Raw genomic sequence first — 121,896 nt, 5'->3', positions numbered from 1 at the left:
ATATATCACACAGAACAGATCTATGCGTATTTCTCTCCTAATTCAGACAAGATGACTTTTCACTGGAGAAATCAATATTATGCATTCGCAAGATGTTAATTGCTGGACTGGAGTCTTGTGGATTACTTATGGATTATTGTGATGTTTTTATCAGCTGTTTGGACTCTCATTCTGATGGCACCCATTAACTTTCAAAGGATCCCCTGGTGAGAAAGGGATGTAATGCTAAATTAACACTTGCAATTAACATGCGATAAAAAGCCTGAAAACATGTTCAGTTCACACTAAAGTATTTTCTTTTAAAGTACCTAATTACTCTTTTTAAAATTATGCTAAATTGTAGTTCTTTTTCACAATAGTATCTACTGTTTTACCTTTTAAAACCTAACAAACGTATTTATGTGAAATGTTATCGCTGGCTTTAAAATAAGTGCCACTTGTTTTGATATTGAATTATGCAATGAAAAGACATTCATGCATTTTTAACTATAGTTATGTGTCCAAACACTTTTAGGTGCCACTGCATGTCTTTTCAACTGCTGCTGAATTCCAGCGGTGGTTACGGTGGTGGGCTACGATCAGGGTCTAGAGGAAGAGAGAACACGAGCAATACAGAATGCAGTGGTGCATGCTGGAACACATGCATGCTCCTGAACTTCCAGCATTAATTGGGCTAATTTGATGCGGCCGAATGCATTTTTAGCAAGTCTTCTCATGACTTTTTAATGCGAGTACCATAAAACTTGGGAAAAGAGGGGGGCAGGAATTATTTTTGTGGGTCAGAGGCAGCCTTCCTAGAGACTTCTAGAATCTACTGCGATTAATCAAGTAGGCTCGTTAAAAATAAACTGCCTGTGATGTGATGGTTCTCAACATCCACGTGATTGCTTTACATTTAATTGCAAAGCAATAATCCTAGACTCGGATGCTATTTATGCTTACATTGTGCTGTGGTTGTATATGCTTGTGATAAAAATTTGATGTGTCATTTACACTGGATGCATTTTTTTGTGTTCAAATTGAACAAAGCGCAGGAATCTTGAAGTGCTTTTTTAAAAGTTTAATTACTTTTAATACCTGTTTTACTCTGTATTCTTTAGAAATGCATAAACTGCACATTTTAACATGGCCATATTAGCAAATTAGCAGGCAATGTGGGCAGCATTGTGCACTGAATGATCAATAATCCAATAATTTGCTTTAACATTAAACAACAGTTAACAAATATCTTTATACTTACAGTAACTATACTGTATGTTGTCAAATGCACAACCAGTCAGTATGAGTACAGTAATTCATCTCATTTGTGAAACGGACTACGTTGGTTGCGCTACTTGCGTTTGATTCACTAAAAACATTCATTACATTATTTTTTTGCTTGCCTGGTTGTGCTGTATATTTTTGATTCACTAAAAAGAACCAGCTCATTAGAGTCATTTGTTCGGCAAACAGACTTCATTTGCGCTGTATGTGTTTGATTCACTAAAAGAACTGATTCAATAGAGTAATTTGTTTGGGCAATTGACTGTGGTTGTGCTACATGTCAACCAAATTGGTTGTGCTACATGTGTTTGATTCACTAAAACCCGTTCATTAGATTATTTCTTCGTGAGACCAACAGCACTAGCTGTGCTGTAAGTTTTTGATTCACTTAAAGTGCATATTGCAGGTTACATTTTTTTTTCAAATTAATATATAACCTTGTATGAAAATACCACATGAACCGTTAATGCAGGATTTGAAAATGTTTTACAAGACGCGAGGGCACAAATTTAGATAAAAAAGTGAGGCATTCCTGGACGGTTCTCAAAAAACACTTTTTTTCAACATCGCGTCATATTACGTCACATAAGGGAGTCGTGTGCCGCACTCTGCTTTGAGCGCGCGCGAGTCAGTGTGTTTTCGGTAGTTATTTTTATTTCAATTTATCATTGTCATGGTAAACTATTGTGTTTGTGGAGGTTGCACAAACTCCAGCCTGTCAGGACATCGAGTCCACAGGTTTCCTAACAAGAAATAGCACGGTATCTTCCGGGCCTCGGTGCGTTAGTGCAGCTGAAGAGATTAGACTTCACTAATGCATCTGCTTCAAACACCGCGGTGGTGTGTAACTTAACAGATGTGATGGAGGCCAAGTGGAAAAGCATGGTCAGCAGTGAATGTGATCTAAACTTGTGTTTGCTTCTCCCAGCATGCATCAGTCTGAGAGAGGAATACTGCAAGTCACCACAGGCTCCAGGAGAACACATCACTGTCATGTCCACTACACCTGCTCCTCTTTCCAGATCCCTCCAGTCAGAGGATGAACATGATGAGGCTGTTGGTGTATATCTAGCACAGCCTTCACCATTTAACACACTTTAACAACACATTAGTGTGATACCCAGATTGAAAGATTGTTAAATATCAGTAACGTTAGTGTCGGATATTAACGAGTGTGACACGCCTGATCAACGCTTATTAGTTTCTAGTACTGGTAGTATCAATACTAGCATTGCTATTAGCTAACGTGTGTATATCTGTTAGCTAACACTGATCTCTCACCAAACACCTGCCCTGTTCTCCTCACATCAACTCAATTTGTCTTCTCTGACCGTTGTTCTGTCTAATCCTGGCCTGGACTGCTCTCTTGGCTGCATAGCAGGGTCATCATTTAATCTGTGGTTTTATCTATTTAAAATTTCCTCTGCGTCCGAACTATCATTGCGATCCATTGTTTTCCTGTGGTTTAAATGGACCACTCTCCCTTTTGATGCGCCACTTCCGGTTTTGGCGCGTTTCAGATACGGAAGTAAAATTCTCTCACAAAAACGACTCCAGAAGCCATAATAGCATATTTTAAAGTATATTTTAAAGAAAATCTAGTTCCTACAGTATTTTTCTATACATCGACTCACTGGAGTCTCTAACCTGCAATATGCCCTTTAAAAGAACCAGCTCATTAGAGTCATTTGTTCGTGAGTCAGACTGGTTGGGCTGCATGTCTTTGAATCACAAATAACAAGTCATTAGATTAATTTGTTCGTGAGTTGGACTATGCTGGTTGCACTACAGCCTATGTTTATGAGTCACTAAAAGGAATCGATTCATTTTTCATCGTGAGTCATGTTTTTGACAGGATTCGTACCCATGAATTCCGCATTCTAAGTCCAATTCCATGCCAGCTGAGCTGCAAGCAAGCTACTACAATCAGAAAGCGAAAACGTATGGAGCTGTAATCATAATCGTGTTTGAATACGATTACAAGTGCTCCCTGTTTTACCACCTCTAGTGTTCATTTCTGTTGATATGTAGGCAGCCTACTTATTGTGTTTTGTGAAAAAGTTCCCACAGGGAGTCCTTTGCTTTCGTCATGAGATCAGGTTGGAACAAATGGTTAATTTGTGGTTACCATTTTTTTTTGGTTTTATTTGTAGTAAAACCTTGATTAAATTTCGTAAGGGGTGGTGCATATCTGTTTTTTTCTACGCTAACATACTCAACTGTCATTAGTTTCCTTTTTTAACTAGGTCTATTCAATTCCTTGAATCCCATTTATAGCTACGCTTTGGGATTTGGCTTCTGTTCTGTGTAGATTATTTACGAATGTAAACATGACTTGAATGCTTGATGTGATGTTTTAAAAATGCTGCAATAGTGAAATTATTCATATGGGGGAAAAAGTAAGTCGTGGAAAATATGCCCAAAGATGTATGCACATAGATTAACAGTAAAAAAATAAATAATCAGATATTCCGACATTCTTTTTGATGCTCATCAGCAAATGGACCTATTCATGTATGGACCTACAATGTCTCCATAAACATGCTGGGAATTTATGAGATGAACCAATATGCTATCTTGCAGTAGCTAGCCATAAATCCAACAGAATGTGTTGACGAGTTATTATTGGAGAGAGAGGTACTGTACAGTAAGCTGCCACTGTGGCTGAACCATTTGAAATGAAAGTCGATTTGCCTGAGGGCGACATAGTCTGCAATCTCCGTCTACAGTTACCCAGGCAAAAACTAGAGACCTCGAACTCCCACTCAGCTCACACAAACATACACACCACATACACACAATAAAGTTACGTTAAATAATGCAGAAATGTGTTCATAAAGGGTTATGATACTCCATCGCACGTGTACATAATGTATTTTCCCTAACTTGTGTAAGTATCTGTCTTTTGCACTTTAACTTTCTTATTGGTACTCTGTTCGGTGTCTGATTAGAAATGACAGAAAAATCGCTAATTCATGTCTTTTAAACATATCACATATTACTAAAGCTAGTTTTCAGTTAGCCTTCAGTACACATTGTAAAAAAAAGATTTTTCAAAGTTGTAAATAAAACAGAATATCTCTAATATCGGAATAACAGAGTATTTTTACAAGAAAATACTATTTCAGTCTTTCTATTCTGTTACATGCCATTTCTTTGTAATTATTTGAAATATTTATATTCGCAATTTTGAGTGAAAATTGTTCCAAAGTAAATCATATCCTAATTGAATACTGTGTAGTAATACTCTATTTTGTTTGAAACTTCACGACTGTTAAAAAAAAGTTCTATATAGTATTATATAGTTTTTCCTCAGTCGCTTTGTGCATTTCTCAGAATTATCCAGTAAATTATCCATCAAATGTGCACTTCAGAATCCCAGCAGAAGTAGTCGGTTTTCCGGGTACTTTCTGGCTTCTGTTTTTGGAATATTATGAGTTTGGACATATTGCTCTTTTGACATGTTTTTCGCCTAAATAGGCATACTTGGACAAAGTGTTCAAATATTGTGCACAAGTCTGACATATTTTATGATATTTTGTTGCATTTCTGGACAACTGTCATGTCAACAAAAGTTTTAATGTATCAGTTCTTTAAAAATACCTTTGCTCTGCAGAAAAATATCAACATACAGGTCTAGAGGGTGAGTAAATAATGACAGACTCCTGATTTCTGGATGAGCTATTCCGTTAACAAGCCTCTACTGAATAGCTCTGTGGATTTGGGTGAAAACTTGAAGGAAGAAAAAGGGTAGCGGGAGAGAGAGAGGGGGGAAGACGGAAGGAGAGAGGTACGAGGAACAGGTCTTATGCCCGGGGACAATTCTTCATGGTGACAGAGAAGTAGGCCACTGCTAAAAATGAACACTTGGAGCCCGATCTCTCTTACTCGCAGATAGAGGAAAACACATTCAAGAAAATAAGTGCTTCCTCTGTGCACACAAAGGGTGGGGGGGGATCATTTTCTGCAGACCCAATCATTCCTTTCATCAATAGACGGATCATTTCTGTACTTTTTGAAGAGAAAATCACTAAGAAATGTTTTTTTGTTGTTTTTGTTTTTTGCACATGCTCTCTGCATTGTATTTGTGGTTGGTTCACCTAAAGAATTTGGGGGGGGGGGGGGGGGGGGGGGGGTGTAATACCTGCCAAAACCCTCAGGAAGTGACATCATTTTGGAGGGAAAACAACTATACCAATGCATTTGATAAATTGTGTCATGTATGAAAATCAATTCAAATTCTAATTGTTGACACTTTTATGTAAGATCAATAATAATAAAAAAAAACTAATTTTAGATCTCTATTTCCATCCTGATTTTTTAAATGTAATTATTATTGAACTTTGGCTTACATAAAGGTGTCAACAATCTGAATAATTGTATTATTTTTTATTTCATATATTATATTTCATTTTCTTCAAATGAAACCAACAACTACAAAAATGACACAATTTATCAAATAATTTTGTGTAGTTGTTTTCTCTCCTAAATTATGCCAGTTCCTGAAGGGTTTGTCACATATTCTACAAAAGACTAACATTGGATAGGAACCTGAAGGAAACTGTAAACTGCCATTTTTCATGTTAGAAGTTCCAACGAAACTACTTAAGATATTTAAAATTCATTCCATGTTCACTTAATCAACATGGTTTCAGTATTTAAAATTTGTGCGTTTAATATTTCATCCATTATAGAAACATGAAAATGCACTACACAGCAGGAATGATCCAGGTATTGTATGTGTGTGCTACTGCAGTACCAAATCTTATTCCGAGTTTAAAGACTTCAAGTGCAAGATTTATTTAATAGCGGCTCGCTGTAAGCAAACTCCTTGAAAGATTTACACGGCTTACATTAACACATCAGCAGAAGGCAGAAAACTTCTGTATTTCATCTTAGAGCATCCCGGTCCCATGTATAATGCATGTTGCTTAGGTCCGAGGTCTTGTTATATTGCTTTCACAGTTTATTGCTTCTCTGATCGAATACAATTACAGATGCTCCCAGTTTGCATCTGCATCTCCCGGTATGGTGCAGTAATGGAATTATGCCCCCCTCTACACTACATAGAACATGCTCAGTGCCACTTACAGTTACAGCTAGCAGATTTAATTAAGAGACATAAAGGGTATGTTTAGTTTCGTTACGCTGAGGATATGGGGTGCAGTATATTCTGTGGCAGGTTTGGGACTTGTAATTGCTCAGGTTAAGCAGAGGGTAATTTTGCACTTCTTGCCAAGTTTGTGTTAAAGTGGCTCATTAAACGAGACAAATGTGCTTTCGGAATGAAAAGTTTGGACGCAGCCCATTTGATTCCCTAGTTGGTGCATTTGATATGTTCGGAATGGCATACCGCTTTTTGAACTATATATATATTTTTTTTTTTATGATTATTATTATTATTTTTTTAAGTATGGAGTGTGTGCATTATGCAAATTTTAGCATAGAATACCAGGAAGACTTACTAGATTTTCAAAAGTGTGCAGTACACTTTTTAGACAGCCAAAAGTTAAGCATACTATAATTGAATACTACTTTTGGTAGGCATTAAATTACCAAATAATATACTATATAAACCATTACACAATGCCCACTGCACTGGGTACTGTATCCCACAATGCAATGCACACACTCTCACAAATGACCCATACATAACAGCAACCACATTTTAAATGTTTCTTTAATTTTAAAAATACCAAAATTAAAGCATTACCAAAATTGCTTTATAAACTACCAAAATTAAAACTCTGCCAAAATTGCTTTAACAAACTACTAAAATTAAAAGTTTAAAACACAACCCCAACATATACACAAAATTAGATTAAAAATACAAAATAACTATTTTCAAAATTATAACTGCATGCCACATGCTCAATTTTGCATGCATTGGTACATACAGATGTTTAAAATTCCTATCAGTGCATTAGTATGCCACTCTGAACATATTCTTCTTAAGTTCGTCTCACTCTGTTGAATCATTTATTAATGGTCATTTAAGGCCATGCACTCATCTGAGTCTCTGTCTCATGATGCTTGTGGATGGATGCACATTTTGACACATCGATGGTAGAAACTCCCATCTATCAGACGATTCAGCCTACTGTAATAGCTCTCAGTGGCACATTTAGATTGATGTCTGGTGCTTTTCAGAAGGGGGCAGGGAAAGTGATCAAACACATCCAATTAACAAAGGCGAGAGATTTGCCTCTCATTGTTGGAACTAATGGTCTGGACTCTTGTCAAATATTCATGACTGTCTAACGCTCTGGTAATCTAAGTTGGGAGGACATTTATAAGTAATACGCTTTATAATTAACAATAAAGGCTCTGTGCATTTTTAATTCATTGTCGATCATTGTGGTGATTTGATTTGAAGGTTTATGACTAATCGCTGATATAATCAGTCAAACCCAGCATGTGGTTTGAGTAAGAATGTTAATTTTAAATGCATATAGTTGATTTTGTCAACATATAGGACTGCATTAGCATATAGATGGGCTCAAAGCTACCAGACATGGAGTAATAGCCATAAAAAGCTTAGTTTGGTTCCACATTTGCTCTAAAACACCTGTAATTTAGCAGTTCAGGTTTGCGTCGTTGAAGTTAAATGTGCAGGTAGATCTTTTGCTATAGCCTAAGGAAATCTTGTTATACTTTCATTTTTTTCTCATTGCATGCTTATATCTCTATCAGAAATCTTTGTTCTTCCTTTTCAGTCCATAAATGAAAGCTTCACCCAGCCCTGGAATAAAACAATCATTTTTACCTATTTTTCCATTTCCATAATAGCATGCATACGGTTTCCTCTTCACTTTGGAGAACCTCTAGAGTAAGCACACAAAAATCATATAATGAGAGTTGAATAATGGCATAATCCGAAAAGCTAGCATTATATCTTTGTCTGACACATTTTTGGCTACATTTTGTTAGTTTAAATACACATTACAGAGGATTCATGTTGACTTTTAAAGAACCAATACTGTATATAATTCCACATTTATTTATAAACTACATTGTATAATCCATTTCACTGGGAGACAGACAATTATTTAGTTGAACTTTAGCATTGGCTGAAGTTAACATTGTATTAATAATATTTTAATATTAATATTTTAATTAATTTAAATTCATATTTTACAACTAATTTTAATTCAGTACTTTAAACAATACTTCATACTGTATTTCCGACAAAAGGACGCATTTAATTGATCAAATGTGACAGTAAAGACATTTGTAATGCTACAAAACAAATTGGAATTAATGTTTAATGCTGTTCTTTTGAAAAAACAAACAAAAAAAAACTAAACAATAAAAAAAAAAAATAATTAGCACATCTGTTTTCAACATTGAGAAAAATAAAATGTTTCTTGAGCAGCAAATCAGCATATTAGAATGATTTCTGAAGGCTCATGCAGTACTGAAGACTGGAGTAATGATGCTGAAAATGTAGCTTTCCCATCACAGGAATAAAATTACACTTCACAATCTTTTTTTTTTAACTGTTTTAACCTTTTTTTTTAATTAAAAATAAATTCTTGAATCTTGCAAGACTTTCCACAAATGAGGGCTACCATCTAGACCAACCATCTTTGTTCTGATGCTCTCAGTGGATGCTTCTGCATTGTGAAAACCTTTACCCACTCTCTTTATTGTTTCAGTCACAGTTTCTCTGAGATTTCCTATGTCAGATCAAAGACCCCTGGACCACTGCACAGCTCACCATTCGAAGTAGAACTTCTGAAGGTCTGATAAAGGGAATCCCTAAGAGAGGTATTGTATGTAGACCCTTGGTCTAGTTGTGACAGTGCAGCTCTGATCAAATGAAAGCTTCATGCGGTCTTTATCTGTAGCTGTTCCTGAGCGTCCCTCTTTGACACCCAATGCCTGACTGCGCATAAGTGAAGGGGAGCAGAGAGAGGGAGGAGAGAAGAGAAAAACAGCAGGAGGAGGGTGAAATCTAACCAGACTATGTTGAGGAGCCACAGGCTGCACACAACACGTTGCTCTGGAGTTTGAAAGGATGAAAGGGGAAAGATTGAGATTATTGCTGCAGAGATTTCGGAGGTGAGGGCAAGTGGAAACTTATTGACTTCATTGGCATCAATACTGGGGAGGAGATGAGAATAAACTGATTTTAATCCACAGGAGGCGCAGGACTGTTACTGTGGAGGAGTGCCGTGCTTTTAATCCCTCAGAAAAGAGGTCATTTTCTTATAGATAAACTTACTTTGAAATACTTTACTTTTCAAAACCCACATCGATTTTTGTGGGAGGGAGAGATCTGAGGATCGGATCGGATCGGATTTGAGACCTCGGGGCTTCAAAGACATCTTCTGCTGCAATTTTTCTGAGAAAAACATGCATACGTAAACCACATGCAGACTTAGTATTCAGCACAATCTGGAATCACGAACCTCATAGGAGAAGCATGTAAGCTGTAGCCTCGTGTGTGGCGCTCCGAGGAATAGTGCTGGGAACGAATTCACTTCTGGCATAAAATGAGAAATTTATCACAGCCGATCATTCCTGACCCACTCTTTCAGAGAGCATGTGGCTTATTTCGCCTTCTCCTCTCGCTTTTGAAGCCGTGAGACTCTTCTTTGGAAAATAAGAGCCCGTGGTTGTGCTTACAGACCGGGAGAACTGAAATATTTAAGGCTCTGGCTGTGAACGATGCAATTAACGATTGATGAAAACCGAAGCGGCTGTTATCAGTATGCATGGGTTGCCTACGTTCACTTGGAGAACTGTGGGAGTGAGTTCAGGCGAGAGGACTAATGACTGACAGTGGAAACAGGTTTGCTGTGAGGTACTACTGAATACATCCTGTGCATTAGCTTGTTTGCTTCTGGCTGAATTTAGAAACTGCAAGTGTGGCTCATTCTTGATCTTTTTCTCTTGCTTCCTCATTATTTCTTCCTCCCATCACGCCTCAGTTTGAGGAACAGGTTGCTGTGTTATTAAGCAGATTTAGATTAACTACTGTTTCCAGGACTGCTGTGCCTTTGGGATGAACAGTTAAGGCAACTCATATAGGTCTACAAAACTCTTTTTGATTGAACATTCAGCCACCCATCATTTTTATCTTGTTTCTCATAATCAACATGGTCCCACCGCCCCCTTCCAACAAGCCACACGTTTGCCTTTTGTGTGTGCTTATCATGACTAGCATGGCGCTGCTGGACGCCTACCTTGTGGAGCAGAATCAAGGTCCACGGAAGGTGGGCGTCTGCATCATGGTGATGGTAGGGGACGTGTGCTTCCTCATCGTGCTGCGGTACATTGCGGTCTGGGTCGGCGCCGAAGTACGAACTGCTAAACGTGGCTATGCCATGATCCTCTGGTTCTTCTACGTCTTTGTTCTGGAGATCAAAGTATACTTTGTATACCAGAACTACAAGGCAGAAGGCGAGAGAGTGGACGCTCTTACCTGCAAGGCTTTGACGGTGCTGCTTTCCGTGTTTGTGCCGGGACTTTACGTTACGTTGGCAGCAATCGACCACATGGACTACGTTCGTCCGCTCAAGAAGAGGGAGGAGTTGAGGAGTCGGCTGTTCTGGGTTGTGGTGGATCTTCTCGACATCTTGGACATTCAGGCCAGCCTATGGGAGCCTCAGAGAAAAGGGCTCCCCCTATGGGTGGAGGGCCTTACATTTTTCTACTGCTACATACTACTTCTGATACTGCCGTGTGTGTCGCTAAGTGAAATTAGCATGCAAGGTGTGAACATTGTGCCGCACAAGATGTTGTTGTATCCCATTCTCAGTTTGGTCGCCATCAACTTTATTACGATTTTTATACGGGGAGGAAATATGGTGTTTTATAGGGACATCCGAGTGTCTGGAATACTCATGGGTAAGAACGTCCTTGCCATTGTCCTGAAAACCTGCAGCTTCGTGCAGTACCGGAGACACCTGCAGGAGGCACCAACACCTGCTCTCGCTCCGGAGTTACAGAGGGACACAGTGCCACAAAGTTCTCGAGGGGCAGTGCCAGTCGTAATGCCCATGACCATCACCATGCCAACTCCGCAGGTAGTCATACAAGATCTCACCACACTTCCAGAAGAGCCCGAACTTGAGGAAACGTGACAAAAGGGGGAGTGAGAAGAGTTTTGCACTGAGGATTCTAAGACGCACAACATGAACTGCTTATCAGATTGTATGATTGGATACATGCCATTATGTTCTTCACAGACCAGGCCAGACATTTTGACTGCACAGACCCCCCCCCCCCCCCCCCCCCCCCCCGCCCCGTAGAAATATCCAAACATCCTTAAAACAAGACAAAATTGACTTTTTAAAGGAATTGTTATATTTAGAATATTAATCTTTCCACACTGGTAAATTGTCTTTTCTTGTTTGAAATGTAAACCTAACTACATTTTGTAAGATTTATGCTTTAAAATAGACAATATTTGTAGATGGGTTAATGTCAAATGTAATTAATAAGACAAAATACTGATTAAAATATTTTTTGCAGTGCAATCCACATACCATTCTCACTTTCAGCGCTAATCACAAATTTTGCCTTGAAGATGAAAAAAGACTATATGAGTTTCTGACAACAAAAAAGTGGCAAAATTCATAGTGTGCACCCAGTTTAAGTGAAAAGCGTGATTAAAATCGTTGATGAGATGAATTGTTTGTGAAATGAAGAAACAAGGCAGCTGTGGATCTGGGGTCCATTCATTTCCAGAAAAAGTCTTTAATTCTGGAATGTAGTAGTTTATGAAAATAATTCATTAACAAGAGGAATGCCAAGCAAATCACACTTGAAAGAACTCTCAGTGACCCGATGATTGTACAATCACAGACAGCTGCGAATATATCATCTATTTTTGTTTTTCCTGGTGGGTGTTATAAATGTGGTGCATCATGTTTTTTGAGGTAAAATCATCTTATTTTTGCAGTTCTTTAATAACTATGGTGAAAAGTTGTGTTTTGGAACATCTCATACTATAATTCATTTCTGTTATCTCATTACAAAGTGAATTATTTATATTTGATGGAATTATGCTTCATATATTCTTTGTTTTGATGTTTTATGAGAACCAAATGAATGATATTTTGTTATTAAAACAATGTTTTTGTTGATATTTGACATTGTTTTTTCTCTTTTTTTACTGATGCTATGCAACCTAGCAATGCACCCAGCGACCTGTTTAGAACTCCATCATTCTTTGTTCTTTTATGCTAAAAGCATAAACATTCCTAAAGTGGAGCGCAAATCCCAGTCATGTTATTCAGTAAGATTATTCTGTTCATAAGGCTCTGAACTCTTATCTTGTCAGTTCAACATGATGATAAAAGGCAGCCTGTCTTTTTCTTCTACAAATCTAGAATTGGAGGCGCCTCATTTGAAAAAAAAGTTGTCATATTTAGCAAAGTTTCATCTTCTATTCTTAAATTATTAGCTGTAGTAAACCCACTCCAAATCTCTGAGGGCTTAATATTTAAATCCCAAAATTTTAACTCAGCCATACGCAGTATTTCAATAACAATTATTAAAACATTGTGTGCCTTGGGTGAGTTAAAAGAAACGTTTCATGACAACGTATACCCAGAGCTACAATTTTAGCATGTTGCTATAGCTACTGTTAGATTAGCACAGTCGACAAATATAGCACAAAGACATGTCTTAGAAAAAATAAATAAATCTCAGTAAATACACCTGACAGCTTCTTATTGCTTCAGTGACACCATAACTGCTTCTGTGCCAGATAGAAACACAAACATAATCGCGGTCTCTTTCAGTCAGTAATTTATGAGTGTTTATTTAATTTGCCATTTAATTTGTAAGGTACTCTGTATCTAAATACAAAAATCCTCACTCTTGATGAATACACATTTGATGTAGCTGCTTTCTTTCACTTCCCCTTGTTCACTTGAGTGAATGGGACTAGGTCTTTCAAGCTGCAAAAATCACAAAAAGGCACCATAAAAGTAGGTCAAATTGTGCGTTATATTTCAAGTCTTCTGAAGCCATATGATAGCTTTGTGTCATGAAATCTGTTTTGAACGTCACACAACACATTCTGTTTTTATTTTCGGCATACTGCACATTGCCAACTTAAATTACTTGTTTATTGTATGCCAGAGTAAAATAAACTATAATAATAGAATTAGATTTTTAAATTGCATTTTTTATTAAAACGCAGTGATTGAAATCGAAAAAGTACCACAGTAGTTTTCTATGTTTTTTATGATGCCTTTATTTTGAAAGAAGAAGTACTTTCACCTTTTGGTTCTTATGTGTATCATCAGTAAATTTTCGAGATCTGACAACTAGGTACACTTTGAGAACCACCGGGTCAGGAAAGTTTCTTTGACATGAATATTTGTTAAAAAAAGTCAAATCTTTAACTACACTTAAAAGTTGAAGCTTATTATTTATATCCATATTATTTAACTCCAAGGGCCCAAATGTGTACTACAACAGTGGTTCCCAACCACGTTCCTGGAGGTCCCCCAACAACGCACATTTTGCATCTCTCCTTTTTCTGACACACCCATTTCAGGTCTTGGAGTCTCTACTAATGAGCTGATGATTTGAATCAGGTGTGTTTGATTAGGGAGACATGGAAAACATGCAGTGTTGGGGGGCCTCCAGGATCGTGGTTTGGAACCACTGCTCTACAATATATGAAGGCTGCATGACTTTTCAAGCTGATCATGAGTCACTGGATAAAATATTTTTTCATTTTTAGATATTCTGTTGATTTAGCTTATGAGAACCACTAAGCTAAAGCAGTGACAACAAAAACACTTCACCAGTTAGGTCTAAATCTAAATGTTAAAAATAGCAGACTTTTATAACCAATTGATAGCTGACCACTGAAAAACCTTTTAAGTAATGACTTGGTGGGGCTGCTTGAGAATACAGCCCTCACGCCACGACGATAATAGCCCATTTACTGAAGCAAAATTGTGTGAGTTGTTATTTTGGACAGAGGGTGGTATTAAACTCGCTTCTATTTGCCAAGAAAATGGAGGCCATTGCTGCACCAAGGGATTATGTGTCAGTCAGTCTTAATGTGGGTAAAAATGAAAAAATGGACTGTAAAGACATGGGGCAGCTGCCGGCAGTGCTCTTGCTCAGCTAACTACTAACCCGCAGCTGATAAATGCATCCGGAGGGAGCCATGAAAGTCAAATCAGAAATAGAGGACAGCATAAAAAAAGAAAAGAAATATTCTCTTTGGGTATTCTGGATATGCACATATTAGTGTGATTCTGTGTGGATATAAGAAGTCTCAAGACAGTGGACTTCAGGATGAGAAAAGTTATCGGAATGTTGATAGATAGCTTGTAGGAGTGTGTGATATTGACAAATCTCAATATTTTTGTGGATTTTTTCCAACAACAATAATTAAAAGATATGTTGATTAGTGTGTTTTTATGCTGGTAGCTTGGATGGTTTAGGCCTGTCATGGATAAATAAATATACCACTAAAACAGCCAGCAGGAGGTGGCAAGTCCCTTAATGAGTGATTAATTGAATCCCTCATTCAAATCAGTACAGCCGATTTATTTAGAAACAAAGCAAATGGCTGTCTTTATGAATGGATTATTAAACAACTGACTCATTAAAAAACAGATTCATTCAGGAATTAAACAATGCTGTGTGTTGCTCTGAGACGTGCAAATGTTCTGCTCTGCTTTTGTATGGAACTATTTTCGTTAGCAAAACAGAAAAAAACAGACATTATTTAAAAAATGTAACTCACTCAATATTAACTTCTTGTTTTTTTAACTGTTATAAAATGTATATCACATTCACTCTCTCACACACACATGTTGGTTTTTGTGGTTTATGGGGACTCTCCATAGGCGTAATGGTTTTTATACTGAACAAACTGTGTGTGCTATTGCCCTACACCAACCCTACACCTAAACTTAGCTCTCACAGGAGACTTTGTGCATTTTAGATTTTCAAAAAAACACCATTTAGTATGTTTTTTAAGCCTTTTGAATTACGGGGACATAGGCAGTGTCCTCATAAACCACCTTCATATTGTAATACCTCTGTCATACCCATGTCATTATACAAATGTGTGTCCTCATAAACCACATAAACATACACACACACACACACACACACACACACACAAATATTCAGAAAAACGCCACTCTTGTGTGATATTACTTAACTATATCATATCCTACAAATATAAAAACAAAAGCCCATAAAGGGATATTTTTGCTTTCGTAACTTGAGGTACATTTTAACGGCATTCTAATAAGATTTATCACGTAGTGAATGCTTTTGGACTCTCAAGACATGTTTGTTTTTATACTCATACACACTCGATCATGTCAGCTCGTATATCGTTAAAACAAAAATTACAATATTTTTGTTGATGATAAATATTGCATACTAGCCAACTAGGTAGATATAAAAAAGCAAAATTAAAATGCTTTAATTTTCAAGGACATCACCAAGCCCTCATATTTTAGCCCCTCCCCTTATACCACTTGTCATACAGAAACACGTTTAATAATTTGATTAATTCCCGATTGATAGCATTTGTTTGAATCTTGTCTGTGTGCACGGCTGATGAGAATTCACTTAATAATCCACGATGGGAAACAGAAAATCTTTAACACACTTCCCCCACTATGATTCAGAGCCGTTGGCACCTGTTGACAGAACCAGTGGGTGGCAATTAAGCTGCATTTGGAAGAACATGGCATTTCAACACATTGCGGCTGCAGTCATATACTGGAACAGCTTCAGTGGCATTTAATTGGACACATCATTATCTGTCAACACCGCATTTGGATTCTTGAATTATACAATTGTGTAGTTTTGTTCCTGCCACTGAACCTACAGGGGGTCTCAGTCCTCTTGTTTCTACTTCAATTAGTCTAACAATGCATTCAGCTGGCCACTGTGCCACCCCAGTACCCAGACCGCCCCACAAAACCAAAACAAAATGCATCATCCAGACACTCTGCTTGTTTACTCAAGGATGCCACCAATCTGTTACTCTGCTTAATTTACCATGACAATCTGGTAAATCAATAACTAACAATTTTCCTCTATTAAAGTTTCTTATTAGCTTTTCTTAGCTGAGATTGTTTACTTCCTCAGGAATACTGTGGTTAGATAAATGCACTCAAGTGGGTGAATAATACATAACTGAAATAAACATTTTCAATATTTCAAAGTAAATTCGCATCGCTCAGAACCCAAAGGAACGATTAATTAATGAAGCCGACAAAGTTATCGTATAGTATATTAACCAGACACAAAAGGTTAAAGCACTTCATCAAACTAACATATTTCATTTTAATTAAAGTCCTTGTTTTAACCTTGTTTAATCGCTTGCGGCGTCACGACAGCTGCTCCGCCCTGCCATAACACTAATCATCATATTTGGATAAGGAGTTTGTGAAAGTATCAAATATTATATCCTTCAATCCTCCCAGTTACATAATGAAAATTATACAAAGCTTACCGTCTGGAGAACCATGACGGAAATCGTGAAAATACAAGGGATGTGTTTTTGTTTACGCTCTTCAGCTTTACATTACCAGTGCCAGAGCGCGGGCAGAGAAAAGTGTCCTGATTGGCTGAGAAGTTTCTGAGGTGTTCTGTGATTGGTTGGCGCCGCATCACGTCCCATTTTTCGTTTTCAGTGTGGTATGACAAATTGCTTGCCACTGCAATCTTGCATCGCCGCTTTGTTATGAAACGATTTACGTTATTTGAATAAAACTCAAGATCTTATTTTCTTTTATTTACAATTATACAAAGCGCAATATACAATAAAAAAAATATATATATATTTGAATCCAATTTGAACACGTTACACAGGCAACCTGCAGGGCCGTCACTAATGGGGTGAAAGCTTATAATTTGCACGTGTTTTTAAGCCTTGCCAATTTAATCATTCAAAAGGGTTTAAAGCATTCAAACACAAGACGCAGAAAAGCTGAACTGAGTACTGACATACGCAGAGAGCCGCGTCTCATGGACAACAACACTGACACAAGCTCTCCTTCGCCTCCTCCTGCACCTAAACGAACAAATTACAAATCGCAGTTTATGCAAAGAGAAAAAGATGCGAAAGAGCCCAATTCAGCACCCGCGCGTGGTGTTCTGATGCGTCTCAAAGCGCTTAAACGCCGAATTTGCCTCTTCTACAAAATTATGTCAAAATACCAGTCTTGGAGAGTATCCACGAAAAAACTTATGTGAAAGTAAACAGTGGAGAAAGAAATCGCATGTGTATCATTATAATGGATGCATTGTTTCTTAAAGTGACTGAACCTAATTTACAAGCTGCTGTCAGTGTCCTTTCTATCAAAGTTATCTGACATTATCAAGATGTATTTGTGCTGACACAGTTTAATATTTTATTACCATTTTCTAAACTGTAGCAAATAAACTGATAATGTGAGAAATGTTGAAGGTGTCTGAAATTTTGGTTTGACTGTATATTTAATTTTTACAGTAAAGACTATGCAGTACTATTTTACATTTGATTATTCGGTTTCTGTACCTGGACACCTACAAACTTGAAAAAAAATAAATAAAACATTGTGTAAACAGCACAAATAAATCATTAGAACGAACATACAAATTAATCAATTTCGAACAGGGCCCACTGGTACAACCCGCAAACCCCAGCTACGGCCCTGGCAACCAGGTTGAATTTAATTTCTATCCCCACATCTATCTCTGAAATAACATATAGCTAGTAAAAACATCTCTTACATATAGGCCTACACATCAGGAAAGTGATCAAACCATCAGATAATTTATAACAAATTACATAAAATAGTTGGTATCTTAAACTGTGAGCTGATTATCCAGTGATACTTCTCGTAGAGAAACATCACCATCGCAACGCTCAGATGCAGCTGTCATTGCTGCCTCACACCTGAGGGAGTTCCTATGGCAACATGAGCCTAAGGTGATACCGTTGCTGTTCTGATGCTCAAAAAAGAAATGCAAGAAGACTTTAAGAAGAGTCAACAATGAATCGTGCTCTATGAGTACATTGTCATATTTAAGGCTGCTTCTGTACCTCTATGAACATGGCAGATGTTGTGATGAACCAGTTTTTGTCTGGTATACTGCCACCATGCAGGTTGTAAAAGCAACGTCTGTTTAAAATCAACATTAAGCCACATTTGTAACCTCTTTTACTTCTATAAAGTGATGTTTTTCTGGGTGGCACATATGGCTGACTTCAATTAAGATGGATTGCAGGTTAATTGAAGGATGTCATAATACCATTCGCCTTTGTTTTTTCCATCATTTTTTGCTATATTATCACTGTTGTCAGTGATTGCATTGTTTCATAGGTTGAAAGGCAATTTATTGCACCATTATCAGCTATTATTTGATTCAAGTGTAACGAAGACACTTGAAGGCATATGTTCAGTTACATATCAGTCTTTGGCTTTGTTCGTTCATTTTTAAAATTCATTTTGAATATAACTAAGCATCTTAATATTCCACACACATTCATCCTATTGTTAACAACTCCATACGGGGCATGTTTTATGCGGGGTATGAAATGAATATCAGTGTCAAGACACAAATCGGTCTGCCTTTGAATATTAAACACTAAAAAAAATTATAATTTCACACTTTTGATAGTGTATATTCAAAAGCCAAAGAAATAATTACTTTCCACTAGGTATAAAAGTCTAGATAAAAATTAAATAAGAGTGATAGTTAAAACTGATTTGTTCAGTCCAGTGAGTGAAAGATGAATCAGTCACTCCGTTTGTGCTTAAGAAGATGTGAGAAAGCCACAGCGGTGTGGGAAAAAAAAAAAAAGTCACAGACCTGTTTACATTGTCAGAAGTACCTCTCCTGAGGAGTCTTTCAAACTACTTTGTCTTTCTGCATAAGATGTTTTGTACAAATATCTGTCGTATTAAACCCTGACAAGTTGCTGCCTGATATGAAAAAAGAAAAAAGACTGAGGCAAAAAAAACAAGGCTGAGGCATTGTGGGATAGCTTAATTTGTTTTATGTAACCAAGCACCATTATATGTAGCTCATGAGTTTACATGCTCCACACAGAATCTGTAAGATGTTTAGTTAAAAGATAGATAGATAGATAGATAGATAGATAGATAGATAGATAGACAGACAGACAGACAGACAGACAGACAGACAGACAGGCAGGCAGGCAGACAGACAGACAGACAGATAGTGACATGAATTTTGTGCTTCTAATTTTATAGCAACAGTTTGGACAGGACCCTTTTTTTAACATGACAATACCTCTAGTGTATAAGGCAAGGTTTAAAAAGAAATGACTGATTCAGACAATGTGGAAGAACTTGACTGGTCTGCATAAAGCCAAGTCCTAATCTCAGCTGAACACCTCTGGTGTGACTTTAAATGCAGACCTTGAGCCAAAAACTCATCACCAAACACCAATGACTTGTACATATGGGTACAGTCATTTTAGACACTTCCAAAACGGTTGCAACACAGACGGAAATAGAATTATGATTCCATTTTTGTAGCCACAGTTTTGGAAGTGCTTTTTTCTGTTCTAAAGAAGAGGATGTCCCTATACTTTTGTCCATATAGTGTATGTACAAGTCATTGGTGTTTTAGGTTTTTGCTCAAGGTCTGCATTTAAAGTCACAAATAGATAGATAGGTAGATAGAGATTGATTGATTGATTGATTGATGGCCAAGGACTGTTGAGGTGACTGAATCAGCTTTGCAGAACACAAATAGGTGTGTTCGACTTGAAGCGGCACTGCGCAGAATGATCAGTGTATGACATCAAAGTATCTCCGAGAGCGATTCGAAAGCATAAGGATCCGTCTGCTCTCTTATCGCTCTCGCGGTACTTTGATGTCATTCTGCGCAGTGCCGCTTCAAGTCGAACACATCTAAGATCTAGGGGAGAGGTTGGATCCAGAGCCAACTCCTCCCACCTTACATATCCCTAAACCTACCCGTCTCAACCCCTGATCCCCAAACCCACCCATCTCCACTCCTAAACCTACCAATCTCCACCCCCTAGATGTTGATCCGCCCCCGCCCCCTGGATCTTGTGTTCTGCAGTGAGGGGTTACTGTGATTTTCCGCCATTGTATTTTGGAGAGCTTGGTGCTAGTTGCCAAAGTCAAAGCCTGCAGATTAGAGATGACAGATTCCAAAATCACAGTGTATGATAGTCACAGAATTAGATTTTTTAGCTTCAGATGATTCCATCCAGTATGAGGATATCAAACATGTTTGACATTTTCTGCCGATTTCAGAACACACGTTGTCATTTGTCACGCCTCTTCTACATTTCTGCTTGAGTTTGTTGTGATCGGAATGACTTGAAAGTCTGGTAGTACATAATCCTCAGTCGTGTATTGTATGCTGTAAGCAGCCACTCATAACAAACTCAAAACATAGCAACGTCCTAGAAACTACCCAAAATACATCAGCTATCACCTAGAAACCACCCAGAACATGCTAAAAACCACCCTAAGTACTAGAAAACCCCCAGAACATTCGCGAAGCTGTACAAAATACTTCAGCAGCCACTCAGCAACAACCCAGAACTATCTACAAACCACATAGAAACAACCCAAAGTACCATAGCAACCACCTAAAAACACACAAAGTACCCAAGCAACCCTGAAGATCCATAAGAACCCATAAAAAATACTCTTGCAACCACATTGCAACCATGCACTACGTTCTAAGATTTGGTGAGGTTTTCATGGGCAAGCACAAGCTACATTTTCTCCAAATCTAGTTTTAGCAAGTCTGTTTTATGCCGCTTGTGATGCAGAAATTACACAGACCTTCACCTTTAAATAAATTAGTTTGTTGAGTTGTTCTTTGGCCTTTTTGGATATCTAAACTCAAAGGAAATGTCAGGAAAGTCTGTTTCATGAACCTACAAGAGGTCTGTCTGAATAAGGAAATATCTGATGTATTTATATTTATGTCCTTTCTATGCCCATATTGAATGCAAAGTCTAAATATTTAATTTCTTTTGTCTTGTGTTTCACACTCTAAGCTTAGTTGCTATGCAAATACAGACCTTTGTAAGTCCGCTGCCAATGGCATTGGGCTGATTAAACCAAATGCGATTTAACCTTCAAGTGTTTCAGCCTGAAATAACCATTTTATATTCAAGCAATATGGCTTTGCTTGGAACAATGTTAAAAGTTTGCCTGCTTTTGCGATGTCCTTTTGTCACACATCCAAGCTCAAATCCTCGATTACTGATGCAGTTAACGCTAACCTGACACAACATCAATCGCATCCGCACCATATTGCATCCCTAAACGTGTCCTTGATTCCCCTCCACCACCTCATTTGTAAAATCCAAATATTCATGGTCATAAACAAATCTTTAGCCTTGGAAAGCAGACATGTGAGACTTGGGCAGCATCTCGAAAATCCACTTTCCCTCCGATGGTCATCAGATGGATAATCTGACGGGCGAGAGAAACTGCGGGGTGCAGTAATTCAATCCAGACGGCAGTTTGCTTCTCAGCACTCAGTCGGCTAATGTCATTACGGACAGTACTGTCGTAATGTGTCAGGGGACGAGGCGGAGGTGTCGCGGAGTCAGCGTCTGTAAGGCACACATCTCCCTCCTCATTTAGCAGGAGATTTCCCAGCAGGCCGCCCCTGAAATGGATTGTTGGCTCCTGGTAAGGCAAACCACTCTATCTTAGAAATGTTTCAGGGGAGAACTAAGAAAATAAGAAGACGCTCTCTTTTGATTGTTAAGGTGTTAAAATGATCGTCTACTTGATGAAGTTTGAAGTCAGAGTAATTCTATTTGTGAGTTGAGTGTGCAAAAATGCCACTTTAAAGTCGTAATTACCAGTGGGAAACTTTGGCCTTTATGCGTTTAAATCATTAATTAAACACTTGTGGTGGAAAGAAATTGGTATTGATCATTAATAGTTGTAATGCAAATTTAGGCCCAATCCCATTTCTACCCCTTAGCCCTTGCCCTTAGGCGTAGGGGTAGGGGAAGGGCCAGATAGCCCTTCAAACGAAGATTATCCGGGACCACACTTCAAACGAAGGGGTATGAATCATCTCAGCGTAAACCGGCTACAGCAGCAACATGGCTGCACGAGCAAACAAAAAGACACATAAATGTAAGCTTTATTGTCATTAATAAGGAATTTAATTTAACGATTTGTTTTGTTACATTCACTTGTCTGTTCATATTTACGGTCATGTTATTCAAAGAAATGTTTGCAAACAATTGCTGAAGTTCACTAACGTCATATCATTACAGACTGAACGATAGTGCCAAAACATATTTTCATGTCTGATCAGGGTGATAACTACCATAGAGGGGGGCTAGTGCCCCCAATAATTAGAATTTGCTTAACTTTTTTCTCAAATATTGCCAATTCGAGAAAGAGAGCTTCTTTGCATTTCTTTTATAACCGGCCTGCAGTCCCCATGAGGGAAACATATGATAAAAAATAGTAAATGATGTTTATCTGAAAGTGTAAGAATGCAAACAGGTTTTCTGTAAGGGGATAGAAAATATCATTTGGTCAGTATAAAAGTAATAGCAGTCTATGGAAAGTCCCCACAATTCACAGAAACAAACGTGTGTGTGTAAGCAGCGGATTACTTTAGAATGGTAAGGCTCTAATGCACACCAGCACAGATGTGTTTATTGTAGGAGCTAGACGACGTATGATCACGTCACGTGTAACGGTATGGTAGTGTCCCAATTCTTAGGGCAATATTTTCACCCCTACCCCTTGACACTCTGTTTCAAGGGACAAGGGGTAGGTGAAGGGGTATAAAGTATAATTGGGATTGGGCCTTAGACTGGACAACTTAATTTGTAGGCCTAAATGTGTTATGAACCAAGCAAAGCTTGTCTGAAAATGCTTATGACCAAACATTTCCCATGATCCAACATTTTCCAATGTTTTATTGTGAATTAAAACAAAAATTATTAATTTAAACAATTTTACTGTTATTACATGCGTTGCATCCATAGAATCTGTCCAGTTTTGTCACTGAAGCCCCAACTCTTAAAACTGGTAAATTCGAGTTCGTAATTATGACTTTGTGGCGATGTTCATGTGCGTTTAACTGAGTTTAACAGAAATACTTAAATGCACTAATCAACACACAGACAAAACATAATTTTAAACACCTTTAGGGTGACCAGAACATGTTCTGGCAAAGATTTGTAAATTGCCAAAATTGTCCGGGTTTTGGCTTTGTTTTCCTAATGACATACTCTCTGTAGTCCTTGTACATTATATTTACACACATTTCTTTTTCTTTGACTGTTCTCTATAGATCCCTCCTTCCCTCACACCACGATTGGTCAATTGTGTACAATGCCTGCACGCTAATGGTCAAACTACTTTTCAGTCATTTTTTATGCATTTAGCAGACACTTTTATCCAAAGCGACTTACACTGCATTTTAGTTACAGTTTTACATTTTATCAGCTCTTGCTTTCCCTGGGAACCGAACCCATGATCTTGGCGTTGCTAGCGCCATGCTCTACCATTTGAGCTATAGGAAAGCCTCAGTCTTCAAGGGAAAGTCTATAGGAAAAGCCTCAGCCAATAGGAAGTCTATAGGAAAGCCTCAGCCCAAAGCTTCAGTCATTTCCTTCAGCAAATATGAAAACAATAGGAAATTAAAGCCAAAACCCAGAGATTTTAGGCAATTTAGAAATCCAGGCCAGGACATTTCTGGGAAAAAGATGACATATGGTCACCCTGCACACCTTGACTGCATCTTTTGCACTTCATTACATTATACTGGCATTAAAAAAAGCTTCCTGTCTTTGGCAGAAAATGACAACAAAAAAAGGAAAGACTTTTAATTGTTCAGCAAGTTTTTTTTTTTTTCAACCGAAATCCCTCTTAAGTCATAAGTAGAAACTTCCAAAGAATGATTTGAACACTGACCTTTGACCATGGTTTTGCAAAGTAGGATACATTTACATGTTGGTCCTGGGACAATATTACTATCACAGTATTAGTGATAGGGAAAAAAGACTAGGTTTAGGTGCATGTACGCCATTCTTATCAATCCATATTTCAAGGATGAGGACTGAGATAGGTTTAGGACTGTTTCTTTGATAGGAAAGTTAATCCTGGAATAACAAAAGTTGATTAAAAGTTGAAAGGAGCATGTCCTAAAATTCACGTATCAACACGTTCTTTGTTTTGATGCCCTTTGGTGAGGATTGAGTCTGGTCTGTTTCATTTCCCAATCCCACTCCACTGTTGTATCCATAAATATGAAGACATCAACGAAGTGACAAGTTGGTAATAAAATGCAAATCTGTCCTCTGTGCCTATTGCAAAAGAGTCTCAGGTTGCCTTGGGTTACTTTCCTGTGCACGAAGGAGTAGCAATATCCTAAATCATGGATTAAGAATGATGGATCTCAGTTTAGCATTCTCTGATCCCCGCTTGTGTTCCAGCAATCACTCCTTTGGGTGGCCCAATGGCCATAGAGCGTATGACAAATGCTACAATCTTCTGTTTAGCCGAAGTGTCAGATTCTTTCTCATTAATACCAGAAATACGACTGCATCTTTAACAAGACAGATTTAGGATGAAAAGGAAGGGATTGTGTTCTTAAGATTCCGGACACAAGATTTCTAAAAGCCCCTGGTGACCCAAAGAAAGGAATTAAGTGCACAGGAATGACTCCGACATAAAACCAAAGGTTAAGGTAGGCCACTAATCCACCGTTCTGTATTCAAGCCAGGATGGTTTCAAACACGAAAGTCTTAGATGTCCTGCTTTAAAATCGAACCCTTCTTTAAATCTGCAGACTGCATTAAATCCACCCCCTTAAGGGACGTGATGGACTCTAGTTGCACATGGTCCAGCAGGTTAGGAAGATATATAGCCATGAAAGTCCCATCCATTACTCAAGGATGCAAATTAAATGATTAAGTGAGGTGCGGCTTGAACCAAGGGGTATTTGCTCCAGGATTGGAAGGCTTGCTACAAAGTGGGTTAATCCAGAAGCTGCTGAAAACCAAAGGTTTAAATTATGACACTGTTGAAAATTTGTGATTTCTTGAACAGTGTACTTGCTGCTCGTGTCTTAATCTAAGCAATTTCAAGATATGCGCATCTTCGAAACCCTATGGATTCACCACAAACAGCCTCGGTCTAAACAGGCTGTGTTTAAATGGGTCATGGGATCTAGACAGAAGTGAAATATTTTTGGATTTTGAGAGGGCAGATACGAATGCGAGCTGACTCATCCTGTTGACGGATGTCTGTATAAAGGGTTTATGTCTAGTGCCCTTGAGGTCAAAAAATTGGATTAACATCATATGGTGGCACTTCAGATAGTTGATTTTTCTGCATATTAACTTCTGCTCGTTTGGAACTGAAGTTTGCGGAGGCAAAAAATTAGGTTTATGCAGATTCTTTAAAGAATCAGTAGCTCCATCTAGTGGTAAAATAAGAATTTTATTTCAAGAAAATGTTCAAAACAATTCAACAACAAAAGATAATGGATATTTAAGATAAACATCTTAAATGTCAAACCTGTAAGCAAAACACATCTTAATCCATATCTGTGCAACTGTATCTGTCAAATAATATATACTGTATATCTGTCAAATCATACCGAGTTTGCTTTTAACATCAGAGTCCAGCAGGATTTACTTTTTAACAGATATCCTTCTGCATTATGACACACTCAGACAAATAACCAACTCAAGGTGCCACAGATGAGCCATGATTGGTCCACATTTGACGATTCTTGTGCTGATTGGGCAACTTTTTGCGATCTTTGGTGGCGTTACGCTTCCTCTTCTTACTCAAGAAGTTCTCCAGTTTCCCGCTCTTTTTCAGCTCGCTGTACTTCTCAGCCAATTCCAGCTTCTTCTTGTCGGCTGTAGAAGGGTTTTAAAGATGTTATAAACTAAAAATTAGCATAATACCGTATTTTATTTGATGTTTCTTTTCTAAATAACACACAGTTATGAACACTGGTGCTCAAAAAGCTGACTAGTATGACATTCACCAACAAATGTTCTTCAAAATAACTTCTAAATGTAGTTCAAATATATGTGAAAAGGGTAAAAACAGGATAAGAACAAAGACAGATTTACATTTCTTTAGGTAGAAAGGTTTGTGTCCCTGGCCAGCCAGCTCTCTCTGTTTCCGCTTGAACTGAAGTTCCTTTTCTCTTTCCTGCTCTTGCCGCTGTCGGGCCCTCTGCTGGTTTTCCTGTTGTACACACATCCACAGATTAGACATAAAGCACCTCATAATCAGCAATATTAAGGTTATCACAACTGTAATGATGTTTTATATAGCTTTCTTTGAGTTAATTAAGTTTAAAGTGCAAGTATATTTTAAACGCACCATTCTCTTAAGCAAGGCTTTCAGTTCTTCCTTTTTAGAGTCTGATTTTACTTTCTTGAGTTTCTTCCTCACTACCTGAAACAAACAACAGTGGGCATAAAAATAATGCATATAATGAAAACAAACAGGAATCAGTAAGGCATTTTAGAATTTCACAGACCTTTGTTTCCTTTTCTCGGATGTCACTGATGAATTTGTACGTTTGACCAAAAATTTCCGGCTTGTATTCCCCTGAGAGGTCATCAAAGCGAGGGTCCCTTGAAAACTGAAAAGTAATGTTTAAAAAGTGAAAAATCAGGACCTCACAGTTTGTTCAAATACCTATGCCTTTGTATGAGCAGCCATTAATTAAATAAACTACTGAAACGCACCCTTTTCTTGACGGGAACCACTTTTCGGAGGAAAGGCACATGTTTCTTTGCAGAAATCTCTTGAGGTCTAAGAAACATAGTTTTTAGACAAAACATACACATAAGCCAAAAACATCTAGACAAAATAACTTTAACTCACATAAATGATTCATTTTAGTTCAATGCACTACTAAAAACAGTGATCAAAAGTGGTTAAAAATGTAAAAAGCCTAGCTGAGCAGGGCAGTGTTGTTATTGGTAACTAAAATTATTAAAAATAATTTTCATTAACTGAAATAAAACAAATATAATATTAATATTACGAATGTGAAAACTAAAAAAAATTGGAAATGCAGCCTTGACAACTAACTGAAATCATTTGAAGTAAAATTACAAAAACTGAAATAAAGCTAAATAGACAAAATAACAAAAATGAAAAAAAGGACATAAAAATGACAAACTTTAAAATGGAAATAAAATCTAAAATAAAAACTTTATAAAATAAAAATAATTTTCATTAATTGAAGTGGAGCTGAAATTAAATAAAATATAAATATTAGATTAAAAAAGCCTTACAAAAATAAAATTACAATAAATAAAAATATGAATAATAAAGACAAAGGCACATGACAAAATTACTAAAACTGCTTAATTATATTGACTTATTTAACAGTAATTTAGTCATTTTAATTCAACTACACTTAAAATAGAAAATAAGTATATAAAAGCAAAATCAAAATGAATGAATAAATCCTATAATAATTAATCTATAGAAATAATACTAAACACTGCAGGTACCTGTGTTTATTTAATCGTTTCATGGGCTCATTTTTCTTCTGAGGCTTTGTGGCACCATAAGCGATTTTATTGTACGCTTTTGTTCCAACTTTATTCTGTAGCTTCATGATTTCTCCAAAGGACATGGTTGACAATTCTAAACAAAACAAAGACATTAAAGTAAATGTAAAATTGCTCTTTTAAACAGCCTCAGCAATTACACATTCCTAAATAATAACTTGAATGATTGCCAGGGTTACATATCTGATCTTACCTTTTTTAAGGTTTCCCTCCATGTGTGATGGGTCATTGCTGACTCCATCTTCAGGGTCACTATCTGCTTCATCTTCATCATCATCATCATCATCATCATCAGATTCAGCTTCGTCTTCCACTGCAGATGCATCTTCATCTCTCATTTCCTCTTCATCCTCTGCTGAAGTTTGCACTATGCTCCTTTTACTAAGTAAAGCAAAGTTTCTCTCCATCTCTAAAACGTCCTCTTCATCATCTGAACTCTGATGTTCCATTTTAGTCAGACTCTTTGCTGATTTAGGCATTATGTTTTGGTTTTTGTCCTTTTCAAACTTACTTTTATTTAGCTTGTCTATGAGCTGTAGAAATTAGGCATCATTACGTTATTAAAAAGACGAAATTTGAGAACATATAAAATTAAATATGCAAGTAAACCGATTTAACGTTTCTTGTTAATAATTACTTAAGTTCAATTAAATGAATTCTGAATAACTTGCACAAATGCATTAAAATTGGTCTGAATAAGGTTGTGTCAAGTACACAATTATAATATTAAATTACAACGTTACATTTGTTTATTAGTATTTTGCTCGTAACGTACTTACCGTGGTGTTGTTTTTATCCAGACATCTGTGCTTAGGTAACACAGAAAAACATGCCGATAGAATGAGTCAAATCTTAAAAACACATGCTTATTAAAGATGTAACGTTGTGCCACTTGACGGAAAGAACAAAACTGTCAACAATTATTCGATCATAGAATTAACGAAGAAGAATATTTGCGAGAAATGTGCTTCCCATTCACACGTGGAAGTGGGAGAACAGCGCATGCGCGGCACAACACGCCTATCAAAATAAAAGTCTCAGTATATTTATAATTTTAAAATAATTAGTCTGAGACACTTTGATATTAGTGTTTATTGCATTTAATACGATAGCATAAGGTAATAATAATATTAATAGTATCTTGAAATTAAATGTAATATTAAGATATATTTCATTCTAATTTTAGTTTCCTAGTCTAAAAAAATATATATTCAAAACATAGAGACAATTCATTTTGAGATTTAAATTGACCAACATTTAATGCAACTACCAGGATTTCATTTATTTATTGTTTGTTTATTTAACATTTACAACTTAAATATAAAAAAGATTATACTGATCAAATACAAAACTGGTAGAAAAATACAGTCTGTAAATTCATATTGTTTCTACATTTTACATAATGTTCACAATAACCCTTTAACCTCCATCAAGACTAGCTATCTGATATCTTTTTTGATATAGTTGTGTAGCCAACATATCCAATTACATAGTATGCCTTCATTTTATGATCATGATAGTGTTTAATCTTTATTAGTTTGTTAAATTTATTTTACATCTTGAGTTTTCAGTCATGCAATTCTGAGATGTCCCAGACCATGTTAAGAGGTACATCCTTCCTTCTTTCTTGGTAGATGTCTTTAGGGTTTCTCATGACATAGATGACCTGACAGCAAAGATAGATGTTAGAAAAACTTTTTTTTTTTTTTTTTTTGCAGCATTTTGGGTATCAGCGGCTGGAGTAAATGAAAACAGAAGATGGATGTGTGTTGTAATCTTTCTCCATTGTTCAATACTCTAGGCAGGGCATCTACTCGGGGTGTGATTTGGTTTGCTTTGTCTGGGAAATCTCCCACGTAATATTAAGGTCATGATCCGCTGGGCCCACACTGTACCTGAGAGAGTGATCTAGAGTCGAGCATAAAAGTCTAGGGGCTCGATTGGTATAACTTTAAACATTTACAGTCATGGCCAAAAATATCGGCGCCCTTGGCAAATATGATCAAAGAAGGCTGTGAAAATGAATCTGCATTGCTAATCCTTTTGATCTTTTATTTTAAAAATTCACAAAAATCTAACCTTTCATTGGATAATAAGAATTTAAAATGGGGGGAAATATCAATATGAAATAAATGTTTTTCTGAAATACACGTTGGACACCCCAAGAAATTAATAGAGTATAATATCTCTGAAGTATATTCCCATTATTCACAACTTTGAGCACTCCAGGGTGATTATGAACATGAAATTATCCAGCCATGGCTTCCTGTTTCACAGAAATATAAATAGGAGAGAAAACAAAGCCCAAATTCCCTCAATCATCCATCACAATGAGAAAAACCAAAGATTATATTTCTGATGTGCAGCAAAAGGTAATTGAGCTTCACAAATTAGTGAAGTGGCTTTAAGAAAAGAGCTAGAGCAGTGAAAATTCCCATTTCCACCATCAGAAGAATTAAATGTTAAGAATTAAACATAAAATGTTACGAAACTGCCTGGAAGAGGATGTGTGTCTATATCGTCCTAATGCACTGTGAGAAGGAGAGTTTGAGTGGCCAAACACTCTCCAAGGACAACAGCTGGAGAATTGCAGAAAATAGTTGAGTCTTGGGGTCAGAAAACCTTAAAAAGAAATAGTCAAACAGCACCTACATCACCACATGTTGTTTGGGAGGGTTTCAAGAAAAATTATCCTAGCTCATCCAAAAACAAACTCCAGCATATTCAGTTATCAGACACGACTGGGACTTCAAATGGGACTGGCTTCTATGGTCAGAAACGAAAAAAATAGCTTTTTAGCAACAAACACTTAAGATGGGTTTGTTGAACACAGGGATAAAAAGTACCCCATGTGTACATTTAAATATGCTGCTGTATTTTTGATGTTGTGGGCCTATATTTCTGCTGGAGGTCATGGACATCTTGTTTAGACACATGGCATCATGGATTCTATCAAATACCAACAGATAAAAAATCAACAAATGACTGACTCTGTTAGAAATCTTATAATGGGCCATGTTTGGATCTTCCAACCGGACAATAATCTAAACACAAACCTCAAAAACAACACAAAAATGGGTCACTGAGCACAAAACCAAGCTTCTGTTATGGCCATTCCAGTCCTCTGACCTGAACCCTGTAGAAAATGAGTGAGGTGAACTGAAGAGAAGCAGCACTGTCATGGAGCTGGGAATCTAAAGGGTCTGGAGTGATTCTGGATGAAGGAATGGTCTCTGATCTCTTGTCAGGTGTTCGCTAACCTCATCAGGCATTATAGGAGAACATTTAGAGCTGTTGAACTGACAAATGGAGGTTTCAAAAAGTATTGAATAAAAGGGTGCCATTAATTGTGGCCAATGTGTATTAGAGAAAAACATTTATTTCATAATGATATTTCCCCCCATTTAAAATTCTTATTATCCAATGAAAGGTTAGATTTTTTAAATAAAAGATCAAAAGTGATTAACAATGCAGAATAATTTTCACATCCTTCTTTGATCATATTTACAGAGGGTGCCGATATTTTTAGCCATGACTGTACATGGTATTGCAAAGTTCACTGTTCCACTACTCTGGCAAAATCAAAGTATGTTAAAGAGGTAATTTTAAATAGACAACTCATTAACATAGCCTAACATCTCACTTACCAGATTTGGGGAACACTTAAAAATAAAGGTGCTTAAAATGTTCTTCATAGCGATGCCATAGAGGAAACATTTTTAGTTCCACAAAGAACCATTCAGTTAAAGGTTCTTTAAAGAACCATCTCTTTTTTTACCTTTTTATAATCTGAAAAACCTTCTTTCGCCAAAAAGAACCTTTTGGGAAACAGAAAGTTTCTTCAGGTGTTAAAGGTTCTTTATGGAACCTTTTAGATAAAAAGCTTCTTCTATGGCATCGTAAAGCACCTTTATTTTTAAGAGTGCTTTAACAACAAAAACATCATAATCCTTTGTTTCAAAACCCTCTAAACTGTCAATATATTCTGGAGTAAGAACATGATTGTTCCCTAAAGTTAAGACAGTTCCTTTGTAGGTGAACATTTTGTCACTAAGCATTTTGTATTCCTGCTGAGCTATGTTTGAGATCTTACTGAACCAAACAAACAACACTAATGACTGTAAATAGTGGAGAAGACATTGATATATCCAGAGGCAGATTTAATCGAGAAAAGAGCCGTTACAGTTAAAGTAGTTAAATGGCCAACCTTTGGACTCATTTCTTTAACCTCAATTTTTATTATCAGCCTTTGTACATACACTGAACAAAATTATAAACGAAACACTTTTGTTTTTGCCCCCATTTTTAATGAGCTGAACTCAAAGATTCTATGTACACAAAAGGCCTATTTCTCTCAAATATTGTTCACAAATCTGTCTAAATCTGTGTTAGTGAGCACTTCTCCTTTGCCGAGATAATCCATCCACCTCACAGGTGTGGCATATCAAGATGCTGATTAGACAGCATGATTATTGCACAGGTGTACCTTAGGCTGGCCACAATAAAAGGCCACTCTAAAATGTGCAGTTTTATCACACAGCACAATGCCACAGATGTCGCAAGTTTTAAGGGAGCGTGCAGTTAGCATGCTGACCGCAGGGATGTCCACCTGAGCAGTTGCCCGTGAATTGAATGTTAATTTCTCTACCATAAGCCATCTCCAAAGGCAGAATTTGGCAGTACATCCAACCGGCCTCACAACTGCAGACCACGTGTAACCACACCAGCCCAGATTTCAATATTCACAAGGATTAATTTTTAGATGTCGTCAATACGTCAGTTTTGTATGTTTAAATGCTGAAAATACGTCAGTATTGTACATTTTAGTGCCTGTAAAAAACGTAAGTAAATGTACGTCTTTATAGAACATTTTACGTAAAATACATACACATCCATTCACCTATGAACGGTTTATTAGTTCATAAAATTAATGCCACAGCTTGAGTTTTCATCCCTGCAATTCTGAGATGTCCCAGACCATGTTAAGAGGTACGTCCTTCATTCTTTCTTGGTAGACACGGTCAAAACATTCACTCTGAGCCACAGTTAAAGAGCTCTTCCAGTCCCCAACTGTTCCTGTAACACAGCATGTTGAAAACATTTATATAACATTGTCCCACTGCCGCTGATGTGTCACACTTATCACATTTAATAATGCAATTTTACATAATGAACCATTTGAAAAAATTATATTCTCATGAAGGTGATACATTTATATATTTAAATCTTTATTTGAGGCTGCATAAATGTCCAACTCTTAATTTTTCACTTTTGTCTTACCTTTGCGCAAAAAGAGTCCTTTTGGACGCTCTGTGACATTCTGAGGAAGGGATTCATAGTTGGCCAAGGGGTCTCTCTTCATGTGCTTGAATGTGGCTGTTTCCACCACTTTATCAATCACTGCATCTGACAGATTCTTTCCCACAAACTCACAGATTTTTACAATGACGGATCTGAGATCCTAATGAAAGATTTATTTTTGTTCACTGGTGAGTATACAGAGATGCATATGCTGTATATCCAAAGAAGTACAATAACGCAAAATAAGTTTGATGGAAAGGTCAAAGAGTCATAAGCCAAACCAGTCTCACCTTGATCATTTCTTCATAAGTAAGGATCAGGATGTTGTATTTGTCTTTATTTGTGATCCATCCTTTAACATGGTCAAACCAACAGCCACCAATCACTACAAAACAGAAACAGGCAGCAGGGCCACAAAAACAGGTCGAGAAGAAAAGGTCATTAGCTACAAAAGATTCAAGATTCAAGGTAAGGAATTAGGTGTTAAACTAAAAATGAAACCATCAGGAACACTTTAGTTCTGTGCCACTATTTTTTAGAGCTGCAAACTACTTGGGGTCTTCAGAAGGTTCTCAGAGACTTTGCTAAGGTAAAGAATCCTGAAACATGACCTGATCTAAGAACCACAAGCTGAAGTGTTGTGAAATACATTTACAATTTTTAAAAAAAGATTAATAGACAGTTTGAGGTTGAGAGTGACTGTTGAGGGACCAGGACCACTTCCTCTTGCACCACAGAAATTATTTTCCAAAATCTGGCAGTAAGTTTTGAGAGTTTATTTTAAGTCCATCTCCTACTTGCTTATTGTTAGCAGCTCACACCACAACTCCCTTACGCCACGGTGTTGTCTGACTTAAACTTTAAACTTTCAATCATACTGTCCACACTGTCAACCATCTGTCCTTAAAACCTTTAAAAAATTGTCTTCATGTATTTCATCTGTTATGCAAAAAATTATATATAGGGCTATAATGTTTTGGCTCTTACTCCATCCGGTGAAGAATTTTTCCAGCATCTCATCGAAGTTCTCAGAAGAATCCAGGTTTTTCATGTTGTTGGAAAAATGGAAATATGACACCATGATGTCTTTAGGGTTTCTCATGATATAGATGACCTGACAGAGAAGACAGATGAATAAACACCTGTTCATGACATCAAGCCATCATCTGATGAACGCATACACACTTTTCCTTTTCTTTGCAGCATTTTGGGCATCAGCGGCTGGAGTAAATGGGAGCAGAAGAGTCTCGGAGATGGACGTGTGTTGTAATCTCTCCCTGTTATCCGATACTCCAGCCAGGGCATCTGCTCGGATGTGAGTTGGCTGGCTTTGTCTGGGAAATCTTCAGCGTATATTAACGTCATGATCCGTTGGGTCCACACTGTACCTGAGAAACAGGTGTAGAGTTAAAATACAATGGGCATGATTCAATTTTTTGAATTCAAAATTTACATCGTAATTCATCGTTCACATTGTTAAGCTATTTTAAACAGTGGCAAAGTCAAAGTGTGCTGAAAGTTTGACTACAGAGGTACTTTGAAATAGACATCGGAAATATAGCTTAACATCTTACTTACCAGATTTGGGGAAGGTAACAACAAAAACATCATCATCCTTTGTTTCAAAATCCGCTAAACTGTCAATATATTCTGGAGTAAGATCATGATTTTCTGTCAAAGTTATGACAGTTCCTTTGTAGCTGAACATTTTGTCACTAAGCATTTTGTATTCCTGCTGAGCCATGTTTGAGATCTTACTGAACCAAACCAACAACAATACTAAAGAGCATAAATAGCAGAGAAGACCTTGATTTATCCAGGGATAGATTTCACTTAGAAAAAACTGTTACACAATAGCAAGTTAAAGTCTTATTTGTTTTTACGTAGTTCATGGCCAACCTTTGGACTCCTTGGTAACCTATATTATCATTTCAAATGGGAAACGCAGCAGTAAAGTTCAGAAGGCCACAAATATGAATGCAAAGATATGGTGTAATGCACAAATTGTGGTTGCATTTGGTCTATCTTTATTGTTTCAATAGTATTCTAGATCAGTGATTCTCAACCTTGAAATGAATGGCTCCTGTTGTGCAACACAAAGGCCCACGATATACTGTACGCTAAAATTATGCCTATTTTCTGAATTTCTGCTGTAAGAATGCTATATTTCTGTTTTGTGATTTAGCATTTTAATTCAGATTAGTTAAATTATTTTAATATATTATTAACAATAACTTAATTATTTACTAATTTAAATATTTTAAAGTCTTTCTGTGGCCCCTCTTGGAGGTTTGCTATGGGGCCCGGGCCTCTGGTTGAAAACCGCTGATCTCGATATATTGAGAGAATAAAACATCAATAAAATGGTAATAAACAGGCTCAGAAGGAAATGTTTCATGTGATTTATCTTTTTATATGGGATCATTTAAGCCCATTCTAAATCTAACATTGAAAACAACACTGTTAAAAGTTATGCAATATTTAAATAAGCAATGAGAGCGGTTTAAAAACGTTTTAAATGTATAAATGTATTTATTTCTATTTTATATTGTTGCAATTTCTAACAATAATAGTATTATGTAGTTAGGTATTTTATTATATCTTTAGTTATTTTCTTTTATTTTAGTTTTAGTATAACACTTTCTTTTATAACACTTGTTTGTAGTTTTGAATGTAGGCCTAGATAAAGACTACGAAAGTTTGAAGTAAAGAGATTGAGGCACAAACTACACTAACTTCATTAAAACACACACACAGAGAGAGAAATTATTATTATTTACAATTTAATTATTTAATAATCTAATTTTTAAATGTAAAATTAATGGCCCTTTACAGAGTGGTTATTTACACTTGTTGGTGGAAGCTATTTACACTAACTCCGCCCACCAACATGTGATTGGGATAGTCAACATTAAAAAAGAGATTATCAAAGAACAACTCCAGTGACATAGATGACAAAGCATGTACTGTAGTCTTTTTGATGCAATCGACCTGAGTTCGAATCCGCTTTTTGCCGAACTTTGTACTTATGTTATGGACTTGATAGTGTTTGCTGACATCTACCGGTCATTTTGGGGAACTGAAGCATATCAGAAATATCAGAAGTGTCGAAAATAGTTATAGCTAACTATTACAAAATACATGAAATACCACGTTTTAGATCAGATCATGCAAAAGGACCATTAGCAAATTTCTCTAAGACTATCTAAAAATACGAGATTAGATTGATCGATTAACTAACATAACAAATCCTACACCTCTGAGAACCCAATTTGTAGAGTAATTGGTTGAGACTTTCAAGATAAGAAATGACTTCAAACCTAATTTTTGGGTGAACTATTCCTTTAACTTAAAACTATTTCTTGCATGCTCATGAACATTGAAATAGTGACCTTTTTTTTCAGTGAAAAGAGACGGACCCTGCATAAAAAGTTTTCATTTTTGAAAAAAATAAAATAAAATAATAAAGCATTTTGTACAATTCCCCCCCCCCCACACACACAATATTATGCCTTCCCTTTATTATTGTAATAGTGTTTTATCTTCATTAGTTTGTATAATGGATGGGATATCACTTCTTGAGTTTTCAGCCATGCAATTCAGAGATGTCCCATACAAAGTTAAGAGGTACGTCCTTCATTCTTTCTTGGTAGATGCGGTCAAAACATTCACTCTGAGCCACAGTTAAAGAGTTCTTCCATTCACCAACTTTTCCTGTAACACAGCAGGTTGAAAACATTAACATAACAGCTATATATATATATATATATATATATATATATATATATATGCAGCTGATATGTCACACTTATCACATTTAAAGGGATAGTTCACCCATACATGAAAATTGTGTCGTTATTTACTCACCCTCACATTGTTCCAAACCCGTAAGACCTCATTCATCTACTCAACACAAATAAAAAATTTATTTTTTATGAAATCCGAGAGCTTTCTGGCCCTCTATAGACATATTATATATATATATTAGGGCTGTCAACATTAACGCGTTAATATTTTTTTTGTGCAAATTAATCGTTTGATAAGGTTTGACCCCAACTTCTTAAAGTTAGAGTTGAGAGTTAGAGCTGTGGGTTGCGTTTTTTTTGGGCTACTTTTATAATGTAAAGCAGCCACCCAAAGTGTATATATACACATGTGATCGCAGAAGGAAGTTATTACAAACACTCGATGGTGGTTTAAAGTGAGTTCTGAGTAAAAGTGTACTATTAATCTCATAAATTGTCTTATGTAGCATGATGCTAATCTTAGCTCTAATGCACCTGCAGAACAGGTCCAATTCTTCTTCATAATGCGTTTTGTCATAATACTTCATGTAAGGTCGCAAGAAAATGTTTTGTTGTATTTAATTAGAAATACTTTTGATAATAGTTGGGTAAATGTATACCGGAGTTGAAGCAATGTGGCTTGGTAAATGTTTAATTGCCAGCATATGATAATGGCTGGACAAAAAAAAATGCTAAGGATTATGTCACATATTTGCGGAGGTGTGAAAGGTTCTGATTCCTTAAACTAGTTTGTCATGATTTTCTTTATTTCATCACATTTACAGGTAAATCCTAGTATTTTAAATTTGCGATTAATCGTGATTAATCACAATCCATGACTGTGATTAACGCAATTAATTTTTTTAATCGATTGACAGCACTAATATATATATATATATATATATATATATATATATATATATATATATATATATATATATATATATATTCATATATAATTTATTCAACAATTCTTCTCCCAGAGTTACCGTCTTCCGCCATTTTTGTATCCCAGAATGTAATCAACGTAATCAGCGTTTACATTCAGCATGCGTGCACTGTCTACTGAACACAAAGAATGCTGATTACGTTGATTACGTTCTGGGATACTCTCCAAAATGGCTGAAGACGGTAACTCTGGGAGAAGAATTGTTGAATGAATTATGTTATCATTGTTTTCTTTGTGCACAATTTTTACTGATGTCCTTACTACGTTTCTGGACCTAGGAATATTGCAGCTGCATTGCTGTCTATGGAGGGTCAGAGAGCTATCAGATTTGATAAAAAAATATCGTAATTTGTGTTCCGAAAATAAACGAAGGTCTTATGGGTTTGGAACGACATGAGGGTGAGTAATTAATGACAGAATTTTTATTTTTGGGTGAACTAACCCTTTAATTTTTCAATTTGGTCTGACCTTTGCGCAAAAAAAGTCCTTTTGGATGCTCTGTGATAATCTGAGGAAGGAATTCATAGTTGGCCAAGGGGTCATTCTTCATGTGCTCGAATGTGGCTGTTTCCACCACTTTATCAATCGCTGCATCTGACAGATTCTTTCCCACAAACTCACAGAGTTTCACAACAACGGATCTGAGGTCCTGATAAAAGATTTGTACATTTCATATAGATATTCATATACATTATATCCAAAGAGAAATACAATATCTCCAAAGAAATTTTGACGGAAAGGTCAAAGGGTCATAAACCAAACCAGTCTCACCTTGATCATTTCTTCATAAGTAAGGATCAGGATGTTGTATTTGTCTTTATTTGTGATCCATCCTTTAACATGGTCAAACCAACAGCCACCAATCACTACAAACCAGACACAACATTAGTGTTTTTTTCATACTTTGTAGCAGGTTCAAGACCTTCTTTTTCTTTTTACCATTTTACCATAACCTACACAGATTGATATAGCAGAGTGTCTATTTACACTAAGTGTAAATAGCCCACCTTGTTGGCAGAGGCAATTTACACTAACTCCACCCACCAACACTATAATGATGACTGTCAAACATTAGCTCCAACTGTATTAAAATCATAGCCATAGGTAACTGTCTAGAGCTACAATTGTAATTTGTATATATTACAATGTAATTACAATTAATTTATTTACTTTTATATTTTATTAAAGTTCTATTTCTATAGTTCTGTAGTTGTTTTTTTTTTTTTTACTTCCATAGTATTTGGGGAGTGGCACAACAATACAATTCTGCTTTGGGGACCCATTTGGCCAGCAGCAGCCCTGTTTGAAACAGGCTTCTAGGGGCAGAGCTGAAGTTTTGTAAATCTAGAAAAAAGCCCTTCATCAATGAGAAGCAAAGAAAAGCCAGGCTGAGGTTTGCAAAAGGCCATACGTATTGGACTGTAGAGGACTGGAGTAAGGCCATCTTCACTGATGAGACTAATTTTAAGCTTTGCACAACACCTGGCCATCTAATAGTTAGACGGAATCCTGGAGGTGCCTACAAGCACTATGAAATTTGGTGGAGGATTGGTGATGATCTGGGGGTGCTTCAACAAGGCGCATTCATCTTTGTAAAGGGCGCATGAATCAAAACACGTACAAAGTTGTTCTTGAAGAAAACAATGCTCCAATACACAAAGCCAACTCATTCAAGACCCTGCCATGGTCAGCCTAATCTCCAGACCTAAACCCCATTAAAACCTCTGGAATGTGATCAAGAGGAAGCTGGAGGGTGGAGAAGAAGCTGGAGATGCCATGCAGAACGTTATGGAAATAATGTTGATGAATATTCTTGGAGGGTCGCGCAGACCTCCAAGTGCTAGCTACCTGGATGAAATCCTCAGAGCCACTGTTAGACCTTACACTGGTGCAGTGGCTCTAGGTTCCTCTTGACCGGCCTCATGTGGCACAAGTTTGTAGGCAGTTTCTGGTGATGAAGGCATTGATGCTATTGACTTGCCCTCCTGTTCCCTAGACCTGAATCCAAATTAAAACTGGAACATTATGTCTCAAATTGTCCAAAGCCGCCAAGTAGCACCACAGACTCACTGATGCCCTGGTCCAGGTCTGGCAGGAGATCCCCCAGAACACCTTCCACCATCTCATCAGGATCATACCTAGATGTTGCCAGGAGTGCCATACACACTACTGGCTTACAATATGAGTTGCTTTGATGAAATCTATGCAAGTTTGACCAGCCTGAATTTCAGATTTTACTTTGATTTTCAGTCCTCAGTAGGTTGTTGATTTTGGTTTCAATTGGACATTGTCACACCATTTTGTTCTTAATTAATTACTCAATAGCTATGTTTCCATCCAAAGATTCAAATTAAACTTGTGCGCAAAACTGGAATATGGCATAACACATTTGTTTATAAAGCACCGTTTCCATCCAATGAGTCAAAGAAAACAAAAACGTCACTTCCTGGTAAACTGGCACTGAATATCACTAAGAAAACTAGGAGAAGTTATTATATCCACTGGATATAATAATTTTCACACATAAATTACTTGCGCCTGTTGTGAAACGTCAGAGAGGTTTGGATCCATTTGCAGCTTTATTAAGAATAGTCAGGCAGTACAGGGTCAAACACCAGCAGGCCGAACAGCAGAGGCAAAACAGAGACAGAGCCGAATAACAGGCGTGGGATCAGGGCAGGCGGAGCAAGTAATCATGGTCTGAGGGGTTCAGGGACATATGTGAGATTAGCTGGACATTCTGGTGGTGGTGGATCCTGGAGGTTGAGATGTTCTATTTTGGTCATGATGTCCCATTGTACTGGGGCCACACAAATCTTTTCGGAGATTATGTTGTCATTGCTGATGGTTTAGAATACCTTCTCAGTTTGACGCGTTAGGGCGTCGGCTGTGGTATTTTTTGTGCCTGGCTGATATGTGACCGTGAATCGAAATCTTGTGAAGAACAGTGCCCACCTGGCTTGACGAGGGTTCAGACGTTTAGCTGACTGCAGATATTCCAGATTTTTGTGATCCATGAGAACGACGAAGGGGTGAGCAGCTCCCTCCAGCCAATGTCGCCACTCCTCAAGCGCCAATTTCATTGCTAGTAATTTGCGATTGCCTACGCCGTAGTTCTGTTCTGTGGCCGTGAGTTTGCGGGAGAAAAAGGCACACGGGAACATCTTAGCTGAGGAGCCGTGACGTTGGGACAGTATAGCGCCTACCCCCGTGTTCGAGGCGTCGACTTCGACAATGAACTCTCGTTCTGGATCAGGATGTCGGAGGATGGGTGCAGAAGTGAAGCGAGTCTTAAGTTCGTGGTATGCCTGGCATGACTCTGGAGACCACATTAATCGAGTGGAGTGGCGTTTAGTCATGGCTGTTAAGGGTGCGGCGATCTTTCTGAAATCTCGGATGAAACTCCTGTAGAAGTTTGCGAAACCTAGGAAACGTTGCAGTTCCTTGACTGTCTGGGGCTGTGGCCATTCGAGAACTGCCTTGACCTTCTTCTCGTCCATTGCTACCTGGCTGATAATGTACCCGAGGAATGAGATGCTGGTCTGATGGAATTTGCACTTCTCTGCTTTAGCGTAAAGTTGGTATTGTATAAGACATTCCAAGACGGACCTGACGTGGCGAATGTGTTCCTCCCAGGTGTTGGAATATATCAGGATGTCGTCGATATAGACAATTACCCATCTGTCGAGCATGTCACGGAAGATGTCATTCATGAAAGACTGAAAGATTGATGGACTGTTGGCAAGGCCGAAGGGCATAACCCGGTATTCATAGTGCCCACTAGTAGTGGAGAATGCAGTCTTCCATTCGTCACCCTCTCGGATGCGAATCAGATTGTATGCGTTACGTAGATCGAGTTTGGTGTAATACTTGGCCTGACGGAGCTGTTCTAGTGCGGCTGGGACTAGTGGTAATGGATAGCGGAATTTGATAGTGATTTCGTTGAGGCCTCGGTAGTCGATGCATGGTCGAAGTCCTCCGTCCTTTTTTTTCACAAAGAAGAACCCCGCTAAGGCCGGAGAAGTTGATGGCCTGATGAAACATTAAACTGAGACAAAGACAAGGGGAGAACTGAGGACTTATAAAGAGACAAGAACAAAAGAGCAAACAAGATGATTAATACAAAACAGGTGAATGGAATAAACGCTGATTAACTAAACTAGAACAGGAAAAACCAAATAAGAGCAAACAGGAACTAAGCGGAAACTGACACGTGACAGATGGGGCAGGCGCCCTGGAGGCTGGAGCAGAGCCAGGACAGGGATGAGACAAGGGAAGCCTCCAGGGCGGGTCAGGGGACTCCGGAAGCCATGGCGGATCCGGGGACCTGGCAGGCTGTGGCGGATCAGGGGACTCTGTGACCTTGGCCCTTGGCCCAGCCACACATATATGGCCTATATTACTATTAAAAATTTCTTGGGGAGGTTCCCCTCTGGGAATAATTTAGGAGGCGCGGAGTCTTGGGGGCGCTCTGGAAGCACGAAGCTGGACGGGACCAGCGAAGATGCAGGAGATGAAGGAGAGCGGAGGCAAAGGAGACGGAGAAAGACTGGACAGCACCAGTGGAGACTAGGGAGACTCTGGGATGAGGATTGGCACAGAGAACCCCAGGGGTAACGCCAAATCCAGAATCGCTGGACCAAGTGCCGGTGAGCTTGCCATATTCTCTGACGGCGGGCTTGTATGTGCCACGAATGGCGGCCTTGATTTACCCGCAAACTCTCTTCGCCGCGAATTAATTGAATGAATGAATGCATGACTCAATGTCTTATTCATTAAGATATTTACTGCCAACTACTGGCAGTTTTAGTTTCTTATTTAGCGTATTATATATTCAAAAAACTATTTTATTTGTATATATTAATAACAAATCTAAAAACAAAACAAAAAAATCCATATTAATAAAAAAGCTAATTAAAGAGACAAAACACAAAACAGTTCACAAAAATGAACAATTTTCAAATAAATCAATAGCTAATTTTTGGAATATTGCTTTAATGTAATAATCGCTTTAAATTATATTGGGTGGGTCATTTGTCAATTGTGTGTAATTAATATGTGATTAAGTAGATTAATTAATCACCACATTGTGTAATATATACTATATTATATTATATACATACACTGTTTTAACCTTTGTATTTATATTAAGTATCTAATTTCCACCAAAAAAAAAAAAAAGAAAGATATATTTGGTCTATTGATTTTGGCTCTTACTCCATCCTGTGAAGAATTTTACCAGCATCTCATCGAAGTTCTTGGAAGAATCCAGGTTTTTCATGTTGTTGGAAAAATGGAAATATGACACCATGATGTCTTTTGGGTTTCTCATGATATAGATGACCTGACAGCAAAGATAGACTTAGTAAAAACTTGCATGACATCATGAGAGTTCATTAATCGATTGATGAACGCATACACACTTTTCCTTTTCTTTGCAGCATTTTGGGCATCAGAGGCTGGAGTAAATGGGAGCAGAAGAGTCTTGGAGATGGACGTGTGTTGTAATTTTTCTCCATTGCTCGATACTCTAGCCATGGCATCTGGTCATGGGTGATTTGGTTGGCTTTGTCCGGGAAATCTTCAGCATATATTAAGGTCATGATCCGTTGGGTCCATATCGTACCTGAGAAAGTGATGAAGTTGAGTCAAAAATAAAATACTAGGGGCTAGATTGAATAATGTTAAACATTTTGTCATTACCTTAAACATTTACATGCTAATGCATAGTTCACACTTTTCCGCTAGTTCAAACAGTGGTAAAGTCAGAGTACACCAAAAATTTGAGTACAGAGGTAATTTTAAATAGACATTTAATAAATATAACCTAACATCTCACTTACCAGATTTGGGGAAGGTAACAACAAAGACATCATCATCCTTTGTTTCAAAGTCCTCTAAACTGTCAATATATTCTGGAGTAAAATCATGATTTTTTGTCATAGTTATGACAGTTCCTTTGTATGTGAACATTTTGTCACTAAGCATTTTGTATTCCTGCTGAGCCATGTTTGAGATCTTACCGAACCTAATGAAGTCAACACTAGTAAAGAGTGTAAATAGCTGAGAAAACCTTTATTTATCCAGGACCTGATTTCACTGAGAAAAGAATTGCTACACAACAGTCTGATAATATGTTATTTACTTTTGCATAGTTAAGTGCCAACCTTTGGACTTTTATCTAAAAAGGCAGATAATGAAGAATTAGGGACTGCTAGCATATTTAATTAACTGTAATCCATTTTTGTGATTCCAGAAGTTTCAAGAACCACTGTTCTAGACATACTAAGAGAATAAGCTAAAAGTTACTCAATAGTTAAATAAGAGATGAAGGCAGTTTACGAAAGTTTGCCTCTTGGGCTTTGTCCCAGGGTAACTCCATCATAAGAACACTGTAGTGTTGAACTTAAGACTGTGAAGCAATATCAGAACAGTTCTATAGTGTGGGAGAAAAAAATCCTATGAAAGTCAATGGCTACCAGCAACTGTCTGGTTAATAAAATTCTCCAAAATACATTCTTTTGTGTTCAACAGAAGAAAGAAACTCATACAGGTTTGGAACAACTTGAGAGATGAGTAAGATGGTAGTAAATGATGACAGGATTTTCTTCAAAACATATTTCACACTACTTATATCACACACAGGCATGGGCGTAGATTATGCGGGGGACGTGTTCCCCCCACTTTTAATATCACATAAATTTGCCCCCCGCACTTTTTCGGGCAAGTGTGTTGGCATAAAGGTTTTCAAGAGCCGGTGTGAATAAAAATAGATTTAAATTCAAAGAGACAGGATAGTCTGTTGCATGACCTGATGTTTTATTCGGACCTAGAATAAGGCGAGATGAACTTCACGGAGCGCTATACGCTGTTTTGATGAAGAAACAAAATCATATTCTTCTTGGATGGAAACTATTCCTTTAATTTATTACTTGCATGCTAGTATTGAAATACCAATTGGAATATTTGTGCTTTAAAAAAATAAATAAAATGTTTTTAAATGATTTAAATTTACAACACATGACCATTAAGTGAAAAAATCCAAACGTAAGAGAATGTAAAGACTTTCCCTTATAGATGTCCCTCATTAAAAAAAGTTTAAATTATTAGTATATAAAGTTTCAGTCTTTTTGACTGTTGATGTGTCTCATAAACAACCAGATTATAAAAGAGGCCTCACATAAACAGAATAGTTAACTCTGTTCTACAATCAGAAACTTGATAGGTTTCTTCAGATTTTTGATGGTCCCCCACACACCTGTGTCTGCAGTCACTGGTATTTGTTTGTAAACTTGAGTTTGAAGGATCCAAGGCTTTTGTGCTGTTTTTGAAGAATCTGAGGCATTTATTCAGCCTGTTTTGCCTGCTCTGTCTAACACACTGTTGTCTACACAAAATACTGTAAATCTACAATGAATCTCGCATTCAGAACAGCAAGTGAAGAGGCACGTAAAGGGCTTTTCAATGCATAAAGAGACTGAAAAGGTCTGCCATTGTTCAAAGTAGGGAGCAATGTACTTGCCGTTTTAAAAGGATCTTTTCAGGTAGGCCGTAAACCGATCCTGGGCCTTTCCTGGCCAGGGTGTGCCTGGGCATCTCTGATTTACCTAAGGGACCAGATGCCCGTCCATGGGGCCGCCGAGGGAGGGGGGATGGAGAAAAGGAGGCAGCTGGTTACTGGTTGCAATGGATGAATGGATGAAAGAGGAGAAGGCTGAGAAATTACAAACAAAGGTGCTGATGAAGGTTACTGCGAGGTTTGTGTTGATCATGTCATCCTAAATCCTCTTGACCTGAGGAAGTTTAAGCCACAATATAACAAATAAGTGTTTAAACACAATAAATATTTAAACTACATGTACACTTGACTACTTGACAATAGGTGCTTGGGATAACAGTAAGGATAACGCAGTTCTCTGGCACAAGTTAAAAGTGAGACGATAAAGTAGTTCAGGACAGATGCCAGAACGCCTGCAGTGTCATACAGAGAACCATCAGAAATAAAACAGGACATAAAGAGCTGGGAACCTCCCTCAGAGTGAGTCCTCTGAAAACATTGCCTAAACAAATATATATTCTCATATGTTGTCATCATTCATTGACTATAAATGACATTCTGAGTACCCAGAAAAGCGCTATATAAATGTAACAAATTATTATTATTATTATTATTATACTAGGTTTTTACTATGACATACTATTTTACATGAGCAACTTGTCTTGCAAATGCTAATTTCATAGCTAGCATATATATATATATATATATATATATATATATATATATATATATAATATGAGAGAGAGAGAGAGAGATAGAGACAATAATATTATTTTATTTTCTAATCAGTATTTTTCCTTTGGAACATTGTTGGTTGCGATGGTAATTACGTGACAACTGACACCACAAATATGTGATAAATATTGCAGTAGTTTGTTTATTCACTCTTTGTTTAGATTATCACAGGGGCAATTTTATATTTTTATTTAAGATTTTTTAAAGGATACTTAATTAAAGCTGCAGTCCGTAAATTGTGCCTCTTTGTCGCCATCTCTGTTGATAACCTGGCATTGCAACCAGGTGCAGATTTATCTTTATTACATGGGCTGTACTCTGGCACGGCTTCAGCGCGGATTAATCTAATGTTTTGAGGTGAATGTGTAGCTGTCGGTCCCTGCACCAGTGTGAATCAATCACTTAGTAATCACAGATTCTATCCTACGTCTTGGAATATATGACCCAAATCAGAATTTTCACGGTATATTGCCATCTGAACAAGTTAGTAACAAGTCTGCCACGTTTGTTCTGACCAACTGAAGAAAAAAGCTTTACAATAAATCGCCCTACCAACGGTGATTAAATCTAACAATCGGTTAGCTCATATCACATCAAACCGTGCAAATTATTATTAGTTATATTTTATTCTCAAATTATTAATGTTAACAACGTCAGCATTGCGTGACTATGGTACATGTATTAGCGTGTATATTTCAATTTATGTACAGTCTAATCTAATTTGAATTTCATATTAAGAAATTCTCTTGCATGTCGGATAGGGTCAACTACAAGTGTCTCTCCACAGCCACCAGTGCATTGCGGGCGGTCTCTTTGGTGGCGCGGAGAGACAACGCACCGTGGGGAACGCTGGCAAAGGCTTCCTCGTGAAAGAAAGCCTTCCAGGAGCGAAGTGCACCTGGAAGTGCAGTGAGAGGCTCCCTCGAGAGCCGACTCTGCATGACTCGCTCCCAAGCAGACCACACACAGACTGTGCGTATCCCCCGCAGTGATGTAGCGTCTGCAAGGGGGAACACACTGTCTGAAATGAGATCTGCTGTCCCCCAAATGCTTCTGAGCTCTCTTTGACATTTTTACTGGAGTTTATAGTGTGCTTATAGAGCCAAACAACACTAAATAAGACTCACAACATGAATGACAGACACACAGACAGAGTGGCTGTTGCTAAATGACAAAAAGCAAATGCCGGGTCCACCGCACGTGCTTTTATGCTTCCCGGTCGGTGACGTCACCCGCCTATGACGACTCGCCCATCCATTGGACAGATTACACACGTGATTTAGAGCGCGGTCACGCTGAAGGCGTTCCGACACAGCTCGAGTTCCTGGAAGGGAACTTCTTTATGGCCGTTTCTCAATACCAAGTTCGCAGAGTCTGGACTTCCGTCCTTTCGAGTTTGGACTTGCCAAGTTCGACTCAGAAGAACGAACTCTCGAGGACGAACTGAATTCTGGGTTATGGCCCGTATCAAGTCCGCACAAGTCACCTCTCGATGCATCCTCGGTAAAAGGGGCGGATCAAGAACACATCCGGGGATTTGAACTGGACTTGGCTAGATGTGAACTTTGAATTGGAACAGTACTTGGGCAGCGACTGATGACGTTTCACAAGTCCACAAGAACACAAGTACAGACAAGTACGCATATTGAGAAACGGCCTATGTTTACAGACGTGACGTATTGACGCAGTGCCATGCTCGAATTTTCCACGAAAACCTACCTGTATGACTCAAATTAGAAAACATTATTATAAGCAACCGTTGTGAATCGGGCTAAAGTAAGACGATAGTTTTGAACACTGGCTGGATATGTACTTGCTCAAATACTGATTTCGGATCATTTTTAACCAAAAAAGTTACGGACTGCAGCTTTAAGTTATATATTTATATACATTATGTATATCATGCAATTATTATTTTATTATTAATAATATAATTTTATTTTGTATTATAATATTTTAATTTGATCAAATTAGAACTTGATTGAAATTTTGAAAAATTACAATCTGTTCATCTTATATTTATCTTGATTATTTGGAAAAATATTGGCTGTGATAGAAATTATGTGACAACTGATATCACAAATGTATCACAATAAACAGTGAAATAGGCTAGTTTATTCGCTCTCACTTATCATAGGTGCAATTTTATATTTTTATGTAGGCAAACACATTTTATTTTTAAGGTATATTAAGGGTATAATATAAAAGGATATTTATGTACATTATTTGTTTATATACAATTTATTTACTCTTTGATTATAGTTTAAAACAGAATAATTGCCTAAATACAGTATCTATATTTAATAAAAACCATGATGAAAATCAAACAATTTTGGTTAGATTTTTCCAAATCAGTTTTAATGCCAGTCGGAAAAAAAACAAAAACTTTACTTTCTTGGTACTTTTCTGCTATTTGTAATTTAAAGTCAAGTCAAATTAATTTTATGTAACGTTTTTTACAGGTTGTTTTTTGTCTTTTTACAAAGAAGCTTTACAGAAAATCATGATATTAATGGTTATAATATTTTAGTACCTTCACACTTATAATCGCATTTAGCAGATTAGATTTGTCTCATACACTCATACGTGAAAGAACGAGTTTGCCTTCAAAAAGAAGTTTTCAACAGGAAATTTGGTTTATTTGCACATTTGCAGCCATACACTTTATCTTATCATTCAAAATCGGAGCCTCACTGCGGAAAGTGGGCGGGGCGTAAAAAGTTTGCGAAGCCTGAAAGTGAATGACAGTTCATCCATCCTCCGCTTTAACAGAACACATGAGGGGCATCAGGCAGGATCCGAGCGCAATTATCAGGTGAAAACTTTTACGGAATCACAATGAATTTGAACTACATATTCCAACCCACCCAGGGACTTACTGGTTGTTGTATTTCATTATTATTTTTTAAACAATCACGCCTTTTTGCGCGCGAGTATGCGCCCAGATGTCGCCGGCTATACTTGAACTAGTTTAAAATGCGGTCAAAAGTGAATTAAGGAATTTAGAAGATGATCGTAAGGAGGCTGTTTCATGTACTGCCTGTCTTCGCTCTGACACTTTTCATCCTGATTTTGCTGGATTTGCAACTGCGCACCCGGAGTGACCAAAAACCCACCGCGCCTTTTGCGCACGAAAAGACTCCATCTATATCAAGAACTACGGCTGCGAACCACAACAGAGATGTTGTCAATGACAAACAAAGGCCAAAACGTCAGAAATGGAGGGAGATGAAGCCACAACCACCTTTAGGACTCAATGACATCTTCATTGCAGTGAAAACCACTGGCCGGTTCCACAAGACCCGCCTTGCTCTTCTTCTGGAGACCTGGATCTCCACGACTAAACACCACGTGAGTGTTCCTTGACTTTTAAATACTCAAACCTAAGAGTATTTAATGTTAAAATGTAAGAAAACCCTTACTGATCAACCACCAGGCAATGTTTATGATGGTTCCTTGATCATTTTATGTGTCATAATCTTGATTTGCGATGCAGTCTCACCCAGCAACCGCTGCTGATGTCACGGGACATCTGGCAGACGTGTGCACATCCTGTGGCATCAGCTAGAAGTTGTGCGCAAACGTATTTTTGTGAAAGCACAGGTGCAAAACCTCAGACTTGTGTGATGCCAAAACCAAGCAGGTTTGTTATGACTGTCTCACAAGTGGCACCTATGAAATTCTGCAACCCTCATGGAGTTATTGTTTGTATTTCATTTCATTCAACACTGCAAATAAAATAATTTTTCACAAGTACGGAAGAGCCAGTTTTATTAACGTTGGAACCATGCCACAAAGATTGGCCGATGAATGGGTGCATCTATATTAAAACGCAGCAATCTGCCCCATTTCCTGTTTCGTCCGCACTGTGCTCGTTTATAGACTGAACACTTCCTGTCTGTGTTCTCTAATTCAGCAGTAGCCTTGTCACGAAGGCTTGAGATGGACTTTTAGATCCTCTTTTTGTCACAAGAAGCAGAACTCACCGCTGTGACCTCTGAATGATAAACTAATGAAGATGACTGACTGAAATGCCATTTAAATGAAGCCAAGTTTGGTTCCTTCCACTGTTTTTCTTATAATACAAAGGATTTGGTGTGGCAGTGAATTAAACACATTTTTTAACTCAAATAAACTCAGGGGTTTTACCAAAGGATTCTGGATTAAGGCTTGCGGATGCTGAAACCATGTCTGACTTGACAGATCTAAAAGACCAGACCAAGTGTGTGGTTACAACATAGCAGCTCAGTGAATCTCATGCAAAAGACCTGTGACATGTCATGGTCACATTTCACCACAATATCCCCCTAAAAATAAAGAGAGCGAAAAGAAAGTTTTATTTTGCACTTTGACATTATGACATAATTTTTTTTAAACAATTAAGCACTTAAGTGTTTCCAGGTAACAAAACTTATATTAATATGAATAAATATGGTATTTACTTATTTTTTAGTTATTAGTATATGTAAATACTATATTTTTATTATAAACATTATTTTAATATTTTGTTATTATGTGAATTAATTAAAATATTAATCAGATATTTGTAAACAATAACAAAGGTTGAATTAAAATAAATATTATTATTTACTTAAAAACAATAATAACATTTATAATAAAAATAATAATTATTAATATAAATAATACAGCTTTTATGTTAAATTAAATATCAATTACGTTTTTTTTAAGATTATTATTATTATGTGATTATTAACCAACAACAAAAACTCTATTTTCTGAAATATGGCTCAAATAATCTCATTATATTTTTTTACTTATTCCATTAAATTCATGCTCATATTTATTTATGCCTTGGGATTTAGTGGTTTGTCAGCTGGTATCTAATATGATTGCCCACCAACTTCTGGTGTTACTTGGACCTGGTTGTTGCTTAAATCCGTGTTGCATGAGACAAAATGTTTATGAGTGAAGCCCTGGCCCCTGGCATTAATTCAGAGAAAGTAAGACATAATTAGTGGCTATGATTGATACTTGACAAAAAGCAAAAGTTGAAAGAGATTGATAAAAAAAAAATCTTGAACGTCCCCCTTAATGGACTTCCATTTAAACTGTAAATTATTAGATTTGACTGTGGCCTGCTGTAACATGACATTAAGCAGCAGAACAAAGCCGGACTGACGTACTAACACATGCTTACACAAATACACACTCGCGGTTTGGCAGGTGCTAACAACACAAGGAGGACTTTGGGAAGATGTTAGTGATTGGACTTGCTGAGTGTTATCTCTGAGTGGCTTGTCAAAACGAATTCCCAATATGCAACTCAGGATGTAACACTTTCAAAGCAGCAGCCGTCTCTCTAAATATAAGACGACAAGTGCAAAATAGTGGCGCTGCTGATCCAAATACTTGTACGATCAAAGAGAACGTATGTGAAACGCTTGGGGCTAAAATGACTCTCGTATGGCATACTAATATGTTTGTTTTATTTTCTCCCTGTGTGTGTGCGTGGAAAAAATTACTCTTAAACATTCAGCAAAGTTTGAAACTGGAAGGGTTTGATGTTGAGGTTTTGCATCAAATTTCGGCTCTCAAACATAAGAATTTTTTTTTCTGCTTCTGCTTTATTGCTCCTGTTTTGAATATGAGCAAATGGTGAGTGTGAGGAGGAAGTGTGTTCATTTGAAGTTTGAAGATTCAGCTTTTCCTTTTCCTCTATGTAGAGAAAATGACTAATTTAAAATATGATTACTCAAAATTAAAATTTAAAAAAAGAGTTGTGCTTGAAAACATCCCTGCCATGCAATTGCTAGGCTATTGCCATATGATTGCTAGGGTCTTTTAGGGTATGCTTACACAACAATGATTGTACTAAAAACATATTTGACAAGTTTTGCGATACCCGTTCAAAATGATATATGTTCACGTGAATCTGCAAAAATGACTAAAAACGCTGTATTATGCATGCCAGGCCAGTAGCTGGCGATGTCATTTCTATAGACTGAACATGTAATACACTCCTGAACAAAATCTTAAGACCGGGGGAAACATTACAAGTATCTGCATTTCGCGCTGGTGGATCGTAACCACTGCTTCAAAATGCCAAAAGAAGAAACAGGAGCAAGAGACAAAAAATAGAGAATAGGTAATTGATTGAAAACTGCATTTAAACTCCAACAGGCTGTTCATCAGCTGATCAAAAGTTTAAGACCATAGCCTTAAAAAGTTAAAATCTGCACAAAAATATGGCGGCTCAACAATCCTGCCATATTCAAAAACCTTTTTGCCTCTGCTATCATGACAGTGTGACTGCCTGAAGGACAATGACATCAAAGCCATATTTTTGCACAGATTTTAAACTTTTGATCAGCTGATGGACAGCCTGTTTGAGTTTAAATACTGTTTTCAATAAATTGCATATTCTCTATTTTTTGTCGCTTGCTCCTGTTTCTTCTTTTGGCATTTTGAAGCAGTACTTACAACCTGGTTATGAATCATCAGTGTAAAACACGAATACTTGTAATGTTTCCCCCAGTCTTAAGATTTTGTTCAGGAGTGTATGTGTGCGTGTGCCATCACCATTTACGCAAATTCACATTTTTGTAGTTTACATGAAGGTGATATCAGTATTGCTTTCAAAAACGGACATTTTGAAACTCATTTTAAAATCTTTGCATTTTCAGGCCCCTAAAACACTGTTGTCGTATAAATGAACGGCCGAAACACATAAAAAGCTTTCCGATTTTTTTTTTTTTTACCGTGTAGTGTAAACACCCCCTTAGATTGTTTCTAGGCTATTTAGTTCTGTTTTTTTCTTTCCTCCACCACGGAATAAAAAGTCTGACATTTTTCTCACAATTTAACCTTCGCAAAAACCCACCCTCCTTTGTTACTGTTGCTATGTCTGACAAGCCATGCCACTCTCATGCCACACATCATGTTCTTAAGCAGTAAAAAAATGCATTGCAGAGCAAAGAGGAAACTGACAAAACGCCGTCAGACAAGACGGAGCGGGTTACTTCTGGTATGAAACAAAGTCTTAGCTTTAAAATTTGGTCATTTTTAAGAAATTCAAACAATAATACCGTTTTGAGGCTCTTTAATGTGTTGTGACAGATCACTGTAGCGCCTCAGTTCAAGCACCACATGAACCAATCATCTTTTCATATTTACTTAAAGCACAAAATTAACATGAATGAACATCAGAAGGTATCTTGTTTCAAACATGGAAAGACGCCAATACACACCCTTTCTCAAATTTAAGTCCACCAACGTTAATCTACTCGCCTGATTGATTTGTTTGTCGGACAAAATGACAGATTCGTTGTTGTGATTGGTCAGATCGCCTGTCAATCAAGCTCCCTGCGAAGGGTTAATTGACAGCAAATTATCGCAAAAGCGTGTGTTCAGAATTGCAAGATACTGCATAAACTCGCAATTCTAAGAAAAAAGTCAGAATTGTGAAATATAAACCCCAAAGTTTACATTTTTTTTTTTAAAATTCTGACTTTTCAATTCTTTTCAAAATTTGCGAGATATAAACTCAGAATGTCAGAGTTTCTAAACACATATAAACTCAAAATTCTGAGGAAAAAAAGTCATATTCAAGCTTTAGGGAATTCTTAACGTAGGTGGTTGCTAGGACTTAATTTAGTGGTTGCTAGGGGGTGTCTCTATGATATTCTAGTATGTTGATATGGCTTCAGTCTCTCCTTCCCCATTTTATTTAGTCTGCCAGGCAGAAGTCATACATTTGATTTCTTTGGAAAGAAGGACAAACCATGAGAGTTATTTCCCAGTGTTTAATGCTTACGATTAGGGGTTTGTTCAAATTACATTTCAAGCTCCAACAGCGGGTTTTTAAGCACAGGATGTTGTTTGTGCTTGTCAGTTTTGGTGCTTCTGTTTGTGTGCCCTTTGCCTCCATGCCAATAAGAGGAAGTGACAGCCGCAGACTGCGTTTTGCAACAATGACAAAACAGAAGTCTATCTTAACAGAGGAAGTCTTAAGCTGGGGAAACAAGAACAAAGTGTGAAACAACAAGTCCGGCGCTTTTAACAAATGTCAGAAAAAAAACAAAAAATCATACCAGACATCCGAGCAAAAACGTTTTTTAATTATTAGATTTTGTTATTTATCACTGTTACAGACTAATATTGTTTTATCTTTGTTTTCTTGATGTATGTCTATATGAGGCTCTGATAGCATATTATAATCAGAATATGTTTTGGATGCATCTGCACATTATTAGCCTTTTCCCGAGATGTGTGCCTTTTTCCTATCCCATTCATCCCATTTGTGCTTATTTTAATTCCCTCTCAAGTTGAGAATACAAAAAAAGTTTCACTTCATTATGCCGCTAATGAGCGGTTGTGCTGCCGGTTCACTCTTTGTGTAGCTCATCTCCAGACGATGTTTTATAAGCCGCTGTCATCAGCCGCTTCACTTTATCCGAAATGAGTGCTAAAGATCCACCCTTATGATTTATGAAGGAGCTCGGGGTTTGAGTGGGCTGTTTCCGCTCGCTCTGGCCCATTGGCTTTGATGGCCGCACCATTGATCTGCAATTTCGATTATTCCGCTTGTACTCAAGGGCCGCTGCGGGAGCGGTACATACACTTACAATATGAACCGTCTGGAGCACCTAGGCATTGTAATGAAGCTAAACTTTCAGAGTGACATCTCCACTGCATCATGGGGAACATTAAAGGCTCTAGCAGGGGTGAGGTGTGTGTGTGTGTGTGTCTGAGAGAAAACGGATGAGTAGAGGAATATGGTCGCGGCTGACCACAGATAGGATGTGTCGCTGTCTAGCAGGAAATGGCTCCTAAATCTGCTCCTCTCAGTTGGTTGAGGGACCATTTTTTATATAGGCTTAATTCGGATTTGTGGTTACAAACGACACTGAAAACCATCATTAATTATATTATATTACGAATATTATTGGCTCATGTCTCTGCTAAATGCGTGGATGTAAATATCTACTTATTAAAAGTCATGTTATAAATAGCCTATGTTTAATAATACTAATTTTAATAAATATAAGCCTAAGATTTTAAATAATAGGGCCTATAATCATTTTGTAAGCCTATTCATTGTTGTGTAACAAAATCTAGACAATACCTGCAATATGTCATATTTAACATAATTAATATTTAATTTAAAATAGTATTTAGTTGTAATATTCTTTAACAATGTTTTCAACAATGTCATAATTTTGATATAAAGTAGTAAAAAACTGTGATATATATATATACCAGTATATATATATATATATATATATACGTATATAAAACGTTGACATAATCTGTTGAACGCATACTCAAAAAAGCCATTGTAGGAAATCAATATTATAAAAAAAAAATAAAAATATATATAATTAATAATGAAATAAATACAATTACTTACTTGCACACAAACACAATTGTCATTGTTTACTTTTACTTTTCATTTTAATTTAATGTTCATCTGGCTGTTTTAAGTGGCTTCAAACATACCTCATACATTCATTTACATAATTAATTTAGAATATTTCAATGTTTCAACATATTTTGCCAACCCATCTCAGCGGTAGTTTTTTAGACACTTTCACACAAACAGCAGTTCTGTCATCCCACTTTGAGACAACATTGGTAATTACAAACCAGGGTTCTAATGGCAAAACCAGGATAACAGATTCTCTGAGGCCTCCTGGTGCACCAGCTGTTGTCTCACAGTGGTGCATGATGGGAATTTGGATGTTACTTGTCCTCATAAGACCACAAGGCTCTCATTGCACCATTTCAGAATTAATATGCAGGTTTTGCCTCATGAATTTGTGTTTATGTTTCACTTCTACAGACGTACATCTTCACAGACAGTCCAGATGAAGACATCTCCTCTGAAGGTAGATCATCTTTCTTCTGCAGGACTGATCTGAGCTTATGAATTTTGCTCTAAGCTCACTGCATGTGTCTTTGCTCATAGGATTTAACATCATCGTCACCGACTGCCCGCCGGAGCACAGTCATCAAGCTTTATCCTGCAAGATGGCTGCTGAGTACGACCACTACATGGCTTCTGAAAAAAAGTGAGTCGGCCACTAACGTAATGTGACCTTACGGTGCGATTTATTTTCATATGCAGGTACAGATTTTCTAATAGTATCTATTGTGTATGTTGATCCATCCATCCATCCATCCATCCATCCATCCATCCATCCAATACATTTTAAAATCGCAATAATGTATATATAAAAAAAAAATTGTAATTTAGAAAAAATTTGTCATTCTGTCTATAATGTAATATATATATATTAGTGCTGTCAAAATTAGTGCGTTAACGCAGGTGATCATTTTTTTCAGTTTAATGCGTTAAAATTATGTAACGCTGTTAACACAGGGGCGGAGCATAGGGTTGGCCACCCCACTCATAACTGCTGTTTCTGCCTGTTTTTTCTTGACAAGAAGTGTATTTATTCAGTTGCAGAAAATCCTTACGATCACATCAATCCAGAGACGTTTCAGACGTGCGCTCCAGCTTCACTTCAGCGGCAGGCACGAGTCAAACAAGCGTGGAAACCGACTCACGCTATAGCTTTTATCAATTCTTATCAAAGCGCGAATTAAACTACTTGCATGCAGTGTCATGGTCAGTTAAGGCATGAAGTTACCAAAAAGGCGATTAAAGCTGACTTAAAACTGTGCGTGCATGTAATATGTTATATCTGAGTTACATTAAGAACATGTCTCTGAAATGGTTTTCCAAACTGTCCTGGAGCAGCCCAGCACGGTCTCCCTCATCTAACACACCCGATTCAACTCGTCAGCTCATTAGTAGAGACTGAAATGGGTCAGAAAATGTGATGAGAGTTGAGAGAAAATAAGATGCGTGTCAGATCCGCGTCACGTTCAGCAGCCAAAAACAACCTAATAACCAGCTGCTGTGATGTCTGTTCATCAAGAACAAAAGAAAAAAAAGAGGAAATCAGTAACTTTTATATAGTTGTAAGTATTTATCTATATTTAGTTAAGAATTTAGTGTTTGATAACTTTATTCAATTTCTGTATATTTTTGCTGAGGGCCACAAGTAGCCTAGCTAAATATAACATTTATTATAATGGGTTTGTGTGAAGATTGTTCTGATTTCACTTAAATTAGAAGTTATTTTTAAAGTCTAATAAATGTTAAAATTGATAGCGCTTAATTATAATGTAATGTTTAATGGCTATAGTCAATGGTTAAATATTAGGGGAAATTTTTTATAGGGAATCAGTTTTACTTGGTATCAGTGATACTGGCCTTCAGTCAAAAAAGATGCCATTAAACAAATATTAAAAATATGTTGTTTGTACATAAATTTGAAGAATGAATGTGAAATGATTGCAATATAAAAGTATATTTAAAAACATTTTTTTTAAATCAATTGACAGCACGAATATATATATATATATATATATATATATATATATATATATATTACAAAACATTAAATACAATATAGTAATTTTTATGATATGTATATGTATATAAGTATGTATATAAAGAGAGAAAGACAGAGAAAATATTTATTTATTTATTAATATACATTAATTCTTTATTCATATATATAAACTTTTAAATCATCTTGTGATTTTATTATTTATTTATTTATTTTCACAGGTGGTTGTGTCATGTTGATGATGATAACTACCTGAACCCTGGACCCCTTCTGTCTCTCCTGACGGCCTTCCCAGAGGACAGCGATATCTATGTGGGAAAACCAAGCCTGGATCACCCAATGAGAGCCCAGGAGCTGCTGGAAGGAAATAAGACGGTCAGTTGTTGTATTGATTTTCTCACCAACATTTTTCTGCAATGAACTTGTAGCAAAAGAGCCTTTTCCTTCAGGGATCAATCAGTGATTAGAGCTTTATTGCTTATTGTTCTGGACAATTCTGTCTGGTCTTTTAACGTATAGCCGGAGAGGAAAAACTGTCAATACTGTCAGGGGAATTAATCCAATGATGTACAATGTGTGATGGCAGTCATTTGAGTGTGTGTGTTTGTAGTCATGCTGTCTATAGAGCTGCTCCCTCGGTAGTGTGTGTTTGTGTGAGGTCTGCAAGAACAGACAAGCCATTCAGTTCAGCTTTCCTCATCCCTTCTTTCCCTCTGTTTCTCTGCTCTACTGATCTCTTGGGTCACAGAGGTAATACAAAATGAAACCTGTCTTTTCATTTTTGCCGCCCTGCATGACTCTACCTCTGTTCGTTGGAAAGAAATACAAAAAAAAAAAAGTTTAGTTTTACCTGCCATACCCATTTCTGTAGTCCTTCAGTTCCTTTCTGTTTCTGTCTTTGCATGGGATTTTGTATATTTATTTGTTCTTTGTCTGATGATTAGGACACAAAACCTGCCAAAAACAATATGTCTGCTTCATATTTACAGTTGAGGTCAAAAGTTTACATCCCCCTTTCAGAATCTGCAAAATGTTAACTATTTTACCAAAATAAGAGGAATTATACATGTTATTGCTTATTTAGTACTGACCTGAATTAGCGTAGCTGCTGTTCCATCCAAGCAAAAATGATTTGTTCAAGCTTGTTTATTGAAGATGCAGGACAACCAGCTAGCAGTGAATTACAATAGTCCAGTCTAGAGGTTATGAATGCATGAATTAGCTTTTCTACATCGGAAACAGGTAACATAGTTGTTCATGTTTGTCCAGAACAGTTAAACTGCCTGCTGTTCTTCAGAAAAATCCTTCAGGTCCCACAAATTCTTTAGTTTTCCAGCATTTTGGTGAATTTGAACCCTTTCCAACAATAACTGTATGTTTTTGAGATCCACATTTTCACACTGTGGACAACTGAGGGACTCATATGCAACTATTACAGAATGTTCAAATGCTCACTGATGCTCCAGAAGGAAAAACAAAATGTGCATTAAGAGCCGGGGGGTGAAAACTTTTTGAATTTGAAGATCAGGGTAAATTTAACTTATTTTGTCTTCTGGGAAACATGTAACTATCTTCTGTAGCCTCTGAAGGGCAGTACTAAATGAAAAAATATGATATTTAGGCAAAATAAGCAAAAATGTACATATCTCCATTCTGTTCAAAAGTATTCACGCCCGGCTCTCTCTCTCTCTCTCTCTATATATTCAGGGTGCAATTTGTAGGGGGGGATGGGGGGATTTTATAAAAATATCCTGCCCACCTGCTCCGATGTCCCGATCTAAATCAAATGATTTGCGATACGTGCTTTGAAGTCCCGTTCTGAATCAAATGTATCACGCTTTGCAGTCCCGATCTGAATCAAATGATTTGCGATACGTGATCCGATTGGAGCGTATAAAACTCTAGACGGAGGTTGACCCATCTACACTGTTTTTAATACGACAAAAACTGTTTTAAAGTGTAAATTAGGCCTATTAAAAGTTGAAAACATTAGAAATTTAGAAAAGTAATCAAAAAGTAGGGTAACTTGTAATCTGTAACCTATTACACTTCCCAACACTGTATGCATATACATAAACCCATTTAGGAAATATAAGAGTTATCGGATAAGTATGTTATAAACTTCTGAAAGATTGGTGTTTCATATTTTAGAGCAGCCACTCTAATTTATGAAATATATCAATTAAGTCTGTATGTGGCAGTGTGTGTGAAAAAATCAGATGCAACCCCCTTTGTAATCCTTAACTTTAAGTAACTGTAACTAATTACAATTACTTTTATTTTGTAATTAAATTACATAATTCATGTAACTAGTTACTCCCCAACACTGTATATATATATTATTTGAAATCATTTTAAGGTAAAGAAAAATACTTTAGTTCTGGTGTTAGTCTCTACAAATTTATCTTGTCTGCTTCATTTTTCTCAGTTGGACACTCAAAGCCCTGCTGAATCTAAACTGCTGTTTCGTTCTGGTGAACACATCCTGATCCATCCTGTCTGCCTCTCTGTGTGCTCTGTGTTGTTTATATCCACATTTATATGTCTGGCTGGACAGGCCACAGCTCCCTACTGGGGAGGAATACGATCGAAAGGATGAGAGGACAGAAAAGGGCTGCGTGTTACCTTGAGGGTAACGGCCACATGGAGGAATGAAGGGAGGGATAAACGGATGGGGGGACGAGTAGATGGGCATGGTCAGATATATGCCCTGTCGCTTATGATGCTCCACAGAATCCCACGGGAAAACAAACCTGCTCAGAATTTCAGGAGAGCCAAGAAATGAAGATCAGTGAAAACAGAGGGAGAGAAATTCATGGTTGAAAGTGATTTAAATTTGAATTTAAGGAAATAAAACATTAAAATTGAATGAAATTTAAATTAATTTTATACAACAGTTTTGGCATTAGTAGTGCTATTTAGACTCTTTTTATATGTTACATTACACAAGTGGGTGGCGACAAATGTCAATGAATCAATCAATTCATTCAAAAGCATAGATTCATTCAGGAATGAAGACAAGTGTCTTTATAATCATTCACGCAATACATTCATTTAAAACGCTGAATAATTAAGAAACAAAACAGTGACCGTCTATATGAATGAGCCGATGAAACATTCATTCAACAACTTTGTTCAAAAACGCTGAATCATGCTGAAACAAAAGAGGTGTCCCTTTTTTATGATTGAGCCTATGAATCATTAATTAAACCGATTCATTCATGAACACTAAATCATTCAGGAACAAAATAAGTGACATATATATTAATATTATAAATGAATATTTTAGTTCAAATATATGAAATTACATAATTAATGTACATAATATAATTTTCCCATAAATATTTTTTGTTTCAAATGTATGAAATGTTAGAATTGCTGTATATATATTTAGCCATTGTTCAAAGTTTTCTGAGAAACCTACTTTGAGGTTCATCTGCAAGTCTTTTTGCTTAAATACCTTCTTTAGGTGAGGCTTTTTACTCAAAACCTCAGCGAGTCTCCACATGTTTTACTGTACAACTATCACACACTGACCGATTGCACCACTAAAACTTCAGATTGTTTTAGAGGCTTGATTCTTTAATCACAAGGAACTGTAGTGATAAGACATGAAAATGCAAGATATTTTCTTCAAATTTGCATGTATGTGCAGAATTTATAGAGCTGACTGGTTGGCTTTTTCCTCTGTTTTGTTTCAGAGGGACGTCCATTTCTGGTTCGCTACAGGAGGGGCTGGTTTCTGTCTGAGCAGGAAGCTGGCAGAGAAGATGGCACCCTGGGCAAGGTGAGGCCTGATTCAGTGTGTGTGTTTGACTTTGATTCTGAGGCCATTTCATGCATATGTTGGTACTTGTGCCTTGATCACAAAATATACCTGAATTGTTTCTCCTAGACAGCAATGAGTCTAAATTGAGAGTATAGGCCTATGTGTTAGTCACATGTCTTTATTTGCAGTGGTCCCAGGTTCGAGAAGACCTCTGCTGTGATCATGTTACCTGATGACTGTACGGTGGGCTTTATAGTTGAGAGGCGTCTGGGAATCTCAATGGTCCACAGCAACATGTTCCACTCTCATTTGGAAAACCTACTTCTTCTAGCCCCTAGCGATATCCCAAAACAAGTGAGATTTTTAAGTGGTGGCTGTTATTATTTCTTATTTAAGTTTTAAAGTGTTGGTATGGAAATTAATGATAGCATCTTTTGACTTTTGACAAAAGTATCTTTTGACTTAGGCTAGTAAGCAACCTCCTAGCAATACTTTAGCAACTTAGCATATAGCAACTTTACCACAGCTCGAATCATGCTAAAAAGAAATGATCAGAATCACTTTCTAAGTATGTTTTGAACCACCTAGAGCACCCTAGCAATCACTTAGACTACCCTAGCAACCACCTAGCAATGCCCTAGAAACATCTACTGTAGAATACCTTAGCATCCACCTAGCAAAGTGCTAACAATCACTCAGGCAAGCATTCACTACAACTTAGCATATTTTGCAATTTTAGCACAGACTATTACAATTTTCTTCAGAGAATGTTTTTCCTTTTCTTTCCACAGTGTGCTAAAGATTACTCAAAAAAACGATATTAATATTTTAGCTAAAAAAACTGGACAGTAAAATTGTATCTTAAAGAACTGCAGGCTATTTTACATCAAAGAATAGAAGGCTAATTTTCACTTCCAAATCTGGATGCTAATATTTTACCACAAAAAAAATAGATGCTAATATTACCACCAAAAAACTGGATACTAATATTTTACTACAACGAACTGAGCATTTATATTTTACCACAAGGAACAGGATGTTAATATATTACCACAAAAAAACAATTTTACAACAGAGACCTGGATGCTATAACTTACCACTGAGGGCAAATATTTTACCTAAATGAATTGGAAGCTAATATATTACCTTAAAGATCTAGATGCTAATATATTACCTTAAAAATCTAGATGCTAATATTTTACCACAAAGGACTGAGCGTTAATATTTTACCACAAAAAAAACTGGATGCTAAATATTTTACAGAGAACTGAAGGCTAATATTTCACCTCAAAGAACTGTGTGCTGCTATTTTAACAAAAACAACTAGATGCTAATAATTTACCTAAAGAACTGAAGGCTCTTTTTTTTTTTTACCACAAAGAACTGGATGCTAATATTTTACTTCATAGAACTGAATGATAATATTTTAGCTGTCCAAACACATTTTGGGCCAAAATGAGATGGTTATTTAAATTCAGATTACTTTTCAATTCTAACAGCATGTTATCTATACTTCCTGTTTGTTTCTCGACCTCTAACACTGAAGGTGACTCTCAGCTATGGATGGTTGGAGAATAAAATGAACAGTGTTGAGCTAAAAGGAGTTTTTACCAAAAATGAAGATCCGTCCAGGTTAGTCATACACACACCTTCACACACCCACAGGCCCTGTGGATACAGATTTTATATTTATGACTAAAAGATGACGCATACTGCCTCTAACTCCACTTTCCTTTGTTCATTCAAGACAAATGATCAGACAAATTGAAGTTAAAGTAAGATAAAGCTGCTTTAACTGATGTAAAAGCATGTTATCCTTCTACTAAAGTTCCTGAAACGTAATTTCATGCTAATATTTGTATGTTTATCTGTAAAATATGCTTACCACAGTGAATTCAGTATCTTCTCTCACATCTTTCTGCCTGGGCTAGCATTAAACATCCAAGCCTTTTCTGTTATCACCACAAATCCATGCTTACCCATTTCGTGAGTAGACATCTCTTACGGGCAGTTTAAAATCAGTTCCTCATCTTAATCTGCTTAATCTGAATACATTTGTCTGTATGTATTGCCAAACTTGTCACAGACTAAAAGGTTTTGTGTTTTCCTCAAGAGATAATGCATACTTTTTTTGAGACCCAGTAAAGTTCGGTTCCTGCTTCAGATTTCTCAAACTTCAACCATGGCTTGAAGCCAAACCCATAAGACAAACTAATCCTTTTCTTTTTAAATTTTTTTTTTTAATGTAGGACTTTTAAAAACTCACCATAGAGTGTGAATATTATGCATTTAAAGGGTTAGTTCACCCAAAAATGAAAATTCTGTCATTAATAACTAAACACAAAATTAAAACACAAACACAAATTAAAACATTTTTGATGAAATCTGAGAGCTTTCTGACCCTCCATAGACAGCAAGGGTCCTACCATGACCAAGGCACAGAAACGTAGTAAGGATGTCGTTTAAAATGGCCCATGTGACATCAGTGGTTCAACCGTAATTTTACAAATTTTACTAATTTGTCCTTACTACGTTTCTGTGCCTTGATTGTGGTAGGACCCTTGCTGTTTATGGAGGGGCAGAGAGCTCTCGGATTTCATCAAAAATATCTTAAATTTAGTTCTGAAGATGGACGAAAAGTCTTACGGGTTTGTATCGACATAAGAGTGAGCAATTAATTAAAAAACTATCCCTTTAAGATGTTTTTAGCTAATGTTGTTCTGTTTTTTTTTTCAGGTTCAGGACAGTCCATTGTCTTCTGTACCCTACAACAAGTTGGTGCCCTGTAGCCCTCAAAAGCGCCTTGTCATGGAATCAACATGTTCTTCCATGATGCAATAGGCTAAATGGACAATAATCATGTATAATGTGAGAATTTCAATGCATAGTGTCCTTACAAAACATTTGTGTTTTGTAAAGTTCAAGGAGCCAACAAAAGCCGAAAGCACTGCATTTTGGTCAAACAAGGAAACTGAAAAACCTCAGCCTTTAACTGGGCCATCATTGTTATTGAAATTTGAAGTGTAACTTCTGTCTACACGCTGCACATTTTAGTTATTATATGATCATCTGATTCCTTGAATACTTAATATATTTGTGATTATTAATAACACATCTCTGTCAATGCACTGTATATTTGTTTGTAAGTGTAAAATGCTTTAAAATTAGTTAACTTGATGAATTTGTTATGAAAAATTTCAAATCAAAAGATTTCAAAACAGGGTAATCAAATTTGTTTCTTTCGGTTATCACTCGTATTCTTGTATTTGCACTGTGCTCATTTTGATTACTATAATATTTTTGTACTCTATGATTTATATGAAGCTCTTAAGTGGATATCCACTAAAATATGTTTCAAAATAAATTTTAATTCAGTTTTAGATAAATAAAGATTATTTTCCTGTATAAACAATCTGTATTATTTCTTAACTCAAATATATGTATTGTGATGTATTTTTGTGTGTGTTTCTACATTAGACAAATAGATTTATGGGCATGCACTGCCCCTTTAAGACAGGTTCTTGACAGATTGTGGGTACTGGCCCTTTAAGACCACCTGCCAATCAAATCAATCAAGCAATCAAGTGGGAGGTGGTCATTGTAAACAAACTGAGAGTTTGGTACACCAAACAAACTAGCATAATTCCAGTGTGTATTATACAATGTTAGGCCTAACCCATCACAACATCTCCCCCTGAGTGAGTCTGATTCTTTGTTATGTCTGCTGGTGGCTGATTACCCTTTGAAGTGCTTATGTTTGGGCTGGAGAAGCTGAAACCTTTGAAATATTGGCCTGCATTTGTTGATATGTTGGATTAGTTGAGTATTTACTTGGCTTCACTTGATTAGTGTTGAAAAGCCTTTGATGAACTTTTGAGTGCACTTTTATCATGTGGATGGACCTTTGGAAAACTGATTTAATGTTATTTATTTAGCATTTTAATACATTTAATATTTGATGATTGATTGGGTGCTTGACTGGTGACTTTCTTTCTTTCTTTCTTTCTTTCTTTCTTTCTTTCTTTCTTTCTGTTTTCTTTAGCAGGTGGATTTCTGTTTAGTTTAGCAGGTGGATAGTCTGAATCTACTAGTGCAATTACTTTTTAGGTATTTATTTATTTTTCATTACATGTGATGTGATGTTATCAGCTGCCTAATCTGAGTAAAGATTACATAACATTGCTTCAATGACCGAAGCACTGACATGAACCCCACAAGTTTTTTCTTATCTAATCATGCTTAATATGTTTTTATTTGAATATAAAACAAATTAGAATGATACTACAAATTTATTGCTACCAATTTGCCTTATATTTTATGTAAATATATTTTGTATTTTTTAATTTTATATCTGCTATTGTATTGGCAACATTATGCTCAAACCTGTGACCTTTATTGTGACCCTTACAGGTGATTGGCATCCTGTGCTTACTGTGTACTATGTAAAACTATAACTAGTACTACCTCTTTGACTGCATACTACATTTACATTTATTTATTTAGCTGACGCTTTTATCCAAAGCGACTTACAATTGCTATATATGTCAGAGGTCGCACGCCTCTGGAGCAACTAGGGGTTAAGTGTCTTGCTCAGGGACACATTGGTGTCTCACAGTGGATTCGAACCCGGGTCTCTCACACCAAAGGCATGTGTCTTATCCACTGCGCCATCACCACATCATACTAATGATCTGTTAAGAATATGTGTACATATAAATGAGAAATGCCATATTTGTTTTTTTTTCCCAAGTTATTTGTTTTTTTCCCCCCCAAGTGAATGGCCCTTGATTTGTTTTACAACACAAATTTGGGAAGTTTTCTTTCAGCCCCATAAGTCTTTATGTCCACCTGTGACATTCAGTAGACCAAATCAAACCAACCAGAGAAGAAGATTCACAATCTCATTTTCTGCTGTCTGCTCACCGCCTGATCTGTGTGGCTATAAAAGCAGCTGGAGATAATAAAAGCCCTCAGATGCTCGTATTCATCTTGTAGTCAGACACAGGGAGGTTTATAATGCCACCACAGTACCACAAGAATGTCACACTTTTAAATGCCCTTTTAAATTGTTTATTGTAACTATTATATTACATTATGTATTGCAGAATATATTTGTCAATTTTTTTTCCAAAATGAAATTTTATATTTAATACACAATTATAAAAAAATATAATGTTATTTACTTTAGACAAGACAATCAAATATATTTATATATATTTATGTGTGCTGCTTTGGGATCAATAAAAAAAAAAATAATAATAATTAAGAAGTCTGCAAATAAGGGGCCCAGTGTGAGTTAGGGAGCGGGGCCCCCTTCGTTCCGTTCACGATCGTGTTCCGGGTAGCCAATCTGTGCGCAATTGCGTTCCATTTCTCCCCCTTGGCATGTTTGCCATGGGGGCCCCCCTCAAGCTCGGGGCCCGGTGTGACCAACCACACCAGTTGCACTACCCTAAGGACGGTCCTGTGCGCATATATATATATATATATATATATATATATATATATATATATATATATATATATATATATATATATATATATATATATATATATTAGAGCTATCAAACGATTAATCGCGATTAATCAAATCCTAAATAAAAGTTTTTGTTTACGTAATATGTGTGTGTACATGCATGTATATATTTAAGAAAAATGTTTATATATTAAATGTATTTCTATATAATATAAATTATATGAATATAAATATATGTACATGTAAACACATGTAAATATTTTCAGAATATATACTGTATGTGTTTCTTTATATATTCACAAATATACACAGTACACTTTTTTACAGGCAGATTGTTATTATATTATATGAAATATATTTAAATGTCACTAAATTATCTTTTAACTAAACATTTAAATACATGTATAATATTTATTTGTAATGTGTAATAATATATTAATTTATTAAATTAAATATTGTGTATATATATTCAAATTAATTCTATGGTGTAGTTACGACTTTTACCAGCAGGGGCAAACGTGACTATGCTAACCAGGTTAACCTTAACCCAACTCCCAGAAGTCTCTGAGTAAGGAAAATAGAGCTGTCAAAATAATCAAGGACTCTAATCACCCTGGTAACCGTCTATTCACTTTGCTTCTATCTGGTAAGCGCTTCCGTAGCCTGATGGCAAAAACTGAGAGACTTAGGAGGAGCTTCTTCCCCCAGGCCATCAGGCTCCTAAACTCTAACTCTGTGTCATAACATCACTTGACTCCATGTTACATCACCATATCAATAAGCTATTCATAATTTTTCATAACCTCATATTGCTGCTATTTAAATACCCTGTACAACTTTTTTGCACATTATTTTGCTATTGCTATTACTATTTAAGTCAACAACATACTGACCTGCACATTTATATTTATATTTTTGATCTTTTTATTTTATTCTTTTATTTTTTCTACTTTTCTTTTTCTTAATATTTGTCTATACAATTGCACTGTCCTTGGAGCGGATCTGACTTACATTTCACTGCTGGTTATATTCTGTATAATTGTGTATGTGACGAAATAAAAAATCTTGAATCTTCAATCATAATAATTTTAGGAAATGTCATAATTTCACACGATTATTATTATTATTATTATTATTATTATTGAAATTGTAAAACACATTGACAGTGTTCATGAAAACCTAAATTAATTCATTTTTATTTTAAATATACATTTAGCATTTTCATTATTATTATTATTATTATTATTATTATTATTATATTTTTAATAATTATAATTATAATACATATTCATGAAAATGTACAATCAAAATAATTTAATGGTTTTAAAAATTAACTGAAATTATTCAAAATTTACAATATTCCAATTTTCACATTGTCATTATTATTATTATTATTAAAATTGTAAAATGCATTGTCAGTATTAATTAAAATATTAATTCAGATAATTCATTTTTCTTTTTAAATACATACTTTGTATTTTCATAATTTATTATTATTATTATTATTATTATTATTTAGGTTGTATTTTTCCCCCCAGATTTTCAATATTCATGAAAAACTTACTGTCCATATAATTGAATGGTCCTAAAAATAGACTATAGAATAATAATTTTATAAAAAATATATATATTTTTGATGTTTTTAGCATTCATAAAATTTTATAATCCAAATAATTCATTTCCATTTTTTTCTACTGGTGCTTATGGAACATGACTAGACTGCTGTTGCCATGACAACTGACATTTGATGAACATGTTGACATACCAGTATCTTGATGATATCTGAGTTTTATTGGTCTTCTGCTCATGAGATTTCAATAATGTTTCATTGAAGTATCAAGTTTATTTAAATGTGAAAGTCCTTAGGAGAAATCTAATTACGTTTATAACAAAGTCTCTGATTTTTGCAGACTTCTGTGTTTTGAGAGATTTTCGAGATTCTTCCGAAATTTTAGAAGAGGTGCATTAGATTTTTAAGTTCTGTTTCTCAAGAGAAAGATCGGCTATATCTGCTTTGTCTCTGTCTTGGAGAAACAGTTGAGATATTAAAGCGATCACATTGGTCATTTGCTGTTTAAACTTGCTTTAATACGCTTGGTATCTCTTTCTGAGGCTGGACGTATTGAAAGCACCTTAGCAATGCCACTGTTGACACGGACAAGCTGTGTGGTGCTGCAGTTTTTGGGAATCAATAGCCATTGTGCCTTGAACCCATATGAACCCCAGCCCCCTACAAAACAATCAATAGGTAAATCAATACGATCTCAATGAATACACAAGCTCTCGCAGCAGGTGTCTCACTGAAAGTATTTTCTCCTTTTTCCGAGGGGCTGTTTGTGGTGGAGCGGGCATCAATTGATGTTTGATAATGAAGGGGGCAGTGAGAGGCAGAGTATAGAGCGGTGGAGTGGCCCTCACTCTGAGAGCCCGCTGAGGGTTCATCTCGATGGAACCACCCTCCTCTCAACGGCACTCACAGACCCAGAGACACACACTGACTTCTAACCAGACCTTTCTATGAGAGTGCAAGAAAACCCTCGGCTCACTGTGTTTCTGTTTACAACCAGCTAATGTTGAACTTTTTTGCAATGTGAGAGCATATCTTAAAAGTCTACACATCCACAGGACCTTTTTTTTGGGGTTTAGTTGAGTCTTCTATCTATCTATCTATCTATCTATCTGTCTGTCTGTCTGTGCATGTATGTGTGTGTGTATATATATATATATAGGTCCTTTTCAAAAAATTAGCATATTGTGATAAAGTTCATTATTTTCTGTAATGTACTGATAAACATTAGACTTTCATATATTTTAGATTCATTACAACACAACTGAAGTAGTTCAAGCCTTTTATTGTTTTAATATTGATGATTTTGGCATACAGCTCATGAAAACCCAAAATTCCTATCTCAAAAAATTAGCATATTTCATCCGACCAATAAAAGAAAAGTGTTTTTAATACAAAAAAAGTCAACCTTCAAATAATTATGTTCAGTTATGCATTCAATACTTGGTCGGGAATCCTTTTGCAGAAATGACTGCTTCAATGCGGCGTGGCATGGAGGCAATCAGCCTGTGGCACTGCTGAGGTGTTATGGAGGCCCAGGATGCTTCGATAGCGGCCTTAAGCTCATCCAGAGTGTTGGGTCTTGCGTCTCTCAACTTTCTCTTCACAATATCCCACAGATTCTCTATGGGGTTCAGGTCAGGAGAGTTGGCAGGCCAATTGAGCACAGTAATACCATGGTCAGTAAACCATTTACCAGTGGTTTTGGCACTGTGAGCAGGTGCCAGGTCGTGCTGAAAAATGAAATATTCATCTCCATAAAGCTTTTCAGCAGATGGAAGCATGAAGTGCTCCAAAATCTCCTGATAGCTAGCTGCATTGACCCTGCCCTTGATAAAACACAGTGGACCAACACCAGCATCACTGACTGTGGGTACTTGACACTGGACTTCAGGCATTTTGGCATTTCCCTCTCCCCAGTCTTCCTCCAGACTCTGGCACCTTGATTTCCGAATGACATGCAAAATTTGCTTTCATCCGAAAAAAGTACTTTGGACCACTGAACAACAGTCCAGTGCTGCTTCTCTGTAGCCCAGGTCAGGCGCTTCTGCCGCTGTTTCTGGTTCAAAAGTGGCTTGACCTGGGGAATGCGGCACCTGTAGCCCATTTCCTGCACACGCCTGTACACGGTGGCTCTGGATGTTTCTACTCCAGACTCAGTCCACTGCTTCTGCAGGTCCCCCAAGGTCTGGAATCGGTCCTTCTCCACAATCTTCCTCAGGGTCCGGTCACCTCTTCTCGTTGTGCTGCGTTTTCTGCCACACTTTTTCCTTCCCACAGACTTCCCACTGAGGTGCCTTGATACAGCACTCTGGGAACAGCCTATTCGTTCAGAAATTTCTTTCTGTGTCTTACCCTCTTGCTTGAGGGTGTCAATGATGGCCTTCTGGACAGCAGTCAGGTCGGCAGTCTTACCCATGATTGCGGTTTTGAGTAATGAACCAGGCTGGGAGTTTTTAAAAGCCTCAGGAATCTTTTGCAGGTGTTTAGAGTTAATTAGTTGATTCAGATGATTAGGTTAATAGCTCGTTTAGAGAACCTTTTCATGATATGCTAATTTTTTGAGATAGGAATTTTGGGTTTTCATGAGCTGTATGCCAAAATCATTAATATTAAAACAATAAAAGGCTTGAACTACTTCAGTTGTGTTGTAATGAATCTAAAATATATGAAAGTCTAATGTTTATCAGTACATTACAGAAAATAATGAACTTTATCACAATATGCTAATTTTTTGAAAAGGACCTGTATATGCATGTGTGGGTAGATGTATATAATATGTACGTGTAAATATAAATTTATACATTTTATATTTAATTTATAAATACTATTTACCAATTTATAAAACACAAGGGTTTATAACCAAATGAAGCAACAACACAAAATTGTTAACATGAAGTTGTGAAATTATCGTTTGTATTGATGTCAAAACCATTAGATATGTACTCATTGCACCTCATTCGTGAAACATGCTAAACTGATTTCTGTGTAATTCATAAAGCTAATTTTGCGTAAATTGTCATTAAATTTAATTGCGTCAATTTACAACCGATTTACGCAAATTTGTTCTGCTCGTCAACAGATGAGGCCCAATAAATAAAATGACAAACTGCGGATCGATTTAAAACCAAGTTTTTCTTTAACCTGTTAATGACCTTTTCTTGATTAAAGAACACTGTTTAAGGTGATCACATGACTTATTGGTTTATTAAGCCGAATCAGTGGGAGATTGTGTAATGGCTCTTGACTGGTTACTTAATGAATACATGTTCAGTTAAAAGCAACATGACCCAAAAACCCGATCTATGAAAAAGTGCAGCTGTATAACCCTCCACTGAGACTTTGTAGAGCTTTTCTCAAAGGAAAGCTCACATGGGGACCTTGTGCAACAAAAAAAGGCTGACCGTATTGCCTCTATAAACCCATCCAGAGGCTTTTTGTGCTCCTCTAGAGAACAGAATAGCTCCTGTTCCATCTGATAGCCCTCCACAGAGAGATAGCAAATGCAGGACTGCCAATCACCTTCACTCTGAAACTCTTTGTTGCCTGAAATGGGACTTTTCCTGTTTTTCTCCAGCCAGACAGAAGAAGCAGAGGTCATTTCTTCAGCACTGACCCTCTAACCCTTGTTCCAATTAATTCTGGACCAACCGTGATGTAGAAGTTTTCCTTCAAACAGGAAATCTTAGGCCTCAGAAACAACAAAACAAATACAGCTCAGTTAGACCAGAAGGACTGATTGTTTTTTTGGGGGGCATGGACGTCACACAAACACGTGGCTGTCAGAGTACATTTTCTTCTGTCTTTTCAAGGGGTCTCGCAGTGACTCAGTTCATGTCATGCTGTCTTTGTCACTGTCCCTGTAGGATCGATGCTGTGTATTTAACCCTGAAGCTCAGGATTTGACAATCACACCTTGCATGTTAAGGGCAAAGAGCTCGGGTCAGGTCGAAATGACCTTGTGAGGAGAGAGGGAACAAAATAATCAAACATTGCTGTTTTAGGACCATGAAAAAGATGCAATATTTTGTAATAACCCTCATTTTTTGTTCCAGTCATTTTGACCCAGAAAGGATGTTCTTTTCCCTAAATATTCTAGTTATTATTGCATTGGACTAAAACATAAAAAAAAAAAATACACACACACACTCACTGCCATTTAAAAGTTTGGCATCAGTAAGATTTTTAATATTTCTTTTTTTTTTTATGGAGTCTCATCGAGGATGAATTTATTTGATCAAAAATAAAGATAAAATGTAACTGCGAAATTATTGCAATTTCCAATAATGTTTTCCTATTTGAATATACTTTAAATAATTGATTTCTTATTGCGCTGAATTTTCATTACTACAGTCTTCTTTTCTAATATGCTGATTCATTAGCAGTGTATGTGTAATTTTATGCACAAAATGAGCTAATTTCAAATTTGATGCCTGCTACAGGTCTCAAAATAGTTGTGTGTGTATATATATATATATATATATATATATATATATATATATATATATATATATATATATATATATATACACACACACACACAACTATTTTTCAACTATATGTATGTATATATGTGTGTGTGTGCATAAAATTACACATACATGCATACACTGCTAATGTATATATATATATATATATATATATATATATACGTACACACACATCTATTTTGAGACCTGTAGCAGGCATCAAATTTGAAATTGGCTCATTTTGTGCGTAAAACTTCTCAGTTTAAACATTTATGTTCTCTGTGTTCTATTGTGAATAAAATACGAGTTCATGTGATTTGAAATCCTTTTAGTTTTCATTTTGTTCAAATTCGGGTTGTATATCATTTTTTCAGTTTAGTTTTTGGTCATTTTAGCACTTCAACATATTTCCATTAGCATTTCTAACCTGCTGTTTCCATTTTTAATGCAATATTTATATTTTATTTTATTTAATTTCAGCTTCATTTCAATTACCAAAAATGATTTGTAATACTTTTAGGTTTAGTTGTCAGTAACAACACTACTGTGAGGTAAATTGTGTTAGTCGTTGACAGTCGTATTGATGGGCGACTTTTTTTACTTATTTTTTCCCAAGTATATGAATATAGTAGGATGCAATTTCCATGAGCGCCCAGAATCGGAAACACAAATAGTGAGCCTTTAACACTATCAGGAATAAAGCAGTGTTGCACAGCTACACGATTTTTATCTGTTTGGTAGCCATTCATTTTTGTTACTGTAGACTAATAGTGAATGTTACCAACAATTGCAGCTAATGGAGAAGATGAGGCTGTGGGGGAAAGGAGCGAGGGAAGCAGTTTAGGTGAATTTCAGAAAGGGAGAATTCCCAGACACAGGGACGTAGCCATCATTTCAGAAGTGAGGGGGGCAGAAATGTTTTGACTGGTAGGTATATATATATATATATATATATATATATATATATATAACCTACCAGTCAAAAGGTTTTGAACAGTAAGATTATTAATGTTTTTTTTTTTAATAAGTCTCTTCTGCTCACCAAGTCTGCATTTATTTAATCCAAAATACAGTTTTACTATGTACAACCGCTTTCTATTTGAATATATTGGAAAATGTAATTGATTTCTGTGATCAAAGCTGAATTTTCAGCATCATTACTCCAGGCTTCAGAGTCACATGATCCTTCAGAAATCATTCTAATATGCTGATGTGCTGCTCAAGAAACCTTTTTTAATTATTATTATTATTATGTAAAACAGTTGAGTAATTTTTTTCAGGATTCTTTGATGAATAGAAGAATCCAAAGATCAGTATTTATCTGAAATAAAAAGCTTTTGTAACATTTATATACTATACCATTCAAAAGTGTGGAGTCAGTATTATTATTATTTTATTTTGACATTTTCTTTTCCAAAATAAATAATTAATAGCTTTATTTAGCAAGGATGGTTTAAATTGATCAAAAGTGATGATAAATACATTTATAATGTTACAAAAGATTTCTATTTCAGATAAATACTGTTCTTCTGAACTTTCTATTCATCAAAGAAACCTGGAAAAAAATTCAACTCTGCTGTCTTCAACATCATCATAATAATAAATTGTTTTTTTTGCAGCAAATGAGAATATTAGAATGATTTCTGAAGGATCGTGTGACTGGAGTAATGATGCTAAAATTCAGCTTTGAAATCACAATAAATTACTTTTTAAAATATATTCAAATAGAAAACAGTTGTTTTAAATAGTGAAAATACTTCAAAATTGTACTGTTTTGCACACGTCACAGGCACACGTCCCCCGCATAATCTAGGCCCCTGCCCAGACAGATGGTGAGAGGGGAGGAAGGGGAGATCCCATCGTTATAAAACAAAACAGCGAGTCACCGACACAGTGCACCTGCAGTACCTCTCCTAACCGCCAGGGTGCAGCACATCATCATTGAAAATCTAATGATTATCTTACAATCCATGTATTTTTTAAAAATGAAACGATATGTAGATGGATTTCAATTGCTGGAGAAACCAAACTAGACCACTTGGAATGTTCAATCAGCAAGAGGATTCACATTTCAAGTCATTGCTTCCTGCTAATGGACATGACACTAAAAGTAATGTGTGTACAGACCTGTCATTAACATTTTGTCTTAGTGTCAAGAATCTGCTCTTTGCTTTTGGCCTTCTCCTGGAAAATGTGACGGCTTGATTCAAAGGTACATTTGGGATGGCCGGTTAGCACGCTGTAATTCCTTTAGTTGACAAAGCTTTTAACCTCGATGACCGGCTGACATAAAACATCAGTAAGAAATCTGACCTCCAACACATTGAATCACCATCAGCTCCTCATTCCCCAGGTGTGACCTCACCATATCTGTCAAAACACATGCTGCTTGTGATGGATGTTCTTGCTTGGATGGAAGACATTTAAAGAGACATGAAATGACATTTCCAGGCCATTTTACTGCTGTAATTGGAGATGATTTTAAAGCTTTCATACTTCAAAGATTGAAAAACAAAAACAAAAAAAAACAGCTGTTTAGTTATGATAATGTGTTCTTATGCATTGTGTAGGATAAGAACTGGAGCACATATTTACAAAGCAGGGTTACTTTTGGGCTACATTCTGACTTGTGAAGAAGCGTGGTTTAGGCTAAAATAAAGCTAATGCTAATATTGCTATTCTTGTGAAACAGATTGTTCAGAACCATGTGTGTGCTGAGTTATTTGCCGTAGCATGTGGTTCATTCTTCAAGGGCCCAGCAGAACTGTTGCGATTGTTTTCTCTCTGATTAGTGGTTTGTGTTATTTGCGCAACCGTTTGTTAGCATAGCACTACTTTCCCTGTTGGTCTTCCCTGTCAGATCTCGAGTCTGTCTCAATTAACAAATCATTTAAATTTTACAAGCTCAGCAATTTAGCTTTATTTTAGCATATTAAAATGGATATTAAAATGATCACTGTCTCTGCACAAACACCAGCACCCAGGTTTGGATTGGCGTGAGATTGACTGACCAAATAATGGCAATTGACGCTTCGCATGGGAGTTTGATTGATGGGTGATCTGACCAATCATAATGCCAAATCTGCCTTTTTTGTATCCAATCAGACTGAAGAGTAGATTAATGTCGGTGGACTTGAACTTGAAAAAATGGTGCATTCCTGCGTTTGAAACAAGATACTTCTGATGTTCACTCACGTTTATTTCGCGCTATAACTAGTAAAGAGGAAGAGATGATCAGTTCATGTGCCGTTTGAACTGACGTGCTACACGACACATTAAATAACCACAAAATGGTAATTATTGTTTAAATTTCTTACAAAATGACCATTTAAAAGCTGACACTTTTTCATCTTGTCTCTTGCACAATGTATTTTTCACTGTGTGAGCACATTATGTGTGTGGGATGAGAGAACCATGGCTTGTCGGACATAGCAACAGTAACTAAGGGGGGCGGGTCTTTGCAAAGAGTCAATTGTCATTTTTAGTTTTAACTTCATAAAGCTGATTTGAGTTCCTCATTTTGAACCCAAATTCCACTGACAACCAGAGACCTAAAAACGGTTTTTTATCCTACTGTGCAAGAACAGCTTCACTAGGCAACCTCTAAATGTTCTAGAGCAGAAGCAATATACAACCATAAAAGATAAAAAATAAAATAAAAATGTGTGCATTAACCTGAATGCCACACACTTTCTTTAGGTCTTGGAACCTTACAGCACACAATATGGATGAATGTCAAGCTTGTTCATTGCTATTCCAGATCTTTCTTGCTCTTCACCCCAGAATCCCCTCATTTCTCTTCCTCTCATGGTGTGAAGATTAATCACACTTGACATCTCATTTTCCGACTGTGGCTTTTTGCAGAATCTGTTCGGTCAGCCAGAGAGATTGTGAATGTTTCAATATATTTTAGAACTTCCAAATACTACCTGCATCATCCTCCTCTAAGCATGATCTCATTTGGATCATGTCAATACCTGGTACAACTTGGTACGATTCTGATACTCGATTTTATAGGATACAAATGCAAAACTATGCTGGTTTTCACAATTTTGAAGTCCTGAATACATTTACGTTTCCAGGTTTTGCATGCATAATTTCAGTTATTTGCACTGTTTATCTGTCACATTCAATATATGACCGAGGTGTTCACGCGAGACATAAATGGACATGTTGGATAGATAGAAAGACCGATAGAGACAGTGAGAGAATTTGTATTTGGTGTCTATCTCATTCAGTTTTGGCATGCAACTCGCCTTGCATCACTGCTGTGCTTCGTTACCATGGGAACATGCAGGAGCAAAAACGTAATGAAGAACGAAAGCAAGCGAGAGGGAGAGAGAGAAAGCATTCCCGCCTTTTGGTGCTTTCTCCCGCATGTGAATTATCGACAGCCCCTCTAGCGCTTGGCAAATTAAATCATATTTCATCTGCCACAAAAATCTACAATGAGCCATTAAAACTCTGGACTCCTTGTGTCATTTTCTCTCTCTCCTCCTCAAATCACTGAACCATACCGCCTTGGACAGTTTGGAAGGTAAAAATGCCACTGACAGTAAAAAAAAAAATAAAAAAATATTTGCTTTGCCTTTCAGAACCTCCCACTTAATTTTTTTTTTTGCTGGCAACTTCTGCAACTGATGACTCCAAGGTGTGTGGCAGAGACCAAGTTAGAGTCACTTTAAGCTATAGGGGGTTTCTTGCCCACTGGTTTCAATCTGGCCGTTTTCTTTAGTCAATATCACGGTCCAGTCGACAGGAGCCAGTGTACGTGTTGGTTGCGCTAACTAAACCTGTATCAATTTTTCCTCAGTGGTTCTGTCTTCAGCCCAAATGCTGAGAACTAGCAGTAGGACCTGAAGTGTGGTGACGGTAAGACTCCTTTTTAAGAGCTTGGGTTATTAATTATTCTCAAGGAATGTCAGGAAGGGAAAATGCCAGGCTGGTAATCCGAAACTAATGGGTTTAAACCCCAAAGTGGTGATTCATGATTTACAGCCATTGCACCCTTGAGCAAGTGCCCCAGGTTGGGCAACTGTCCCTGTTAATAGAACTGTACTGTTAGTTGTTTCAGATAATTAATGTTTAACAAAGAAAAATGGTCCCGTTGCACTACATTGAAGGTCCAACATGAATTTGTGGCAGCCATTTTTACCACAGCTTTTTTTAGCCATTTCTTCTGCCCGTAAGCTAATTCCCATCAGGCAAATCCACCTTCTTCTTCAAAAAAGTGAGGTCTATCCACGAGGAGCCTTTGTCCAGGTGTAGAGATTCATTACTGCTGTAAATTCAGGTGCCTTGCCATTGGTTTTTTGACTAGAGGCTATTACATTGTCCCAAACTGCACACTTGATGCAATGCTGTAGCCTTCGTTTACACAAGTCCTTAAGTTTGTAGGGTATCCCATTTGTCATTTTCTGATTCAAAAGGGTGCTCACAAGTGCTCATGCTGTGCTCCCTTAGTGCAGAACCTTTGGTGAAATATTTCCCAACTGTCCATGCAGTATTGCACCTAAATGTGGATGCAGAGGGAGACCGGTGTTGAGAGCGTTATCTTGGATAGGGCCTTATTTAAACAGTTGAGTGATGGGGCATTTGGTTTGTTGAATCAATAGTAAATGTATTTGTGTCTCCGCGCATATGTGTGTTTGCAATGGCTCATTTGATAAACCTGGGTCTCATCTGGCATATTCCAGATTACCTGCGACTCCTGAGATAACCTAGAGACTCTTGCAATCCATCACCTGCCGACAAGGCCTTGTCTGAAAGTTGGAGGGAACGAAGGAGAGGAGAAAACTGACAAATGAGAAAAGGGAAATGGCATTGAGGGACATGCAATGATGGAATAAAATAATTTTTCTCCCTTGAAGCGGGTCTTGAAAAGATAACTCTAAAATACTGGCGTAAAAATGACACTGCTGTAATGATGAGGATAATTGTGAAGCCGGGATAATTGAGGACAGTCCCTCGCTGGATAGATATTGACCACATTAGTGCTTGAAGTGGAGATGAGCTTTAATTAGACTCAATTAATCCCCATTTGGTCTCGGAGGATTGAGGCAAATAGCAATTTTCAGAGCAGAAGTCCCTTTACCTGCTCACAGCTCAATAGACGATATACCCTGTTCAGTGGCGCTGAGCGAATGTGAAAATTAAAGACCATAATCCTTCGAATGGAGCTCTCTCAGACTTTGATTACTAGTGGCGACATTGTCAGTGTGTGTGAGACTTACAACACTGGAGGGACTGTAACTTCAATAAGAACTGTGAGTTCACACACTTTAACAGTGTGTTTTGGAGGTAAAACTTTTTCCCTGAAGGACAATGCTTCTCCTCTGCAGTTTGATCTTGTATTAGAGAGCCATACATGCCATAACACTTTAACACAATGTCAAACTAATGTCCTCATACATCAGGGTGTTTTTTTTAGTTTTTTTTTTAGTAAGGTTGGTATGTATTTATCCCCTGATACTCATTATAATTGTAAACTGGTGCATCTGGGAACTGTATTATTCGAGTGTTTTTGCATCATTACTTTATCAACTGTCTCACTAGTCTCAAATTCAGACTTCTGAGAGGTAAGGTGCATAGGTTTTGTTGAGTCCACCAGGATTGTAAAGTCATTTTTATAAATTCTCAAGACCGTCAATGTGGACTTCTGAAGAAAAATCACTAGCTGGTGGATTTGCCAATCTTTGCAAGTGACACGGCTCACTTGGTGTCCTAGATGAGATGAAATATGACCAAAACAAAAATCCCTTTAGTAATTCTTTGTGTAAGACCTATTTGTGTAGTCATATTGTATTCATTTAGTATGCAAGAAAACTGGGTTTCAAATCCCAATTTGATGGAAATGAAAGATAAGATTTGATTGGATCCACTTGACTCAGAAATCTAAGGGGGCACAAGCATCTCGCCATCACTTTGAAAATGGAAGGTCTTGTCTGCAGATATGCAATTGATGCAGCATGAGTGACTTCACAAACATACATATCCATTTTGGTGCATCTGTTTGTTTGCTGACAATATCTAATGGGCATCAAGCCATATCCTCCTTAATCTGGAGCACTAGACACATCATGCAGAATTCTCCAAGGCTGTTATTTTATCTTAAGTCCTTATCAGTCTTTTAGACAAAGCTGAAATAATATTAGACCTGTCTCCTCTCCGCCTGCCCTTATTCTCAACACTTTATAGCAGTCTTTTGGTCTTTTTATGCAAACGAATAGTTAAATGGTAAACAGATCAGGCTCAGAACAGAGCCTGACTTCAGACCTCCGTTATGTGGGTAGATTTTTGTGGCTGCAAGCACTTCCGTGTGAGCGTGAGGGTGTGTGTTAGAGAGAATGGGAGAGAGAAACAAAGGAAAAGGTGCAATGCACACCGCTTGTCTTTCTCGCTCTTTATGTAAATTAGGACATTTAAAATGGAAACATATTTCTGCAAATGTTGTATTGCTTTGGTTATTTGGGTTTTCTCAGTGTATTTAGTTTATGCAAGCTTCTGGGTTTGTGTAGGTTTTATAAATAGTCTGAATAGTATGAATTCTGTTTACTGTATTTAGATTACTAAAATTGACAATTATTAAAAAATACCCTATATACCGGTAATGAAATGTGGTAATACTTGTTTTAATTCATGTCTGCATGTGTTATTAATGTACTACTGGTAAATTAGTAACATACATGCTACTCAATTAGGTCAAAGTAGGAGGTTATTTAATTATATGTACTGCATATTTCAAAATTAATTGTAAAGGCCTTTGTTTCCTGAAGCGATCTGAAAGAGTTACAATTCCCACCTGTTCCACCCCAGCCACCATTCATCTCTTGACAAGAAGAACATCCATTCCTTTAAATGACTCTATCTTTTCCTTCATGCTGATGCTTCATTTGTCACTCATGCTGAGCAGCATGACCATGTCTGCAAAGGTCACCAAAGGCTTTAAACATTCTCATTGCCCCATGAGAGAGCCTGCTGCCCTCTGTGAGAGAGCAAAGGCCGAGGCTGAGTTTTAAGCTGTTGATAAATTGCATCAATAACTGACCATGCGTCTTTAGATAATCAAGTTCGAACGGATCCCTGACGGAGGGATAAAAATAGATCCTGGGCTATTATATTGTGCAGTAATAGCACAACTGCAGCCAATACATCAAGCCCTAGGGAGATTCAAAACGAAGGCCAGGGGTTTATTAACAAGGAACAATTACAAGGAAACAGAAATGTTCAATATTCTTAATGTAGACTCTTGTTGCCATGGTGTATGATTCACAAAAGACAAACGCATGAATTTGATGATTCAGTGTGTACAAAGTGGTTTATTATAGAGAATTAACACTACTGTAAAATATCTCTCTTGCCAGTTCTAATCACACCTGAGGATCCAGTTCGGGCTTTTGTTAGGATAAACTAGACGTGTTTTTGATTTCTTAAATAGCATTGCGTATCATATGCAATATTACTTAACATGCCATCCCCAAATATCTTAATTGCTTTTAGAAGGAATCGTTAGTTTCTAGACTAGAAAAGAAAAGGGAGGGAGATGGTTTAAGTGAGATTTTGTGAGCCAACAATTTTTCCAAGCAAGTGAGGGAAGAAAGCTATCCTTTCATCTCAATGGCAGTTGCTTGGCAGGTGGAGAACCCCTCGGAAGGACCCGCCAAAATTTACAGTCCAATTATCTACAACTCTTAAGATCTGACAGGTTATGCAATCTTTATTATAATTAAGCATCTAACTACGTTCCTACCAAGAAGCAGTGGGTTTTTACCATCAGCAAGTTTCCCTGCATACTAGTGGTGCCATTTGGATAAAAGACGTGGTGGTGATGGCGCAGTGGATAAGACACATGCCTTTGGTGTGAGAGACCCGGGTTCGAATCCACTGTGAGACACCAATGTGTCCCTGAGCAAGACACTTAACCCCTAGTTGCTCCAGAGGCGTGCGACCTCTGACATGTATAGCAATTGTAAGTCGCTTTGGATAAAAGCGTCAGCTAAATGAATAAATGTAAATGTATAAATGTAAGACTGTTGAGCCATGGGGCAAGGTGCGGCTTGCCCAACCCGGATCGACCCTGATCGACTTAAACTGGGGTCGATGCTATGAAGTTTATGGATGGGACTCTCCTTCCTCCACACTATCGGTCTTAAAAGAGGGGCTATTTGTCATTTGTTTGTACTTGGCCCTATTGTGTGGACCAGGGTAGTGAGGCAATAACTGAGGAAATCGGTACAGGGATTAACATGGTTAAAATAATAATAATAAAAAAACAATATTGAGGGTGACGGGGATCTCTATAACAGAAAAAACAAAAACAAACATGCAGTAACAGCTTAAAAATGTTTTGCATGAATCGTCTTGTCAGACTGGTTAAAATGGCTCCTAGACCTCAAGGTTGGTTAGGTTAGGAGTATATTTAGTAGTTAAAGTAAACTGTAACGAAGTAATTTTGACAGTTCTGTTGAAGTGAATGCTGGTATATGTTTTTTTTAAGGAAGAGACTGGCGTTGGTTTGGGTGGGATTGTCAGATCTAAAGCCAATAAACGAAGATGCTTTCAGAATGGTATTTTGTGATTTTCTTGATGTCCCTAGAGCTGCGGAGCCCCTGTGTCTTTAACTCTTTTGGTCAATCAATACATGTCCTTTAGCATTACTTCTATGGAGCTTGTGTTCTATACACTAATGGCATCCACATTTTTTTATACTTCAGAATATCAACTTTTGTGTTCAGTACAGATTTGAAATGACATGAGCAATGATGAGTTTTCCTTTTTAGGTGAACTATCCCTTTAAACTCCAGCTCCAAAAGAATCTCAAATCTAACCCAAGTTACAGTGACGCAAAAGAAAGCCCAGTGCTGGTTCCTACAGCTGCACATCATTCTCTTAAAAGCTTATGTTGCTGATCTTGAGGGAGCCTCTATCTTTATAGAGGCTATCCTGTGAGTCCCTGCATCAGTAGCAATGATCCTGCAGAAAGTGTGTAAATCCATCAAGCCAGATGTGTCAAAACTCCTCTGCTATCTGTGAGAATATGTGTTTGAAGGTGGGTCCTGTACTATTTTTCTACTTTTGCATCCAAGGTGAAAAAAGGACAAGCAGTCACTAAAACTTTTAATTTGTTACAGTAGCCTATGTTTGCTGTTTTCTTGAATTTGTAAATGTGACATTTGTGACCCTGGACCACAAAACCAGTCTTAAGTTGCTGGGATATATTTGTAGCAATAGCCAAAAATACTTTGTATGGGTCAAAATTATAATTTTTTTTCTTTTATGCCAAAAATCTTTAGGATATTAAATAAATATCATGTTCTATGAAGATAATTAGTCAATTTCTTACCGTAAATATATCAAAACTTAATTTTTGATTAGTAATATGCATTGCTTAGAACTTCATTCGGACAACTTTAAAGGAGATTTTCTCAATATTTAGATTTTTTTTGCATCTTCAGATTCCAGATTTTCAAATAGTTGTATCTCGGCCAAATATTGTCCTATCATAACAAACCATACATCAATGAAAAGCTTATTTATTATTATTTTATGATGTATAAATCTCAATTTTGAACAATTGACACTTAAGACACTTTTAGTTTTGTTGTCCAGGGTCACATTTGTGGTGCCCTTGTGGAAGTCCTATAGAAGGTTCCCATATACAGGTCCTTTTCAAAAAATTAGCATATTGTGATAAAGTTCATTATTTTCTGTAATGTACTGATAAACATTAGACTTTCATATATTTTAGATTCATTACAACACAACTGAAGTAGTTCAAGCCTTTTATTGTTTTAATATTGATGATTATGGCATACAGCTCATGAAAACCCAAAATTCCTATCTCAAAAAATTTGCATATCATGAAAAGGTTCTCTAAACGAGCTATTAACCTAATCATCTGAATCAACTAATTAACTCTAAACACCTGCAAAAGATTCCTGAGGCTTTTAAAAACTCCCAGCCTGGTTCATTACTCAAAACCGCAATCATGGGTAAGACTGCCGACCTGACTGCTGTCCAGAAGGCCATCATTGACACCCTCAAGCAAGAGGGTAAGACACAGAAAGAAATTTCTGAACGAATAGGCTGTTCCCAGAGTGCTGTATCAAGGCACCTCAGTGGGAAGTCTGTGGGAAGGAAAAAGTGTGGCAGAAAACGCAGCACAACGAGAAGAGGTGACCGGACCCTGAGGAAGATTGTGGAGAAGGACCGATTCCAGACCTTGGGGGACCTGCGGAAGCAGTGGACTGAGTCTGGAGTAGAAACATCCAGAGCCACCGTGTACAGGCGTGTGCAGGAAATGGGCTACAGGTGCCGCATTCCCCAGGTCAAGCCACTTTTGAACCAGAAACAGCGGCAGAAGCGCCTGACCTGGGCTACAGAGAAGCAGCACTGGACTGTTGCTCAGTGGTCCAAAGTACTTTTTTCGGATGAAAGCAAATTTTGCATGTCATTCGGAAATCAAGGTGCCAGAGTCTGGAGGAAGACTGGGGAGAGGGAAATGCCAAAATGCCTGAAGTCCAGTGTCAAGTACCCACAGTCAGTGATGCTAGTGTTGGTCCACTGTGTTTTATCAAGGGCAGGGTCAATGCAGCTAGCTATCAGGAGATTTTGGAGCACTTCATGCTTCCATCTGCTGAAAAGCTTTATGGAGATGATTTCATTTTTCAGCACGACCTGGCACCTGCTCACAGTGCCAAAACCACTGGTAAATGGTTTACTGACCATGGTATTACTGTGCTCAATTGGCCTGCCAACTCTCCTGACCTGAACCCCATAGAGAATCTGTGGGATATTGTGAAGAGAAAGTTGAGAGACGCAAGACCCAACACTCTGGATGAGCTTAAGGCCGCTATCGACGCATCCTGGGCCTCCATAACACCTCAGCAGTGCCACAGGCTGATTGCCTCCATGCCACGCCGCATTGAAGCAGTCATTTCTGCAAAAGGATTCCCGACCAAGTATTGAGTGCATAACTGAACATAATTATTTGAAGGTTGACTTTTTTTGTATTAAAAACACTTTTCTTTTATTGGTCAGATGAAATATGCTAATTTTTTGAGATAGGAATTTTGGGTTTTCATGAGCTGTATGCCAAAATCATCAATATTAAAACAATAAAAGGCTTGAACTACTTCAGTTGTGTTGTAATGAATCTAAAATATATGAAAGTCGAATGTTTATCAGTACATTACAGAAAATAATGAACTTTATCACAATATGCTAATTTTTTGAAAAGGACCTGTAGTAGCTACCTTCATTTACAAAACACCACCTGCTTAGTGATAGACTTGCTGCTGTGATGCAGGAAGATGTATAAGCTTCCTATGATGTTTACTGTGCCTTTTTGTACATTATTTGTACTCCCACTTAAGTTGGTCGGTTATCCTGTGTAGTTCACTTCTCAGGGCGACTAAACGAATTCTAACTGGTCAAAATGTCACACAGGTCCAGTATAGGCTAAGATGTTTTTTGTGAATGAGCCTCTCGCACCCTCCATTCACCTAAATTCAGTGCCTGGAATCTCTCTGAGGATGTTTCAGGGTGCCAGAGGGGGAGCTGCACAGTCATTCACATGAAAGATTGATTTAACACACGCGGGCAGCTGTGGCGGAGTGCCTCTCTATGACGTCAAAGACTCCTGCCTGCTGGTGTGGGCACGCGCTGACAGAGGCGAGCTACGTGCTCAGAGTGAGAAAACAGATGTGCTTGGGGGCCGATGGAAAAGACAACGGGCAAACACATGAAGCTATAAGAAAAATGTATTTATGCGCTTTAAGACACGCGCGTCTCGTGCACCTCCACTTTAGATGTTACGGTCAAGAAGCCGTTGCAGTAAATCCAATAATAACTGTTGTAAATATATTTTCATCATTATCTGAGATGGATTCTTATGATCCTGTGCACCATCTGTGCTTTTATTCGGTATGTTTATTAATCCGTTCTCACTCCCACAGCGTCAAATAGTTGTATGTAACTGGAAATTTGAATTGTAGGGAATTTGATGATTCTTGGATTCTGACTCCTTAAAGATTCCTTTTAAGATTTGTTTAGTTCTTTTGAAGGATAAATATTAAGAAAGGATAAATGATTTGCAGTCGGTTGCCACATGTGAGAAATCACAAATGTAAATGGGATGGTTTATAATATGTCAATTTTTGCGGACTTTTGAGGTAGAATAAATGTAATTCAATAATTTGACTTTTCAATATACTAAATAAAATAATTGGGATTTTTTTTTTTTTACATTTTATTAACTTTTTTTTTTTATATAAGTAAATATTAGGCTACTTATTGCAACAAGTCATTGTGTATTTAGATAGACTTGCAGGTTGTCATGTGAACAGTAAGTAACTATAGTTACCCAAATTTTTATTTATTTATTAATTTTTTTTTATTCTTTATTTGACAGGGACAATAGACAGTCCGAAAACTGCCCCAGAATTAGCTACAGAGCTCAATTTCATCTGCTGTCCCTGGGCAGGAGAATACAAAACAAATAATGTGACAAAAAAACATCAGTATAATACCATTTACAGTAAAATCCCTCCAAAATTTAACATAAAAAATGATTTCTCAAACTACAAACCAAATTTCTACAAAATATCCCCTATAAATAATGCAAAGCATCATCCTACAAACAATTCTAAAAATTTTACAACTCAATTTCATTAAAAACACAGAAATACTCAATGGTCACACACCTGACTCGTTTTTAACCATGATTTCAAATGTAACTTAAATTGTGCTAAAGTAGAACACTGTCTTATTATTCCAGTTATTAACAGCCCTTACAGAGAAAGCTGAACGACCAAAATTCACTGCACAATCACCTCTAGACGAAGCTCTAGTTTGTCTTATATTTTCAGGCCACGGTAAGCATTTCCAAATGTCCCGCCGGAAGTGCCTCTGCTTCCTTTTACACTGAAATGCCTTCCGTTTACACTGAAAAGTTGACGCACATCCACATATGAAATCACTCGCATATACATATATACACAACTAAAGCATGCGTCTTTCTTATCAGAATTGTATACATTTGTGAATTTAATTTTGTATGTTTGCGCATGAGTGTTTTATGGGTGTGTGCGCGCGCATCGAGTTTATATGTATGTGTGTGTGTTTATATGTGTATATGCATGGATCAAGTTTATATGTATATGCGAGTATGTATAGGTGTGTCTGCATGCAGCGAGTTTATATGTATGTGAGTATGTTGTTGTGGGTGTATATGCATGGATCGTGTTTATATGTATTAGCGAGAGTCTACAGGTGTATGCATGCGTCAAGTTTATATGTATACGCAAGTTATTCATAAGTGTATATGCATTCATTACTATGTACTATTCATATATATATTTTGAACATCCAATAGTATACATGTATATGTGAGTAATTTATAGGTGTATATGCACGTGTTTTATGTATGTATTGATATGCGAAGTTTGATTTAAATCCTACGTAGCGCCTCATAAATATGCACATCAGGACAAACATCTGGAAGATCATTCAGATACAAACTAAAGAGTAATGGCCCTAGGGTTGACCCCTGAGGAACCCCTGTGGGACAATCTCGTAAAGAAGATATTTATGTATTAATCCGGGTACACTGTTTCCTTGATGTAAGATAAGACTCAATCCATTTTATTGTATCTTCTGAAAAATTAAAATGTGATAATTTAGATGATAAAATATTGTGATTTAGTGTATCGAATGCCTTTTGTAAATCAAGGAACACCGCACCAACAACCCCACCCTTATCTAATTTTGACCGAATTTGCTCAATAAAATAACATACAGCAGTTTCTGTCGAATGATGTTTACAAAACCCAAATTGCATAGGACACAATAAATTATGTATATCTACGAAATTCACAATTTGATCAGTTACTACTTTTTCTACTATTTTAGACAGTACTGATAGAATTTAAATCAGCCTATAATTTACATGTGTAACAGTAGCTGCCTATTACATCTACATAATTACAAACTGTAAGTACAGGCTGTTCCATAACTTAGTTACATAAGTACATTTTATTGCATGTAAGTACAACAGCTACTACTAAGTACTTATGTAGGTAGTTACTCTGTATTATAGTCACCTTAAAATAAAGTGTTACCGAGGATTTATGAATTGCAGTGACAAATGTAATAGGCTATGTCTGGATTACATTCATACTATATGCATTAATATTAGGCCTATATAGAACATATTTTTTAACAAATGATGTCATAGATGACAGCGACCGTACCTGATATACTTTGGCTTCACTTTTCTAGTGGAAGAAAGTGGAGATGCGTCGTCCCATCTTTTTTCTTACAGTGTATGCTTGTAATTTAGAACCAGAGTTAGCACTGCGTTTTACATGGGGTTATGAATCTCAGCTCCGGAGCTGACTTATCATTTTTAACAAACGTGTTCAGAGTGAAAAGATGCAGTATTGGAATGTTTTGACTAGATGCTCAGAAACCTCATATTCAGTCACCGAAAAACCAGGCATGGATAAACAGCAGGGGTGCATTAACACACGAGCTTCAAGGGGCTGAAGCCCAGGGGCCTACACTGGAAAGGGGGCCCACTGATTGGCTGCAGGACAATTATATTTTTGGAATAATTATTTATATGGAAGTTTGCAGCAGTGACAACAGCATTCTGTAAACAAACTCACACACTCATTTTCAGTGACACCCTGTTTGTAGTAGCCTATATAGTGAATGGTTCAGTTTAGGTTCCCCCCACACAGTTTGTATAGTTGCTATGTCCCACGTGTTCCACTGATACACTGTAAGCGGAATGTACAATGCATGCACTTGTAAATATGCCCAGCACAAGAGTGTCTTTGTTAACTTGCAGATTAACAAGAAACACAACACTGCTGTGTGAAAGAAACTGGACCGGACAACTTTCTGTAACATCATACAGTACGAGTACCTTGCATGGATGTAATCTGTGTCAGCTGAAGGTTTTATATTCAGACACTGTGTATCGTCCTATTGCTTAAATGGAACGGAATCGTCCTATTGCTTAAATGTGATCATTATCACTTTACACTGCTGTGATTTAATTAATTAAATGTGAGCAAGGCATGTTTCAAAATAAAAATGCAGTTAGGAATCACCAAACAGCCCACATTTATGCCAACATGCCGTGTTTTTCAATCTACTGATGATGAATAATGAATTTTTTTTTATTTTTTATTTTTTTATGGTGTTTAAATGACATGTAAACTCACATTTCAGCCATGAAAGTTTTGATGGCATTTTATTTTCATATAACCTCTGTATGCCTGTAAAAATGTACGTGTTTACTTTATGTAATGGCTATTATTCTGATGTTCCATAAGCGCCACCTTGTGGCAAAGAGTGAATTTGCATATTTACTTATTCACATTTTATGCAGAACCAGTGTTGTGAATGTTAACTGGCATGTTAACAAAAAACAAAAAAAACAAAAACAACATAGCATAAATAATTGTCAGGAAGCTTAAAAAGGAGGGGGAAAAAAGATGTTCTGGGGTAGGGAGGGCTATCTGGTTACCTCTGGTTATCTTGGTGCCCCTGTTAAACAACCGTTTCAGCTTTTGAGGGGAAAAGTGTCAAATGGTGATGGAAAATTCTGTTTTGTTCTTACCTTTTTAGTCCGAAAAATTCGATTCAGGAAAAACTTTGTAGCCTACTAGCAATGTAAAGGGATCACGTGCTTCGTTCATCCAATCAGTGGCAAAGAAGGTTAACCTGGGTTTTATGAAGCCTACAGTGTGAAAAGTCATCTTATTCTTAACCCCGGGAAAATTGATAAACGAACAGGATTTCGGTGCGATTTTACAGCCGTTATTTATTCCGTGAATTAAACCGCTGTATGTTTTAAGCGATTCATCAAAAGAACCAACTCATGAGAGTCATTTGCCTGGGAACTGGACTTGCACTGGTACCTAAATTTGATTCACAGAAGGAGTCGATTTATTAGTTTGGTAATCGGGCTATATTTGACAACGCTGTATGTCTTTGTTTCACACACAAAAAAGAATCGACAAATAATTACCTTAGTTGCGTTTTGACTGACTAAAAGAACCAGTTCAGAAGAGTCATTCGTTTAGGAATCGGGTTACACTGATCCAGTTGTTTCCTCTCTCTCTCTCTCTCTCTCTCTCTCTCTCTCTCTCTCTCTCGCGCCAGCTCAGTCAGTATCTCCGTCGGTCTGAGTCCTCAGCGCTGGCAAGGGATAATAAACTGCCTTTCCGCAGCAATACGTGGTCAACGGAACAGCCCACAACAGAGGTAGGAATGCAGTCCGAATTCAATCATTTATGTGTAAAACTGCTAAAGAAACCAAGCCCGTGAGATTTATTTATTTTATTTGATCAATATCCTCTCCATTGAGGAGAAGTGATTCTTTTGGAAAGCCACCTGCATGCTGATCTGTGTGCACAGGGGTTGCATCCTTCAGCTTTATCAGATCTCCTCTAACACTATCAGAGTTTCAGAAGATGGTTAGGTTTTAAAACGCATCCCAAACCAGCTTCAGGGCATTTATAAAACCCATACGAGGACCGTACTAACAAAAACAGCTATTCTATATCGACTTTAGATGGTTATCTAGCTTTTTCTTCTGAAGATTGCTGTTATTTCAATTCTTTTTTATAACTCTGCATGTGTGTTTTTGTTTTGTTGGCTGTAGCAGGCTTGAAGAAGTAGTGAAAAATGAGATTCCCTATCCTTGTCTACTTTTTGTGCAATATTTCATTCGAGTTTTTGTAATAATAATAGAGCGAACGATTTAGGGAATGCGTTCACCGGAGCATCGTTTTGTCTTTGGAAATGAAACGTATATGGATGTAAACGACAGAGAGGGGGTGCTGGGAGAGATACGGGACGGGGGAGAGCGCCATCGTTTGATTTATAACCTCACAAATACGCAGCGACTGCCGAAGCCTGGGGTCCCCGCTTTGACTCGCTGTCATTTTAACAGCAGACGCCGATTACACTGGAATACTGATAAAAGACAGAATAGCTCCCTCTGCAAGGGCTTCAGAAAGCTCTTTACCACAGTATGGAGAGAAATCAATGTGATTTGGGAGCTACAACCACACCTGTTTCATTACAGCACACAGCAGCAGCAGGAATATCTGCGAGCTCCGAGCATTAAAACCACATGAAATCGAAATTAGAGTTTGTGGCTTTTAGTCGATTTTTTTTTTTTTCCCCAGCTGTTTTAGCTATTTGGATGATTGTATAGGCCGACTACAAAAGTTGACAATATGTGCTTTGACTTTTTGTATATCAAATTGTGTATTAATTTTTGTATTTTTACAAATTTCATATCAATATTTTTTATATTTAGACATCTGAAATGTAATCTATATGAACATTTACAATAAAATGCAATATATTTTTCTATTACAGTTAAAAAATATAGATATTTATAACTGCTTTTGTTCTGTTGTAAAATAATCGGTTGGAACTGCCTCATTTTGCTTTTATCTGATATTAGCTGTCAAGCCTACTGTTTTGTAAGAATACTTCAGCATGGAAACGACTGTCATTAGGTCTTTAAAGTGAACATGAAACACCGATTTTGCTTCTGTAAAGCATTTCCATGATAAACAGGCTAAACTGTAATGATGGTACTCTATACAGCGGAAAGGCTGTAATAGATCTAATGGACATGGACATAATGGACATTTCAATTTAATTGGGGAAGTCGTGGCCTAATGGTTAGAGAGTCGGACTCGTAATCGAAAGGTTGCGGGTTCGAGTCCCCGGCCGGCAGGGATTGTAGGTGGGGGGGGTGAATGTCCAGCGCTCTCTCCACCCTCAATACCACGACTGAGGTGCCCTTGAGCAAGGCACCGAACCCCCAATTGCTCCCCGGGCGCTGCAGCATGGCTGCCCACTGCTCCGGGTGTGTGTGTGTGTGTGCGCATTTGTTCACTACTCACTGCTGTGTGTGTGCACTTGGATGGGTTAAACGCAGAGCACCAATTTTGAGTATGGGTCACCATACTTGACAATACGTCACGACTTTACTTTACTTTACTTAATAAGATACTGTTAAATCTAGTTTTTGGAAGTGTTAAAGAACTAGTCATCTTATTATTTACAGTGAAAAAACCTAAATTGATTTCCCAGAATTATCTATGTGACCATTCACATTAGATTTTTATTTTATATTTTATTTTACTTTTATTGAAATAACAAAAACACTAACTGAAAGAAAAAAAGTTGAAATTTTTTTTTTTGTCTTTTTTTAATTTTATTTTTTGATGTCATACATGTATGTGACACTGTGTCAGTATTTGAACAGTATTTTTGCTATTTTAATATTAATATTATTCCCTTTTTTAAACCATAATTGTACTGTAAGTTCAATCTGTAAAACCTCAAAGCTGCTACTGTATTTTTACTGTAAAGTTGACAACCACAGCTGGCTTTTTTCCTGTAAATGTAAGCTTTTGTGTTTGTGTATATTGGGCAAGACTTCATTTTGTCCATAGAAAGTGACTGAATTATAAAAAGGGGTGGAGTTGAGTAATGCTAGTTCTTAGTGATGTCACTCCGAAGGGAAAGTTATTCTAGAGATGGAGCAAGTTATTTTAATTATTTTGAGGAAAAAAAAAAACATGCATTAAATCTTGTGCAATTAGACAGGGAATGTGTACTAAAAGTAAACTGGGTCTATTTCAAGTTCACACTGGCTTTACACTGCGGTTGCAGCAGATTTAATGACGGGTTGAATGAGAAGCTGAGTCTTGGGTTAAACCATGGTGGATGAATTTAAAGATGATGAATTGACCCCTCACTGCCAAAGCCTATTTGCCCCATATGGCAATGCTGAGTATGTGACTTCATTATTTGCAGCCTGGTTTGCTGGCTTTTGATTTATCTGCGGCCTTTTTTAGACGCATCCACAGGTGCCAGGAGTGAGTCACGCGGCTGCTTGGTTAAAGGCAAACCTTCACGTGAGCCAATTAAAAAAAGTAATAATTTTAGTAAAATCATTTTAACTTTGAGGCGATCTAAATTAAAGTGTTCTACATAAAGTTGACAATTTGTATTATATATTTTACATGTTATTATTTAATGGTAATATGAATTAAATAACATTTGTTTGTTTATTATAAAATAAATATAAAAACTGCTGAATTACTAAATGACTAAAATTGCTGAGTATGTGACTTCATTATTTGCAGCCTGGATTGCATGGTTTTGATTTATCTTCAGCCTTTTTTTAGACACATCCACAGGTGCCAGGAGTTAGTCACGCGGCTCGTTTAAATGCACACCTTTACGAGAGTCCTTGTGTTTAAATGAAATGAGAATGTATGCCCACGCATCCACCCCAGCACGTTTGCCTGCGGGACTCTCTCTGTGCTGTTTTACTGAACGCACACAATCCAATTTTGCCAGCAGGTGCGTAGCAACAGCTATAGGCGCATGGTAGGCTGGTCAATGGTATATCCATTTCATATCGAGATCAGATAGAGAGTGGCAGGTACAAAGCATGAAAGAGCAAGCGAGATGTAGAGGGGAAGGGTTTTGTGATACAGGAAAAGCGTGCACACAATTCGTACTTTGATATTCATATGTCTGTGACCCAAGCATGCCCCTAATAAAGACAGACTGACCCTCTCTAATTCGTAATACAATCACTACAACCTCTTGAATACGAAATCTGAATGAACATCCTGAATATTAATGATTGTGTTTCCATTAGACATTTTGGGGGTTTGATTAATTTCTGTGATATTACAATGCTGTGTGTTAAGGGTTTTGATACGTTATTGTTCCATCCTTGTTTATCAAGAACCCTGTTTGTGGTTTAGGGTTCTTGAGTTATTGGCATTGATGGTTCCTTGAAGAACCTTTGACATCCATGGAAATGTTCCATTGCACAAAAAGGCTCTTTAAAGTGGAAAATGGTTCTTTAGATTATTAAAATGTTCTAAAGTGTTTTTAAAAACTGTTCATTTGGAGACCTTTTTAAGAGAGAAGTTCTATAAAAATCCTTTAGTTATTTTCTGTTAATCAGTTTTTTTTAGAATGTATATTGAGCCAAAAACCTTAAAGGGGACCTATTATACAAAAATCACTTTTATAAAGTGTTTGAATACAGTTGTGTGGCCGCAGTGAGTGAAAACATCCAGCCTATAATGGTAAAAATCCACCCACTAATTTTTTTATAATCTAAAAAAATAAACCGTCTCTCAGAACGAGCTGTTTCAGATTCTCCCTCTGTTCACGTCACCGAGGGGAAAAAGTTCCGCCCATTTGTGACGCTGCCCTATAAGCATAGACACAGCCCTGAGTGAGAAGCTGCGGTCCGCCGCCGCCATTATTACTGATAACTTGCTGTAGCTGCTGGAGATATACAATGTCAGCGCCAAAGAGGCATTTCAAGTGTTGTGTTTTGGGATGCACTAATGAACATAGGAGTCTCCATAGACTCCCTCCATCTGAGCCGCTGAGGACACTCTGGTTAAGTTTCATTGTCTAAGGAAATGTCCCGGAAGAATCGGTAAAGTCCCCAATACGTGTAGGGATCAATACCAACCCTTCGTGCGCGAACGTCTGCTCCAGACAAAGTAAGTATCACACGTTTGTTTTCCAAATTGCCCTTCTGAAAGAGCTTCTTGGCACTCTGTAAGGCTAATGATGCTAAAGCTGCCATCGTCTCTGCCTGTTTTCACTGGTGCTGCCTTCATGAATGATCGTGAATAGGAATGTGGTAGTTAAAAGTTGCATATGAAAGCAATGTGGGACTTATAAAGTTTGTGATAGCTGGTCTCATGGTGCATGGCATGTTATGTTGTTATTTTTAATAAGACCCTTCAGATTCCCAGCTCCATGTCGGTGCATCTTCTCTTCAGTTCACCTCACTCATCTTCTACAGGGTTCAGGTCAGAGGACTGGAATGGCCATAGCAGAAGCTTGGTTTTGTGCTCAGTGCTCATTTTTGTGTTGTATTTGAGGTTTGTGTTTGGATTATTGTACTGTTGGAAGATCCAAACATGGCCCATTATAAGATTTCTAACAGAGTCAGTCACTTATAGATTTTTTTTTTTATCTGTTGGTATTTGATAGAATCCATGATGCCATGTGTCTAAACAAGATGTCCAGGACCTCCAGCAGAAATATAGCCCCACAACATCAAAAATACAGCAGTATATTTCATTGTACACATGGGGTACTTTTTATCCCTGTGTTCACCAAACCCATCTTGAGTGTTTGCTGCTAAAAAGGTAATTTTTTAGTTTCATCTGACAATAGAAGCCAGTCCCATTTGAAGTTCCAGTCGTGTCGTTTGTAGAGAATTTTTCTTGAAACCTTCCCAAACAACATGTGGTGATGTAGGTGCTGTTTGACCATTTTCTAAAGGTTTTCTGACCCTGAGACTCAACTATTTTCTGCAATTCTCCAGCTGTTGTCCTTGGAGAGTCTTTATCCACTCAAACTCTCCTTCTCACTGTGTATTAGGACGATATAGACACACGTCCTCTTCCAGGCAGTTTTGTAACATTTTCTGTTGATTGTAAATTCTTAATTATTGCCCTGATGGTGGAAATGGGAATTTTCACTGCTCTAGCCCTTTTCTTAAAGCCACTTCACTAATTTTTGAAGCTCAATGATCTTTTGCTGCACATCAGAAATATATTCTTTGTTTTTTCTGATTGTGATGGATGATTAAGGGAATTTGGGCTTTGTTTTCCCTCCTATTTATATTTCTGTGAAATAGGAAGCCATGGCTGGATAATTTCATGTTCATAATCACCCTGGAGTGCTCAAAGTTGTGAATATGAATGGGAATATACTTCAGAGATATTTTACTATTTAATAAGAATTTCTAGGGGTGCCAATAATTGTGTCCAACGTGTATTTGAGAAAAAAAACATTTATTTCATAATGATATTTCCCCCCATTTTAAATTCTTATTATCCAATGAAAGGTTAGATTTTTTTTTTTTTTTAAATAAAAGATCAGAAGGATTAACAATGCAGATACATTTTCACAGGCTTCTCTGATCATATTTACCAAGGATTCTGATATTTTTGGCCATGACTTATATATATATATATATATATATATATATATATATATATATATATATATATATGTGTGTATATATATATATATATATATATATATATATATATATATATATATATATATGTATATATGTGTGTATGATGTAGGTGTAGATAGATAGATAGATAGATAGATAGATGGATAGATATGTGTGTAATATGTGTATGTATGTGTGTGTGTGTGTATGTATGTATATATGTATATGTATATATATATGTATGTATATGTAACAACATAAAATGTATATAAAAAAACATCAATAAACATCTCCCACTTAAAACTCAATTGATTAAAAACTAGGACTCATTCTTGATTCCTTGGAGTTTTGACAAATTGTAATTTCACAGTGATTTGTTTTTAAAACTTGGCTTATTGGAGTTAATATGAATATTTCTGTAAACTGTTCAAGTTTCTGGAATATTTTTAGATCCAGCATAGAATCATGAACCTTTTTTCAGAAATTTTTATTGCATAGGGTTCCTGATGTGGATATACGTTTCTTTAAAGGTTACACAAGTTATTGATGATACATTTATGCATCATATAAAAACACTAAAGATCTGAATTGAATCTAGGTTCCTTTGGAGGCAGTATTTGGCATTTTGTATTTCATTTACTTTCAGAATGTTGTTTGTTGTAACTTTTCACTAAATGGCTGTATGTTTATTCTTTTGAAAAGTTCTTGATGTTACATTGTAGGTTTCTTAGGTTGGCATCATTCACTAACACAGAAGCACCTTGTATGCTTTACCAGATTTTCTGTACCTAGTTCTTATATATCATCATAAATTTAAATTTATTTGTCCTGCTATGGAATCAAGCTGTAAAACCCTCTCGGTTCTAATTAGAACCATTATTTTTAAGACTTTAGTCTGGACCATTTAAGACAGCTGACATCTGTACTAATAGCGATAGACTGAGGGAAGGGAGAGCAGGAGAGAGGAGGCAATTAATGGCTTTTAATCTAAAGTGAAAATAATCCATGAGGTGTTCACAGTTCTTAGGGCCAGTGGGGATTCTGGACCTCTGAGTGGAGCTATTTAGCTCAGAGGACGAAATGTTGTTGCTGATTAGGTATGTGTGTGGGGCCAGTATCTGCGCATATGCTTAGCACTGAGTAAATCAGGTGTGACTGAGTGCCGATTTGGGCCGAGGGTGGTCTGGAGCCTGCAGTGAGATGTTTACACATGCAGCTGTGTAGATGCACATTCGCTCTTGGACGTCAGTTTATCTGAGACTAGATCTGTCCCAGTGCATTTCCATTCTGCCTATTTACTCTCCTCCCACATACTACAGGGAAAACTGTTAAAAGCCCAGTTCCCTCTCTTGTATAACAAAGGCTGCAACATTATTTTAGCCAGTTCTGCAGCAGTTAGTTTCCTCCTCTATCTTTTTGGTGAATATTTTTTTATCTGATTTTTTTAAGGCTGAGATATTCTAACTGGTCTTTTGAGCATAAGAAGTTTGGCCAATTACCACAATTTTATGGATTTAGCAATGATGTCGTGGTCACTGACCATTAATGACACTGAAGTCAGCATACTATTGGTAGTTGCGAATGAGTTCAGAACAGTCCACACTCATTTATTCTTCTTCATTTAGCACTAGAGATGAAGAAACTGAGACAATCTTTTCAAGGCGTATTCATAGAGCAGTGCTTCCAAACCAGGTATTCTTGCTAAGTATTACTAAAAATGCTTATAAACTGCAAATATTATTTTTTTTTAATTACTTTTTTAATGCTTAAAGGAGAAGTTCACCCACAAAATAAAATTAGCTGAACATTTACTGGCCTTCAGGCTTATAAGATGTAGATGAGTTTATTTCTTCATGGGAACAGATTTGAAGAAATTTAGCATTTCATCACTTGCTCACCAATGGATCCTTTACAGTGAATGGATGCTGTCAGAATGAGAGTCCAAACAGCTGATTAAAAACATCACAATAATCCACAAGTAATCCACATAACTCAAGTCCATCACTTAACATCTTGTAAACCGAAAATAATATGAGTCATCTATCCATAATATTCCTTTCTCAAGTGAAAAACTAATTTGTTCTGATGATGAAACAACCCACTTAAAGAGTTAATATAATTTTGCCAGAAAAAGCTTTAGAATTTTTATCTTATATCATATGTAAACGTAAAAAATCTTGTGTAATATAACTTGTGTTTGTTTGTTTGCTGGTTTAATTTTTGTTATACTTTATTTATGCAGATTTTTTGTATTGTTTTGCCATGAAAATAGCCTAAGATGCTGACATGGCATTTGCCAGAAGGTAAGCAAATTGAGGAATTCGTTTACTTTTTTCTTTTTTTTTTTTCAATTCAAATAAATTTTAGTGTGAGCTGTACCTTTTAAATAATCTTGAATGCTTTAAAGGAAAAGAGAGAGAAAAAAATCTTTGCTGAGAATCATCTGTCTTAAAGTGCCCCTATTATAGGTAATTAAAGGTTAATATTTTGGTTTTGGGAGTCGCCAACAACAGGTTGACATGCAAGCAAGGTAAAAAAACAAAAAAACACTTTAATTGTCTTATAACATGCATTTATTTTTTTACCTTATTTGTTCAAAGACTCCCAAACTATTTGTTTAATGATTCATTTTTCCAAACCCCTCCTTTGCGTGATGCTAATCTGCAGTGATTGGTCCGATTGGTCTCATTTTCATTTCATCATGCCTGTAATGCCTGATAAAGCAGCGTTTGTGAGTGCAGTGCTGCTTTGTGTACAGCGTTACCGGAGAAACCGCTAATTTTACCGCTCCAAAAGCAGCACCTAGTAGCATAGAATGAATTGCATTTTCATTCAGACCAACAAGTGGGCAGACAATATGCTATTTTGAAGTGGAATATGTCTGTAAACCACACTTTGAAGCACAGTGACTTGAATTTCACCAGAAATGAAACTTTCAACACCTCAAATGTTTTTAACAATCTTAAATAGATCGCTTGGGGCAAGGAGGTTTCTTTCTTACACATGTGTACACGCTGTAAGCATCTAAGCATCCATCTAAGTAGCGTTACGTTTGCTTCTCTGAGAAGTTAAAAAAGTGGGTTACACTTTATTTCGATAGTCCACTTTAGACATTCTACTAACTATAAGTAACTTTATAACTACATGTCAACTAATTCTCATTAATTTACAACTACATGTCTACTGCTTGGGATTTGTTTTAAAAAACGACTCGTTTCAATGATTCCGAGTTAACTCTTTCTTTTGAGAGAGATGCACTTTCAGATTAAAAAATTTGCAGGATGTTTTCATTCACTTAGAGCTGTTACACACTGCATGAAAGGTAATTTTCAAAAATCCATAATGAGGCACTTTAAAATTCATTATTTCATACAATCTTATGTTTTTGATGTTGTTGCATTTTATTTTGTATCTTGCAACATTGAAATTCTGTCTTTGTCAAGTTAAAAATAGTTTGTCATGTAATGTTTCACATCCTTTACATAGAGACACTGCTCAGTTTTAAGAAGCCATACACAGAAAAAAAAAAGTTTTCGCAAAGTCTGTAGAATTACTGACAATGAACACTATCCTGTAATAACCGGTACCATTCAGTAGACATGAATATCTGAGGCTTAGCGTGCATTTAGCTCCAAATTATGTCTAATAGAGTCATACTGTCAGACTATTTCAGTAGGTCCCAAGACACGGCCCTGAGGAACCCCGGAGGACAGTTACCACTTCAATTTCTGTTAGATAATTAATATTTCACGTAGCACGGTCCTTTCGGTTAGCAAACTTAGAATTGCTTGCTATGGATAAAGTCTGTCTATTAAGCTAATAGGCTGTGATTAAAAAACGATTTACTGTTTATTCAAGAAATGATAGTTCTCAAATAAACTGTTAAGTCTCACATTTAGCTTTTAATTTACTCTAACTGAATAGCCATTTGGCATTGAATGTGGCATGTTAAGGCAATCCGAATACAGAATTTAATGCTACTGTCCCTTAAATCAAAATGTTTTTTTTGTTTGTTTGTTTCTTTTTTTGTAGAATACAATTGGTTTTGAAGTGGAATATGTCTGTAAACCACACTTTGAAGCACAGTGACTTGAATTTCACCAGAAACCAAAGTGGCACTCAAAGTGAAACTTTCAACACCTCAAATGTTTTTAACAATCTTAAATAGATCGCTTGGGGGCAAGGAGGTTTCTTTCTTACACATGTGTACACGCTGTAAGCATCTAAGCATCTAAGTAGCATTACGTTTGCTTCTCTGAGAAGTTAAAAAAGTGGGTTACACTTTATTTCGATAGTCCACTTTAGACATTCTACTAACTATAAATAACTTTATAACTACATGTCAACTAATTCTCATTAATTTGCAACTACATGTCTACTAACTCTCAGTAGGGTAGGTTTAGGGTTAGTAGAATAAGTTGACACATACTTGCAAAGTTTCTAATTAAATATGCAAGGTTGGAGAGGTTTGGGAAGAAGGGACCCAGTCCAAACAATGCATGTTTTTTTTTTCTTCCCAGAGGCGGGAAGATTGTGCCAACCAGCAACCACCTCAGATAGAAGTCGTAAATGCATCAATTTTCTTATTCACTCTGCATCAATTCATATTTGTTATTTTTTTTTATTGAATCTGAAGCAGCATTTGTTTCCATCTCACAGCTGTTGTGGCTTTAAATTTAGCTGTAATGATAATTATAAGTAATGGATGCACTGGAGAAGCCCTTTTTAATTTCATACCTGATAGCTTGTATGGCCTACTAAGCATATGTTCTAGTGATTTTATTGATGAATAGATTCAAACTCTAGAGGGGTCATAGGATGCCCATTTTCCACAAGTTGATATGATTCTTTAGGGTATTAACGAAAAGTATATAACATACTTTGGTTAAAATGTCTCAATGGTAGTGTCAAAAACACCCTTTTTACCCTGTCAAAATAAGCTCTATTTTCAGCACATTGTTTTAGTCCATGTTGCTTTAAATGCTAATGAGATCTGCTGACCCCGCCCCTCTCTTCCATGGGGTGACGAGCAGAATGTAAACTTCAGCCACGAAACTGGCTAACTAGCACATTATTAGGAAAGGCGATTTGCGAAGATTCATAAAAAAATCCTTAAACTCACTTCTGCTGTAGATGAAGTTGGATCACAAATGGTTCGCGTGAACATAGACGCATAAAGGGCAGATCGGGGATCGGCGCATTCCAAACAAATAACCATCATATCCTCATCATTTGACGATTTCAATATTGATGACCATATCAGTTTGGCTGATTGACAGGTTTTTTTTAAAACTCCGCACTTGTGAAATAAAAACTCTACTGAGAGCTTTCAATTCATAGCGAACAATTTCCTGTTTTAATTTCTTATTATTTTGTGTAAATGTGTTTTTTGGCAAGTAAGTGTACATCTCATTTGCAATCATTGAATTGTATTATATTTCAGCTTTCATTTTCACACTTTTTTTCCTATATCGATCGAAAGTAAGTCACAAGATGCAAAAACAAATGCCATTTGGTGTCTTTGGCATCAGTCTTGATTTAAGAGTTAGGACAGAACAGATTAATTTAAGGAAATAACATCTTAAATCTCAGTCTTGTAATGAAGCTTGGGTAAATAATTGGTTTGGAATGACATGAGAGCATCTGCGTATTTGTCCACATGCTTCTGTGTGTGTCCTCAAGAGTACGTAAACAGTTCCTCCCTACGTTCCTCTGAGCGTATGTAATGACTGCGTGCATTGATGTCCACCCTCCAGTCGAGATGCATGATGTGAGAATACACACATCCCAGAGTGGGGGTATTTAATTATCGTCATCTCCATAATTAGTCATCAGAGGGCAGAAACACCCTCCCCCCTTCGTTAAGGCCACCACACCCTCATTAAATCACATCTTAATGAGTCAGGATGTGACCCACGCGTGGCTGATTTATTTATTTAAGCCATTTAAAGTCTCTTCCCGTTATCGCGGCTGAATTTGAGATGGTAATGGTATTTGAGCTCGCTAATTAGCTCTTGAGGTTAATTCATGGGCGGGTGGAAGTGCTTTCATCAGGTGTTGTAATTGGTGGGACTGGGAAAGCGAGATAATTGTGATCTTCTCAATGGAATTTCCATTTAAGTGCACTTGAAGGTGCAATATTGCGTTGAGTGTTTATTAGCAGGATGCTAAGGTGTTTTGGGTGGTTGCTAGGTGGCCATTTATTTGACTAAATTAAAAGTCAATGTTTTTGATGTTCTAATACCTACATATGGTCTGATTGCAAATTTGGGTTACAGCGAGGCTCTTCTAATGGAAGTAAAATTGCTTGCAACCTTTTCTATGTAAAGTTAGAGCCAATTTAACAGCCAATTTGCCACGAGAATGCTGTAAACTCTAAAATGACTAAAAATTATGATTTAAAATAGCTTTATGGCTAAAATATGAGTTTTAACAGAAAAATCAATGCAAGTACTTTCATAAAATTATAAGCTTCACATTTCCACATTTAAGTCTTTCAAAAATTGGCCCCGTTCACTTACATTGTAAATGATTCACTGAAACTTAAAAAAACTAAAAAAAACATCAAGATGTAAACGATGAGCATGGTTATAGATTGGAAAAATAACTTCCTAACCGTAAAGTTAATCCAACTTTACAAAAGCCATAAAACAACATTGATTGTTTTATGACTCAAATTAAACAAGTTTTAAATGCTCTCAAAAAATTAGCCCCATTGTCTCCCATTGAAAGAGCCTCACTCTGTAACCTTATAAAAACAATTATGCCACATTAATTAGTTAAAGTTATGCCAAAATGCATTTGATTGAGCTTAACTGAACTTGGAATATTTCTTTAAAGGGATAGGTCACCCAAAAATTACAATTCTGTTATTAATCACTCACCCTCATGTTGTTCCAAACCCATAAAACCTTTGTTCATCAGCGGAACACAAATTAGGTTATTTTTGATGAATTCCGAGAGCTTTCTGACCCTGCATAGACCGTAACACAACTGACACGCGTTCAAGGCCCACAAAGGTAGTAAGGACATTATTAAAAGGGTCCATGTGACATCAGTGGTTCAACCGTAATGTTATGAAACTACGAGAATACTGTTTCTGTGCAAAGAAAACAAAAACGTTGCGTTACTCTCATGAACGTGCGTCGAAGACTGACACGGAAGAGAAAAAATTGTTGAATAAAGTTGCGCAAAAATATTTTCGTATGTAGCTTCAAAAAATTACGGTTGAACTACTGATGTAACATGGACTATTTTACCGATGTCCTTACTACCTTTCTGGGCCTTGCACATTTCAGTTGCATTGCTGTTAATGCAGGGTCAGAAAACTCTCATATTTCATATCTTAAAAATATCTTAATTTGTGTTCTGAAGATGAACAAAGGTCTTATGGGTTTGGAACGACATGAGGGTGAGTAATTAATGACAGAGTTTATTTTTGGGTGAACTATCCTTTTAAGTATGGTTTATAGTAATAGTAAGGACAATCAGTGCGCGGTGGTCAACTCTCGATGGTCTTCATGTCTCGTTTTCCATCGTCTTCACTAAACCTGTCACTGGTCACTTATGGCTGATTCCTCTGCCAAGAGTCTCCTCCACTTCGCCCTCTCACCTGTCAATCACACGTGTCTGCAGGGGTGAGCCGTCTTGCCAGGGCCAATTGGAGAATCTGTCTGTCCAGAGATGTTGCCATGGAGACACCAGTGGATGACCACCTGGTTACTGTATATTTTTTTTAAATTACAGATTTTGAAATCATGTTTTGATATGCACCACCATGACAGCTGTTAATCAATAATGGAGGCTGTTAGTGATCGTGAGATTGTGTTAAGATTAAGAGTTACAAAAGATGTGTTATGGTAATTTTTCATGGGTAATGATAATGTACATTGAGTATTTGTGTGTGTTGGTTCTGTGAGTTTGGAGGAGAGTAAAGGAGAGTGTTGGTTTGCAGGTCAACACTTTCGCTTTTCTCATTTCATCACTTACTGTTTTTTTGTCCGCTATGACGCCTGCCCTGACAGCCATTTCTATTACTTGTCGAAAATGTGTGTGCGTGTGTTTAATTTCATGATACGCTCTCATTATTTTCAAACGTTATTTTATTTTTTTATATGTATTTTTTCAATGTATTTTTTAAAATATATATTAAATTATACATTTTTATTTTTTTATTTTATTTTTATAGTGTATATTGTAATATTTTAAATAAGTATTAATTTAATTTAAATTATTCATGTGTGTGTGTGTGTGTATATGTGTATGTATACATGTGTATATATATATATGTATGTGTATATGTGTGTGTATATATATATATATATATATATATATATATATATATATATATATATGTATGTGTGTGTGTGTGAATACATACATATGAATACATATATATATATATATATATATATATATATATATATATATATATATATATATATATATATATATATATATATATATATATATATATGTGTATATATATATATAACGTTTTAAAATACTAATAATTTTTTTTACCATTACATTTTTATAATTTTACTTATTTTATCATTTTGAATGTATAATTTATTTTTATTATTAAAAGTTAATTTTACTATTTATTAAACAATAACAATGTAAAAGAAGTTCATTGGTATGACTGCAACTAAGACTGTAGCTAGTATTTTCCACCTCCACAATGCACAAGCCAAACGGGAGCTCAATAATCTTCCTCAAGGGCCAGCGGATTGAACATGACCCAAATCCAATGTACCTCGGTGTTACCCTGGACCGATCATTAACATATCATGATCATCTGAAGAAGACAGCAGCCAAAGTCAGCTCTCGAAATAATCTACTCCGCAAACTGGCCGGCACAAGTTGGGGTGCAAGGGCCCAGACACTCAAGACCACTGAACTTGCTCTGTGTTACTCAGCAGCAAAGTACTGTACACCAGTCTGGTCTAGATCATCCCACACCAAGCTAGTAGATGTCCAGTTAAATACGTCTATGCGTATAATTACTGGAACCCTATGTTCTACTCCTCTACCATGGCTGCCAGTTCTCAGTAACATACCACCACCACATCTCCGACGACGTTGACTAAAACGTTAGATGTTGACTAAAGTCTATGCGAATGACAAGTTACCACTCAACTTGGGCATCACACAGCATCCAGCAGCCCGCCTGTCATCGAGAAAACCTGTGATATGGATATGACAGCCAATTCGGCATGGAGTGATGAGTGGGCAGCAACTGATGTTGTGAACCATTCCCTCGTAGCTGAGCCATCGGCCTATCCTCCTGGCTTCGACCTTCCTCGACGACACTGGTCAATGCTGAACCGATTCCTGACGGGACAAGGTCGATGTGCAGTCAACCTTGTCCGGTGGGGCCAAGCCACCAATCCAAACTGCAGCTGTGGGGATCCAGAAACCATGCAGCACATTGTCAACGAGTGTCCGCTGACTCATTTCAACGGCAGACTCAAGGCTCTCCATCTGGTTGAACAAGATGCTGTTCTGTGGCTGGGCACGCAATGCAAACGCTACGAAGATTGGTATGAACCACCCAAATGAACTGATTCATTAAAATGAATCAAGCTTCCCACTGCTACCACACAGCTGGCTTTATGCAATATCGTTTGCAGCCAAATGAGGCAGTAATTTGCTATTCAGAATGCATACTCACTACACCTGCGACTCATCAGAAAAAAATAGTTTGGTCCTGGAGACTCTACATTGTTTTTGAAACGTCCAAGCTTCTGAGAGTTAGTAGTTATAGTTAGTTATTCCTCAACAGAATTGTGTAGGTTGCAAATTGGCACCTGATTTCTGATCTGGAGGTTCAGACCAGTGATCCATGGCTTTCTTATATTTACAATCCTTATGTTTCTTTCAAAAAACTTGTTTATGGATTTGCAAAGAGGTGAGATGTGGCGCAAGCTGATGTTGGCTGGAAGCTCAGGGGAGTTGAATCATCATGTATTTCTGTCTGCCTGTCTCTTTGACTCTTTACTGGCAGCGTGTCTAGAGGTTTGGGAACAGCAGATGGTCCCCCAGCGCAGGAATGAGAGTGGGCGGCAGGGGAGAATGAGGTGTGGATTATCTCACCCAGTGAGAGAGAGAGATCGAGCTACAGCATCTTAATAATTTCAAACCTTTTTGAAATAGAGACTCCGCCTCCTGCCTCATAAGAGCTACTGATTTGAATTTAAAATTCTCCTGTTGTGAGATTTGAATACGAATAATATTTGAATAATACTGAATTAATATTTCAGTTAATACTTTAATTCCTTAATAAATATTTAACTTTGAAAATTAATATTAAACAATATGAATGAGATGGTTAACATAAATCATTTAAACTCTTTTTATCCTAAAATGTAAGCACTGGAGTTCAAGACATAAGGAAATGTAATTATTGTAATAAGTTTAGAGAATTTTCATTTAATATGTGTATGTATATCTAATATTTATAGTTATTGTATTTTGCAGACCTTAACATTTTGGAGTGCTGTATTTACAGAATATCAGCAGGATTGTAACTGTCATATTGATTTTATAAAACAGTTTAATAAACATGTTAACATTTTTAGGTACATAAATTTAAAAAACAAAGAAAATATTGGCAATACGGTGTATTAAATTTAATACATACTATTGCCAATATTTTCTGCTTTTCGTTAACTAAATTTTCTTCAAACTCTCTTAGCAACACAGCAGCATTTTCTTACTAAACATACGTTTAGATCAGTTTAATGAGTGATTCAATGATTGTTTGGTTTGAACAAAATGTTTGAAACCATTTAAAAAGGCGCATTCAGCGGTCTCCGTGACGGAATATGAAACAGCCCACAAAGTATAATGATCCCGTGCGTTACTACGGCACGCTCTCTTCATTTTATAAAATGATCATAATCACATCCATTCATTTTGCGATCCTGCTACTAGCCTTTTATTTAGACTAAAAACCCCTTTCATTCGGGTGAGGAAGCTGGCATTTTGAGTGGCATTTGCACATCCTGTCATGCCGGTGACTATATGCTACTGCATTTGACGCATTATGCAGTATTAAGGTTAGTAATTAATCGATTAATTGATCGTTAATTTAAACGACGATCGATTGTAGAAATGATCGAAAATTGACATCCCTATAGTTAACACTGGATCCTTCTGGGGGAACAAATGCAGTGATTGATATATAGTAGGGCTGTGCGATTAATTGCACAGCACTAATATATAGTTTATTTATAGTTATTTTCAAAGCTTCAATGTACTGTTAAAAAAAACCTTCATTATTTTATTTGATTCTATTAAAAAAAATTTGTTCTCGTTTAAAAACTAACCAAAATTAAAAAATATTTTGCTTATAATTTCTGCACAGGAGAGACTTGGTGTTGTTTCCAAACAAAAGGAAATATATCGGCATCGGTATCGGCCAAAATGAGTGCAAGAATCCAATATCGTGCATCCCTAGTAATTAATGACACAATTTTCATTTTGGGGTGGAGTAACCCTTTAACTTCCGGTAGACTTCCACATATAATTAACAACAGCAAAGTCCGTCTTAAGTAGTTTACTTCTGATAACAAGCTAAATATGTTTGCTGTGTAAATCAGACGGGCTTATTGAAAATGCAAATTCATTCTCTGCCAGCAGGATGTGCTTTGGAGCGCGAGAAATAGGTTTTCCTGGCTGTACACAAAGCAGTGCTGAGGTCACAAACGCTGCTTTATCAGGCATTATATGCAAGGTGAAATGAAAATGACATCCAAAATTTTCTAAAGACAGTCGGTTTCATTCAGAGATACAGTGATATAAGTGAAGTGAAGTGACGTGGCCAAGTATGGTTACCCATACTCAGAATTTGTGCTCTGCATTTAACCCATTCTAAGTGCACACACACAGCAGTGAACACACCATGAACAAACACCCTCCGCCGCATTTTAATTTTGAAACGTGCAGTGCTGATGTTTCTTCAATGAAGTCAAAGCCTTTTGGAAAATCTGTTTATGGCAGTCAGTTTTGATATTGTGTAGGGTCGCCACAAATAAATAAATGGAGGAAACACATCCTACAGCACAACAACCTGAGCCCATCTTCAGTCTACTTGTCACTTTAACTTTAACTGTGTTTGTAGTCGGCACCACTAGCCAGACCGATAAACAAACACAGACCTGAAGTTAACTTTGGGCCAGGCGCGTGCGCCCGATGAAACCATCTATAGTCCTTTGCCACGTCACAAATTGTGACGTCAATACGATGTAGATTTTAAGCCTGGAAGATAGCACAAAAAAAGCTTAAAATTAACCAGTTTTCTCCAACAATTAAAATTAACCAATGCTAACGATGTCTTCTATGATGTGCCACGCTAAAATCTCAGAAAAAGTAGTCTGGGGTTTCATGACCCTTTAAGTGGTGCTTCATGCATTGTTACACTATTGATAAAGAACAATAGACCTTCTTTGTCCCTGAGATTTTGCCAAAGTTTCGCTAATGTGATCGGACCACAAGTCAACATGAAATGGCATTCGCAAACACATTTTTATGGTTGTAATGTGAGATTACTGCAGGACATTTTTTTGTGTTCAATACTGTACAAACCATGTATTCATCGTGAAATTAAGTCTTAATATTGAACAAGGCAGTGCCCTCCATCTCACCCAGACACACAGATATAATTTAATATATTTACATATTACCTTTTTTTTGTGTGAATTTGACTCCAAGCTCCGAAAAGTGTGAAAATCTGACGCATTTGCAAATGAGGCTGTGATTTAATAGAGGTTGTAGCCGAAAGGTTAAATGTCTAAAGTGTGGAAGTTCTGTGGTTTAAATCTCACAGCTGCTAGAGAACAAACATGCCTAAAGAACTGAAGGGTAATGAGTTTAACTTTGCTCCAAAACCTGGTGGAAATGACTAAGAATCCTATCTGTCTGTCTGTCTGTCATCATCTGGACTTGAATTTAAGTTATCAAAATATTTTATTCTGTCTAATGAAATTTCAAACATGTTTTTGTGTTCTTTGATGATTCCGATATGTTTTGACAGTAGAGGACACTAGAGACAAGGCCCGGTGTCATAATCGCACAAACACATCCATGTACTGGTAAACTGTCAACATCATCCCTAAAATTTCATTAACGAATGCAAACGCCTTGGCCAGCTTTGACCACACACACACACACACACACACACACACACACACTCACTCTCTCGGCATCTCTCGCTGCATACTAAGAGGCTTACACGCAGATCCTGGTCTGTTCACTATGGAGGGCACGCAGTGGCTGGGTGAAACGCTGAGGCTTGTGTGTGTGTGTGTGTGTGTGTGTGTGTGTGTGTGTCTCGTTCAGTGTGTGTGTGTGTGTGTGTGTGTCTCGTTCAGTGTGTGTCTGTGGGCGTAAGGTCCAGCCCCGGTGCAGGCTGACTCATGGCAATTAGAAAGAAGTCTTAGACCAGCCAGAGACTCCAGACACATCTGTGTGTGTGGGTTTGTGTGGCTTCACACTTTTCCTCCAGACCACTGATTGTCTCTGTTTTGTACTTACCAGCTTGTTAATTTTTTTCAGGATAATAGTTATTTTTTTTCAGTATAGCATTTTTGGCTATAATGAGCAAATAAATAGTTTGTGGCTGACCAGAAAAAAGATGAACATTGTAATTGACATCTGTCAGACGTCATTCTGTAAGCATGCAGATGTCCTAATTCTTTGAGTTGGCTGGCAATGAAGTTGACCCACATGAGTCACTACAGTTTCTAAAAATGAATTTGCCCATTAATGATGCAGCAATATGCTTATATGTCAAGCTTAGAAATGGCATTTGGTTTATGTAGAGATCATGAGAGATTTTTTAAATTGATTTTTTTTAAAAATTTTTATTTATTTGCTTATTGTTGCTTGTCACTTGATGTATCTGAAGCAACAAATTTAAAATTAAGAATACATGCATACATACATATACTCTCTCTCTCTCTCTCTCTCTCTCTCTCTCTATATATATATATATATATATATATATATATATATATATATATATATATATATATATATATATATATATATATATATATATATATATATATATATATATATATATATATATATATATATATAATTTTACAGCTACATTATTATTCCAGCCACAATTAATCACAACAATGTATATATAATTACATATGATTAAGCATATAAATCGTCCGGTTGTTGTTTTACACACATGCACGCAGACATTATTTGATATAGATGACATAGTGAGATGCATAAGAAATCTTTAGACACACTCATAACAAAATAAAATACTTTATTTAACCTTTTCTGATAAGAAGTATGTGTTGCAAATGCGAGCATTTTTGACTCGTTTCTGTCCAGTCTGCTCGTTTTATCTCGTTTCACCACAGCTGTCCTCGTTTTTTTGTCTGGTAGTGGTATCAGGTATGCCTTAAAATTTCAAATTGGAGCCTCTACAACATCGATTCTGGCACCCGACATCACAACAAGATGATATTGTAAGCTCCTTATGTAGCCGAATCTGTGCTGGTTTGAATGGGCCGCCTCCAGTTTTCGCTTTGTTTTGCCTCCAGCTAGCGCTGTGACGTAACTGTGACGTCGGTCCTGAAAGGATCTATTATACAGAAAAATGTTTATCTATTATTATATCTATGCTTAGAAATGTCGTTTTTTAACTTTAAGTTGAGATCATGAGAACATAAACACTGAAAAGATTAAAAAATATGTATGTACTAATTTATTGATTCATTCATTAACAACTACAACAATTACTATTTATGCTTAGATTTTTGTACTTTTTACACAAGTTTCAGGGACTTTTTTTTTCAGACATGAAAAGTAAATATAGAAAACATAATAAAACTAAATTTATATGATGATGTTGATAGTAATATTATTGCATATCTCATGATTTGCCTGAAGCCACAAATGAAATATTTGCAGTAATAATGCATGTTTCATGCCTATTAATGAATTGGTACTTTGTCTATATCTTGAGAAAATAATGAAAAAATGAAAAGAAAAATATTTATTTTAATAATATTTATTTATTGTAAATCACATGTACCTAAAGTGAGAACTTAAAAATCAGTTTTTTGTTTTCCAGTTCGTTAAGTAATACGTAGCCATAGCACACCTTTTATTATTGTTCTCATTGTATTGCCCTTATTTTAAAATAACCCAACTACTATGAAATAGCTATGAAATACACTTCTTGTTTTCTCACTTCCTATGTCTGAAAGTTTCGAGCTTCTAAAATGTGCAAAGCTTCTAAAACAGTGGAGCTGTTACATTTACAAAGTTGAAAACAATGTCGGAGAAGTATTGTTGCTAGGGTTGCAAAGGGGTGGAAAATTTCCAGTAAATTTCGGAAACTTTACAAAAATTCCCTGAAGATTCCAAAAATTCTGGAAAGCTTCCAAAATTTCTGGAATGTTTCCGAAATTTACTGAAAATTTTACACCTTTTTGCAACCCTAATGACATTTTGAAGGTTTGAATGAAAGAAATTGGATGGACTGTTTCGATTAAAATCTTTATAAACGTGATAATTCGCCCCAAAATTCCCACTACTGGCTGAGCAGGGTGTCGGAACCATCAGAGCAGTGATTTGAATGCATCATAGAGCCAGTATTTGAACATAAATTACATGCATCAGCTACACCATTTCCTGTCATCACTTCCTGTGGACGCTACAGCTAACAGATCCATCATTCCTCAAGCTCCGTTGTTCCTCCGCATCGAAGCCCCGAGCCTCTGCGTTTCTCTCATTAACTTTCAAAGCACACACGAGGAGAGGTAATTTCATGACAGTGCACTGCAATCTCCTCTCAGCCTCCAGTCATAGCATGTGCCATTAATTAAAACTGTGCTAATGTCTAGTAGCAGGGGGAAAAAAACACAATGAATCTTAATTTCTTTTTTCAGACAGTCATAATTTCACCTTTTATGTGCAGAGATGCATATGCTCCATTATTACCTAGGCTTATCACAGTTGTCTCGGACAAAGGAAAAGCTTGTCGACGTTTCATGGTTTATGCATGGTGCGCGTATTCGTACTGTCAGCGAAGGTTTTTCTAGGGTTTTGTGTCAAACAGATGAGTCTCTTTAAATCTCTGCTATTTTATGCTTTTAAACAATCTCTCTCTCTCTCTCTCTCTCTATATATATATATATATGTTGTGTGTGTGTGTGTGTGTGTGTGTGTGTGTGTGTATGGATGGATAGATAGGCCTATATTAAATAACTGGTAACACTACAATAAGGTGCCATTTGTTAACATTAGTTTATGTATTAACTAACACGAACACGAATATTACTGTCTTAATTGTTTAGATTTTTAGAAGGCACATTAACTTCTTTCACTATTTACAACTCTGTTTGCTGCAGAAAAACATGATATTCGCTTTGATCTGAACATTACTGGCACACTGGAAATGCAAATTCACTCTCTGCCTCAAGGTGGCGCTTTAGGAGCAAATATAGCGGCTTCTCCGGTAACGGCTGTACACAAAGCAGCACTGCGCTCAGCTGCTTTATCAGGCATTTTATAGGTAAAATGAAATGAAAATGCCAACGACATGTTTCTGCGGACAGACGGTTCCCTTCAGAGACACATTCACATCATAAAGACATCTGCGCTGCGTTTTGACTTTGAAATGTCATTATATTTATTCAATGATATCATTGCCTTTTGAAATTTAATCCAGCTGTATTGCGGTTCTTGTCTCTCCGTCCCCAACTGTTAGACCTCTTGAAATTATAATGAAGACTTTTCTTATACCGTTTAACGTATTTAAAACTTTTTATGGCCTTAAATTTTATACAAGGAAATTGAGAGTTTTTAAGGACCCGTGGGAGCCCTGTATTTAAGGTAGCCCGTCGGGCTATTTATTTTGAGATACTGGATTTTTGACTTTCATGAGCTGTAAGCTCTAATCATCAAAATTAAAACAAAAAAAACTTTTGTAATGTCTTACTTTACATGTAATGAATCTAAAATATATATGAAAGTTTCACTTTTTGAAATGTTACAAAAAGAAAATCTGTTTTTCATGATATTCAATTTTTTTTTTTTTGATGTACCTATATATATTTTAGTGTGATTTTTAAAAAAAAATAAATAAAATAAAATCATTTTCTTAAGATTAAATAAATATTTACCAAAACTCAAATTTCAATTATATAAAATTAAATAAATAAAATATAATGTATATGGTGTATATGATTATGCATATTAATTATACATTTATGTGGTCTCTCTCTCTCTAGTTTAATAAATATTCAGCAAAAATTATAATTTTGTGCTCATGGATACTTTTTTTTTTTTTTTAATTCTACATTTTTTTTTTTATTAATCAACATCCATAATTTAATAAATTGTAAATTTATTAAATATATTATAAACATATATTATACATGTTATGTAATATTAAATGTGTAATATCAAATATAATATTATGTAAATATTAATTTATATTAAAACAGATAAATAAGTAAAAAATCTATTTAGAAAATAATCTATTATTATGTTTTTTAAGTGAACTTTTTCCAAGTTGTGCATGTCATTCAGATTCTTTCTTTCTTTCTTTCTTTCTTTCTTTCTTTCTTTCTTTCTTTCTTTCTGTTAATTTGTATTTATTTATTAAGTTTTACAATTTATAAGTGTTTTTACAACTGTGTCATTTCAGACAAGCCCAGTTTATGCATATAAACTGTGGGGGCAGTCGTGGCCTAATGGATAGAGAGTTGGACTTGTAACCCGAAGGTCGTGGGTTCGAGTCTCATGTCCGGCATGGATTGTAGGTGGGGGGAGTGAATAACCAACACTCTCTCCACCCTCAATACCACGACTGAGGTGAGACCCTTGAGCAAGGCACCGAACCCCCAACTGCTCCCCGGGCGCCGCAGCATAAATGGCTGCCCACTGCTCCGGGTGTATGTTCACTACTGTGTGTGCACTTGGATGGGTTAAATGCAGAGCACAAATTCCGAGTATGGGTCACCTTTCCCTTTCTCTAAATTGTGAGTCTTGGCAGGAACTGTCCATGGTGCTGAATTTAATTTCCCACTCGTTTCCCCATAGCACAATTCACTGGCGCTCTCCGTGGTGCTGAAACGACTCTGTGACCCAGACCAAATCATGTTTGTGTGGGTGATCATGATCAAGACTCCTTCACATCCCACATTACACATTTTTCAGTATGTTTGTGTTACAGCCTGAGTTGGAATGCATGCCTTTACCGCTGTGTTGTTGTTGTTCCTACGTATGTTCATGTAGGTGGATGCCCATGAAAGGATGTGGACGTGGCTTTCTCTGTGTGTGTGTGTGGGTAGCCAATCAACCATAATTGGCTACATTCTCCTCACCATCTGGTCCAATTAGAAGCTGTGATTTCCATCATGGTGTGGGCACGGAAAGCGGCCAGAAGGCCCCCTGCCCAAAATGCCAACGTTCTTCTGCATTTCAAGGTTACTGAATCAAAGGCGTTATTGGATTGAGATGATGTCATTTAGGATGCTTTCTTAAAGGAATAGCTCACTCAAAAATGTTAATTTACTCATCCTCAGGCCATTCAAGATGTGAATGAATTTGGTTCTTCATTTTAACATCACATTAATTGCTCATAAATGGATCCTTTATAGTGAATGGGTGCCGTCAGAATGAGAGTCCAGCTGATAAAAACATCACAGTGATTCTCAAGTAATCCACATGACCCCAGTAAGTCAATTATTAAAACAAATCCACCATTAAAAGCTCTTTATCCATATCACCTGTTGACTGAATCAGGAGAGAAATATGCAAGCACCGTTTACAAGCAAAACAGTTCTAAACAAATATGTTGGTGGATTTTGATGTGCGAGGACAACAGAAGATGGACTTTTTCACTGGAGGAAGCCATATTATGGATTATAGACCCATATTTTGGCCAGAAGTAATAGTTTAAAATTAAAATACCTTGATGGGTTGGTTTCTTACAAACACACAGCTTTTCACTTCACAAGACAATAATTGATGGATTGGAGACGTGTGGATTATTTTGATGTTTTTATGAGCTGTTTGGACTCTCCTTCTGACGGCACCCATTCACTACAGAGTTCTGTATTTGTCAGCACTGCTTTCTGGCCACACACACCTAAAACAAAATTTCTTATAGCCATTGATGTTTCAATGAAGAACCTATAACATCCATGGAACCTTTTCAGTGCACAAAAGGTTCTTTATAATGGAAAACCCTTCTTTAGATTATTAAAATGTTCTTCACACTGATAGAAAATGGTTCTTCTATGGCATCACTGTGAAGACCTGCTTTTGGAGCCATTATTTTAAGAATGTAGTTGTTCTTATCTGAGGTGTTCAGTCATCCTCCAGTGGTCCAGGTCTCTCTCACAGGTCACTGGTCCCAAGTGGCTCTTCCATTCTCAGTGTAACCGAGTCCGAAGCCTCTAACCCAAATGAAAGTTCCTCACTATGGTGATAATGACTGTACTGCCCTTTTCCCACATTTTGATCCGTGTCAACGGGGCTGGACTTCATTGCTGCTGGTTCAGGCACCAACTCTGACATTTAAAAGAGTAAACGTTCGAGAGGATGCCGAGCAGCCCTATTAATGCCAACAGTTGTGTTGGGTAACGGTTGCTATGTTCGTCCTCGTAAAGCACAGTGACCGTGCGAATGTTGCAAGGATTGATGTGTTTATTATAGCTGGAGTTATACTATAGATTATTGTGTTGCTGAGGAAGTCAACGTCTCTAAGAATAGATTAGGTGGGCCTGCGTTCTATTGAACTGATGTCATTTTTAATTGGAGCACAGCAGAAGGTTCTTTTTGTTTTTTTATGATATAAAGAGAAACACAAGGATAGCGTTTGAATCTAAATTTGTAATTTATGCCTTTTTATCAGGTGTCTTGGAATTAAATTAGGCTGCTTCTAAAGCTGTGACAAATAGAGAGCTGGTATTGTTATCCATTTAATAATGTTTGAATTCTTACCTGTCCGTGACAAAAGGCATGACAAAACTATACTCTCAAAGAAATGGCAGTTATTAAAAATAGAAAGGAGCAGTCGAAGACCTTGAGCTGAAATTTAATTTGTTTTTGTGGTTTTATTCCAATACATTTAATACAAACTCGGTGGATTCAAACAGTTCTTTAGCCTATTTTTGCATGTGTTCCAGTCAACAGGAAGATGCTAAATGTGAAAAAAAAAAAAAAATTATATAAATATCACATTTATGTATGTATATATGTGTGTATTTATCTGTTTATTTATTTATTCCAGCTTTTACTCAGGCCTTCGATCAGAACATATTTTAAAAGTAATTATTTATTTAGTTAGTCTCAAATAACTTTAATATTTATTATTTTACTCTTGGCCCAAGCCTTAAAATATAATAATAATAATAATAATAATAATAATAATAATAAAAATAAAAACTTCATATACCAAAGTTAAAATCTGTTCCTTTTAAAAATAAAAACCCTGAAACATGTTGTTTAGTGGCTTACTAAGAAGAAAAAATTCAAAGCAGTGCGTTGCAGGAATAAATTTATTTGCAAACCAACACTATGCAAGATGTAGCTTATATGTATCAGTAGCTAATTGCATTGCCTTTCTAATTTCTAAAATTTATGCAATTATCATGAACGGTAATTACGCTGCTCAGCTTGAAACAAGAAGCAATTAGCATAATTAAAACCGTGAGTCAGATTTGTGCTCAGTGAGTCCTTCTGCCAGACATATTCTTTTCTTGTCAGTGCAATTATCACTTTAGTTTTTGCATAATCTTTTATTTTTGGTGTTGTTTTATTATTTTATTTTATTGCCATTTAATAATTTTTGCATGTTTACACATAGACATGGGCTGTTAGAAAACAAGTGTCAGCTCTTGGCATTTTATAGTAAAAAACTCATGCCACCAAATGTCATGAATTCCCAGAGTCTGCGAACTTTGGACTTTACAGCGACTGTCTCTTTAAGTGCTAATTCAGGCCACAGTGATGCAGCGTAATAATAATGATGTATATGGGGCTCCCCTGCTCCATATGGTCATTTTGAGATATTCTGAGAGGACAATAACAAATCTGTGCTTAATTTCCTTTCTTTTTTTAGCATCCTGCCTAATCATCATTCACAGAGAAACTCTTTTGGTTTTTCTTGAGCTTCTTCTCTCTTCCTGGTTTCCTCTGGTGGTTTCCTGTAAGGATTTTCTCACAGGCTTCTCCTTTAATTTAATTTTACGCTCCATTAATAAGAAGCGAAGGTGTTAGCGGTGTGATTATCGGACTTCTCGGCAGGAAGTAGAAGAGGAGACCGAGAGGTTTATTTTAATCCGGCAAAATGCAAATGAGCATTTGTAGCGTTACTTTCACCACAGTTCTCGCTGACAGTCTAGAAAATTCTTGTCATTGCATTTCACTTTAGATTTTGTAGATTTAATAACTTAGATTTCATATAATTTATTTAAATAGTTAAACTTTGGAAAATCACTCTAGATTTGTGTATAATTTGTTTAAATGTTTTAATTTTATTATTATTATTATTTTTTTTTTTTTTTATTGCAAGGCAAAATACAAACTAGAAGTTTTCACAAACATCTGCCAAGTTTGTCATTTATCTAAATTTAAACTTATTTTATTCATTTATTTAGTCGTGGAAAATATTTATTTATCTATTTGGTTGTTTGTTTGTTTAAAAAATGGAAAATTGGAATTCTCTTTAGATTGGTCTAAAATGTCTGTCTGTGTGTCTGTCTATCTAATATTGTATTTTATTTTTATTTTATTTTTGGCAATGCAAAATGTAAATTAGACATTTTCACAAGCAACATCAGATAAAATATTTACACTTATGGACTGCCAACTACAAAAAAAAAATATATATATATATATATATATATATTATGCAAAATGCAAACTAGAAGTTTTCACAAACATCGTCTAAGCTTGTATCATTTATGTAAATATTTAAACTTATTTTATTCATGTATTTATAAACCAGTCTTAAGTCGCTGGGGTATATTTGTAGCAAAAGCAAAAAGTACAGTGTATGGGTCAAAATTATTGATTTTTCTTTTATGCCAAAAAACATTAGGACATTAAGTAAAGATCATGTTCCATGAATATATTTTTATACATTTCTTACTGTAAATATATCAAAACTTAATTATTGATTAGTAATATGCATTGCTAAGAACTTCATTTGAAAACTTTAAAGGCGATTTTCTCAATATTTAGATTTTTTTGCACCCTCAGATTCCAGTTTTTCAAATAGTTGTTTCTCAGCCAAATATTGTCCGATCCTAACAAACCATACGCCAATGGAAAGCTTATTTATTCAGCTTTCGACAAATTGACCCTTATGACTGGTTTTCTGGTCCAGGGTCATATATATGACATGCAAACTACAACATTTCAAAGAATTGTATTTGCATACATTAGGTTACACACATACTGGTCCTTCTGCATGTAACGTTTAGAGCCAGTCTCTCCGGGTGCATCGCCATGGTGAACAACCTGTTTAATAAGCTGGCGCCTTTTCTAACCACCTTTCAGTTCCCTGCTGATTATAAACTGACGGGCCTCAGATGTACACAAGGTTATGTTGTTTACTTCATCTGTCCAAAACAGCAGGTCGACAAATAGCTTTGACTACCTAGCTCTTGTTCGGGACTCTAGCCAAAATGGTGGGTGACTGCGGCCCCCTAGTCTCTCTGCTGCTAAAACTGGAAAACAGCGCCTGGCACCCTCACTCATTTCCTGTTTTTGTTCTCCATGTGAAATTATTGAATATGCACTTTCGCACAAGCTGGTTAAATAAAACCGAGGCTCTAAGTACGTGTTGTAGTCGTTTGTATTTTGGCGTGTGTCGTTCCCTGGTTGTTTACAGTTATTCCCGTCATGCATCTACATTAGGTCCAGAGCGGTGGGGGTTATAGACTTGCATCGTCCCTGTTGACAGTGTTTGGTCATGTTCCTCGGGCTTGTTGCTGGTGCGGTTCAGATGCTAGTTCAATAATGTGACAACCAGCTGGATAACTCACACGGGAGGATGTTTTATCATGGATGAGATCATTTGCAGAAATCAATGGAATATGCGACTGTGATTTTTTTTCCAAATGACCAAGCAGGAAGGCCGGCTCTTGCATCAGCTATTTGGCTCATTATGGATCAGAAGTCTTGTGGTACAGCAAAAGCATTGACATGTTTGTAATTTATTTTAGATTAATGATTGTAGTTGAAAATATAAAAAGCAAGTCAAGCCACAGAGGCTTATTAAGGAAAATATGATTATATAATTATAGTAATTGAAGTCAGTATTAATTATAAAGATTACCTGGACACACTTGAAGATAACAGCATTAGAATTGTGTTTTAGTTTTCTTATTTTCTTTCAGTAAGACATTTTGAAGGGATAGCTCACCCAAAAATGTACGTTTCTGTCATTTGCTCATCATTGTTCTTTCAAATATTTCAAATCAAGTTAAAAATTAATATTAATATGTTGGCATATTCAAGCTTGGTACATGTTTGTTTTTGGTCGTGAGACCAGTAGTGTTTGGTCTCAATAGCTGCATATCCATTAAGGTCATTGCACACTGAGTCCGAAATTTTTCCACGTTAAAAAATAAATATGACCTCACGTTGTGTCAATTACGTTTACACACTGCCTCCAAAACTTTCGTCTGTCATAAAAAAATTTGGATCAGTTTAGATTTTCTGCGTTTTCTCATCCGTAGCATGCATTTTGATAGGAATGGATGAGGAATACGAAAAAACAGAAAACGCACGTGAAAATTTCGGAGTGTGCAATGACCTTTACCCTTCAAGTTGCGCAAATTGAAATTGCAAAAAATACCCAGCAGGCACACAACATCATAAGACGCTGATATTTGGTTAAATTTTGGTTGCGATGTCAGGTGACCAAAATTCAATGTCAATTCAACGTCTAATGTCAATATTAATTTGATGTCCAATACTGACGTCAGCTGACATTGATATTTGTTGTTTTAAGGTTGTCGCCAAAATCCAGTGTTAAGTCAATGTCCAATTGTCGTCAAATACTGACGTCAACCCAATTTTCATTCTCAACCAAAATGAATCATCTGTCCGACATCATGTCCAATGTCAACCTGACGTATTATTAACGCCAGTTAATAATAATACTAATATTAACATCCTGTGCTTGCTGGGAATGGAAACATGACAATTTCGCAAAAGTTTTTACGCTCACGTGAGGTGGTTTTTCAGGCAGTTCGAGAATATGATTTTTTTTTTTTTTTGCATTTGCATTTGCAGGTCAGCTGGCATACGTAAATTTCACATGATCATTCTTTAATTTACTACAACCTCCAAGAAACATTTCATACTTAGCCGCTATCAAGTATACAGTATTTCTTGCCATTAATGCTTGGATAACCCCTTGTTTACATTGCTCACGGCTGCGATATATGTAAACCTACCAACATCTGTCGCTATGACTTATTACAAGAGGAAAAAAACAGTTTTGCAATAGTTTTTTATCGACATTTATAAAATATTGCAAAGGTTTTGCGCAAATCTGTAATGGAAAAGCAGCAGTTCTCGCTCCACCATGTTTGAATATGCGCATGAACAAATAAGATATTTTGTTTTGTTTTATTTTATTATTTTTTCCCCCTGGGCCATTATGCTTTTGTTGTATGGAAAATAGCACCAGAAATGTTCTTCAAAATTTCTCTTTTTGTGTTCCACTGAAGAAATGAAGTCGTACACGTTTGGAGTAACATTACAGTGAGTAAATAATTTATTTATTTTCTTCATATTTCGGTTAACTATCCCTGTAAAATAAATAAATAAATATAGCAAGCATAGCAACTCTGTAGTGGTTTTCCTCCTTCCAAGAGAAGTAGCTATAAAAGAGCAGTAAAAGTCAGATGGTAAAGTGGAGGAATAGAAAAGAGATGAAAAGGAAGGAAAAGTGCTCCTAATAACAGCTACACTCTAAATCAGTGGTTAAGAAAATCAGGGGGGAAGTGTCTCTCGTCTGATCTGTCATTCCCTTAGTTGCTGGTATTTAATGGATTTTGAGTGTTTCGTATTGATCTACAACAGCCAATGTTCTGTATCAGGATAATTGGACTTGAATATTTTAAACTGAACATGGTTCCATGTTGAAAACAGCTCGGTATTATGTGTGAATGCTTCTTTTTGAGAGTATGCGAGAAAAGGTGAGAAAGCAAGAGAGTGTGAGGAACATGCTGCATGAAGCTATCAGCGATAATTAAAGTCATTATTAAAGACTATATCAGTTAAATATTTGATGCAAATTGTACATTATGGTGGTTTTTAATCTCATTCTGATTTAGTTTCATGACCATAGAGAAGTATCATTTTAGAAACTACAAGAACCACAATCAATAATTGTTTTCAGACCTAAGAACTAAATAAACTCTAGAAACTCTTAGATCAACGATTCTCCTTTCTCTCATTGTGATGGTCTTGTAACTTAAAGACTGAAGGTCCATCTGTTCTTGATTCTAATGATCTAATAATTTATAAGTGGAAGGTTATGCTACCGTATGCCTGATTTTAATAATCTAGTAGTGTCTGATTGGTCCTTCCGATTCTCAAAGTTTTGCTTCTAGAGAGGTTCTTGTCACTTGAAACTTGAAACAGCTTGGGATTCAAGAGTCGACACTTTCTTTTGAGAGACAATAACTTTATACACAGTGCATTTTCAGATTTAAAACTTTGCAGGATGTTTTTATTCACTTAGAGCTGTGTTACACACTGCATGAATGGTAATTTTCAAAAATCTCGAAATCTCAAAATAAAGCTATGTAAACTCTTGCATTTTTTACAACTCTTGTATTTTGTCCCATCAGGTAAAGAAAAGTTCTTCATCCTGACTTGGACACTTGGGTCAAATACAGGAAATATGTATAAGTAGTCAAGTGGTCAAGAGCAAAGACCGCAAGTGTGAGTATAATCACTTCAGGCATGTTTAAGGGCAGTGGCCCTCCAGGAGCAGGTTTGGACATCCCTGGTTTTGA

The 121,896-nt window shown here is 36.6% G+C and overlaps 5 protein-coding genes across 5 annotated transcripts; 2 read left to right on the top strand and 3 right to left on the bottom strand.

The window, feature by feature from the left end:
* Positions 1-10,367: 10,367 nt before the first annotated feature.
* Positions 10,368-11,354, top strand: LOC306867528 (transmembrane protein 121-like; the record flags this gene model as incomplete). The annotated part of the gene is made up of 1 exon (XM_079413205.1): positions 10,368-11,354. One exon carries the CDS (start codon positions 10,368-10,370, stop codon positions 11,352-11,354), a length of 987 nt encoding a protein of 328 aa, XP_079269331.1.
* A 14,329-nt stretch (positions 11,355-25,683) lies between these two features.
* LOC306867445 (ribosomal RNA processing protein 36 homolog) lies at positions 25,684-28,836 on the bottom strand. Its single transcript, XM_079413103.1, has 8 exons — positions 28,594-28,836; positions 28,008-28,347; positions 27,755-27,890; positions 26,978-27,044; positions 26,767-26,871; positions 26,607-26,681; positions 26,351-26,468; positions 25,684-26,131 (listed from the first exon to the last, which is right to left on the bottom strand). Exons 2-8 carry the CDS (start codon positions 28,291-28,293, stop codon positions 25,953-25,955), a joined length of 966 nt encoding a protein of 321 aa, XP_079269229.1. The 5' UTR covers positions 28,294-28,347; positions 28,594-28,836; the 3' UTR covers positions 25,684-25,952.
* A 3,926-nt stretch (positions 28,837-32,762) lies between these two features.
* On the bottom strand, positions 32,763-34,859 carry LOC306867753 (amine sulfotransferase-like; the record flags this gene model as incomplete). The annotated part of the gene is made up of 6 exons (XM_079413604.1): positions 32,763-32,890; positions 33,095-33,275; positions 33,406-33,500; positions 34,103-34,229; positions 34,301-34,503; positions 34,694-34,859. The coding sequence occupies 6 exons, from the start codon at positions 34,857-34,859 to the stop codon at positions 32,763-32,765; spliced, it is 900 nt and encodes a 299-aa protein (XP_079269730.1).
* A 1,842-nt stretch (positions 34,860-36,701) lies between these two features.
* Positions 36,702-43,858, bottom strand: LOC306867388 (amine sulfotransferase-like; the record flags this gene model as incomplete). The annotated part of the gene is made up of 6 exons (XM_079413008.1): positions 36,702-36,829; positions 38,318-38,498; positions 38,621-38,715; positions 43,067-43,193; positions 43,273-43,475; positions 43,693-43,858. The coding sequence occupies 6 exons, from the start codon at positions 43,856-43,858 to the stop codon at positions 36,702-36,704; spliced, it is 900 nt and encodes a 299-aa protein (XP_079269134.1).
* Positions 43,859-48,885: 5,027 nt separating this feature from the next.
* Positions 48,886-65,255, top strand: LOC306867293 (beta-1,3-N-acetylglucosaminyltransferase manic fringe-like). The gene is made up of 8 exons (XM_079412892.1): positions 48,886-49,493; positions 55,945-55,990; positions 56,071-56,173; positions 57,745-57,898; positions 61,225-61,310; positions 61,481-61,646; positions 62,839-62,924; positions 64,029-65,255. The coding sequence occupies exons 1-8, from the start codon at positions 49,152-49,154 to the stop codon at positions 64,123-64,125; spliced, it is 1,080 nt and encodes a 359-aa protein (XP_079269018.1). The 5' UTR covers positions 48,886-49,151; the 3' UTR covers positions 64,126-65,255.
* Positions 65,256-121,896: the final 56,641 nt, after the last annotated feature.

Source organism: Barbus barbus (assembly GCF_936440315.1).
Source record: "Barbus barbus genome assembly, chromosome: 49".
In the NCBI taxonomy this organism is placed as follows: Eukaryota; Metazoa; Chordata; class Actinopteri; order Cypriniformes; family Cyprinidae; genus Barbus; species Barbus barbus.
This window is presented reverse-complemented; position numbering and strand designations above follow the sequence as displayed.

What these genes read in the sequence shown, in the direction of transcription:
- LOC306867445 (XM_079413103.1), bottom strand. Translation starts at nt 28,293, where the DNA reads ATGCCTAAATCAGCAAAGAGTCTGACTAAAATGGAACATCAGAGTTCA. An exon ending in AAGCCTTGCTTAAGAGAATG is followed by an intron (nt 26,469 to 26,606) that starts GTGCGTTTAAAA and finishes TGTGTACAACAG; the next exon opens with GAAAACCAGCAGAGGGCCCG. An exon ending in ACCTTTCTACCTAAAGAAAT is followed by an intron (nt 26,132 to 26,350) that starts GTAAATCTGTCT and finishes ACCCTTCTACAG; the next exon opens with CCGACAAGAAGAAGCTGGAA.
- LOC306867293 (XM_079412892.1), top strand. Translation starts at nt 49,152, where the DNA reads ATGATCGTAAGGAGGCTGTTTCATGTACTGCCTGTCTTCGCTCTGACA. An exon ending in AAGATGGCACCCTGGGCAAG is followed by an intron (nt 61,311 to 61,480) that starts GTGAGGCCTGAT and finishes CTTTATTTGCAG; the next exon opens with TGGTCCCAGGTTCGAGAAGA. An exon ending in CTAGCGATATCCCAAAACAA is followed by an intron (nt 61,647 to 62,838) that starts GTGAGATTTTTA and finishes CTAACACTGAAG; the next exon opens with GTGACTCTCAGCTATGGATG.